This window comes from Cyprinus carpio, chromosome B3 (assembly GCF_018340385.1).
Source record: "Cyprinus carpio isolate SPL01 chromosome B3, ASM1834038v1, whole genome shotgun sequence".
In the NCBI taxonomy this organism is placed as follows: domain Eukaryota; kingdom Metazoa; phylum Chordata; class Actinopteri; order Cypriniformes; family Cyprinidae; genus Cyprinus; species Cyprinus carpio.
This window is the reverse complement of record NC_056599.1, coordinates 24,458,782-24,578,886: the sequence shown is the minus strand read 5'-3', so window position 1 is coordinate 24,578,886 and position 120,105 is coordinate 24,458,782. Positions and strand designations below refer to the sequence as shown.

Genomic DNA, 120,105 nt, shown 5'->3' with positions numbered 1-120,105 from the left:
CCACTGAGTGCCAAGCGACGATGTTTTCTTTGTGACTTGCTTCAGGAGTGTTAACATCAGGCTATATTTGCCAAAATAGCTTACTTAAGACTCTTATATAACACATGCTTATAAAGCAGAGCCCCAACTGCCTGATTGAAACATCTTTTATCGAGCTCTGCGGGATAGGTTTTTGCTGGCTTGCAAAGACCAACTAAGCTTTTATTCGTTTTCAGAGCCTTATTCATTGAAAAAAAAATTGGGGTTAAAACACTTATACATACGGTGTGTCTCAAAATAGGCAAGGTAGATGTGTTTGTGTGTGCATGCACATTCAGGAAGCAACATTCAAACATACAGTAACAGCTAACAACATGTCTTAAAGGAATAGTTCCCCCAAAAATGAAAAATCAGTCATTTATTTACCTTATATGTTGTTCCGCAGAAGAAAGCTTTACAGTTCGATCATTATTTAATCATTATTAAATACATTTTGGGGTGAACTACGCCTTTAACAATTTAATGTCAGAGAAAATTAATGACGCAAATATGGTGCTTATTTTGTACAACTTTTACTAAAACGGTGCAGACTGGAACCAACCAACTGAAAACAACAACGCTTGTCTGACAAGGCACTGCAGCCATGAGATGGAGTTCATAAAACTTTGTCTTTTTCTCTTTCATTTTAAATGAACCACTACAACAGTATTTACAGAAAGAAATGTACCCTAAAGAACTGAGAACTGCGACATGCCAATGTCACACCAGAGAAATAAAATACCAAAGAAATGAAAGAAACATTTTAGATAATCAGTGTGAGGCAGATATTTAACTTTGCTCATTAGGCTGTTGAACCACAGTCACCCAAACCAAGTGTTTGCACCAGAATAAAAGTCGTTGTTATAGACCCTGTATGAATGTCAAAAGCATTACTAATATTGGTTTAGTATTACATGTACAAGTACATACAAAGAGCCAACAAAAGAGCTGTTTTCTGTTGTTGAATCATGTCCTTCTCAAATTTTATAAAAGAAACAATCCTGACATATGTTAGTTGGGAAGAGTTAGAGGAACAGATGATTTATTCTATTCGCTTAACAATTAGAAGCGCCATACATTTAGAGTTAAAATGAAGCTGGAGAGAGAACAGAAACTGCCAGCACACTCTGGATGTGGTAAGCTAGTAAAACCTTCAGAGGGCAAGATCAGAGGAGCACTATTCATGGAAACTGGACTTGAAAATGGTTTAAATTTACAGTGTAAATCGGAAAGAACCACTCCGTATCTGCCAATCAGATTTGTCTGGTAAGAAAGCGAAATTCACACAGTACTACCAGTATTTCATTGACTCCCTGCCTCGATGGTATGAGGAAGGCAGCAGGCGTAACGTCAATGTAGACACACAATAAACATCTGTTAATGTTCTTGCATTTAGCCCGTATTAACATGTCTTTGATATTAGCTCAATGTACAAAGTGAAACAAGCTGAAGTCTTCTATACTATCCATTCCTGATGTTACTCATCGCTAAAAGACATTAACCTTTTTTGCATATCTTGCCTCTTTCTTGACCAGGTTTCTCACGTGTGCGCTTAGAGCCAGGCAGCCTCAAAAACAGTTGAAACCTTCTGACAGATGACCTTGACATATTGTTAGATATTTACAGATTACAGTTGGGTTAGTGCATGAGTTATTATATTTATATTTAGGGTTCTATTAAGTGAAAAAGTTCCCACACGCATAAATCTCATTCTATACAAAGAGGGAAAAGGCTCGGTTTGGAAGTGAAAACGATAGTATTTATACAAGATTAATACAATATCTCCGACAGTTTCATACAGTTGTCCTCAAATACTATGCAAAGCCTTAACGTTATATTTATAATCTCTCTTTATTTCTTTCATCTCAAATGGTTGTTTCTATTATGGAGACATATGAAATGAAAAGCGCTTTCATGGGATTTCCTTCAGATCTTTGTGAATATAACCTGTTGCATTCTTTGTAAGACTATCAAATGAGTGTAAATACTGCAATATGTCTTCTATTAGTTATCAGGATACCTCAAAGCAACCAAACAGAGTTACAGTTTGAGCGCAGGCATATGAACTGGTGCAGAATATTTCACATCCAATCCTGGACACAACGCAGATTCACTGTTAGGCTACTATACTTTATGACAGCGTCTCTCAACTTACATTTTACAACCAAAAACAAAAGAGGTGAACTAGATTAGTCATTAAAAACGAGAAAATGGGCAGCGGTAGGGCTAGAAAAGGTAGGTCAACTCACTGTCAGCCTGGCTTCTGTCTAAAGTTATTGCCCTTCTATTCTTCTGTCAACAGTCTGCCCAGCCAAAAAAGCACACGGTTATTCCGACCATCGAAACCATGGTTTAAAAAAAGGGTAAATTCATCTGAATAAAGCTCAACTTCAATTTCCATAGTAGACCCCATCAAAAAACAAACAAACATGTTCTACTTCTAAATAAAGCTCGTACAATCCTCGGAAACGTAATAAATAAATAAATATGCGCATCGTGTCAATAAATTAACCCACTACCAATGATAAGTAAAAGCAAATAAATACGTAACAACTTCAATGATTCAAAAGATAAAGTCACAAGGTAGTGAGATTAAAAGTTTCAGGGGATCTCGCCTGGATTAGCAGCAGCTGCTAACCCTTATTAGCTGTGACCCCCCATTAAACAGGTCACCAAGAAGAGAGATCGACTTCTGAGGTGAGTGCTAATGTTTATGCTAATGTTATATAATCTTTTATCTTTAATGCCTAGTGAATTTAGACTGGGATAGTGTATAGTGGGATAGTGTCCACTTAAAGACTGTGATGTTGGAATTACACTGACATAGTTTCCATCTGTTTGTTCTACACGTTTTGAAGTAAGATTAGCTTAATGTTTGAATATAATATAATAGCTGGAGAAAGCTAGCAATCAATTAGAATTGTCATTAATCTCAACTGTCCACAAAATAAAAGTTTCTTACTCGCAAAATGGTTGTTAAAAGAACTGTTCACTGCAAGATTCTTTGGAAAACTGAATATGGTTCTTCAATGCCATCACTCTAGGAACGATTGTTTTAAAAAAAATAGTAATTAAGTCAAAATATGTTGCTAATTTTGGATGGCCATCAATGTAGAGATATACTTTATGCATTCAGATGATGTAGTTCAGGCATGTACCAGCAGGGGCGCTAACCAGCCGTGTTTCGAGTGAAACAGCATGCCTAAAATCGACTAGTACATTTCTTGTACACTTTCCTGAAGGAAAAAAAGTACCAAATTGCATGCACTACCATATCTGTCCACAGGTGATTCAAATATTCAGAGGTAAACACATTTCACTAGTTAGGACTTGTTGTTGTTCACCACGCCATATTTTCTGCAACTTTGCATGTGTTAAGTTTGAGACTGGGTAAAGTAGGTGAACATTAAGGTCATCAACATCACAGCAAACCCATCTGAGATGATCTGAGCAGCACGTTAATCTCCTGAGAGGACAAATGCAGGGTTCGGTATGGGGTATGGAGTGGGTTGGAAAACAACAAATGGCTGGTTTCTGCAAATTCCCCTGCGGACCTGTATTCTACATACCCCATGATAAAATGAGGTAGGCACCACAGATGAGCACAGTTGTGAGGGTGAAGAACCCGGCACCTCTGAAAATAAAAAGAGGCGCTGCTAATCTAAAAGCAGACATGTGGGTATTGCTTAATGGGAAAGCAAAACTGCTAGATGAAGAGAGACTACTGTAATAAGCTTGAGTGGGATGTTTGTGATCTCTTTAATTACACTGGCCTGCCTCTGCATTTGATGCAAATCACTGTAAACCGTATTCATCAGATGTATTTAAAAGCACTCGGGCTGAAAGAGATACTGCGCCCGCACTGTAAGAAACTATGGTAGAACTGCCATGCTGTCCGCTGCCGTAATGGTTTGGCCTGGTGACAAGTAAGCAATGACGTGCAGTTTCAGTCTGTTAAAGGCTGTCACGTGGCCCAGCTGCATTATGGGATCACTCAGAGATCTCATCTTCATTTGAATCAGGATTAATATGGAAACCCGCACATAAGCCACTAATATCAATTGACATCAAAATGAAATTAAAATAAAACAGGGAGATGAAAAAGCAAAGCTATCTTGTGTACAAACCACAGTCTTTTTGAACTATATTAAAATGTATGAGCAGTTCCGATCCGCCCCGCTCTCCCCAACTCAAAATATCTGGAAATGTCTTTAAAAGAGCAATCTGCTGGGAAAAATAACCTCCTGACTTCTGATTATGCTGGTTCCTTTCAAAGGACAGTACCTCTTAATACTGTACCTTCACCGTACCTGGATTTCCATCTTATTCAAAGTGTCCAAAACCACCAACTCGCAACATAAATGTTTCACAGTAATCCTTCTCATCAAAAATAATACTTAAAAAAATAATATTTAAAAAAAAAAAAGACAAAAAGAGAACTGCATGACAAAAAGCAAGTAGCGTTGATGTGAAAATCTACGTAGCTGTTCATCTCTAAAGTTCTGGATTTTTCCCTTGATAAGACACCGAGATGGAGCGGCAGCACCACTGAGGGGAGCGAGAAACCCGGATGGCACTGGACAAAAGCAAAGAGACCCTGTTGCATTGGCTCCTTAACCTCGTTCTTTCCCTTAAATGTTTCGGTTCCTCTCTACCTTTCCCTGGATATGAGAGACAGCTCAAACAGGCAGCGCACACCTTTGTCACTTCAAGATAAACAGTTTTGGATGAGACATGGAAGCTAGTCTCACAGTTCAGTGGAGGAACATGTTTCATGTATGTGTGGGGGCTGATTCCTATGTGTCATGTTATTTAATGAAAGATCTAGCCTCTGACCCACTGCGCTTTGTACATTTGCCCTCTCGCTCGTCAGTCCAGGCCCGTTCCGACCTTTTCTTTCAGATTTCCCTTTTTGTCTTCCATGTCAATGATCCCTTTTCACCCCTCCAGAAAAAAACTTCCATTCAATTTCTCTCGTTGATTCTTCCTGTGGGTCCAGGATGAAGTTGGGTTTATCATCAGTCTGTAGGAGGAGGTTTTGGTGATGTGGTGGGTGCTGGTGCCCATGAAACTCTTTGCTCTACTCGATGACCATGCAGCGCGGCAGATGCTGGGAGTAGTATTTGAAGAGTTCGGCTGTGGCGCCCGGGCAGTTGGTCAGTTCCAGCTCCTCTAGCTCTTGCAGTTGGATCAGGCCTGATAGGCCAGTAGTGGTCAGCAGAGGACACCCTGAGACAGAGTAAACGAGAGCTGGTCAAATACAAACGCTAGCAGCCACCTCCACTCACCAGCTCACTTCCTGTTTATAATGCTGTGTGACAACAATGCTGCATCCTAATGTGCCTACATATACTATGCCCTTAAAGTATTTACTCTTTTGGTGAAGAAAAAGTACACACTTTTAAATGTGGAGCAGAAGAGTAGCAAGCTTTTGCGTCATATATGCGCTCTGATGCATAGTTACACACACCCCGTCACTGTAAACTGGCCTGTCAATCATCTTGTCACAGTTAACATCCTCCATATTTAATTTAATTTAACTTCCTACCATATTGATCTGCCAGCTGTAATTCCCAATGCAGAAAACTCATAAAATACTTATAGTAATAACCAAGAAATCAAAAAATAATCACCAAACAGATGGTACATATAAAGATATTAAGTAATTAATAATTATTAATTATTGATTTTTTTTTTTATTAGTGGCTTAAAACATTTAGTTACTTAAAAAAAATGACATTATGAGATACATGTTTAGTGTACTATATATATATCATCAAATGTATCAAATCAAGATAAATTCATTTCAACCAAAAAAAACTATATATATATCCTGTCTTCATTCCATCAAATGTCTCTAATCAAGCTAAATGCAGTTCAACTAACAGATAAGTATCAGTTTGAGAGGAAGTGTTTTCAACCACAGAAATGTAAAGTTTGTAGTTTAAAAGTGAAGTTTATTATGTTATATGACATTGACAATAATTATTTAAAAGGAACGTGCTTGGTCTGGATGAAGGGGTACTTTCTATTCTAGTGTTTTTTTTCCCCACATAGCTTCATACAAAAGCCATGTGGGGAAAAAAAACACTAGAAAATCCTTATGCACAGCTACTGTTAGAACAGGCAGATATTTCTAATATGCAAATGTAATTTTGAATTAGACTTGTACATCACACCGTGATTATGTGTTCGTTAACTAAAAGGAAAGTTTATCTTTCCGTTCTAAAGCAATATATTTTTACTCTGACAGCATTATCTGTTTTTGAGGGATTAACTGAGCTTTCTTCCATAACATGGTTAAGCTCAGGTATTCATAGAAACAATCTACTTCCAAACATACAGTGTCATTCCATTATAGAACTTTATCAGGGCTTTATCATTGCCTTCTGCAGTATCAGCACTTCCAGAGTGGTTTTACCTGCTAGAGAGAGAAGACGAAGACTCCTCATGCCATATAGATGCTGTAACCCAAAGTCTTGCACCTAAAAGTACAGGGAAATATTTTGGCGATGTGACATGCTATAAATGATCTAATATATACATTTGAACCTAATTGTGATGAATAAAAAAGTTAATGGATAACGTATATGTCAGCTACCCATAACTTTGTTTTCATAATAAGACTATCCCATTAGGCTGCCTCAAACAGTCGCACAAACACTTACCTGACAGCACCAGCGCAGGTAGAGACTTCTCAGAGTTGACATGGTAGATAAGTAACCCAGGCCTGTGTCTGTGATCCGCACACATCTGAATACAGCCATATAAAGGAGAGTCATAAGCACACAATATGAATATAGGAATCATTCTTTCCATGTACTGAATTTACTCCCAATGAGGCTCTGTAAGAGGAAATATCAGCAAGATTTACTTTACACTCCATACTGCAAACTCAGCACACTCACCGGTCCAGAACCAGCTCCTCCAGCTTGTGTAGGTCACAGGCGATATACTCAAGGGCCATGTCAGTAATACGGGGGCACCAGGACAGATCCAGACTCCGGAGCTTCCTCAGATTCTCGGCAACCAATTCCACGCCATCGTCGGTGATCTTTGAGCAGCCTGACAGGCTGAGGGAGGTGAGGTTTGGCAGGCTGTGCACCATGTTAACTACGCCATGGTTGGTGATCTCCCAGCAGGAGTTCAGGCGCAGCGTGTGGGTGGTGTAGCCTTGCTTGGCGGTGAAGTAGGCCATGGCCGTGTCGGTCACGTGATAGGCCTGCAGGCTGAGCTCCGATAGGTTGGGAAGGAGCTGAGAAATGGCGGCGATGGCATCGTCTGCCACGTTGATGCAGTCGCTGACGCTGAGAGAGGTAAGCCGCGCGTTCAGGCTGGACCACAGGCCGGCTTCTGTGAAATCATTGCAGCCGGAGAGTTCAAGGTGCATCAGACCCTGCATCTGTTCCAGCATCACCTGAAGAGTTCAGGAGAAGCAATGTTATGTCAAGCATACACTTAACTGCAAATGTGCTACTAGTGCAGTGCAAGTTATCCAAAGCTTAATAAAGATTCCGAGCATTATCCTGGAGTAGGGATTTTCAAACAGTCTCCTATATTAAACAGACCTAGCTCATGTAATGGGGTACTCTACTAAACAGTTGATGAGTTAATTCAACTGTGTTAAATAAGGGAAACAGTGCTTTAGAGGCTCCAGAAGAGTTTGAAATCCCAGGATGTTCCCATAATGTTAGGTTATGATTGCCACTTAGTTATTTCTTTGTAAACGAACTACAAAAAACACTCTAAAATTGCATTGATACCTATTTCCTTGTAATCACCAAAAATTAACTACACCAAAAACACTTCAAACCCAATATTTATTGCTTTGTTTTCACCATAAATTAACTTTCCCAAAACCATTTCCAACCTAATAAAACAAATACAGAACATTTCTCATTGGTAAAATTTGTTCAAAGAACACCATTATGACTGAGATTGATGTCTTCAGTTAAATCTAGAAAATGTCAACACTGGTAATAGTTATCAGATGTATGTTATAAATCCAAATTCATCACTGAAAATAATAAACCATGGTTAAGCGTAAAGGGAAAAGCATAGAAATTATAAATCTGTAGGCTTAATTTACGTTCTACTATTCTGCACAGAAAGCCACATGCTGTCGGCGCCAATAGCCTTGCGGTTAGTGCGCCGACATATACAGCGCACCTGCGCTGCCGGCGACCCGGGTTTGAGTCCCGGCTCGTGGTCCTTTGCCGATCCCGCTCCCCTCTCTCTTCACCAAAAAAAACATTTTCCTGTCTACTCTACACTGTCCTTTCCAATAAAGGCATAAAAAGCCCATAAATAAATCTTTAAAAAAAAAAAAAGAAAGCCACATGCTCACATAAATTAAAAATTAATGGTCATTTCACTTATTAAATATTTATGTTTGTGATTTTAGCGATCATTTCTGCTTAATGAACAGAACATAACAGAATGGAACTCTTCTTCTTCATCGCGATTCTTTCTTTAAAAATGTGGAGTTGAACCAAAGTTCAGAATCGATTCCGAGATTCATTTTGAAATCACGGCTGCGCATTGCTGCAGACGTATGACACCTGCGTGTTGCCAGTTGCAGACAAAAAAGCAAGTAAAAAAACTTTTACAAAGTTTGTAATAGACAATGAATATTCAGCCCTCCGCTGGTTTCAATTTGCGATTATGTGCACCCCAATGGAGTCGTGAACGTCCATGGTTTTTCATCGATATCACAGACGCTCACAGTGTTCGGTCTCAATTAGACTCCAATACCCACTCTACAATGACAACAAAATTCAAGGTTTGAAATTATTGAGCAAAGCGGGAAAGCATGGAAATGACCTGTGACGTATGTGGACACCCAATACAATATCATCGGTGAGTGATAGACAGCGCACCTGTTACTGTTAGTTGAGCTAAGTCCTTATGTTTTGTCACAGGACGATTATAATTCAAGACACCCTATTTCAGTCATATATGTTTGGCCAGATGTGTAGTTACTATATTTTGCACGTGATGTCTGCTTCTTTTTAAATTAATGAGGGACATAATTAAATGTCAAAATTATTTCCTGTGGTAACCAACATTTTGCTACAAATGCTGTCAATAGAGCCTTCAACATTCCTTCAGTGCCACATTTAACCTTTAATTTATAAAACAAGACAAAATGGCAATAATTATAACAATGGTAATACAGATTGGTATCTTAAGCACTTCCAATCATTTGTTTTATAGAAACTGAGGATTATTTTACCTATTCTCATACTAGGCTAATTCCTAACCTGGGGTGCGTTTCCCAAAAGTGACTTTGGTCGCAAGTTCTGTTACCAGTAGAGTTAAATTGAACTTGCTACAATAGTTGGCTAATGATGCTTTTGGGAAATGCACCTCTGATTGATGTAAATTGGGAAATTAAAGATGGTCCAAAATATATATCCAGTGTATGGCCAAAATAACGAACACCTGGATATTTAAGATAATTCTTGGGATTAACAGCAAATGTCTGCATTTAGGTGGTCCACAACTAATGGACTGTGTGACCCCACTGACCTAGTTACTCAGCCAAAGCAAAAAGGGAACAATGTGCACATTTTCTGTTTTTAATCACTTAAATGTTTCAGGGACATTAATTATAATGAAGGGGCCAATGGTTAAGACAAAATGCAAATGAAAGAACTAATTTAAGGCAAGAAAAACAACTCTTGAAGGCAGGACTCTGCTCTCTTATTGAGTAATTGGTCACGATCCAAGACTTGTGTTGTATCTGCCCTGCCCTATATAATTCACAAACAAGCCTGAGGTGCACAGTCCTCTCTCAGACAGAAGAAGCTCCAGAGCCTCTATCATTGCACATGCTGGTTTGCATATCTGAGGGGAAAAAAAGCTTGGAAGCCGTCACGAACAATTTGAGAGTTCACCATGGCAACAAAAGCCCAGTCCTAGAATAGCAACAGCATAGAGACAAGTGTGATGAGTGTGATCATTGCTGAATGTTCTTGCAAAACACAGTTGTTTCTAACCATGTATGTTGGATGCTCCGACCACATTGCCATCTAGCTAATTGTTTAATCATACTTAATAGGGGTGGGCAGTAAATGATGGAGATCTTAAATTCGAAGGATTTATTTTTAGGAGTAATCATGGTTCAACTCATGTTTGAAACACCACATGGACTTTTCATAATTACTCAATAATTTATAAGTAAATACTTTACGAATGGACCCCTTTCATAGACTGTGTTGACATGACCAGCATTATCAATCTCAGTATTTATATATATATATATATATATATATATTATATATATATATATATATATATATATATATATATATACATACATACATATATATATATATATATATATATAAGACCATATATAAGACTAAAGACCAATTCAGTGTTTGCAAACAGTGATGTTCTTTTTTTTGTGGGCAGAGCCTATCTGGTGGCAGATAATGACAGTTTTGAAGATGCAGTCTATTGAAGCCATGGAATAAAAGAATAAAAAAGAAACAAATTTTCAAGCTATTCTGAGATTATATCTCACAATTCTGATATGAAAAATCAACTCATCATTCTCTTTTCCTCTCAGCTCAGAATCAAGTTTATATCCCTGACTTCTGGCTTCTTTTCCTCAGAATTGACAAACTTGCTATTGTTGAGTTAAATCGAATTAAATAATATTTCATGCTGTAACTATAGGGCTAATACAATATGTCCCCTATGAACTGCATATGTGAATATTATATAGCTAGACCTATTGTTGAAATCCAATTTATGCTTAAAAAGTAGTGTAATCATAGCAGGTTTTATAGTCTGTCCATTTAAACATCTGCATTTAGATTCATTTGACATCTTTGACGACAGTATTCTATAAAAATAATTTGCCTTCTGATTCTGACATCCAAAGGCACAAAAATTTTTTTTTTCTGTTATTCCATGGATTTTACCCATTTCCCTCCACTTGTTACCATTTTTTTTCTGCCACCACAATGTGCGCACAGCTGCAAGTGATGTTTACTGTGATGTCTACTCCATATTGGTCTTTAGTATTTTCCAAACTATGTGGACTTTTGCTTCTGAGAACCCCAGAAATGTAAACAATTTTTTTTTAATTCATTTTAATAAATAAAAAAGCAAAGCAAAATATTAGATTATACATAATAAATTAATAAGTTTGGCATTATTTTGTTGGAAGTTGCAGTTCGCAGTGTGTGTGTGTTTTATATATACTTTTAGTATAAATCTCTACCAGTTAATAGATTTTTTTACCATTACACATTACACCAGGGTCACCAGACTTGGTCCTGGAGGCTGGTGTCTTGCAGAGTTTAGCTCCAACTCTAATTAACACACCTGAACCAGCTGATCAGGGTCTAACCTGAAACTTCCAGGCAGGTGTATTGAGGCCAGTTGGAACTAAGCTCTGCAGGACACCGGCCCTCCAGGATCAAGTTTGGTGACCCCTGCATTATACACATAGTTGAACACCAATGATACCTTAATTACTCGATAGTCAAATAAAAGACAGCATGACATCCTGGAATCTATAATTACCTCGAGTCCCGCATCCGTAATAGTCGACCTCTTTAGACTAACAGACTTGACTCCCTTCTTCGACAGCGGATAGTTGTCGATGAACTCACAAATGTCCAAATCCGAGACCCCCACCAGACAGAAGGACTGGAAGCCTCTGAGAGCAAAAGCCTGCAGGCTAACAAACTCCTTCTCCCCATTGGGCAGGATAGTGTAGAGTTCCTTGGCATGTAGAATGGGTGTCACGCCTTCCCAGAACTTGGGCTGGTAGAGCACTTTCCGCCACGTCTTGCACACCTGGGCTAGAATGCACTTTTCTGCGGTGGTGAAGTACCACAAGAGCCGGTTCAGCACCTTCTCGTCCAGCACCAGTTGTCTCTCCAGCAGGGGCTTGGGAAATTGCCAGAGGGGAGCTTTGATGGCAGTCACGGGGCTCGTGTCCAGGTCAGGGCCCAGCAGTGAGGCCGCTGTGGGCAGGGGCTCCAGGTGATAGGGCAGGCTAGGGGGAGGCAAGATGGTGGGCACGGAGGACGACTGGCACAGGCGATTCTTGGCAGCTGGAGTGCCTTTAGTGATGCTGGCCGAACCGAGGCCGTTGGGCTGGGGGGGCAGCTTGACCATGCCGTTTCGTGTCACGCAGGGAGACTTGAGGTCACTGGGAGTGGACATATTCAGCATTGGAAGCCTGTGAATAGACCAGAGTTGAATCATTGCTCTTAGATACAATAACATTTTGACAGTGATATTTAAAAAGATATTATGACTTAAAAAAAATAATTCACACTATGCATAAATGTGATTACAGCTCTCAAGAAAGTGTTAATTTTTATGGCAAGGCTTAACAATAACAGTTTTTTCCAATGACAGATTTGTACTTGCTCTGCCAACCATTTCATAGATAAATATTTTTAGCAAAATATTATTACGTGTGTTTCTCTCAGTCAGTTCTCATTCAGTTACATTATCTTAAGGTTTTTTTTTTGGGGGGGGGGGGGGGGGGGGCTAAAAGTCAAAAGACAAGACAAAGAAAAGACAAAAACACTGTTAGTTTGATAATCATTTCAGTCCTTAGCTTTTTACTGTTTTGGTAAAAAGCACTTTAGCTGCACTTATCTTTACATAATTTTTAATCAAAATAACTTCTACAGTTTTCCACACATTTTGTAAAGGCTTAAGAGGGGTTTTTAGCCCCACTGTAGCCTAATATTTGTAACAGCAGACGTAGATTCAGAGGCTTGGTTAACACTGAACAAATTAGATTTGTGTTTCAAATCCGATCTTTAAGACTGACTGGCTACTTGCTATTATAAAGCAAGTAATTGGATCTGTTTGTTCAATATCTGATATATCTATATCGATTGCCATAGTAAGAACAATGGCATTAGCTGTTTTTGTCTGCAGTAACTGATAGTAATTGTCGGTATGGAAAGAGTGAACAAAAACCTAGAAATTTGATCTTTGATGGACCCCTTGATAGTGACCACAAGAGGTGCACAACAACATGAGCGTCAGCTGCTTTACTGTATTTCACACATCAATGCAGGTGTTCACTCACACACGCTCAGGCTCATTTATTATTCACAATATAGTCAGATAGTTTACTGTATCCATTAAGAGTGAGTGAAAATTTGTAAAATACACTGCAGAATAGAGACACTGCAGCACAAAGAATGAACAAAGAAAAAGATTGAAGATTCAGTGAAATCGAAACAGTGATAAAATAACTAAACAGGACTGAAAATTGTTCTGAGAAAGGAAGTTAACTGAAGAATATAGGCCTACTCTGAAACAGAGCCGCCTTTTCAACACTCTGGTCCACCTTAAAACCTCCATGCAGGTGTGCGTGCTCTGTGCACTAATGCTTCAAGTGTAAAATGTCAATGAGTGTTGCTTGCTTTCAGACATTTTTCTCAATAAGCCCGGTCGTGACTATCTCCGCAGCTCAAACACTTATACCATAAACACCCTTTAGTGATTTTGAATGCAGAATGATTAAAAGCAAATGAGATGAATTTACATAAAGAAAAGCAAAAATTTAGATTTTGCATGAGAGTGTTTTGACTGAATGACCACTAAATCTTCACACAAGAAACACGATCTAGGCAAAAACTATGCAAATGCACAACTCATTTCACAGCTTTTGAAAACTAGTGGGGGGAAGCACATCTAATTTGTTTCCCTAGGAAATGAAACACTAAAGAGCAGACCACAAACCCCATTTCAACCACACTCTAGAGGTGGAGCTTTCTAAGATTACATCTGATGAACAGAGAAGAACAGTAGTGCTAGAACCTACAGAAAACCTACTATTAAAATAGTGATTCTCAACTAGAGGTATTTAAGCAACAATTTGGCTGGGCTTCACTTTCTGGCACCCCTGTTTGAGGGCTGTTTGGGGACAAGGATGTAATTATTTTAAGGTTGGGGTTAGGCATTTAGTTAATGTTAGGGTATGTGGCCAGGGATTGCATTGTGTCAATGAATGTCTTCTAAGAATGTCTTCAAGGATAGTTTTACAAATATGTGTGTGAAAAATTCAACACAATCTTGTCTTGTTTTGGGTAGTTATTGTGTTAAAACATTCAGTTCCAGTTTGAGAAAAGATGTGGACATATTGAGTTTGATAATCTGTGAAATGACACTCAGAATATATGTGCATAGGTAGATTTCTGTGTGTGCTAGTAGCGTTTCACTGTGATTTCCTTCAGAAGCGTCAAAACCTGTGAAGACAAACAAGCTCAGGTGTCTCATTAAAAAATGAGACTTCAAGAGTCTGATTTGTTTCCATTTTAAAGTGAAACACTGTATTTATAGCCATTTTAAGTAAGATTAATAACAGTGCTAAAGTGCTAAAGTTTTTATATTAATGAAGGGGTGTTAGGGTGTTATTGATCTGAATGTAAGGGTACACAAAACAAAAAAAGCTTGGGAAACACTGTATTAAAACCCAAATAAACTGGCATGAAGACAAAAAATATCACCTAGAATTAAAAGGAACTATACGTATCTCAAATAGTAGATCTCTATGTGAATATGTATAAGGAAAAGTGCAGCTAGTGGAAAGGCAGTGAAGGACACAGAAAGAGAGAGAGAAAAGGACCTGTTAGTGCAACTTCAGCACCAAGGAGAGCAACTGAACTGCCTGATGAAGCACATCAGAATGCCTTCAGCTACACTGCAGAGGAGCGCTTTGGCCCACCAAGATGTGTCACTTGTGTGGGCAATGCAGTCGAGAGTTCTTAATAAAAATCTTAATAAAAATCGGAAACCATTCAATAAGTTGGCACAGAAAGGGCTAGTAGCCCTCTTCACTGGGGCAAATCAAACACTCATTGGGCCAGAGATGCGATGCCAAACCACGTGCAGCAAATGTTCGAGTGGAGAGGGACAAGTGATAGAAAAAAAAGCTAGCTGACATATTTTGGACGGGGCTTGATGGGAACTTTCTGTACCGAGATATGTGCCAAGAAGGAATCGGTGGCAGCTTGCCAAGGCCCCATCCATGTGCTGTCTTTACCCTCCATTAAGGCATGAAATGTATAATTTTAAAGAAAAAGAAGTAATGTGCATTGAGGTTTGGGGTGGGAATCTATATTTAAAAAGTATATTTTTTGTCGCAATACCATAGTGATATTCTCTAACAAAAAAATCTATATATACACTTTGCACAATAATAAGAAAACTCATTCACTTACACAGGAAGTATCTTGAATTAGATCTGTGTTAAAATAACCAATAAATATGTTGGTCAGCATTTCTCTGACACAGTGACCCCTCGATGTGAAGGTCTAACTATAACCTCTGGCTGCTGTGTGTGCGTGTGTGTGTGTGTGTGTGTGTGTGTGTGTGTGTGTGTGTATGGTCTTCTCATATTTCAGTCAAAGGGTTTTTATACACCAAAACAGTATTACATAAATGCTGTTAACACCTTATATATCCATATGTAGCTGCATGTCATTTAAAATTCTTAAGAACAATTTGAAATTCAAGTAATCATTTAAGATTCAGATGCTGAAGCTATGTGGTTGTTCTCTTCACATCCAGCACTAGAACAAATCAGTTCAGCTGTCGCCCCCATGATGTATTTGAAAAGGGGAAGTAGCCAGGGAAAACCTCCAGAAACACAGTTAAGCAGCAGTGTATTTGAAAGCGAGGCATGGAAAGGGCATGGCTGCTGTCCAGATGGGTTCAAGGGAGTTCATCTGGATATACAGAAGGGAAAAAAACGCACCTTCTTAAATAATTAGGGTGGTGTTTTAGAATCACATGGCTATAAATCGTGTCCGCATGCTGAGCGTCTTTATACTTTTCCAAATAAAAGTGCCACACATACAGAAGTTCTTTCTGAATCAAGCTGAGAGGATTAGAATAGCTAGAATTAGCTTACAGAAGATACATTAACTACTTGGTTACAAATAGATCAGCTAAATAACTGATTAAACTTGTTTTTTAGATTATTGTCATGCTTTTAGCTCTGGATATTTCATTTGATTTCATCTGAGCCTTTAACTGCAAATACATTTGCAAAAAAATCTGTAATGACGTCAAAATAAAGACTCATATTGGGTCAATCCCAAATTCTGAGAAACGTCTAAGTACTTCCTTCTTTTCTAAGGATGATTATTGTCTATTCATGGCCAAAACTGGGAAAATACTACTTTATTTAAAGGCCTTTAAAATAACTTTTACAAGATTAACTAATTGCTGGTGGTTGAGTTCACATGCTAATTCCTTAAACTACGCTGTAAAAATTATTACAAAAGATTACTGTTTCAGTTTCAGTCTTTCTGCCATTTCTTTGTAATTATTTAAGTAATTTACTAGCAATTTCTGACAAAACATTTTTTTTATCGTCTTACTTCCAAAGTATAAGTCCTTTTTGGAGCTTGAAAATATTAGGTCCAACCGACTTTCATTATATGGACAAAAACAGGTGAAACATTCTTCAAATATCTTCTTTTGTGTTTCACAGATGAAAGAAAGTCAAGCAAACTTGGAAAACATGAGGGTGAGTAATGATGACTTCTTATATTTTGATGAACTGTTCTTTAAAGGCTTTGCACAGTACAGTTCAGTAAAGTTCTAAACGCATGGAGTTGTTTGGCCTGAAAGTTTTTCCTTTACAAACATGCCATTATAAAGCATGTCAATTTGCAAATGCTTTTGAATACAAGGGAACTGGTCTGCATCACTCAAGGGGCAAACCACTCTAAACTTTCCAGATTTCCCCAACAGTTGGCAGTGTGTTTGCATGGAGTAAATCTGTGGAGTGGCTCTGCCACTTTGCAAGCCTTTCAGTTTTCCCACAGGCCCGGCCTCCTTACCCATGTTATTTGGATTTACTGATGAAGCACACAAGCCATATGACAACAAACAAGCAGAGAATGGAGCACTGGCACTTCTGCCACGGACAGATGTGTGGTGCTTGGCACACAATGAGAGTGGGGGATGGGACCAGAGGGAACAGGGGAGATGGGATAGTGGAAGCTCCTTGGAGTGGACAGGATTGGCAGTGGTCTCTTTGAGAGGGATTTGCATGTTCAAAGCAACCCCACAATCTAGTCGTGTTCTCAGCGAGAGGTGGCTTAAGAGCACTTCTGAGACTTCCTCAGTGGAATTTCAAATTAAGTTACGGAAGTTAGATGAAGTTAAAGCGAGTCTTTGGAAGTTTGTAAGTGGGACAACGGTATGAAATCTTTACTCACTGAGGAATGGTTCCACTCTGCCGTTACAGACTTTACAAATTATATTAAAATCTGCACCTGTGTCTGTTTTGTTCCTGGAAGATTTGCCGCTAGCTTATGTAATGGTTCTCAAAGCATGTGTCCGACTGCAGACGAACAAAAATAAATAAGGAATGAAGTACAGTCTCTAAAACAGAGAAGGAACCAAAACAGCATCATAATAATTCGGTTAATATGGTGCCAGCAGAAGACTTAAGTTTGATCTCAGACAGTTTGAGGTGTTCCATGTGAGAAGCCAAAACTGTATAGGTTGGAAAACAGCACATTTAGTAAGAAATTGATGAACTAGCCACCTGCTAAAGGCAGGTTCACACCAAAGACGATTACTTTTACGATAACTATATTAGCTTCCACAACAACAGAGCGTTCTGCTTAAGCACACAATGCATTTATGTGATCTGCCACTTTAAATATTCAAATATGATGGAACTTTCAGTGGTTTTATTGTTCATCAGCTGAAAAAAAAATCTGAAAGTGATTTCAACAATATTGTTCCTCTGTGCCGTTATTATTCTTGCTGTGCTACGCTAATTCTATTCTGATAGAATTAGAACGATTATTAAAACTTTATAGTTATACAATAGTTATCGTCCTTGGTATGAACTGCCCTTACGATATGAAAGTGAAGATGTGTAATCTATACTCTCTTAGTGAGGATAGTGTACACTACGCTGTCAACACTGAGTGGGCCTCCACACATGCTCACTTTCACCCACGATATTAGTTACAGCTGTAGCTGCTATCGCTGATCTTATTCCTGACAAACCAATAGAGAGAGATCTGTCACTTAATGTTTCATCCAGATCTTCATTTTAAATGCTGTCCGAGCCAATAGCTTGGTGAACAGCGGTTCAACACGTGGCGTGGTTTTGCTTTAGGCAACCTGAGTCCTGGCTTCTGATACTTTTTGATCCCGCCCCCACTCATGTTGCATCCTGTTAAGTCTCTACTGTCCTATATAATAAAGGCACAAATGCTAAAAATAAATCTTAAATAAAAATAAATAAATAAAATGTAAGAATACTGAGCAAAGGCCAGATTTAAGTGCCCATATTGGACCTCTCTCTTGCTCACTAACCCAACAACTGTCATTTAGAAATTTTCAGAATGGAATAACAGCTTATTACACCCAAAATCACGTGTAGCATAAACTGTATAAAGCCTGCTATTTTCAATGAATGTAACAGTAGCATGATCACATGACCTAATCGTATTGTATGTTTAATTCAGTCCATAGCGCCCGGCTGTTAAATAAAAATGATTTAGCATTTTTTGTTTCTTTTTGTACAAAATATCTTAACATTAGCAGTACAATTAAGTAATAAGTCAAGGAAGAAACATTGAAAATCATGCTGATATAGTATTGCTGTTATCAAGCAATTAATCACACTAACATGGAAAGCCAAGTAAACCACATTGCATTGTGGCATACAGTATTCTATGCAGTGAGCTCTGTTATATTCTGCTCATTACTGGCGAATGTAGTTAGTCGTCAAAGTATAAGAAATATGCACACTTAGTGCACAATACTATGTTCAGTGGTAATAGTTAAGAGTATTATTATCATGTGCTTTTCTAAACATAGCCTAACTCTCATTAACTCACTGATGTTTTTAAATTAGAATAGTAGGCCTAATCACTAAGGGTCTTCTAAGCTTCTAAACAGCTTAGGAGAATCAATCCCTGGCTAGACTTTTTAAGAAGTCCTATAGGCCCAATGGTTGAGCTTGTGTAGTGAGAGGTGTGTCTTCATTTGCTGCCATGAGCATGTGCTTTTGGTGAAGCTTTATCTCTCAGCATCATCTCTGGAAGATGCACTTTAACAGGACGGTTCGCCTGAAAATAAAAATTCTGTCATCATTTAATCATTTTGTTGCTCTAAACCTTCAATTCACTGATATAATATATGGAAGAAAAACACACATGATAAGCATATTCTCTGTTTCATGTGATAATAAAGTCACATAGGTTTGAAGAACATCAGGAAGCGTAAATGATGACAGAATTTTCATTTTGTGGTGAACTATCCCTTTAAATTCCTGTCGTCGTATAACACTGCACAGAGAGCAACCTTGGCGCCAAGTGTGGAATCATGCAGATGTCTAAATATTAACAAACACTCTACAGGGCCTTGTGGCGTTGTGTAAACGCCGTTGCCGTTTCTCTAACAAAACATTTGCCTCTTACATCATGACAACCGCGCGAAACGCGGAGGATAACGTGTGCATCTCGACCTCAGAAAGACGGACAGGTGACGTCATGTACATGAGGAATATTCAGCATCCCAAAAGCGAGACAAAGACTGTCTCAAAACCTCGCGAGCTGCCTACCTGGGCATCACGAGGACATGTCTTCATTAATGAGTAAATTTGTCTCGTTTATAACGATATAAATGACATTGAAACGATTGAATTCAGTTTATTTTCGGACCCCATGTTCTAGTTTTGAGCATAATTCAAACAAACTTAAGTGAGGTTAACTGAAGCAAACAGTTTAACAACGGGAAGAAAAACAAATGTAATATTCTTCGGGGGGGGGGGGGGGGGGACTCTTATTAGTACACTATATTGTTTTAAATGCGCTTTAAATGTTTTTACTTAAAAACGAGACAGTGTAATAAGAAAATATTTATTACAGTGTGTAGTCGCGTGCAGCATTTTTAGGCAGCATGCGCCCGATGTACAAAAATGCTGCCTAGGTAGGCAGTAGCCTACACTAGGTTTGAGATACAGCCAAAGACATGCACATTCACCCGAGCGGTAATAATGTTGCATTCTCGTTCTCTGGTCCTTTCCGCTTTTTTCAGATCAGCACTACTGATTCTCTTCCTATATGTGCTTGTTCCCCGGGGACAATTGTTATTACTAGTCGCTGACATTCTGGTTTTCCTTGAACCCTTTGCGTCAAACGCCATCTAAGCTGGATCAAAACATGCATCACATTAAAGAATAATCGACTGTGTTAATAGCCGATTCTCTTACCTTTCTTTCATATGCAGCTCACACGACCATTAATCCATCATAAATCAGATATCGCTGCCTGACTCGATCGCGTTTCCCACAACGTTGCAGGACGCATGAGGGAAAATAAATAATTAAATAAATAAATACACCAGTAGCAGCAGCCCTGCCCGTTATTTCCTTGCGGAGGTGATGATAATTTGATATGTCGATGTTGCCATAGAGATGTAAACCTTTCTCAGTACCAAACCCGTAAAATACCACTTCACATGTGTATGGAAGGAAATATTAAACAAGTGAATTAATGCCCTAGCCTAAAATAACAGCCCGTTCATTCTGTTTCGCCACACAAAGCTTGCTTGCCTCCCACTCGCTGTCTCTTTCTCTCTCACATGCACACGCACACAAAACAGACCAATCCCATTTAAAGAGATAGCAGCAAAAATATCAATAATGCATCGCTTTGGGCCGGTGAGCATTGAATGCTTTGTGAGCGTTGGTTCGTAACTCTTCCGTTAGAGAAAGACGAAGGCATTGTTTCATTATGTAACCGCATATTTACATGCGTTTTGGAGACGCACGCCTGCATAATATATTACACAATGGAACACAATGTTATTAATCTTCATATGGCAGGTAGTTCTAGTACTTAAACTTATTTGGCGTTCCATAAGTCTTGATATTTAGTATAATCATCTAAACACTAAATATGATAGTTAATCAACCCTAAATATGACCGCACTGTAACACATCTGAAATTCTCTGAAAAAAAGTTTTATTTTTATACAGTAATAATGCATATTTATTTGCATTGAAATCAACGCTTATTTAAATTTCTTCAAATAAAATATTTAAGGTCTCCCTGCAATGTATGCCTAATCCACCAATTTTTAGTCTGTGCATTGTAACATTCTGATGATGCTTTGGCTTCTGTTGGAACTATTTCATGAGCAGGCAAGAAATATATAAACTAATTAGCCGTTTTTGTCTGAAAGGCATGTTACTAGTTCTTAACTTTGAGTTAACTTGGAATTTTGTATGAAAGCAATATCACAATTGCAGTTTTTTTGTTGGTCTGAAATGAGTCTGGCCTGTGATGGCCTTGTGTCTACAGCCGAATCACAGCTGTGCTGATCTTTTAAAATGCATGACCAGTTTTGAGGATGATATTATTTGACTAAACAATATGAGTGAATAGTGTATGCTCACTGTATGCTCACTAAAACATGATTCTATTTTTGGGTGGAGTCAGCAGTCTCCTGAATCTGTTTTAACTATTGAACTAATTACAAATGTAGTACTTAGTAACTTAATATTTAAGTTACTAATATATGTTTTGGATCATTTAAGGACACTGTAGTGTGCGCTAGCAGATTGTTTGACTCATGCACACTCCAATCACTCTTTTCAGCATTGCCCAGAGGCATAGGATGTATCCGACGCCCATTTTAGCTGCCATTACATAACTCTTCATACTAGCTTCAATACTCAGCCAAGAAGTCTGCATCTCCTGCAGCAGTTGTTTGGCTAAAATTTCTGCCGAGCACCAGCTAGACCCGCTCACAGACCGCTTTACACCTTTAATCAGCAGGTCTGTCAAATGGCTGCTGGTGAGTTGCAGCATGCAGCTATATGCTCGGCCGCAAGAATTCTTCGGTGCTACCTTTACTCGTTATGCATGCTGAGCGCATCCCGTGTCAGCCTCCACACAGAGTCAGAGAGCTAGAGAGCTATCTATTTATAGCCTGCTCACTTGCTCCCACCCACTTCCAGCCTCCCTCATTGGACAGAGCCTGCACAACAAACGAAGAAATCCTATATGCCTATTAGGATCCTACTCAGTCCTTCAGCATAAATAATGGAGGGATTTTGGGGTGGGGAGAAGAAGTGCACCTCCTTAATAATGCATGAGCGTAGGGGCAACTGTGCCTTACTCTTCCGATGGACGAAGGTGGGGTGGATGGGCATGTGACTGTATTGTGTTCAATCATCTATTTAGGGTATAGGGTCTCACTAGCCATCTGGCATACTGAATTTGCCTCTTTAGAAGGTTGCCCTGGGGATTTACTTAGTTCTTTTAAATTGAGACCGAAGCAGTGTTGTCCTAAATCTAGATTCCTCACTTTTCCTTTCCTGGGTTGCATGTTTTTGTGGGCCTCTAAATGGAAGGGCCCCTCTCAGGCTCTCCGTGGCTGGCACCAATCTCATCAGTCATGACTTCATGCCATACAAAGGATTCCCTCACAATCACGCCCCATCCTCGCAGACTCGGCTCACCATTGGTGTACGTGTCTGTGTACTTTAACTGCAGGTCTAGGGAATCTCATAAAGATGTGCTTACTCTGGATTATTGTACAAAGCAGCTCAGAGAGGGAGACGGTTATGGTTTTATGGCATGTCAATAAAAACGAGGTATGTGAGGGACGAAGTTATAGCTGCCAAAACCTGATATTTTCCACTTTCTGCTTCCGTCCTCTTAAACCAACACTTGTGCATTTGTCAGGAAAATTCAGTAATGAGGTCCAGGTTTTCTTCACAGTTGATAATGCAAATAAAAGTAATCCACCAGGATTTCACCAGTTGAGGACTAGGAGTGCCATATTAATAGGAGTCAGTCATCCATGTATTATTTCAGATAAAAAAATATATACAAATCATGATAAGGGCAGTTTAATTGTGATCTTGTGAAGAGTTATGGGGCCGGTTACATAGTCTTAACTAATTTTAGTTAGCTAATTTATCTTTACGACTGGTCATAACTTCTGAAAGTCAGTTATAAAAATTGAGAATTGTCTAATTTGAATCCAAAAAATAAGTCTGATTACCTCTTGGCTAAAGTAGTTCTGAAGACACAGTTTTAACAAAGTGGTCATGTTTATGCAACTGGCCTATGATAAAAAAAAAAAAAAAAAAAATTAATTAAGGCTTTTATTCACATATGCATTTCAGTTCTCAGTTTTCATTTAAAATATTTTAATTTGTATCTTAAAATTAACCGATGTCTTATAAACATGAAAGTGAGTAAATTATGACAGAATACTCATTTTTGGGTGACATGTCCTCAAACACAGGGCATGGCTGTGAGTGAAATGTGTGAAGACAACATGCTTCTCTTAGTACAAATTATGCATTTACACTGTGTTTGTAATCTAGAGAGAACCTTTTATATGGCACTCCTAGTCCTCCATACAACTTTAAATAAATGCCAGCATGAAAACAATGCAAAGTACGTGACCATTTGTACCTCCCATCTTATTTTTTTGATGCAGATCTCTTTTTTTGTCATGAGGTGGTGAATGACAACTGCATTGCCTAATTATGCAAAAATCAAAGAATACAGAGAGTGGAAGACACCTGAAAATGCTTCTGTCATTTGCACAGTCAAATCAATCCACCAACGGTATACTGTGGTTAGGAGAGTTGTGATAACAGCGTAAACCTGAGAGTGAGTTTGACAATCTGTGTGTGTTAAACTAACAAACATCTGCAGGATATTCGAACCATATGAAAATGACTGCAACCGTTTCCAAAAAAGTCATTTTTATGAGTCAGGACAAAGAAAAGGGAATCTTAGCTAGGTTTCTGCAAGGTTAATGTTTGAGTATTATAAAAAAGAAAATTAGTCAAATAAAAATGTTTAAAGTAATATGTATTTATTTATTTATCAAACACACACCTATTGGTGCTGTCGAATCACAATCAATCCAAAAGAAAAGTTTTTGTTTACATAATATATGTGTGTATAATGTGTATATTTATTATGTATATATAAATACAAACACATGCATGACATGTATATATTTAAGAAACACGTTATGTTTATGTGTTTAATATAGTTATATATAATATACAAGAATATAAATATATACATGTAAATATTTTCAAAATGTTGATTGTATGTGTGTGTATTTTTACACATACATATATTATGCCAACAAAAACTTTTATTTTGTATGCGATTAATCACGATTAATCATTTGACAGCACTAATATATGTAAGGAATAATTGAAAATTATATATAAAAATACACACACACACACACACACACACACACACACACACACAAACACAAACAAAAACACAAAAAAAATAAAATAATTTTTTTACGTACAATTTCAATGTGTGTGTGTGACATATATATGTGTGTGTGTGTGTGTGTGTGTGTGTGTGTGTGTGGTATATTTTTGGATATAATTTTCAATTGCCACGCCTTTCCCCATTTTGTCAAAATTAATTATTAAAAAAATTAAATCCATTTTTGTTTAATCAGCAAATTAAGTTTTTTTGAATAGTCTAGTATATCATACCTGAGAGACGTGCCATGATTCATGAAGCAGGATTTCAAGCTGTCTGTGTTTTTGTTTTCAGTCAGATCAGACCAATCAGATCGCTTTCCATCCAGATGTCACCACAGGCCTCAACAGCTGGAACGATGACTATAGGGTGGGTGCGTAACCTGTCCAGTTCAGCAATGCTCTGAATTAAAGCAAACCTCGTGGAAGAGGATGCAACTGTCCATTGAATAATAAATAGTACAAGGGCACAGAGTATTAGTGTATAGATCTTACTTTAACACATTAGCCCCCATGTGTCCTGTGTAATTTAATCTCTTAGGAGGCAGATTTCGGGAATAAAAATGTGTTGCATTGCATCACATCACTCTTTGTGACATAAGAGTAATTTGATTCGCAGGGCCTTGTACTTTCACCATGACTTAGAGACTGATCAGCTTGCCAGTCCAGCAACATGCTGCACTGCGGATGACTCAGCCACATCTGTTGCCATAGAAACCAGCCTCCTTTGCAATCAGTCTCTTAGTAACAGTGTTGTTGCCAAGTAACCGTATGTGAGAGTGTGTGTGTTTGTGTTTATCAAGTTACATTCAGATTTCTATGTGAGGGCTTGTGAATCACTGCGTCGCCATTATTGCCTGCTCCAGTCGCTCTGAAGACCACTGCTTGACGTAACAAATGCATAAACAATGTGCTGGTGCACAAACAAAAAATTTAAAAATACATAAAATCACAAACAACTAAACACATATCAAGTAAAAAAAATAAACTAAAAAACAACAACAACAAAAAAAAAACAAGTATTAATTTAACTAGAAATAATGTTTAGAGTTGGCTATAATATATACACCTTTGAATATAAACAAATGTAGATTTCGAAGTCTGCTGTATGGGAACGCAGTTCTGGGAGTTAATTATAACGACGCATTTAGACGAGTATTTGCTCAAGCATTTTAAAATGACAGAACTAGCATTTCAGATGCTGTGTGATGAGATCGGTCCTTTGGTTGGTCCAGTTTTATGCTGTCCTATATCACAAAGTCTTTTTTGATTCTCATTAAGGAATTTATTCAGTAAAAGTGTTTCCATCATACTTTATGCACATGTTTTCTTCTCGGCTAAGAAATGTATCCAACTTAGTTGAGCACATAAGATTTTTTTATGCTCATTTTTAGAATTTATATGCATCTTGGCGTTTCCATCCAGCGTTTTTAATGCGATATCCAAAAATGCACTTAAAAATAGGTGGATGGAAACATAGCTATTGAAGCTCAAATGTGTGACGTTCTGTTTTCCATGTGTAATGCACCATTACCATATTTGGTGCCATATTTAAATCGGTCTAAACTTTTATTTTGGGAGACGATATATGTTGTCGCTATCCGCAACACACATTGTTGTGTTTTTGTAGTTGCAACCCTAGTTGTCTGAACTTCCAGATTTTTCTTATCCAGAGTTTGGTGCTGTCATGACAATTCGTTGTCTGTTGAACCAAGGAATTGGATTCAAACATGTCCCTAGATGCACTCAATGTCAAGCAGCACCTCAAAACAGTGTTAACAATGTAAATAAACATGTTTTGTGTAGGTATCGAGAGTGTGGCAATTAACGGCCGATGTACAGCGTGAGGGGTTGAATAAGGATGGGATCCGGGCCCCCTGCTCAACAGACAATGCAGATCTCTCAGTACTCGGTTGTTCATTAATACCGGCTGCAGCAGCCCACCCACAAGCCGCTCCACCTACAACAGGAGCCCCTCTCCAGCTTGATTGACGTCATTGCTGACGCACAGGGCCCGGAGTGGCCCGCAGATCAAAGGCAGCCACGCGCAAGCCTGAAAAGGATGTATTTTTAGCTGGCACTGAGAGGGGGGATGGAGGGGGTAGTGACTGGTCTTTGTCTAGCCCCCTCAAACAGCATATGCAGCAATGTGCTCCTCTTTTCTCCCCTCAATCTGTCATACGTCTCCATTCCCTTCTGTTTTGCTCAAGGATGTCAAACCACAATCTGTACATCTACCAGTTTGGCTTCATTCTGTCCTCGGTAACAAGTTTGGTTACGGGGAAAACGTAATCCTAATGCTCTCTCACAATTTACTCCCACAGCTGCCATGTAAGGGATTTAATGCGTTTTCTGCCCGGTGTCCAAAATCGTTCTGCATGGTCACTGACATCACATAGGATGGTTGTGTGCAAATGCTCCCGAAGGTTTATCAAAAGGCCTTTAGTGTGTGTTGTATGGCTGATACACAGGGTGTTGTTTATCATCGCTGAACCGAACAGAATGGGGACATGCTGACTTGCATTGGTGTGTCTGAATTAGTATTTGTCTACTAAATGACTACATTTTTCTGGTGTGGTCCCTATAGTTGCTTTGTCAGCATTTGCACAAGCGTGTGCGTCCATGGGGGGAAGTGAACACAACTAGAGTGCTGAACAAACTGTGGCTTTACATTAGGGGTGGGAATCGTGAAGAGTTTAACGGGTGTAAGAAATAAAGGTTTGGTAAATGACAAGATCATTTCAAAAATAAAATTAGAGCGATTCTTACAAAAGGTGTGTTTACACAGACTTTTCAGAGTCGTTAGAGCTGGCAAAAATTATTTCCAAGAATTGACCTAAAAGCATACGTCACACAAAAATTTTAATTCTCTCAAAGTTGACGCTTCGAAAAAACATGCAAAATGAACCCTACAGTAAGTCATGAGACCACAGTGGATGAATTGGTGTTTTTTTAAAGGGGTAGTTTACCCAAAAATTAATATTCTATCATTAATTACTCACCTTCATGTCGTTCCAAACCTGCAGGACCTTTGTTCATCTTCGGAACACAAATTAAGATATTTTTGATGAAATCCAAGAGCTTTCTGGCCCTCCATAGACAGAAACGCAACTACCACGCTCAAGGCCCTGAAAGGTTTTAAGGACATCTGTAAAATAGTCCATGTGACATCAGTGGTTCAACTGTAATGTTATGAAGCTACGAGAATACTTTTTTTGCGCAAAGAAAACAAAAATATGCGGTCACGAGAGTACCATGACAAATGCGTGTGATGCTTCTGATGCAGGAGCCGGATGCGCTGCACCTTGTTTACAAGCAGAGGAAGACGCATGCTGTAAACATGTCTTAAGATCTCGACAAAGATGACTTGCAATTTTTTGCTCAGCCTAACTCATTGAACCAGACTATACAGACGATGAACTAAGAGAGATGGACGCATACGTCATTTTACTCTCGTGAACACACGTCAAAGACTGACACGGAAGAGAAGAAATTGTTGAATGAAGTAGTTATTTTTTTTAATTTATTTTTTTGGACACAAAAAGTATTCTTGTAGCTTCATTACATTACGGTTAAATCACTGATATTACATGACAATTTTAAAGATGTCCTTACTACCTTTCTGGGCCTTGAACGTGCCTAGTTGTGTTGCTGTCTATGGAGGGTCATAAAGCTCTCGGAGTTCTTATGGGTTTGGAACAACATGAAGGTGAGTAAGTAATGACAGAATTTTCAATTTTGAGGGAACTATGCCTTTAAGTAAAATGATAGATGTCTCAGAGAAAAATATTGATAGGCCTATTTAAAAGTTCTTAGTATTATCCACTATAAACCATCACCAACTGTCAAATGCAGGTTCAAGAGTTCAAGTGCGCTGTTTAACTCTTGCAAGGATTGACTGTTCTCTGTGCTTCCACACCACCTCTCACACAAATTTGACAGTTGACTGGAAGCAGTGGTTTCTATGGAAGCATTAACTTTTTTCTAAAAATTTCTGTTTGTGTTCATCTAAAGAAAGACAGTCATATATGGGACACCATGAGGGTGAGTAAATGATGAGAGAAGTTTTCATCTTTGGCTTCAGTAACCATTTAATTATATAATTGATACTGAACAAACAAAAATGTGGTTATTAATTTATGAAATACTTCTGACATAATATGGATCTTTAACTACACAATGTCATATGAACAACAAAGGGTCAACAGCTGCTGAACTATAATTTGTCTTACAGCTCATTGAAAGTTTTAGACCTATTAGTTTCACTAAAGAAAAGAACTCATTGGTGACTCAGAGTCTTTCGTTCAGCAGTGGCACTATGCCTTTGCACTATATTTTGCTGATATGCTAAATAGAACTGGATCATAAGAATAATTTGTAGTGGAATCAGACTACACTGGTTGAGCTGTATGCTTTTAATTCACTAAAAAGTATGTGCTCAAAGAGCCATTCATTCAGGTGTAAGACTTCACTGATTGCCCTATATGTGTTTGATTCATTAAAATGTATCAGTTCATAAGAATTATACATTTAGGTGTCCAACTACACTGATTGTGCAGTATGTTATTGATTCTCTAAAAAGAACCAAAAGAATCCCTCGTTCTGTAATGGGACAACACTGGTTGAGTTCCATGCCTTTGATTCACTAAAAAGAACAAGCTCATAAGAGCCATTCATTTGTGATTTTTTTTCATTAACTCACGTTTGGTCTCTTACTTTGTGACATAAAGCAATTCACAATACAAACAGAATCCCATCAAGCTTGATATGATTGAATTTATGATAATTTTAAAAGCATCCTGAAAAGAAAAATGTATCAATGACAAATAATTATTTGACAAAGAAAGAAACACTTTATGAACTGCTGAGATGGCTGATGTAAAATGTGTATTACTGTAGTTGGAGAAACTACATTAATAATTTCCCTCACACCTCCAGACTCTAGATTTATATTTTGCAACCCACTAATGTTGAGGAAAAACAGAAAAACGTTTATTGCTATCTGAGTCCTCCTTGTGGTTGTTATAGTGGTACTACATCAAGGGCTCCTAGAATAGATTACATTCATGTGTTATATCTATAACATTGATCTAATTTTCTGTTGTGTCACTGGTATACTCAAAGACCACAGTGATACAGTAATTCGTTCTCTTTTTATTTAATGGATGTAAAATAGATATAAATACGTTATTCAAAAGCACTGTTTACACTGGAGAGTGTTGTGATTTTATTCTACTATTGATCCCCCTCCATAAATATTATGGCAATACATCTGTGCGTCAGATAGTAATGCCATATTACTTTTGAATACATATATCATAGAACCATATTCATGTACCATTTTTTTTACATGGTACTTTTTCATTTCTCAGTGGCCCACTTTAAGAAATAGCATAATACTGATTGTTATAGATCCATATTATTTTTGGTTTATTTTGTTTACACATTAAATTTAATTTAATTTACATGCTACTAAAATGTAAATAGTTTAAGATGCATATGCAGCTTTCTTTGGTGGGGGGGGGGGGATGGGGCTGTTTCTTTTATTACTCTGAACAGTAGATGGCAGCAGAGGTAAAGCTTTTTCTTTGAATATATGATAAACACATTTAATTGCAGTTGTTACATCGGGTGGTTCATAGTAATTCGTTTTATTTGAATTTATTTATTTATAATTTCATATTGTATTTATACAATATAATATAATATTTTAGTTTTATATACACTATTTACCATTGTTTTCCCCTGCTGTCTCAATCAGAACAAGTCTGTGGTCTTTTTTGAGTTGCGGCCCACCTGTTGAGAACTTCTGTAACGTCTCATGCCAGTGTTTTTGCTTAATGATGAAAATTGATGAGGATCATTACCACTCCAGCAACTCTTTTTCCCAAATGCAAAAGAGTAACAAATCCATTCCTGTCAGTACCTACTCCCAACAGGGTGCTATAGTTCCTCCAGAGGGCAGAATATTGCAGATGAAGAAAATCGTGATTCATTGTTTATATAAACTGCCTTAAAGAATATACAGCTCTGAGCCTGGAAGCCTTTTGAGAGTCGGCTTGGGAATGTGATGGCTTGTGTAGAATATGGATCAATGGATGTTTTGGTGTCAGCTTGTGACAGAATCCCTTGTGAGAGTTGAGCATCAAACAGAAGGCTCTTCAAAGAGATGTTTGTACTGTCATCTCCCAATAGCCTACTCTGCTCAGTAAACCAAGACCCATCTTGCGAAGCAAACAGAGGAATTAAGGTGACAGGAAATGGTTTGTGGTTTACACAAAAGTAGTTGGTGAAATGGACGTTCATGGGTTTAAACATTCTTCTTACTGTGTGGTCTAAACAATGAGTGTCCGCACTAATATAACTTTGTGAATGTATAAATATCTAATGAAAGGAAAAAGAATACACCACAGAGGCATATGGTTAATGACAGTAAAAGGAAAAAGATGAACCCACAGGAGTGCTCTTCCTGCTGGATATTGAGCACATTCATTACACTGCCCAGCTGTTGCTGTAGCATCTATATCATCATCATCATGACATTAGCTGCCTCTGAGGGAATATGGAAATCTGAGATTGCTGGAAAATAAAGGAGTGAAACTTAATGAATTTAATTGTTACTGTTTTTATCCATCATAAATAAAAAAATATATTTGCTCTTTAGTTCATAAGTTGTTATAGCCTACTGTTCAGTTTGTAGAGACTTGGTGTTTTTTTAGGGTTCCTCTCTTGAGTAACTGCTTTTTCAATTTATGAATAACATGATTGCTAATGCTCTTTGAAGAGAGGTTTCTTTGTAAATAAAATTTAGTCGTACATCAAATGAGCTTGATTTTACATGCTTGATGACCAAGACAACCATAATAGCAACTTGTTAGCAACTTAAGTTTTAAAAATACTTCCACATTTCTCCAAATTTGAAGATTGCATTTAATTTGGTTGTAGAACTAAATGTTAAAGTGTCTTTAAGTAATGTGACAGGCCTTGATCTACTCATAAATCTAAAACTTATTGTAAAATCTCAGAAAATTCCACAGGAAGATTACATTGTGAATATGATATAATCTTCCGGTTACTAACTGACATCATCACTGAAATAATTATTTGTTTATGTTTTGCAAACTTACACTGACACCTAGTGGCATAAGTGCAGCATCAGACAGCATTGACTAGTCATGTGATCTCAACATGGTGTCCCCAAGGGTTTACCTGTCTGCCCATGTCAAGTTTATATAACATATTAAACCATAAACTAAAAACTAAAATTAATTTAAACTGCATAAATTTTTGCATTTTCAAAAGCATACCTTATGAAACATAATAATTACACAAGACCGCAAAACAACCAAAAATATAATCAAATAAATCATTACAAATTAAAAAAAACACACTTCTGATAAAAATTATAATGTAATTAACATAATTTTGATATATTTTATAATGTAATTTATTCCTGTACATGCCAAAGACTGAATTTTTTGATTAAAATGCATATCATTACTTTGAAAAAATAACTGAGTCTCAGTGTCTGATCATTATTCCTGTGATGCAAAGTGTTTCTGACTGAAAAACAATAACATTTTCAAGACATATCACATAATACATCCAAAACCAAACAAAAATTCATATTATATTTAAAACAAAATACTTATTATAATAAACAATACCGAAGAATTTTTTGACTGGTAAACAGGAACTTTTGCTTGGTATTTTATATTAATACTGTGATATGCACTTTCAAAACCCACATCTCATTCACCATGTGATTGTAATGAGAATATTAAAGGGGTCATATGATGTTGGTAAAAAGAACATTATTTGGTGTATTTGGTGTAATTAAATGTTTATGCGGTTTAAGGTTGAAAAAACACATTTAAAAAAACATACTGTACATTATAGTTTCTCCTCTATGCCCCGCCTTCTGAAACATGTTGTTTTTTACAAAGCTCGTCTGTCTGATAAGCAAGGTGTGCTCTGATTGGCCAGCTATCCAGTGCGCTGTGATTGGCCGAATGCGTCAAGCGCGTGATGGAAATGTTACGCCCCTTAACATACTGTGATGCCATGTCCCGGCGCGATGAGACAAAAACTATAAAACCCATTACAAACAGGGCATTTGTTGCATCCAGTGGGGACATAATTAGGTATTATAATGACTTATACTGTGTTTTTACATGTTGCATCGCGCCGCGTAAACATAAAACCATGTCTGGATTTGTAATTGGAGAAACAACAAAAAACAAGCGCTACTCCACACCAGCAGTTCTCAATTCCACTCCTTGCACCCCCAGCTCTGCATATTTTGCAAGTCTCTCTATGTTAACACACCTAATTCAGATAATCAGCTCATTAGAAGTGAGCTCCATGTATGAACTGTGTTCCCATTGACTTGCTTCCTATTCCCTGAGCAGGAGAAATCTGTTGGAGTTTACCTCACTTCTGAACATTCATTCATGGATTTGCGCTGCGCAACGTCTTCACACACGGATAAGTGTGACATCATATACCTCTGTAAATAAATACAATTTAAATTCACGCCTTGCACACTTCAATGCACTTTGAATGGAACATATACGTTCGCTTCGAACTGGAAAAATGGTGGAATATCCTGTGATGTCCACTTCACAGGGCACTTATGTTCGAATACAACAAACATCTGAAGCCATAAGAGAAACATACAAAAATGTGCGAAGCGTGAGGACTGAAATTGAGAACCGCTGCTCTACACTGCTCAAAACTTGCGTTTGAATCATCAGTGGCAAATCCTTTACATATGTAATTGTAGTCTTCTCTCCCAGGATCAGGAAACAGTCCTCCATAAAATGTACTTCACACTTCAAAGTTACACCTTCTTTCTTTGTGTTAATATTTGGGCGGCGTTATGCAAATCTTCCCACATCGTGACGTAGGCATGGGGGTGTGTTAGAACGAGTCGTTTTAAGGGGGTGTGGTTGACTCTTAACTTTTATAAAGAATATCTCTTTGGGTTTTAGACTTTAGTTTTTGCAACTTTACAGATCTTCTTTATGCACCAAGAGCTTGTGTAACACTTCAAAGAGAAAGGAAAACTTGAAATCGCATCATATGACCCCTTTAAGATCTACACTTTTCATTACACATATCACGTCATCTTGGCTATCACTTTAAGTGTGCTTAGTTTCTAGATCAGGCCAGTGGTTTAGTTAAAAGCTCCTCTGATGGATCTGATGTCCCAGCCAAGGTAACTGAACGGTAATTAAGTTGGACGTGATTTGCGGTGGGCCTGGCCTCACCTGGCAAACTAGGTCATTAGAGAGGACAATATGGCATGGCAGCTGTTTCACCTGTCACAGGGGTTCAGTCTATGCCAGACTCCCAAACAGCACTGTAAAAGGTGAGATAAATATCTCAGACTGGCAGTGAGTAGAATCCATTATGTTTGTCTGCCCTCCATAGCTCAGAGCAGCAAAGCCTAATGAGAATTGACCAATGTGAATTGATTGATATCGTCGTGGAGACCCCACATTATTTATTAAGCTGTAATCAACCTCCCCTTATGCACAATTTGATTATCGCTAATCACATAAGTGAGTGTGTCTTTTTTTTATATGAAGCCCAGTGGACTGCATTTATCAGTTACTTGAAAAATCACTACAGTGCTTTGCGAAAGGATTGTTTAAAAAAAGTTTCTCTTTATTAGGCAGCTTGCTTGAAAAAATGTTTACATAATGCCTTATGAAAAGACAATTAAGAATAGGAGAGAATAACAGAAATGAATATAGATAGTCAAGCATCATTCAAGAATTAAAAGTGTTGTTCGTAGAGTTCATAAAGTGTAAACACATTATGCGTGTATGTTTCAAAGAATCACATACATCACATTATTTGCATTGGTAGCATGGTAACAAAATGTTTGCACAAATGATTAAAATGTTCCGGAAATATTCAGTCCTGACAAATGACTGCTATTTGCATTGGTACAACACATTGCAGGGAAGCTGTGCAAATGAACTGTGTAAAAGTGCTTTCTATTGAGTGCATTACATTAGCTGCATACATTAGTACATTATAGCTGGTGCTGTGAAAGCCATAGTTATATGGCAGGGTACGTTCTATGTATCAATTATATAAATGAGAATATGTCAGAAGATAATGCTCAGAGAATGTGAACACCATGTGATATGAGCTGCAATCTGATGTACAATTGCAACTACAGCCAAATGAGCACAAATCAGTTAAGTAAATGCTGTGAAATGGTTTTTCTTTGTAAACATGCATGCTAGATAGATGATTTGATCGTTTTCAGCATCTCGCACGAGACACAACGTTCTAAAAACATGACACTGAAGTTAAATGTATAAACTTTAAAATATAAAATAATGAAATGAGAAAATTTTAATAAAATCCAGATTCACTCTTTGACAGTAGGTGGCGCTTACAGAATATTAGAATATCCCACTCTGTTTGCTTGGAGATGCGTAGTTTAAAGGGGTCATATGATGCGATTTCAAGTTTTCCTTGCTCTTTGGAGTGTTACAAGCTCTTGGTGCATAAAGAAGATCTGTAAAGACTAAAGTCTCAAACCCAAAGAGATATTCTTTATAAAAGTTAAGACTCGTCCACACCCTCTTAAAACGCCCTTTTGGCCACACCCTACGTCATGATGTGGGAAGATTTCCATAACGCCACCCAAATGTTCACGCAAAGAAAGAAGGCGTAAATTTTAGTCTCGCTGTTGCTGCTGCCGCCATGTTGTAGATGCTGTATCATTATATGCATTGGAATGGCATTGGTTTGGCAGATGCTGTATCATTGTGAAAGCGAAATTACTTTGTTTGGCCGTCCATTGTTTTGGCCTTCCAAAAGAAGGACACAACTAGAAAGAGTTGGGTGGTTATCAGACTGGTTAAGTTGTATTTTACTTGTTTTGCCTTCAAAAGAGGACACAACTAGAAATCAGTGGTTAAGTTGTATTTACAACACTGTTCCAGAACAGTCCAACCCAAATATTCGAGTGTGTGCAGCACATTTTATGGAGGACTGTTTCCTGATCCTGGGAGAGAAGACTACAATGCCGTCTGTTCTGACTCACAGTCGTTAAGTATGTTTACATATGTAAAGGATTTGCCACTGATGATTCAAACGAGAGTTTTGAGCAGTGTAGAGTAGCGTTTGTTGTTTGTCATTTCTCTGATCACAAATGCAGACATAGTTTTATGTTTACGCAGCGCGATGCAACGCAATGTGTAAAAACACAGTATAAGTCATTATAATCAGTAATTATGTCCCCACTGGATGCAACAAATGCCTCATTTATAATGGGTTTTATAGTTTTTGTCTTGTCGCGGTGTTGTTCTGACCGGGACACGCATCACAGTATGGCAAGGGGAGTAACATTTCAGTCACATGCTTGAGGCATTCGGTCAATCACAATGCACTGGATAGCTGACCAATCAGAGCACACCTCGCTTTTCAGAATGATGAGCTTTTTTAAAAAAAAATGAGTTTCAGAAGGCCACATAGAGGAGCAACAATAATGTACAGTATGTGGAAAATGTGTTTTTTGAATCCTAAACCACATAAACACATTTCATTACACCAAATACACAAAATAATGTAAACATCATATGACCCCTTTAATTCTGCTGTAGCTTCATTTGAAGCTATTTTCGTTGACAGAGTAAAAATACAAATATAATACATAAATTAATTGGAAATATTGTCTCCAAAATGTAAGGTACTCAATATAAACATAAACATTATTTATGGAATTGTTTTCAAAAAGAAATATCCCACCTGGTGTAAGATGGAAAAACAGTGGCAAGGAATGGCAAGAAACACCATCAGGACTTGTCCAGTCTGGTTAGGCAGATTTTGGACACAAGCACCTGAACCATCTGTAGCTCTTCATGATTAATCAATCCATTGATCTAATTGACGGAGAATTCCAGCAAGTGTGTCACTGAGACCGCCGTTATCAAATGACAAATGAACTGGGGTGCCATCAGCTCCAATTTAGAAGACAGAGTCAAAATGAATCTCACAATGTGACTCCACAACACATTGCTTATGAGGGGGTTTAATTCATGTGAATAAAGCTATCGATTGCAGGCTAAAGATAGAAATTAGCGTGTATCATTACAAATGTTCCTGCACTCTCATTTTTACAAAGCACCAATTTTCTTCCCCAAATGGAGGTTTTTATAGCATTAATTTTATTAACGTTACCCATGACATGAATTTACATAGAATTTCAAAGTACAAAAGCTTTTGGTACAAGATGAGTCCTCTGCCATATATTGAAGACTAATTAAATTTCTTTACATTTGCTGTGCCCTTGAACAAGCTGCTGGATGTAAATCAATCTTGCACTATTTGTGTCTTTAAGAGAACATGTAGCCCAGTTGCTTTTGGCATCTTCCTCAGTTCAGGCAAGAATTTCACTAGAATAAAGAAAGATCTCTACAAGTTTTAATCATCCACACTAAACATACAAACTAAAGCTATTAACCTTTTCTGCTTTCAGCAAATCAGCTACTGAGCTTATTTAATATGAATATTAATTGTGGTCACAAGTATTTCATGTTTTAAAATCAAGGATTTTATGTTACACAAGTATCATTTTGTAATTTTTATTTTTTTTAGAAACCATTATCAATTTATTTTTAAAATGAATTACATAATTGATATAGGCTTGCTATGCTGTGGATGTGTATCTTAAATCTCATGTTCTCATATTAAGTAGAGTTATATAACCTTATCTCACAGAACTAAAGTAGCTTATATATTATATATTAAAATAATGGATGGTTTCTGGTTAGTTTTGAAAAACCGATAAATAAAGAGGGAGTCAGTGGTGATCTCAGTAATGGCTCTGAACCATTCACTGACTCAGAGAATCTGATTCAAACTGATTGCACATTGTGACTTTTCTGACAGATGCATTTAAAAAAAGATTGCTTTCATTATGTTTGTTAGTGAATCAGATGCTGCAGACAGGAGGCTGATGATATCTGATGAAACCAACACAATTTAACCGCAATTTGTATTTTACATTTTAGAGAATTACTGGATAATTTGTATAAATTTGTATGATATCATTTGCACATTTTCATACAATCTGCATACACCCCAATGACTATTATGTTTAGTGGTCGGATTAGGGCTGGAATTTCAAACTTAGTTATTAAAAAAAAATCATACAATCATACATCATACAATTTCATACAAAATCTGCACTTAAAAATGGTTTTCCTGTGAGTTACCGACTTGTAATTTATAAGTCAGTGTTCGTAACTCTGAAAGCTTGATTATTTATTTTGTTATTTTCTTTAAATGAGATAAAACATTTTGTATGTATGCAGCCCTGCTACACCAAACCACACAGTTTAATAACTATGCCTAATTGGGTATGCATGAATGAACAATCCCTAGAATTGGCATATTCCCACTGAACAAAAGTAATTAAATGTGAAGAGTGGTAGATGATGTCACAATGCCCTCATAAATGATTCAGCATTGTAAATGAGTCTAATAAACGAAAGAATATTTCAGAAAATGGCACAAGATTCAGAAGCAGCTCTATTGTGTTTCAGAAAGCGTCTGCAGTTCATTTTATATGCTCCAGACTTGCACAACTATAAAACTCTGCACAGATAAAATATATGCGGGTTTTCAGACGGGCCACTCTGAAGCTGAGCTATGTGAGAGGGATACAGCCCCATTCTTTGTGACTGCTTGCATAAATCTCCTGTATCCATTAAGAAGTGGTCAGTGATGCAGTGCAAAACACTCGCCCCCACCCCCCCACACTGTACCTCACCAGCCATCACCCCATTCAACCAAATACATCACACATGTAAGTGACACTGCGGAACAAATCCCACCCACTTAAAGGACATTAACAACTCAGACGGGTCAATGCAAGGTGAACTGCAGCTGCATATTTGTTACAGTTGTTTCCCTCTAAGTCAATTATTTACGTTAATATTGACATAGAAGGGCGGTGGCCTTGCTGTAATTCTGTAGCAGTTAAATTTTCAACTGTCAATTATTGTTGCAAAACGAAAATATAGTGAGAGAGAGAGAGAGAAAGAGAGAGAGAGAGAGAGAGAGAGAGAGAGAGAGAGAGAGAGAGAGAGATTGAGCAAGTTTTCATTCCAGGGCCTATTCCTGTACAGATGGAGTTGTTTGATTTGACCATCCATCAAGCTCTGATAAGACCTTTGATTATTCTCCGTCTGGAGCATATGTCAGGATCTGAGAGACCAACTGAAATCCCACGATGATGGAGAGAACAGTCTATCTGACATCAAATTACAGAGCATCTTGTGTAGATAAAACGTACATGGGTGAGTGCTTTTAGCCCTGTGGACATTTTTAAAAGTATATTTAATTTTTCTGCTAACAGCATCCAACATTTTATCTTTTTCATTTTTCACTGGAACTGTTGTCTCCTTGGTAAACAAGTACACTAATTAAAAAAAAGACTTGATAAAACGAATTTACTGTATATTATAAAATTTTATTATTACCCTAATTTAAAAAAAATGCCATAATTTATTTTAATAATTTATTTAAAAAAAAAAATCATACTAAGTAAAATTCAAAGCATTAGCATATTAGTATTTTAGTATATTAGTACATAGGAGTATTTCTTTTTGCACAGTGCATATTATGCCTAAAATGTGTTTTAATGTCACTATTGATGAAGATTGTAGGATCTTTGAATAATTTTGGTCTTTAAATGCAAGATATTTAAAGTGTACATAAAGTATACTTGCAATAGTTCCACTGTAACACAATCAAATAATATCTTTAGTTGGACTCCAGCACTACTTCCGCACAATTAAAGTGCATTAAGCACGAAATTAGTTGTTCCAATTTAGTACACTGTTAAGTATTCCAGTTTAGTATAATTGCAGGGTATTTTTTTATTAGGCACATAAATATGTAAATGTATTTGTAGAATACTTAGCATGAAATAAATGTATTTCAGATACATTTTTGTATATTTTTTCACTAGGGTAGCTTTACTATTATTTATTGTAAAAATGTCTTGCCGTTATTTTTGAAAAACAGCAAAAGTGTTGAAAACCACATACCTTGCCCAAAAAAACACCCACATATTTGGGTCCTAAGAATTGGTGTTCATCTGAAAACAGCACATCCTGCTTAAAGGAATAGATTTCACATTATATTAAAGACTTTAATAATAGTCATTTAAGAATATAACAAGTTTTATGGACAACTTGTTGCTTGTTTAGACTTTAGAACCATTATGAACTTTCATTTGAAAGAATTCATAACATTTCTTAAATATGTCTCTGTTTTCCTACAGAAACAACCGACGGGTCAGGAACAACATGAAGGTAAATAGCTAAGGACAAAATATATTTTTTTTTTTTTCAAAGGAGCTCTCGCTTGTGGTTGCATTACCATCCTGCAATTAGAAATTGTTTGATTTATTCAATCTGGTAATGATTTATGCCATGTCATTGGAAATGATTGTCATTACACCACAGCCAGTATGGTTTCATGTGCAGCACGCTGCTTATTTTACGCTTATTTTCAACCTCCATTTCACCCATGGCAAGGAACATAATTTATTATAATTTGCATGTCTTAATTACTGTTATTTGAGCAACATCGGGGGCAGGAAGTGCGAGAGATTCCTCTCATCTACAAAGGAAAATAAAGCTGGATCTCAGGCCAGTCAAACCTTCAGATGTAGTCGTATCATGGCGACAATAATGTCAGTCGCTTCTGTCCGCTTAATGAAAATTACACAAATGACCCATCCAGCAGCCGTCTCGAAACGGCCCAGCAGGTGCACCTCATAAACTCCTTCAGCTGCATTTCATTACCTACCATGACTAAACATTATGTAAATGGCGAATATATGCTCTGAAAACAATTGCGGTCTGTCGTTTTGTATGTGGATAAAAGGAAGCCAATTTTAGAGCGTTTTGATTTCATCCTCGCTGTACAAATGAGTTTCTTTGTTTTGCGCATAATTTGCAGAACTGAAAGTTATAATACTGTAAGCGATGCCACGAGGCGAGAGACACACTGCTGATGCACTTTAATTAGTGATGGCTTCTCCTTGATTTATCACCAAACCGTGATGAATTTCTCCTCTCCCTATGCGCTATCTCTTGCCCCAAATGCCAGCTCATTGTGTTTCATCTCCAGGGCTGAAATTGAGCCTGTGCCGCATGACCCTTCCTGTAAAACATAATGAAAGCAGCTTTGTATTGTTTACTTTGTAAAACTGAATGTGAAAGGAGGCTCTTTTCCATCACTGAAGCATCCCCTGTCAATGGCAGAGCAGTGTAGCGTTAATTCAGATCTCTCTGTGGTCTGCTGTGAATCCCTTGTGCCATATGGAGATAGATGTAATTGCTTTTCACTTAAGGTGCTGATAATCTATGTCCAATAGTACGAGGGTCACCCACAGTTCAGCGGTCTAGTTAAAGAGCAATATTATGTAAAATAATCAGAAAAGGCGGATCTGATGCATCACACTGTACTTGGGGCAGATGGCAAGAAAAATCCAGCCGAAACAAAAACTGATGGATGAGGGATGAATAAGAGGATGGATGTCAGCCGATTTTTCCAGATGTGCGGCACGTCTTCAGTGGCCCAGCATTGAAAAACACGCTATAGATTCTTCCCTGTAGATTTCACCCACTAGAGGAAGCACTTCACTAATGTATGTGCTTATAAAGGCACTATGGACCAGCAAGATGTTATTTGTGACTTGAATATGCATTGATTATAGAAAGCATTCATTAAGTGTTCTCAATTAACATACAGAGCTTTTTTTAGTAGGGAACTCTAGAAGAGACTGTAATAGAAATCACAGCAGAAGCTTGACTCTGTACTCTTACTAATTCAGACTCACAGTTTGACCACACAATGGAACAATATGTTGTGCCATCTGTAAAGTCTTTGGAAATTTAATGAAGTTGGGTCAAATGTTAGTGAAGTACATTCTGTAGGTGTATGTGTGTAATTTCCACTACCAAACAGAACTGCAACAATAATTACTGTTTTGAGACATTCTTCCCGTTTATTTCTGTTAATGGCTTTTGCATGTGCATTCTTCTGTCAATGCGAACGGACTACCATAATTAAATACTCAACAAGGAGCTTCCTGAAATACTTGATGCACCACTACTGAATCTACTAACACTGCTACTGAATATACACTCCAGAACAAAAGGCTGGAATGAGCCAGTTCTTCTTAATGAATCATAAACATACAGCACAACCAATGTAGTCCATTTTCTGAATAAATGGCTCTTGGTTCTGGTTTGTCAGTATTTGATTAATTTAATGTTACCACGTTTTTAGTATTATTTTTTAATAAATAGTACAGGTTAAGTATCGAATGATGCACGCAAACGTTATTACAAACATTATTTTTGATCAATTGGCAATTTCAGTGCACTGTTTTGTATTTTTCCAAACATTTTAAAGCGAGTCATTCAGAAGTTGTTTGGTGATTGTATCAGTGCTTATTATTTACAAGTCCTACCTATCTAGCATACTGCTTTTTGCATGTGTAGCATGGTACTGTATATTTGGACACAGTAACTGTCTGTAGTTACAGGTTTGAAAAAAAAAAACCTTTATAAGGAATTGCATTAATGTGCAATGAAAAAATAAAAAAATAAAATAGGCTTGCAGATGTTTTGATAATGTATAAAGTTGGGAAAATGGACATCCACTCCATAATTACACAAATGAATGGAAGTGTGCTCACTGTCTGAAAAATTTCACACAATTGCATGAGTGTTAAAGAGTGTTACATTAGCATAAGCTTCTTCTGCTAGCTTTCGCACTGCAAGATCAATCCCCTTTCATTTGACTGGCTGTTTGATCTGGGCTTCTGCTGAAGGCATGTTCTACACCATGCAGTCGCTTGCTACAGCAAGCAGTTTTATGGCTTCTAGGAAATACTGTGTAATTCAATAGCTTGAATAGCATAAATCCTGAACTCACAGAAAATGATTCACTGAGAAGGACTGTGCTCACAGACACGCTATTGAGCTCCAGATCTGAAAAAAAAAAAAAAATAATAATAACATTCCATATAATAGCAATCGCAGGATGTTTTCTTTTAGTCAGGGATGTGTGAGATCTATCTACCTGTCTGTGGCACTTGTGGGATATACAAAGTTGTGATAACCTTTTGGGTTGAAAATGAATAAGGCTTTCATTGCAACATTGTCATGTCCTTTTTTTACAAAACGTAACATTTAATTTTGTGTGACTGTATAAAATGGTTTAATTTGGCACACTTCTATACTTAAAAATTAAATGATACACAAAAACTAAATTATATGGCCAAGGTGGAATACAAGGTGGAATATATACATATATGTTTCTAAAGAATAAAGAACTGTTGTGCTTAATTTCCTATATCTTCTAGTCCAAAAACAAACTTGAAAAAAAATTCAAGATGACAATTTTGTTCCTCTTTTATCAAATGAAAAAGACAGGATTATAGTGCATACATAGATAAATATACAATTTAGTACATTCATTAATAGATAGAATTCCATTCATTGTATGTACATTAATAAGATGTTCAAAATATTACAAAAGAAAAGATGATTTGGGGTCAGGGTTTACAATCACTGACTGCTGCTAATCAAGCCAGTAATGCATGACAATAGACAGAAACAGGCAAAATCCAAGTGGCAGTAACCTTGTATACCTAGTGGATGTTGCAACTGAAATGGGCTGTGCTTCTCCTGTGCTCAGCTGCAGCAGTACTGAAGGCAGGATTTAAACGGTACTCTACTCTGCTGTTTGTAACATGAAGGCATATTCAAGCAGATCTCACCAAGGGAGGAGGGCATTTCACGCACAGTGTAAGACCGATAAATACTCAGGAGCATGTCTAGCTGTCAGGGCGAGGGACCGACAGATGCTTTGATGCGTGCACTGCTCAGTCTTCACGGCAGTGTAAGTCGTATGGTTTTCCCATCTGCCCGTGCAGACCTCAGCTATCTGTCGATGGGGAAAAAAAACGCTCCCTTTCCACATGATTTTATTTACAATCACTGATTTCTCTACGCTAAGGCTCAGCTTGTTACCTGCACGCCACGTTCAATACTGTTACTCATGTCCATTTTTTACCCTCTTAATGCGTATCAAAAAAGGGAATTCAACATTCCAACCCCTCGCATCCCAGTTCATCAGTATTCCGAGTTGTCCAGTCTGAGCAAGGCCACCTGTGCAGTACCGAGTTCACGTCCTCTCAGCACTGCTCTTCTCCCAGAGACTCTGTGTTGTCGCTCTGGTCCACTGGAGCCGGAGGGGAGCGCATTTTCCCGCGACTGCTACCATGGCTGCTTCCATGGCTTGGGTAAACATCTATAGAGCTGGAGATGGACTGGACGGACCTGTCACGGAAGTAATGGAAGGCCTCTGGATCCAGGAAGGTTTGTTCTTCACGCAGGCCTTGCTCAAAGAGCTTCCGTTTGTGCCGGAACTCAATCACCGTTTTTGTGTAGGAGTTGAGGGTGGTGACGGAGGCAGCCATGCAACAGGTAAATGAGCCCCAGGCCATACTGTAAAACATACACACATGAACAATATAGGTGACTTTACATGCTATTGATTTGCATGTTTTTTTGATATGATATGATAGCACATTGTCAGATAATGTAAAAAAAAAAAAAAAAAAAAAATCTGTTTTAAATAAATAATACAAGTATATTTTATCCAGACCATTGAATTTTTTTTTTTTTTTTTTTTTTTTTTTTGCGAGGCACAGATACTAAAATGTAAATCTGAATGTGTATAACACCTGTCAGGCCAACCGTATTCCCCTAAATGTGTGTCACAACTAGACTGAAAGAGTTGTCTGAACAAACTATTTCATACTGAACAATTTATGAGCTCCCAGAATGCTTTGCAACATGAAAACATGGTGCAACTGTACATGCTTATTGTTTTGCTGTTTGCTGCATTTATTTATGCAGTTTTTTTTTTTTTGTCACTGTTAGTTATTTGTTGTGTGTAGATGTTAAGAGCTCATCTCTAATGTTTACTTATTGTCATCATTGTTAAAGTCTATGCAGGTCAAGCAAAACAATTGTAGGGCTTATATTTGCTATAAAAATATTCATACTTTAAAAAAAAATTTATTAACTTTGTTACATAATTAAATAATATTACATTAGTTCAATTATTACACTTTTTGTGTTGATATGCCTAACTGATAATTCACTGAAAGAGAAATCTGTAGATTAATTTGTTAGGTGCTCCCAGTGATGTGCTCAATCACAAGCTTTGTTTAATGCAGAAACCCAGTCAAGCACTTCAGAAAGAAAAATGAAAACTATTCATTCTCTTAGTAAAATTGTTAAAAATTAACATCATTTCACTATATAAAATGAGACACTACTAATATTAAGTTTTTTTTTTTTTTCCTAAAATAACTGCTTTTTTTGCTGTGAACTTTTTTTGCCAGTTCAAATCTTTATCTATAATCTGAAACAGTTTGTCCCCCCTTTATTTTCATTTATCAGGAATATTAAAGTTGCATTCACCAAAAAGTGTCTGTGATTTATAGACTGCAAATTACTTGCAGTTTCCAATCAAAAACCACGAGAGTTCAGTATTTGTTCTTGTGAGCTGGGGAAATTAAACCTTGAAGCAAAAACTTCAATTACTCTTTCATTTTCAGATTCTTACCATTCAGTAAGGTAGTAAAGGTAGTACAGAAATAGAGGGAAAAAACGAGAAATTGGCCAGATGGCAGAGGACAAATGAAGCAATTTTTGCCTAGACTAATGGATGCCAGGCAAGCATCTGTGGTAATTCAGCCAGTGTAAATACCACTTTCATGCCTGTCAGAACCCCAATGCATGTATCTTATATCCAAGTGCCAAAATAACACAAATCATTTGCTGGGAGATCCAGTACAGCCATTCACTCTCTGCTCTAACAGACAGGCATGGTCCCAAAAAATTAAATGACAGAGACTCACTCCAAAAATTCACTGTAGAGCTGACATACAACATAAAACACCAATGGAAAAGTTTCTATTTAAGACTTTTTACATTGTTATAAAGGCAGTAAAAGCACTTCAAACTTTATATTGACAGTAACTGGATTTCCACCAAAAAGACACTCTTAGTCACTGTCTACTGATAGCACTAAATGTTTTGTATCCAATTTTGCAATCTAAGTATATGACCTACAATATCTTTCTTAATTATATAAAAATGGCAGCATTTCAGAAAATATAAACAGTTCAGAAATTATTTTGATATCACATATCACACACTTTATTTTGAACAAATAAATGCAGCCTTGGTGAGTAGAGACTTCTTTCAAAAATGTAAAAAAAAAAATTGTAATATGCTATGATACAAGGTTTTTTTTTTTTTTTTTTTTTTTTACAGATACATGGTCAACGTGACCTCAGAGTACACAGAGAAACTGAGGAAATCGTTTAATTAGGTTTTTAATCAGTTCTGTTGGAAAGAGAGCACTTATATTGGAGAAAATGAACCTGAAATGAGAAGGGTCTGCAAGAGCCAGATTCATTTGTGGCAGAATGAGGACCAGACACCGCACATCTGTGACTTCTGAGAACGCCTCGCCTCTTTGCCTTGGTAAATTATATAACACAGGATGGATGTACAGTAAAAGCACCTTGAAGCTAATGCTCTAGAGAATTCCATTGAATTATTGATCAGGAACTACTAAGGGTGAAAATATTCAGAGTTTGAAAATATATAGAGTTTAGTCACAAATCAAATGTTGCTACTTCTCACTGCCTGAGCAAGAGCGAATGTAAAGTGAATTTTCAACATCCACACTCAAATCTATCATATGACTTCAAATGACTCAATATACAGCAGTCATGGATTACTTTTATAGTGCTCATTTGTCTGAATTTAATGTCCTTCCTGAATATAAGCATTATTTTTTTCTTTATTTCACTGCATATCCATCAGATTTAGGCTGATGATGCAAATGTGATTGGAAATATCAGAGAAAGCTTACCAGAAAGACCAGCCATAGTCCCATGTGTGAGGCCTCCAGTCCTCTGGTCCCAAACTGACTGTGATCTGGAAAACTTGCGTGTACATCATGTGAGCCACCATTCCCAGAAGACCTGTTGAGGAATCCAGACACGCAATGGGTAACTTCTCATACCGTTGTTGCTCACTGGATAGAGGTTTGGAGTAAATAGTGACAAAACCATTTCTATGACTTATATTTTTTCTTCTGAGACTGAATGATTGAGTCATGAATCTCTTCCCATTCTTTGACTCAATGATCCAGCATGGAAAAGAACTATGTGAACATTTAAAAAAAAATCCCCTTTTGTGTTCCACAGAAAAACAGCACGGATTTGGAATGAGGGTGAGTAAATTAGGACCGGTTTATGGACGTGTTTGTATATTTCTGGAACTGTGTACACAATTTACGTCACGGAGATGATATAAGCACATTTACAATACGGATTTACAGATTTTCTCTATGACAAAACACTGTTATTAACCTTTGATCCTTTGGATTACAGGACAAAATCCTTGCATTATGTGCAAGTAGAACCTGTTCCCAATCACATACAGTAGGCTCAGTGTGTCAGGCGTATCTAGTGTCAAGCCAGCTCAAAAACACCACTGTTGAGGGATAAATAAGGTGCAATTGTTATGAAACATGTAACTGTAAATCCTCACTTGCATAACATGCTTTTTTTCCCCTATGTTACTTTAAATACAACTTGTTACTCTACTGACAAATATATCACTCTGTTATATAATTATTTTTTTTCTTTTACCACAATTTCCTCTAATTTTTCCAATGTTTTTTTTTCCTGATAATAACCCAGATTTTACATCAGATTAACGAGTTTGTTTGCCCATATAAACTTATTTGGCTTGCTGTCCACTGATGAGGGGCTCGATGAAGCAGCTTCAACTCGAGCTATGATATACCCCCCAGGGACTTGATAAAGGATGATTACAGGTACCTAAAACTAAAGTATACATGCTTATACAGGTCAATCAAAAAAAAAAATCACATAATTAAAAAGTCAATTATTTTCTTATACAGGTCCTTCTCAAAAAATTAGCATATTGTGAAAAAGTTCATTATTTTCCATAATGTAATGATAAAAATTAAAACTTTCATATATTTTAGATTCATTGCACACCAACTGAAATATTTCAGGTCTTTTATTGTTTTAATACTGATGATTTTGGCATACAGCTCATGAAAACCCAAAATTCCTATCTCAAAAAATGTGCATATTTCATCCGACCAATAAAAGAAAAGTGTTTTTAATACAAAAAAAGTCAACCTTCAAATAATTATGTTCAGTTATGCACTCAATACTTGGTCGGGAATCCTTTTGTAGAAATGACTGCTTCAATGCGGCGTGGCATGGAGGCAATCAGCCTGTGGCACTGCTGAGGTGTTATGGAGACCCAGGATGCTTCGATAGCGGCCTTAAGCTCATCCAGAGTGTTGGGTCTTGCATCTCTCAACTTTCTCTTCACAATATCCCACAGATTCTCTATGGGGTTCAGGTCAGGAGAGTTGGCAGGCCAATTGAGCACAGTAATACCATGGTCAGTAAACCATTTACCAGTGGTTTTGGCACTGTGAGCAGGTGCCAGGTCGTGCTGAAAAACAAAATCTTCATCTCCATAAAGCTTTTCAGCAGATGGAAGCATGAAGTGCTCCAAAATCTCCTGATAGCTAGCTGCATTGACCCTGCCCTTGATAAAACACAGTGCACCAACACCAGCAGCTGACATGGGACCCCAGACCCATCACTGACTGTGGGTACTTGACAATGGACTTCAGGCATTTTGGCATTTCCTTCTCCCCAGTCTTCCTCCAGACTCTGGCACCTTGATTTCCGAATGACATGCAAAATTTGCTTTCATCCGAAAAAAGTACTTTAGCCCATTTCCTGCACACAGTCCAGTGCTGCTTCTCTGTAGCCCAGGTCAGGCGCTTCTGCCGCTGTTTCTGCTTCAAAACTGCACACGCACTGTGCACGGAAATGGTCTCTGGATGTTTCTACTCCAGACTCAGTCCACTGCTTCCGCAGGTCCCCCAAGGTCTGGAATCGGTCCTTCTCTCCTGATAACCCTAAAAGAACTTAAATTACACTTTCAGTTTTGATCGTACAGATAAGTGCAATACATCAATCGACATACAGACAATAACAACAAAAAACTTCTGCAGCCTCAGGGTCCGGTCACCTCTTCTCGTTCAGTGTGCAGCGTTTTTTAGCCACACTTTTTTCCTTCCCAAATATTCTATTCGTGATAAAGTAATCAGACTTTGTAATGCCCACTGAGGCTGCCGCTTGATACAGCACTCTGGCCAACACAACAGCCGCAGCGAGACTATTCTGTTCTTCGCGAGAAATTTCACCCCAAAAAGATTCTGTGTCTTACCCTCCTCGAAAAAAGAATGAAGCTTGAGGGTGTCATTTATGTATATACTGTAACTAGTTTGCACATATACGGCCTTCTGGACACTTTTTCCAAAGACTTCAAACTATAATGGTCAAGTGAAATATTATGAAGTCATATACACCCATTCAAAAGCTGATAATATAAATGTAACAATAAATGTAACTGGTTTTGAGTAATTAATAATAATAATAATAATCATAATAATAAAATAATAATAATGATGATAATAATAACAATAAAAATGTTTTTTTTTTTGTAGGCTGGGGTACTGGAGTTTTTTTGAAAAGCCTCAGGAATATTAAATATGTTGTGGGATAATCTTTTGCAGTCCTGTTTAGAGTTAATTAGTCTTTGAGGTGTGAATTCATGATAGTTGACGCCTACTCGATGACTTTTACCAACAAAAAGTTAAGAAAATTTAGCTCGTTGAGTAGAGAACCTTTTCTAGGCTGATATTCCTGCCAATTTTTGTATGAGATAGGAATTTTTAGGCATTTTCATGAGCTGCTCGCATATTATTATGCCCAAATCATCAGTATTAGAAACAATAAAAACCTGAAAAAAGCCAAATGTCAAATGATTTCAGTTGGTGTGCAATGAATCTAAAATATGCTATGAAAGTTTTTTCAATTATGCCAAAATCATCATTACATAAAAGATGGAAAAAAGTTGGTGTGCAATGAATGAACTTTTAATTCTGGCTGTAAATTGAAAGATTAGATGTAATTTTTTGAGAAGGACCTGTATACAGTACTCTGGCTGTAAATTGAAAGATTAGATGGGCTCGCTCCTCCCTAATTTACGTTAAGGAACTTAATTTATCTGTTGACCACAACAAAAAATGCTTTTCAAATCAATTGAAATTTATTCATATAACTTGGTTTTTAGTTTTTATTATAACATCAGTTATATTTTCTGGTAGCTTACATAGTTTTGTTTGTGCTGTTTTAGGATGATTTAGGGTATGACATGCAGCTGTCCATTTTGGTATGCTTAGTCTGGCTAATTGATACCACATGACAGATTAATTTGTGCAAAAACATTGTAGTTTGATTAGTTTTCCATATAGAAATATATGGGAATTTTTTTCTTCTTTTGAAAAGTTTAAAGCCCCTTTAGTTTATCCTAACTTGTGTTTAACCGCTGTCAGCTAACCACACGCAGGCTCATCTCTGGAAGGGTGATTTCACTCTCTCTCTCGGCTACACTTGGAATTAAAAAGAATTAAGGCCCCAAATGAACAAGACTATTGGGTATTCAGCAAATCAAATAATCAGAAATTCAAAAAGCAGCAGCTGTTCTGGCTTTCTAACTGCTGAGGTTTACCCACGATGCACTAGACTGTAGAGGGAGAGAAATGTAGTCCGGGGAGACCTCTGTTTTCTCCACATCATCTCATTCTCAATTCATGTGTCTCGAGTGCGAAATTACTAGTTAACAGATTTCACAGAATCTTAATAAAACATTATCAACAAAAAATAACATTTGAATATCAAGGTCATGTTTTAGATTAATCTGGTCATAAAGTATTATTCTAGAGACACACATAGATAGATAGATAGATAGATAGATAGATAGATAGATAGATAGATAGATAGATAGATAGATAGATCTTGCTGAGTACAAGTATTTATTTATTTCTTTCAAAAACCATTCCTACTGACCAAAACTTTTTAACAGTACTGGATAACTGGAAGTGTTGGCATTTTAAAAACGACTCAGGTAAAATTGTAGGAAATGTCTCAAGAAACAGTATTTTGTTTCTTTGGTAACATTTAAAAGATCTCTTTGCATGATTACTGAATCAATAACCAATTCTGAATGACTGCTGAGGTTCTGCAGAGATTAAAAATAATACTTTATGAATTATACAAGCCCAAAACTTTCTTTTGTCACCATTATTTGTGACTGTGGTGAGACTGAACAGGTTGGGCGTCTTTATGGGTGGTAAATGTAATGAAGTTATGCACAATTAGTTTCTCTAAGAGTGAGGTGGGGACAAGGGTGGAGGCCTACCTGACAGCACAGTGAAGACTGCGGCGAAGGCGTTCAGTTTGAGTCCATCGATCACGTTACTGGAGTGAAAAAGCTCCAGGCACATCAGACTGAAGCCAACGACCAGCAACATGATGTATAGCACCTCAGACACAACTGACAGCCAAAGGACACCTGCAATACACACACACACACACACACACTGGTGAGCAAAGCGCTCTGCTGTTGCCCCATAATTCTCTCTGTCGCTTTTATTCACACAGTCAGATTCGAGCGGGAATTTAACAACTCGCCCCTGCATATAAATGGACATGCTTTGGACACATTTTTGTATAGTTCTTCTTTATGTTGAGTTCAGTTGGCAAAGAGCAGATAGGTGTTTTGAGTTCATTAAGGTCACTAAGAGATATGAGCATCCATCTCTAATAACTGCTCCATGAAGGAGAACATTACAAATGATTAATTTAAACCTGAAAATAAACAAAGTTTAAGGATTTTGAAAATGTTAAACAGTGAAATCATATTATTTAAAATTCATAAATATTTCTAGGTAACTAATCAAATAAGCAAATCTGTAAAACTGATTGTGTGACTCGTTATACAGATAGCCAGATGCTCTTTGGATCTGCTCAAATCATGCTGGAGAACGTGATCATCAGGTTTTACATAAACCTGTGGAGGTCATGCAGCTTGAGTTCAATGCCATTTAAACATTTGAGGTCAGTATTTAAAAAGTCTCTTATGCTCACCAAGGCTGCATTTATTTGGTCAAAAACAGTAAAAAAATAAATAAATAAAATTCAGTAATATTGTGAAATATTATTGCAATATAAAATTGTTGTTTTCTAGTTTAGAATTTTTTTTAAAAAAAGTGAAGTGACGTGACATACAACCAAGTATGGTGACCCATACTCTGAATTCGTGCTCTGCATTTAACCCATCCAAAGTGCACACACACAGCAGTGAACACACACACACCGTGAACACACACCCGGAGCAGTGGGTAGCCATTTATGCTGCGGCGCCCGGGGAGCAGTTGGGGGTTCGGTGCCTTGCTCAAGGGCACCTCAGTCGTGGTATTGCCGGCCCAAGACTCGAACCCACAACCTTAGAGTTAGGAGTCAAACTCTCTAACCACTAGGCCACGACTTCCCCCGTCGTTTTGTGTATTTTCAGCAGTCAGTACTCCAGTCTTCAGTGACCTTTAGAAATCATTAAAGAGGTCATATGATGTTGGTAAAAAGAACATTATTTTGTGTATTTGGTGTAATGAAAGGTGTTTATGCAGTTTAAGGTTAAAAAAAACACATTATTTTCCATATAATGTACATCATTGTTTCTCCTCTATGCCCCGCCTTTCTGATTTTTACAAAGCTCATCAGTCTGAAAAGCGAGGTGTGCTCTGATTCGCCAGCTATCCAGTGCGTTGTGATTGACCTAATGCCTCAAGCGTGTGATGGAAATGTTACGTCCCTTGTCATACTGTGATGCGTGTCCCGGTCAGAACACCGGCGCGACGAGACAAAACCAATAAAACCCATTACAAACGAGCCATTTGTTGCATCTAGTGGGGAGATATAGGAAACATTTTATGGAGGAAACTTTTGTAAGGCCAAACAAAGTATTTTCGCTTTCACAATGAAACAGCGAGAATAAAAGTTATGCTTTCTCTCTTTGCGTGAACATTTGGGCGGTGTTATGGAAATCTTCCCACATCACTACATAAACAAACAAAAGCTTGATTAAACGAGGTGTTTTGAGTCTTAACTTTTATAAAGAATATCTCTTTGGATTTGAGACTTTAGTCTTTGCAACTTTACAGATCTTCTTTATGCACCAAGAGCTTGTAACACTCCAAAGAGAAAGGAAAACTAGAAATCGCATCATATGACCCCTTTAATATGCTGATTTGATGCGCAATATTTGTATTTTTTTATTATTACAAATGTTGGGAACAGTTGTGCTGCTAAATATTTCTGAAACTTTATTTTTTTTTTTATATTTTTTTTTTGTATAAATTTGTAACATGTAAAAGTCTTTACTGTAACTCTTGATAAATGAAAATCATTTTTGTTGAATGTAAGTGTGAATTTCTTTAAACCAGTGGTCTCCAACCCTGCTCCTGGAGAGCTACTGTCCTACAGATTTCAGCTCCAACACCGATCAAACACACCTGAACCAGCTAATCAAGGTGTTCAGGGCTACTTGATCATTACATACAGGTGTGTTGGAACAGGGCTGGCGCTGAAGTCTGCAGGACGGTAGCTCTCCAGGAGCAGGGTTGGAGATCCCTGCTTTAAACAAACAAACAAAACAAAAACATACTGACCCCAAATTTTTGAACTGTTGTGTATATTACAATAATAATAATAATGAGAGAGAGAGAGAGAGAGAGAGAGAGAGAGAGAGAGAGAGAGAGAGAGAGAGATGAGAGAGAGAGAGAGAGAGAGAGAGAGAGAGAGAGAGAGAGAGAGAGAAATGCAAAATAGAAGCATTTGGGCTTTGTATGTTGAAGTACTTATTAGAAGTCGACTTTCTCTTAAAACAATGCTGCCCTTGTGTTTTAAAATTGTTTAATCTCTGTTTTATTTTATTTATAAAGGTATTTTTGAGAGATTAGAGAAACATAAATGTATCCATCAGACTGACTCCAGGGTGTTTCCATAACAGCAATCAACTCCTCCTAATTAGCAGAAATCCCATTTGCCCCAGAGCTTCCTCTGAGGAGGCCTCTGAAGAGATAGCAGAGCTTGTTTTGGTATGAGAACATAACACTATTTTGCTTACTTTCTCCATTCAGAGTTCACCTTACAGTCTATTCTGCTGCTACACCTGTGCTACCCATTATCCACTGTGAAATCTGGCTTCATTTGGGGCTTCTCAACGCATTCCCTCACACAAGTTGAATAAAAGATGACAGACTTTGAGAGGAATGAAGGTGGTGAGTGATTAAAGCATTTTAACCTGAAATATGATTGCATTATGCAATATTAATGTCAGGAGTGTTTGTCTTCAAGAGTTCAAACACAATGGGGAACCTTTGAAAGTCCGTCCTACATTTTTCAGAGGCAACTATAAACAATGTGTCAGTTTTCTTATGGGCTCCTTGAGGCGGTCCAAGAGAAAAGCACTGTTTGAGGGCTTGATATTGTCTGAGCTATGGCATCGCTGAGAAAGGATAGAGATAGAAGCACTATATCTTCTGTCGGCCTGAACTGAGCATATTCGGTAGTCATAAATCAAATTTCTCACTCTAATTTTTGCCCAAACTATTTTTGACAAGCTTCTGTACAAGACAACACTTAGATAGAGAGGTGAATCTGAAAACACTTCAATCAAAATGCACTACCATCACTCTTCCACAAATATCAGCAGCTTTGTATCAAATGTGATTATCACTGGAGACCTTGAGAGTCAGTCATGACTTAAAAGATAAAAACCGGGGTCTAAAGAGAACAGAGGATGGTGTAGTTTGCCTTGCAAATGTTCTCCCCTGAAACTGTGGCAGATGTAATTTGCAAGCAAAATTCATTTTCTTTTTTGATTGCGGAGTATTATCTCCAGATTTGTTCAAGGCGAGATGTATTATGCAGCAGTCCCCTGAACTGAAAAAAAAAAAATCCATATTCAAAAGGATGTTTTCCCTGTGAAGGCTTTGCCACCGCGAAGAAAATATCAACAATAAAGCATGCCATTACAATGATTTTTAGTAAAGGAACTCATTAAGTTATCAAACGTAACCTCAAAGGAAAGTCAAATTTTTACTTTTGTTTGTGGGTGTTTCTTCAACTACAGGTCCGGTGTACATTTAGAAAGTAAATGTTCACACTTTTACGGTTTAATTTGTATGCTAACAGTAGACACACAAGTTTCACATTTTGTGTTACATTTTTACAGTATCAAACTATGTATTGTGTTTATCAGCATTCTGTATGTTTTTTTTAAATGTTTGTAAAAATAACCTTACCACACTTTTTTATTACTAGCCTGATTGGAAATTATGTCCTATTTATGTAATATTCACAAGTGATATTTCCTTTGACTTTTCTTAGTTTTAGATCAAGTTTAAACCTTATCTAAAATGGATTTTCAGACTTTAAAATTAAAGGTCTTGGCCTGGGACAAGAATAATAGTATAAATTATACATAAACATATTTGAAAAGCATGAAAAAAGTTTCCTCAGGTTAAATGTGACCTTCATAGAGAACAATGTTGAAATCTGTTAGATTATACAAATGAACCCCTCCCACATAAAACTGTCTGCTGAAATAACACCCTCACCTTCTACTAAAGAGTGACATTGAGTCTTTTATCAGTATTATTATTACACACTTTTTATTCATAGAACAATGGAAAGAAGAAAATAAATTAATTGAGAAGGGGACAGTATAAGGAAATGTTCTAAGTAGGTTCGCATGTCCTATAACAGGGTACAACTCTAATTCACTCCAACATGCGTACATCAGTTAATGTACCACATATGTAACATGCATCAAATAATAAAGCAGGGATGCTCCAAGGCGGACATAAGAGATCCGTCATTTGTGAGTTTCGGTGTGTGCTGTCGGGCAAGCCTGAATGGCACTCTAATGACAGCCATTACTCACCTCTCTCAGATGCCGGGGCCAGATCAATAAAACTCCTGCATTTCTCACCTGGAAAGACACAAGACAACCGAAGAGTTAACATCTGTGCTCTACAAGCTCTTTTTGTGTACTGAGAGTCAGAGGGCTCAGCTTCATCTTTACAGTGCTGTTTTCCAATGATAAGACAGCTTTAGCAGTCAGCTTCCCCTTGGATCAATCCATCACTTCAGTTTTTGTCTAAAGACATTGTGGTGTTTTTTAGTGTTAACCTTTATGTATTTTTTGCACACTCGTTGCTTGTTAAATTGATAGCATACAGCATGCTTTTCTTGTAACTAATCACTAGCAATCATAAAAATGTGTAGAGTCTGTACTTGCCTCGATAAAACAAGTAAACAAATTGTCTGTGTTCTAACCAAAATATCTGTTGTAATTAACATTGTCCTATGTGTCTCTGGGCTAGAACATAAAGAGTTTTTGGTGCATTCTCTCAAATTGGACTTTTAATGAAACTGGTGAGGATAATTTGAGACTCAAGGCCATTTCTTCATAAAACTTCAGTCTGCAACTGCAAGTTTTAATAATAATCTTGCCAGTGGTGGGGTGAAAGATGCTAAGCTTTGCTTAAAGGACAGAGGTCAAATATAGTGAGAGATGATCCAGAGTAGCATGATAATGTGAAGACAGCAACACATGCGCAGAAAACATTTCAAACCATTTCCTTTGTGTCTATACTGTGCGTGGCTCATATTTCTCTTACAGTGTGGCCCAGTTCAAAGAATGTAATAAATATATTAGCAATAAGCATAAGTCTGCAGACACAACACTCATAATTCCAGGCTTGTCAGACTCAACCAAACTTTATGTACGGCATCGTCTACATTACAGATCCCACAAGCTTTTCAATGTTTTATTACCTTAGGAAATCAAGATTTAAAGTAGCATTTAAAAACTTGGCTAAAGTTCAAAAGCAGTTCAAATGAATGCCGATAAATTGCACCGCCAAACAGCCGGGAAGAATTAGACTTTTAAAGGTTCAATCAGTGAAATCAAAACAAAGGATATACCACTTGTGGTTCCTTACTGAGACCTGCAATGTAGTGACAGCAGAAGTAAAGAAAGAATCAAACAGAAAGTAGTTTAGAGTGTGACTGATCACATATTAGGTTGCCATTGAACATGACAGGGAGTCATATTCTGGATTTCATATTCTGGACCTTCTTAGTGCACTTCTTTTCTCATTACATCTCCCTTGAGCTTTTTTCTTCAGTAAATAAGGTCCCTGGAGGGAGTATAATCCTTCTGCCTGGCAGATAAGTGGCCCATGGTAACCTCTCCTCAATTTAAATAAGGAATCTCACTGCACCGGGAGAAATACATTAACCGATTCCAAAAATGAGCGGTGATGCAAGAACATGAGTAATTGAATTTCTAGTGAGCTTTATTTCACCAGTTAGGTGAGGCACTTGTGGAAATCGTTTCATTTATATCAATAACATGGAATGTCTAAAATGATACATTTTAGTCCCTTTCTCTGATACAGACTTATCTGTAAACTGCTCACTCACAGATCTGAATAGAGCTATTTTATATCTTAAAAAGAAAAGCTGTCATTTCAAAGTTTCCAGAGATGACTTACTCGAGAAATCGATGTGCAATTTACACAAATCTATATGCTTTTAGCATTTAAATACTTAATCTTATGCACGACGTGATGCAATCGTATCACATGCATATTGAGAAGAATATGCAATTCATTTTCCAATGCGTATGCTGTGGGAATCAGAATGACATGGGCTGACTCAGTCATTATGGATCTAAAAGCTGTAATCATCCATTCCTGTTCTTCCAATATTCCATACGAATAAAGCCCCCTGGCTTGTGATCGGCCTCTAATGTGTTTAATCTGCTATCTGAGGCTGGCTGATGGTAATTGCATTGGTAATGAGAGTGGATGATTTGATGGCCATTAGCATTATTATGCAGTACTGTATGATCAGGCAATGGCCAAAGAGAAGAGATCTTTAAGTATGATTTATTAATTAGCACTCTATATTTTAATGGCGTCTATGAATTTGGCTTTGCCACTCCAGCGCTGGAACTATCAGTCAAATTCTTGGACATTTTAGTCACTTTATAAATATTTTATTGATAGCTCTGCAGTTAAGGCAGTTAAACTGCTTCTGTGTTTACAAGAAAGGGATTCAAAACATCACCAAGATGTTAAGCGAATTGGTAAAAGCAACTGACAACCGACCAGTTGTCAAAACCATCTTGACTTTTGTTTTACTTTTTATGTTTTCTTCTACTGATGCACTGGTAAGGTTGTTATTGGTTTGGAATATTCTGTTAATGATGACGATAAATCATTACGCCAAGATTGAGCTGAGCTACTTGTGTGGATGTCTGATGAGTTTTCAGCACAAAGCTTGTCTGACACTGTTGTCAGATTAATCATAAATCCCATTGATCACTAGATAGAAGAGGGTGTCAACAGCAATGCTGAAAAAAAAGGAAAAAATAAAAAAAAACCTCATCGAGCCACATAGCTTAATCCTCATCAACGTAACACACACTGACCTTCTCCCACTCCCTAGACAAAGTCTGTTGGATTAAATTGAGTACAATATAAACTTTCTGTTTATGTCTGTGTACTAAAGACATTATGTCAGTATGTCTGAGAACAGTGATCTGATCACATACGGCTTTGAACCTGTTCCTGGATTTATCTGGTGACCTTGTAGTGCACTGTCATAATGAAATGATCTACAGAATTGACCTTTGACTTCTTTTTTCTTCTCAAGCTTTGCATTGACCTAAAACCCAAAGATTAAGATTTTTTTGTGAGCAATAAAATCATTTTAAGATAAACTAATTCTTCAGCATGTTCTTGAGACGAAATAAATAAAACTTTTCTCTTGGAAAACAGAGGGTTTTTTTCACATGACTGATGGTACAATACATACTATATTGTGCAAGTAAAGATTTCTTCACTTCTTTTTCCACTGTAGTTTATTTGGACATTAAAGCACTGGTTTTCTCTCTGGACATAAATTTTAGAGATTATTCTGAAAACCGATTTAATTAAACATGTGAAGAAGCAAAAGACACAGTCGCATTTTCCTTTCATATTCTATTCCTTTTCTGCAGGATAATCTTGATGTGCATTTACTAACCAATAACTCCAGAAGATCTAACATAGAGTTTATGAAAAACCAACCTGTCTGATTAAAAAACATTTTAGAGAGGGCATCCTTTAAAAATATGAGGCTATGCAAGAGCTGCTTATTTCATTGTGATCCATGGGGAACTTGGTTATCTAATGGCGCCTTTACCAAGTTCCTCAAAACTCATTGAGAGTACGTAAATCCTGACAGATGTTTCCAAAGCTGCTGGCACACAATCATTCTCTCCAATCCATTGCGCAACACATACACACTGCTTTACACATAACATGTTGAAGTTTCCCCAGCACAAGAACACTCATTTCATCATATACAGTATAATTTGATTTGTGATGATGTTAATGAAAGCTAATGGACGTTAATTGACAGATACCAGGTTCTTTTGCTTAAACAGTACGTCTAAAACAATGAACTGAAGTTTTTACTATAGCCTACTGTACATGTAAAAATTAAAACGTTTCGGTAACACTTTAGGTTAGGGACCAGTTCTATCAACTAGTTGCTATAAGCATGCATATTACTAGAGTATTGTCTGTTTATTAGTACTTATTAATCACATATGAATGTATTATTCTGCATGAACTCTTTCTCCTTTACCCAGTACCTAAACTTAACAACTAATTTACTAACTATTAATAAACAGCAAATTGGGAGCTTGAATTGTGAGAACTGGTTCCCAAACTAAAGTGTGACAAACGTTTCATACGTTTTCCAAATGTACATTAAAAAAGGGGGTTTAGGGATACATTTCAAAGTACTTTAAGGCTTAGAAGACAAATATGGGAATATTATATATTTTGTCAAAAGGTTTAGACATAAGCAGCCCTTAGGACACGCTTTTTGAAATTTGAAATCTAAATGACTTAACGGACCCTCACCTCCTCCATGGATATTCTCCTCACACGAGTACCAGATCCCCGTGTGAAAATGCCTGAAGAGAAATCGGTCGTCACCCGTTTCCCAGCTATAGTGAACTTTAGTCGGGTCTGTCTCGTTCACCCCATAGTCAATACAATTATGCCGTCTTTCCTTACTGCAGTTGGGTTTGGGGACCCTCTGAGTCCCTTCGCACCAGTAGGTCGTGATGAACGCCGTCGTTGAGAATAAGAGTGCCAGAAGATTTAACCCCACAGACAGCAGAGCACGGCATTTTCGAGTGGTCTTCATAGTCCTATAAGAAGTGGCTCGCACACTTGAATGAGTTCATTCGAACCGGGCGGAAAAATCTTGATTGGTGTGAGGAAAGCGCAGCGGTTGCGCTCACCTCACCTCACCTCTGCTCACCGGCCCGAAGTGACAGCGATAGGTTCGATCCTCACTCCTCTGGCGCTCGCAGGTGGATCCATTCGTGTGGAGACAGACGTGACTCAAGTACGAAAGATCTCTGAGGCATCTTTGAGACAGACACTCACACTGCCAACTGATCTCTCTCTCTCTCTCTCTCTCTCTCTCTCTCTCTCTCTCTCTCTCTCTCTCTCTCTCTCTCTCTGCGCGCGCGTCTCCCTTTCCTATTATTTATTTCATTCTTGCTCTGCTGTCTGGTAGGCTATATATTGACTTATGTTAAACTGTTTTTGGCACCTGTTGGAATCATGAATCTATTTTGTTAAAGTAATTATGGGTCAGTGACGTCAGTGTGCGAATTATACAGAGACTTGCAGTCGACTTTTTTATGGGACTTATTTTAGTAATTTTTGGTGCACAGATAAAGTTGTTCTTTTGCGGCTCAAGCACAGGTAGCCAACCCTTAAATGTCTTATATTACAAGTAACGCGGGTTACGTAATGAGATTATACTTAAGTAACTAATAAAGTAACGCATTGCTTTTTATTAGAAGGAAATATCTGAGTTACTTTTTAAAAATAAGTAACGCCATACTTTGTTTCCCATGTCTTGACTGACGGCTCTCGTGTTGCCATGTTGAGAGAAATCGGGAGTAACTGCAGAGGTGTTATGTGTGCTGTGTGAACATGATGTTTCTGTAGCTCTAGACTAAACCTGAACATGTGTTTACTCATCTCCTCAAAACGAATAAAAACTTTCAAATGCAAACTCAGAATATTATACAAACCTGCAATAATTAAATATGTTAAATAAGACAAATATAATTTATGTATTTAATCCCATTTTATTAAACAGTGTCTTTGCTACTGACCTTCGATGATCCAATTCAGTCATACTAAGCAAAAATGACACATTTGTGATTTTTGTTGTTGCTGAATAGTGTTGAACTTTCTTCTCCTGCATCATTGTAACGCCCCTGGACTCGTTATGTTGCCTTTTACATCCACATGTGTTCCGTGTCCCTGTTAATTAGCTATTCATGCACCTGTGTTTTCCCAGTTATTCTGTCTTTATAAACGTCTTCCATGTGCTCTTAAACCCCATTTGGATTATTAAAGACTCTCGTTTCATGAATTCCTTGTCTCATCGTTCCTGGCTTCCTTGTGTAGTGTGACAGAAGAACGCTTTGGTTACTTAATGTAACCTTGGTTCCCTGAGATAAGGGAACAAGCGTTATGTATGGGAAAACTTCTTTTTTCCTTTCTGCTGAAGTTTGATTTGTTCACGTTTGTGTAGCTGCACAAACCAATGTGGCTTTGTAGCACACGGAGCGAGATCTGTTGCTTTGCGCAGCTCCTTAATTAAAGGCCTCCTGGTGCTCTTGGCCAGACTCGTCCATACTACGGAGGAGTTTGGCTTGAAACACTTGAAGGATCGCCATTGTGTGCAGCACCGAACCGGCCAGTCCGGCTGCTGCATAAGCCCTGTTGGCGATAGGCGAGGTGGTCCTGCAGGGCTTAGATGGATGCGCTGCATGGCCCTTTAAGCTGAGGGCAGGTGGTGGACACACATGTGCGGCGATCACTTCCTCCAGGGGGGTAAGTTTGGTGTACCCCCTTTTGTCAGCACCGTCAACAGTGGTGAGAGCTGCTGCAGTAGAGGGGTTCACCCGTGCCGAGTAGGGGGCTCGCCACGTCTTGGTGAGTTCATAATGGACGGCTGGCAAGAACGGGGCTGGGGGGAAGATTGCTGGCTGGTCTCTGGCAGGAACCATTCACCCAATAAGCCATGGGCGGGCTCGTCCGGAGCCGACCACTCGAGGCCCAGATCCTCCATGGCCTTTGCGAGGATGCAGTTTAGGTCGGCATCTGGCTTTGGCCTCGGCACTTGAGGGGGAGGGGGTGTTTCGGGATTCTTGCCGGAATCACCCCATTCCTCCGTTTCTGACGCCACCAAGGACACAGAGTCGTCAGCGGTGATGTCATCGATGACGATGTCCTCCTCAGAATGCGCTGAATGAGACCAGCCCGCTCGCAGCTGAAGAGGGGCGCTGGTCCTCCAGGGCCTGGCGGGGGGATCGCCTTGATGGAACAAGGCAACCCGCGAGTGTAGACGGTAAAGGCTCATCTTTTGAAAAAATGAGCACGAGCCATCTGCGAGCCGAGGCATGCGTTGCACTCGCTGTACCGTCTTCCACACTCGAGGCGCGACATTTGAAGCGGCGTGCGCTGAAATTTGCTCTTATCCGGATGCCAGATGCCTGCAGTGATGCTTAAGTCACTGCTTTTATTTTTATTTTTTATTTATTTTTATTTTTATTTATTTCTTTATTTGAAAGGGGACAATGTACATTAATAAACATTAAAACAATGTAAATGTACCCGAGTTAGCTCAAAAGCTTCTTCCATGGCACTGAGCAGAGCTGGAGCTTCTTCTATGGCTTCTTCCTGCAGAAGAGTCAGCGAAGAGATGATCCTCGTCGCTGAAGGAGAATAATCTGATGAATGTCGCTATGGAATAAAGCCATCAGACCAAGTGCGAGAGCCGGCTACAAAGCCCACCTCAAGAAAGCCGTGGACAGTGTGAGCATGGAGAGGAGCTCCGCCCCCTGCATCGTGGCTGAGGGTGATCTGAGTATGGAGCAGTGTTGGTGCCAAAACCGGGAGGGGGATCTAATAGACTGGGAGTCTGAACTGGAGATCGAACTGCCCCCTCTCCTCTCTCCGTCATCTCCGCTGGTCCCGTCCAGCCCACCTTCGTCCTTGGTTCCCTCGTCCAGCCCTGAGGGGGCTTCTGTCCTCCAGTGCTCGCTCCTCGAAAGTGCCCTCCAGTGCCTGCTCCTTGAAAATAACTGCCCTACCACCCACTCCAGCCTCCTCCACCGCTGTCAGCTGGCAGCCATCCTTCAGAGTCGCCCTGGTTGGAGTCTCCCTCACCTCTGCCTGCAGCCTCCGAGGCCCGGACTCCGCCTCAGCCCGTAGACCCAGCGGCTCCACCTCGGCTTCTAGCTCCCTCTCCTCCACCATCAACCATCGATCCATCAGCATAGCCGGGCTCCCTTGTCCCTCCAGCTCTGCCGTGGTCGGGTGTCGACCCGCCATCGCCTCGCTCTGGCTCCGCTGTGGATCTCCGGATCTCTGCCTCTGCCTCGGTTGCCAGAGCCCTCGGCTCCACCCTGGCCACCCAGATCCTCGGTGTCCCCCTAGCTCGTTCGCTCTCCATCTCCACCTCGATCTCCTCCTCCACCTGCTCCGCCGCTGTTGGTTGGCCCCCTGGAGTTGGCGGCCATTCTGCCTCCATGGCTCTTCCCTCCATCTGCTCCACCATGGGTCGACATCATGGCTGTGGCCTGGGTCCCTGGACTCATTATGTTGCGTTTTTCCTCCATGTGTGTTCCGTGTCCCTGTTAATTAGTTATTCATGCAATTATCCTGTCTTTATAAGCCCTAGTCCTTTCGGTTTGTGTTTGTCAGTTCTTAAACGTCTTCCATGTGCTCTATGTCCCCCATTTGGATTATTAAAGACTCTCGTTTTGTGAATTCCTCGTCTCCTCGTTCCTGGCTTCCTTGTGTAGTGTGACAGTCATATTCTTCATGCAATTTGTTTGAGCTGCACCCTCTACTGTACAGACGTCAATTTACATTTCCTTCAGGCTGAGGCGTATTAATTTCAATTTTGTTGTGAAAAGGGCTTTTACATTTGTAAAAGAAGAAGTTTTATATAAAAAACAAAAAGGCAAGCCCTGCCCAGATTTAAAAGTAACTCAAAAGATAATGCATTACTTTCCATAAAAAGTAACTAAGTAAAGCCGGGTGCACACTGTGTGATTTTTAGTCTTTTACGATTGTTGCTTGTCAGACTGTACAAACATGATGATCATGTCACACTGTGGGATCTCACTTCTCAAAGGTCAAGACGTGTTAAAAATGGGTGCACTCAAGAAAACTTGCCCAGAATTTTACATTATCAATCCATACATTGTCAGTGACTGCGAGCTGCATTACAGGCGTGGTTGAAATGTTGGTAATCATGAAAAGTATATGAATGGCAGCAATACCGGCATATTTAAGTAGAATAATGTAAGCAGCACTACACATCCAAAACAAAACAGTTTATTGTTTATATGTTTTTTGTTTATCATTGCAAAGGCAACATAACAAATTCATTCTGTGAATTTATGGCGGTTAGAAGAAATCTCTGGCATTAATTCTGATCATGGCTTGTCTTGAAAAATGAAGACAGTTTGAGAAGTCATACTGCAAGACCATGTGCCAAATTTTCTGATACTGCCAGAATTTCGTCGGAGGCAAAATTTGATCGCAACGGCCATTAATCGGCTGTTGGTGAACATATCAAACCAGTGATCAAAGACTATAGATTTTAGCCTAGAATTAAAGGAATCTTTTAGGATTTTCAAAATCTAAAGACAACCAAATTGTGGCCAAAATTGCACAGTGTGAGCTGGGCTTAATGTAATTGGTTAATACACTAAGTATTAAATCAACACCCAAAATTCTCACATGTTAAAAAATTTACAAACTGCCTCTGTAACTTTCATCTGTAATAAAAAAATTAAAAATGTAAAAAAAAAAAAAAAAAAAACATGTTCGATTTTCTGCATTTTTGAATCTGTAGAAAGCTTTTTGAAAAAAAAAAAAAAAACATGTTCGATCATCACCATTTTATAATAAATAAAAAGCTTTTTGATTCAAAAAAAAAAAATATGAAAAAAACAACACCTGGCAAACCCCGTGAAACGCATATCAAATCGCCCTTGGACTATGAATCCCCCAACACTGCTTATAGACTTCATAATTCAGTTCATTTTAAAGAGATATACAATATGATGTGAAAATTCAGCTGGACCAGAATATTCGATTATTCGAATTAAGTGGGGACAAGATTTTAAAGGCAGAGATTCAAAATATTCTAAAAAAAAAAATTTTTAATTCCCGAACCACTGCCAGCACATTAAGTTTGGTTTCTCATTCGCCTGAGAATATGAATCGCCCATTGTAACGTCATGATTCAGTATATTGGAAGAGAAGAAAAAACCAAGACTTCAGCTGTGTGGGACACTTTAAAACAAGTGAGGACAAAAAAGGCAGTGTGCTTTTATCTGCCATGTTGAAATTGGCCTACCAAACAGCACAGTAGCCCAGTTTAAAAATCACTTTGAGTATATTAAAGCTGCCCGCGTGAGGTGCACCGCTTCTCCATCCCATAAAAAACAAAAAACAAAAAAACGGAGCATATAAGCCCTGCCCGCGTGAGGTGCACCGCTTCTGCCTCGCACTGTCCTGTAATTTATTAAAAGTTTATTCATTCTGAACGTGTCGCGAGTCCATATTGCCCTAAAATGCAACACTGCACTCCCTTGGATCTGCAGCAAAACACCCGCCACGCGTGAAGTCGATTGGATGAACAGTTCTCGACATAATAAAAATGAAAACAGACAAACACACAGAGATTCCTGCCTTTTCCAGAAGAATATGTTCAGCCCCCACCCTCCGAAGCTTCGAATATTCGGTGTTGATTACTACCGAAGCTTCGAAGCTCAGAAAATGGTATTCGGACCAGCCCTAGTGAAAATCTCTCTCTCTCTCTCTGTGTGTGTGTGTGTGTATACACAACTTTATTTACACACACACACATGTTTGTTTTTGTGAAAAGTGGGGACATCCCATAGGTGTAATGGTTTTTATTCTGTACAAACTGTATTTTCTATTGCCCTATTCCCCAACCCTACACCTAACCTTAACCCTCACAGAAAACTTTGTGCATTTTTACTTTCTCAAAAAAACTAATTCTGTATGGTTTATAAGCGTTTTGAAAAATGGGGACATGGGTTATGTCCTCATAAGTTACCCTCTCCTTGTAATACCTGTGTCATACCCATGTCATTATACAAAGTTGTGTCCTGATATGTAACACACACACACATACACACACACTCACACACACACACTTAAATTTATACATCTGCATACAGAGATTACATATAATATCATAAATTAAATTATAGGCCTAGATTTGTTGGAAAACTTATTTTTATAATCTTGAACATCTTTATTTATCATTGACCCTTTTATAACGATATCCCTGTTAAGCATTCATTTTGTGGCTATTTTGCTCTTTTAGTTTATGGCCATTTTATATGCCCTTTGAATCTACAAATTCTTTACCAAATTAGTGTGTATAGAGCAAAATCAGCTTTTATTGATTTAAACACAGACCTCTGTCTCAGACAGACCACTCACAACGAGAATACATCACATATAATTTTATGGTTCCTCCTTAATCAATGAAATGGTGTATGAGCTGCACTATGCTAAAGGGTGAAATATCTCACAGGGCTCTGGCTTGTCTTATATTGTGAGCATTATATCTTAGCATTCTGTTATAATTTATTCAACAGGAATCAAATTTCATATCTGGAACTAAACCTTTCATAACTGTAACTCAATAACAAGTTTTTTGCACTTATAATTAGACATGGTAGTAATAAAACATAGGTTGTAATTTAAGGCATATACATTTATTTTATCATGTGAAGGGATTAGCTACCACAACATGTTACGTGTGTGTGTGTGTGTGTGTGTGTGTGTGTGTGTGTGTGTTAGAGAGAGAGATTTGTGTTCAGTGATTACGAGGGTTAGAGCTTCTGGTGGTCATCTCCATTAGGATGGAAAGCATGGCCCAGCTGTCAGCTAATGTTTTCTTCGTGGCAGGAGGTTGCAAAGCTTGACCCTGTTCTGCAGTCAACTTGACATTCATGAAAGAATTCTCATCATCATACAATACCATTTCTACCCCACACACATTTAGCAGAAGCCTCAAAATCCATATTTCTGTCATCTTACACAAGCATCCCTTAATCACTGGAATACTACAATACACTGTGTGTCTGTCTTGAGATTTCTGAGCACCAAAAAACAAAATCTTGCCATTGTTGATTTTACCATATTTATCCCTATGCTGAGATGAGATGGGGAAAAACAAAGACAACCTTCTTGATAAGCCATAGCAAATTGAGCTTAACACGCTGACAAACAGGCAGGTGGTAGCGTCACTTCTCCGGCTGTCAATTCAAATTAAATTTTGCTCAGTCATGCCTTCAGATCCCACTAAAACACACTCGACAAACAAGATCTGCAGTAGCAAGGGATGCTCTGTGTGCTCACTCAAACACTTGATACAATGTGACATTGACATCCACCATTCTGATCATGGAGCTTGAGAGACAGATTTGACCTCTCTTCTGAGCCATTCTGATCAGATAAGTGTTGACCAGCTAAATAAAAACAAACTATGTCTTGTTCTTTGTCAGTGCATTCATACAAAACCCTCCCTTTTAGTTCTGATGTTGGCTGAGTTAATATTGCCGCAAACCATACTGTCTGGACTGCAATATTATATAAAAGCAGTCCACGTCACCACCAGTCCTTTCAAACAAATCACGCCTCGAATTGTGCACAACGGCCAATGAAATGCTGCTTGCTGTGAAAGTAATCTAGGAATCCATTCCACAGTCAGGAGTCATTTTCAAAATACCATTTCCATCAAATTTGTATGGCATGAATTGGGGAAGTCCATTATTTTGAGAGGTTAATGATATTTATGCAAATTGAAATGTGATGGATTTGGACAAAAGGATGATAACAGGGCTGCGTCTAGAGGCCTGGTCGTTCCCATTTCAGTAGAAACTAGTACAAGATCTGACAACACTGGGCTTACAAGACAACCTAAATTCTTGTTTTTGCAGGCATTTCTGACAATTGTTATGATTTTTGACAATTATTTTTATTTTTTTATTTCAGAAGTTTAGAAGAGAGAATACAGCCCGGCTTGTTTAACTTAGTTTAAAACGTAATTGTGCTACATTATGCATTCTCTATGTGCTCTGTATTCGGTTTATTAATAGGTGGGGAAGACTCATTCATATTCTGTTCATACAAATGCAGACTGTCTCCCCAGGTAGTTCCCAGAATTGCCGTGATTAACCTAACAGCATGATCAGACGGCTCTTTTCCTCCTCTCATCTCCTCGTTCCTGAACATTAATGCATTAACGACTCTTGAACTCAGACACAAACTGTTAAGTTCACTCTGTGAGTCTCTATTGATTTCCAAGATACCCTGGATCTGGATGCGTCACAAGGTTGCAATGAAATTAGCAGAGGTCTGTGATGTGTAGCATACATTTTTTTGTCATATAAAATTTCCCCCCACTTTTATGCCAGTAACAATCCTATTTTAGTTTTTCATGAATATTTTCCATACTCTATCTGAACTTGATCAGGTTTTTTTTGCTATTGCACCTCTATGAAAAGCACCCGGTTTGTTGTTCTAACATATTGGCTGTGTGTTTGATGTCAATATGTATATACACCCTTGCTGGATGTTACCTCAGATGGCAGCAGGTGACTGTCTTTATGAGTGAGTCATTGCTTCATTCATTAAACCAATTTGTTCAAAACACTAATTCGAGACATGAGACTGTCTTTATGAGTGAATCATTGAATCATTAACTGGCTTGCTCAAAACATTTATTCTTACAGGAACAACTCAGTTTGGAACTATTTTGTCTGATCAAAAATACACAGTAACTGACAATATTGTATATGTATGCACATTTATAATGTGCCATAATACTGTTAATATCAGGCTAAGATGCAAAACTCTTATTGTTTATTCCTCTGGTGTTTAGGAGTAATATTGTCTATCCTGCAATCTCTGTATAAAGGCATGTTTTGATGCAATCTGATGTAACAAAGTTGTCATTTTTGCAGCTACTTTCCATAATTTCTCTTTTTCAACTTGAAAGGAAGTTTTGAGTCCTGAAATTCACAGTATGTTCTCATACTCTATATCAAACTCATTACAAAAGATTAAGAAAATTTAGATTTGACTTGTTTTGACCATGACTGGACTAAACAACATTTGCTCTGATATGAGAGTTGGTAAGCACCTGAACGGTGGGTGTTTTTAATCTGCCGTGAGAACAGCTGTTGGCCTGTCTTATCCCATAACCTCTGAAGGGGCCGAGAAAAAGGTGTTGACAGATGTTTATGTGTCATCTTTACACCTCTACAGATGCCCAAAATCAACGGCTCAGATTCATGTCATCCCTGGTACTTGCTTCCTCCTGATTGTGCCTGGCATTGATTTCATTTTTAACAGTTCATTCTGTCTTGATCTTAAATAAACAATTGCATTTTTAAATAAGAAAAGTAAATGCCTCTGTCTAAATAGCAGCCATATGGTGAAAAAAGATCAGACTATAACATTATCTAAGAATTTACCGCCACAGATGGACCAATAATCCTTAGTCCTAGGGATGATGACTGCAAACAAAGAATTGTTTACCCCACATATTTCCATTTTAAAACATCTGTGAATGTCAACTGTTATGAGCATGATGACTCAGCTTCATAAACACTTCATATGGGAATCTTATTGGATTCACAGATGCATGTGCATAAATCTCATCCCTTGTGATGTTTCAGGTGCACATGTTGTTCTTCATCCTCCTTAATTAAAATCTTTTGAAGTGTTGCCATACAAAAGTTCCTCGGGATCATTCCACAGTTCCTCCCTGACTCGTCAGATGCCCTTGGCCCGGCCATTCTCTGAACCTCTATTTCACAGATGGTACAGCACACAACAAGAATGATCTTCTGGTGGGCCGTGTTCATTTGTGATTTAGGAAGAGAGGGAGCAAAGCAAACAAGCTCGGTGACATCCATCAGCGTGGTGGCCTGAGAGTGGAAAGGTGGCGTAAATCTGAAGCCTCTCTATGGCAAGCGAAACAAGGCTATTACAATGTACCTCTCTGATGAATGCTCACACTTCACTTTGAGAATTATTTTGAAATCCAGGAACAGATGCTGTATGAGGAAGATGCAAACACTGTGTTTCCTTCACTGGTGTCTATGCTTATTCATCTGGGGGATTTATATTATGTAACTCGTTCTATTGAATTTGTGTTCCTGTGGCTCAGTGGTAGAGCATTGCGCTAGCAGCACAAAAAGGTTGTGGGTTCAATTCCCAGGGAACACACATACTGATAAAAAATAAATGTATATCCTGAATGTACTGTAAGCTGCTTTGGATAAAAGCGTCTGATAAATGTAATGTAAATGTAATGATTTTCCAATAGGAACACGTGGTTGCTTTCATTAATAAAACAAAAGCCACAACATTAAATATGTAATATTTTGGTGCTCAAATCTTTTGAGAATTCAGGAAGCCCCTCTGCGCGCTTCATTCAATTAATGAATTTATTTACTAGAGCAACCTTACCAGAAGTGTCTGATAAAATATACCTCTGTCGCCAATTACTTTAAAATTTGACTTTGTAATGAATGTGTCAGGGATATCAACCTAAATCCCAGCCTGGAATAATGTATTGGATATCTCAGTCACTTTGAATCCCACACGCGTTGGCTTTACTTTGCCATATTTTATTCATTCTTTTGTCAGGTTGTGTGAGATTGTGCTTGCCATCTACTCTCTTGTTTTTGTGTGTTTGGTTATAAAAGTTATAAACCCACATCTGTATTGCGTTCTGAGGGTTATATCTGTGATGTGGCTAACTTCAAAGTATATTCGCTTTTAGAAAGAACTTCTATTCTTTCAAAAAAGCGCTGGTGATATCTTACCAGCTTGTCAATTCCAATTATTGTTTTATCTCCCCAGCTGAGGCTTTGGAGCAGAAATCTTTACGAGTCATCAGACGCCTCCGCTGACTTTTTGAGCAGACCCTTTTGCCAGTCCGAGGGAATGAGAAAGGGATTGTAAAAAGACTGATAGATGGCCGTCGAGCCCCAGTACAGATGTGCGCCTCTGTCTTCCACACACCACCTGCTGTCTTAAAGCGTTCCGACGGCGGCGGTGGGAAATATGACACACCAAAGGACTGTGAAGGATCAATATTTAATCTTTAATGTGCTTCTCCCAAAAACCTGCAACTGAAGACTTTGTTTACAATATATTATCCAACTTAAAGAGGCCTTGTTCCACCCGGGTATTTTGACAACATCGGGTACACAAATCACGTCGAGTTTTTATAGCGGTTGGGAATAAGCGGGCTTAATGCAGAGAAGAGCAGATACAGAGTGCCAGAGAGAAACAAGACAGTATACAAACAGGTTAAGAAGGCCATTGTTAATGACAAGAGAGTGATTAATAGCCAAGGGAAAATGCATTAATGAGCTGCCACTTGAATCTTATTATGCTTCCAAAAAGAGTGTGTTTTTGAAGGAAGCCTGTGAACTTTCTATGGAGATTCTAACCAGTAGTTGGAGATTTATGAAAACATTTTTATGAAATTTCAAATATGGGCAAACCTGTGTTGTTTTCAATTAGTACAAGATGTGATTTAATTCAAGTAGCCTATATACACACAATCATTCACAGCTCTTTTTTTTAAACACACCATCTTGACTGACGGTAACTACAACTGCTTGCTCTTGATAACATAATGCTTTTTTATTTTGAGAAATGAGACAATTAATGTTTCTGAGATGTTTTGTTAGGTAAGGTTTATTTGAGTAAAAACTATAAGAATTGAGTGGCTCTACAAAAGATGGATTTTTGAAGATTATCCCCTGCATATTTCCAAATTTGATCATATCTCATGTTTCACAGCATTCCCTTCAAGTAAGCATGGGGAGCTGGTGATTAGAAAACAGTCCAAGAAAACAAAGCAAATATTAATCTCTAAAAATCACCAAGTTTTTTAAACTGACACTTTTTAGCAGTCATGCCAGTGGTTAATGTTTTAGACTAAAGTAAGGTAGCAGTTCTCTTGCCTGTGATGCAAATGTGGAAAAGTCACATGAGAGGAAGCAATGCCTCTATTGGCCTACTCTATAATTGGACTATTAACCTGTTGGCATTCTGGTCCCACTTTATATTAAGTGGCCTTAACTACGATGTACTTACATCAACAAATAAGTGCAATGTACTTATTGTGTTCATATTGTATTGCAAACCACTGCTGCTATTGAGGTGGGACACAGGTAAGGTTAGGGACAGGTTTGGTGGAATGGGCAGGTTTAGTGGGGTTAAGGTGTAAGGGATAAGTCAGCAGTGTAATTATGTATGTAATTACAGAAGTAATTACATGAAGGTATTTTAAAAATATATAAGTACAATGTAAAAAAATGTATGTACACTATAAGTGCATTGTATCAAATGGCTTATTTATAGTACATACAGTAGTAGTTAAGGCCATGTAATATAAAGTAGGACCCAACATTTTAATTAGAAACCAAAGGGATATTACAGCCTATGGAACAACAACTTTCACAAACAACTTTTTATTCTCTAGTCCAGCAAAAAGCCTTCTTAATCTCTGAAGAAGCATATACTGTATCAGCTAAAGAACCCTATACAGCCAAAATATGACTGAAAAACAGGATTGTTGGATTTCTTTATTTTCCCCACAAGCGAGTAAACTGAATCCTGGCTCATGTGCTGCTCCAATTGGAGGAGCAATGGTGATTCATTGTAATGGGTCTCGCTTGTATTCAGGGCTCCATAAGTGTTTGACTCGCCCAATGCCTTGATCTCTAGGCAGCAATTAGACTATTTAGCTCTGGAAGGAGTGTAGTGTGACCTCTTCTCTTGTTTAGATTTACTTGGTGGTCCACTGAGACAAATTAATCAAATTACGATTTGACTAAAGGCCTCAGAATTGGCCCCGGCTTTGATGCTTGCAACAAAATGACACAAAATCTTTAAAAGAATCCTTGCAACAAAATGAAATCCAAAACACTGCTGATGCAATAATTCTTCACACTGACTTTTTTTTTCTTCTAATTTTTTTTCTCAAATGTCTCTCAAACTCAATACTAGCACTATGAAAATGTCCAAAACATAAAATAACCTAAAAGGTTGGAATTGAAATCAAAATAAGTGTTACATCAACACAGTGTAGATTATACATTCATCTATGATGAAGAGTTGATTGGAAATGACCTCTATCCTCTTAGTTCATGTATGTTTTATTGCGACAATGTAAATATTGCATTTTTCAATGCAACCAATTTTTTTTCTCTGGGATTATACAAAATGTGTATACACTGATTCAACCTGGTTTAACCTCTGTCTTTTAAGGTAAAAATTTTTCATTAATTATTTCTTTGCTCTTTTCCTGTATGTATTGGCGTTCTGAATATTCTGGCAGTACTTAATGAAAAACTTATTTTCTGCCATCATATCACATTCTGCATTAATGATCTCTTTATGCTTTCAGTGCAATAAACTCATCTGGGACCCCAGCATATGCTACCACAGATCCTCAAACTGACTTTTATGTTGTGAATATGTAATATATATTGTAATCTGTGGATTGTGCTTTATATTTGTTTCTTTCCATGTATCACATTTTGTTTCCGTTTAATGTGCATGTGAGCCCTAATCCTTCGGTTCAATAAAGTGACTGTTTCAAGCAACATGCTCTGCACTGGTCAAACACTTATGAGATTTGATTCCCATGGGGTTACTACAGACTTAGTGTGCTGCCGTCCTCTGTAATCTTCAGCTCAACAGCAAGGCTTGTGCCCATTAAGCACTGTGCTTTTGATGTATATGTATTTTTGCTTTACTTTAATAAATAATTTCCTTAAACAATAAAGGTTGCCTAGTGATGAGGTCTATAAACTGTAAACCACAACATTTAATTACATTCTGTGCAAATTAAAATTAATAAAAAAATAAATTAAAAAAATTAAAAAAAACATGATAGGAAACCTAAAACTAACCATATTTGTTTGATGTCTGTTTTATATGCAAAGTATTGTGCTCGACTTTTGTCTTAGTTGTGTCTCTTGAAACTGTGAGGTGGAACTAAGCTCACTCTCTTTTTTAGTCTTTAGTGAAAAGATTTGTGCATGTTTAATACAAAGACAAGGCCAGCATCTTATCAAGAGTCAAGTACATTGCTTCTTGGCTTAGAACTGATCTGCATGAGGAACAGATGTTAATGTGTGTAAGAGCTGTCAACATGATGAGCCAGTTCAAAGACCAGCATTTACCCTCTAAACCTTGGGTCCCCTCCCTAGAGTGAGTATGTACAGATCAAGTCAGCAGCATGGTCGATGATTCTGGACTCTGGGCAGGAAACACAAAAGTGAGTGTTTGGGCTCTGAAGTAGATGTAGGGCATATGAGGCCAACTTTGGATCAACATACTAAACTGTCAAATAATATCCTGATATTGTTAAATTATCCTTATTTATACTACGGACCGTTGAATCTTGAATCTGATTGGCTGACGAACGTTCTGAGGTGTGCAATTATTTTCTGGGAAACGCACGGCGAACGGCAGCTCTGTCACTCTTGCTCTATTTCTAATAACTTCATTTATAACTGCATTAGAATGCTATCAATGTCTCAAGCCTCCCGTTACCAGTTTAAAGCGACGTTTTGATACTAGCAAAAGAGGCATTGGATGAGATGCGGAAGAAATAGTCCTACTCACAATAGCGATTTAAGTACAAAAACCAGACGAATCCCTTTAAATAAATCATCGGATCGATGTCTTGAGGTGTGGTAACCGTAGTATAAGCGGAATAATTGACTCCGGGCCGTTGAATTATTAGAAAAATAACCACCTCGGGTGTGCATTATTTTTCTAATAATTCAACGGCCCGTCGTCAATTATTCCTTACATATTGTACAAGCACAGGTTTTAATTGCTGTCTAACACATTTGTTGTCAGCTTAACTGAATACATTATGTTAACTAACCATGTAACATATATTATATTATAGATGTATATTACTGCCATGTGGAAATTATTTAGACACATTCCTCTCTGGCTGATAACATATTGTAATACTGATACAAGCATTTTCTGTAAAGCTGCTTTGAAACAATATGTAAAAATGTGAAAAGTGTAATACAAATAAATTTGATTTGGATTTAATTGCTTTTTTTTACTCCAAATACTAAACCAAATTGTTCATATCAGGATCTAAGCTTCTTTTGTGTTCCATGGAAGAAAGAAATTCATACGGGTTGTGAGTAAATGATGATTGAATTTTCATTTTGTGGTGAAATAAACCTTGAACTAATTTGCATTTTACATTAGCCTACCAAACTCATTTTCTCAACTAGTTTTGCAAAAACATGAGGAACGTCATCTCTGTCTTCAGCTCAGATTAAGCTAGAAGATTAGATGTGTATATATATATATATATATATATATATATATATATATATATATATATATATATAAATAAAACAATAAAAGCAATAAAAAATGAAAACAGGGCTATGATCCCTTCTTTATAGGCACCATAAAATCAAAACTGACATTTCATATCTGTTTATGGAATATTGGAGTTTTTATTATAAATGATTTATCCATACACATCTTTTTTTTATTCATGCGCTCTCAGAATCTTTACTCAAAAACATTAACTTCCACTCCTCCTCTCTACAACATCTCTTCTCTGATCATATGTTTATCAGCACTAGGGCAGGCAATAGCAAACAGCGATGACAGAAATATTCAATCAAATCTTAAACTGATTCCTGATCTATATTTTTTCACTTTTGAGAATCTGGTTCACTCAGATATATGACACAGGTAAGAAAAGATGATGACAACTTACATTTCCTGCCATTAAAAAAAAGAAAAAAAAACAGTTTAAACCTATCTAAAGTTTCTCACAGAATGCATGTTTGCATTTAAAAATGCAAGAAGCAAGGCAGTGATGCAAAAGGTCTGCACTCTGGACACTCTGTACAACAAGCAGTGTGTTTTTAGAGTGGAGAGTAATGCTTGAGAAAACAGCCAAACACGTCCGTGGTATGTCTAGCGATTTTTTACAAGCAATCTAAACACTGTCTAGCAAAAGTTGTTTAGAATAAATCTAAAGTTGCTGGTTTCTCCTTGGCTGTTATGTATGTAAGACCAGACAGGCCACATTCTGTGCGACTGAGAGAGTGAGGAGGGCATGATTGTAGCTGGCTGTGAAACTGAATGCAGGAAGTTGCAGACACCGGACACACACTGTGCAGTGTTGCTCGCCTCAAGGCGTTTTTTCCAAAGTTTAACAGTGTGCATTTCTACCAGATCATCATTTGCAATTCTGATTGAATAAGCAGTTAGGGGACATTGGCAGAGACACCTCAGGTCCTCTCTCCCTCGCCCAGAATGACGTGGGTTGGGCCCCATGTGACGGCATCTGCTGCTCTCCATATGCAAAAGGATATTGCTGTAAGCAATCTATCGAGAAGGCATGGATGTCCCTGGTATGGGACGGACCACCCCCAGCTAACCTCAATAGAACGAAAAGGAGACTGTCATTCAACACCTTCTACTGACACTGAGATTTAATGAGACACTTACCTTGGTGCTGGCAAGGCCAATAATAACACCAGTGAGTCATTCAAGGAGATCATTTCACACAGAATGTAGTTCAGCTCACACACACATAAATGAATACACACTGCATCGTAAAGTCATCCTGAGCCCCCCTTGGCAGAAAGCATCTGGCTGGCATAGTGTTGCAGGTGGTGGAGTGTGACACTTGCCACCTGGCACTCCTCTGAAGTGGTCCTCACATGCTGCCTCTCAGTATTGACCACCTGCTAGATTGGCTTGATCATGGGACGGTCTCCATCACTATTATTACCACGGCAGCTTTTGTATTGTCATTGGCATTCTGATGTCTTGAGAGCGCTTGTCTGTGTTGAAGTGCATTGAAGTAGTGAAAGTGCATTTTAAATCATGGGACACGTGTCAGATTCAACAAAATTACTGAGGAAGGTGTTCGTAAACACTTTTGTCAATGAAACAAGACAATAAAAAAGCAGACAACAGGCTACTGTCAACACATAATACTGCTGGATAATAATAATTTTGAAGAAGGAAAATCAAAGAATTGAGTGCAGCAGTCGGGTTTCGGAAGTAAAAGCTTCATTCATTTTTGCCATAGAATAATTGAATAATTGATTTTGAATTTAATTATAACTTATGAGCCATTAAAAACAGACCTATTGAGAGCCACAAGATTGTTAATCAATGATATATGTGTTTGTTGAAGCTAACATCCTGCATTATTTCATTATATTTTTAAATAATAAAGCACTGCAAATGATGTAGTCAGTTTTTGGTGTACACGCTCAAATATTTGTATGCAGTAAAAGTAAAATATATTGTTTCTATATATAATCAACATCTTGAAAGATTTACATTTTTCCATTTAAATATGTCATTTATGGGATTGTTCCCCCTCATTAAAGCCTTTAAGTACACAGTCTTGTCTTTTTGTCCAATTTATAAATACCTTTTCACATCAACTTAAAGTGCATGGTATTGTGATTTACCTAGTTGCTAGCTGGTTTGGTTCTTACCTTATAACTCTTATATATATAAAGACTTTTTAAAATCCCTATGGGAAAAATTAGTGCCAAAAATACTTTTGAAGTATTTCAAAGCCATTAAAAAAAAGTGTACGAGCACTGTTACACTCAATATGATTATTTTAAATAAATCAAATCATAATTCACTTCAGTAAAATTAACCAAAAGGAACAAACATAACCTGATGAAATAAGCCTGTTGTCTAAAATTAAAATGCATGTTTTATAAAAAACTATTACTAAAACAAAAATAAAAACAGTAAAAATGAACACTGATCTTGGCTCATGGATCCCAAGCTAGTTCTTCTGTTCAACATCAGATCATGAACTTACCAGGATGAGATAAGTTTACTAAAATAAGATAAGGGAACACCTCCCATGGGTCCTACAAATGGTCTCACAGTTCCCAAACATCAAGTGTTTTGCCGTGCTGGAAGATCAGATTTTTTGCCCACTGACCACAGGCGGTGGATAAGGGGAATCGTGCCTGTATCCTGTGTGAGTGGCTGTGAGACCTCACCACCTGTGTGCCACATGCCTCTAGCCTCTGCCAAGCCTTTGCATGCAAATCCACAATATGGACATAAACTGGAAGGAAGAAGATGTGAGAGCATGGGGAATTCTGCTGTGTTTGGGCTGACAGAGGGTTTTATATATATATAGTATCACATGCAGTCACCACAGGGACAGGATTCAAGATGATGTCAGTTCTCAGTGGGTTCATCCAAGAAGAGCATGTTTACATCGAGCTATTTAAAAAGTTAATCAAAAATAAAACAGTATAAAAGAAGAGTTCAACCAGAAATGAAAAGGATGTCATAATTTATTAACTTCCATATGAAAGCCTGTTTCTGTCATGGAATAATAATAATAAAAAAAGATAAGTAAGGCTTTTATCTCACAATTCAGAACTTTTTGTGCAATTGTGAGTTTTTAGCTCACAATTCCGACTTTATTTCTCACAACTGCATTAAACAGAAAAAGTCTTAATACCAAAAACATTTTCTTTTTTTTCCTTTTATCGAAACAAGCTTCCATATGGTGTTCCAAACCTGTTGTCACAAAAGGAGAAAATATTCACACATCTCTTTTTCATAAAGACGTTTCAAAGTTTATGTCAAGCTAAAAAAAAAATGTTCAAAGCAAAAAAAAATAAAAATAAAATAAAATTGTTATTTCACTTTTGAAGCCAGAACTCTAAGCAAAATTGAAGTAATTGTTCACTTAAAAGTCTTGCTTGATAATTTTTACTTTTTTGTTTCAATCATACTTTTTGTCTTTTGACAAACAAATCCTTTAAATTTAGTCAGTGTTCTGTATGTTAATTAAACTATACAGTTTTACTAAAACAACATTGTAGCTGAAGGGAAAGTGCATAATTAGACTAAATACTAAAGCATTTAAAATATGAAACATGTAAAACTACAATTGTTGTGAAAACCTTATCATTGTGTATGTTTTAGTGACACGTTATATACATTCTGACAAGCACAGAAAGTTCACTTCACATTGTCTTAGGTTGTATTATTGCGTGCATGTTGTGTATTCATTTGTCATTTATTTTCTAAATGGATTTTAAAAAATGTAATACTTTAAAGAGACCTGAAGAACATACAGTGATTTTGAATTTGTGCAGGTGCCAGAAACATAACAAATTACACTCAGTGCTTTGGACTTGTGCCTGTGTATTTAACAATCACTGGACTGACAAAACAAGCCCTTGGCCAACTATTGAAATGCTAGTGAAGCTCCCAGGAAAAGCTCTTTTTCTGTGTTGTTTTGAGAAAAAGCATGTTTTTCCAATAAATTCCTTTCGTCATCCCCAGTGGACGTGAAACGATGGAGACACGCATATAACATGCACCTTCTGCCATATCCTCATCGGCAGCCCGTTAGTAGTGTCTAATCTCAGCCTGAGCTGTAATTAAAGAGGCCATACAGTACACAAGCTTGAGGGAGTGCTTCTCTTGAGCGGTCGCAGCTCCTCCTGTGCTGCATTCTGGCCAAACGCTTGGATGAAAAGCCTGCATGCTAATGACCAAGGTGCGAAAATGTCCCTGGGGTCTGAGACACATCACGTTCTCCGGCCCACTAGCTGCTAAAGGCGAGGCGCCGCCCCGGTTCCGTGAGCAGGATATGAATACGGTACCGTTCCCGCAGTGTCGGGCGTCTGCTTGACTGTGAGAGTGTTGACAGAGCGGGCAGGTGCTTTGATGGATCTGTGTCCTTCATTTGGGTCACAGTAGAAGTCCTTCGGCATGTCAGGTGCTATTTTCAGCAGGCCTTGTCCTTGTCCCAATGGGAATTTCTTCAGACTTGGTAATACAGGTCTACTGTAAAATAAATAAATAATAAATAATAATAATTACCAATAACTTTATACTCTACTTACTTAATATTTATTTATCTTTTACTTATTTTGCTCTGAGATTCTATGAAGGTTGCATTGGCTGCACATAGTCTGCGTCACTGGATTCAGTTTGATGATGAACTACCAACATCAGTCAAAACTGCATGTTCCAAAAATAGTCTGGTTTGGCATAATTTATTGTGCATGAATCGCTAAACCTGTCATATCTTGCGTCAGATGTCAGCTGCAATCTCACAGCTTTATGTAGCCCTGGTTAATGCCTAATAATGACTAAAGAGGATGACAACAGTTGTAGAATTCTGTTTACTCTGGATTTCAACTAGGCCCTTTTGACATAATTAGCTCCACTAAAAATAACAGATAAACCTCCTGTCGTTTCATGACATCACTGGACATTTCTTCGGAGGTGGGCTGTTCCCAGAGATGAGGGGTTTAACAGCAAAAAAAAAGCTTCCCTGATCCCTGGTCCGGAAGGAGTCCAGGACTTTGCGTCTGCTTGTGCTATTCAGCTGTGTCAAGCTTAGTGATTCGATAAGTAAAATACATCGCTGGCACAAACAAGCTTGAATATGGCAACTGCCATGATGTAACTGAAAAGGACAGAGCATTTTTATAGCACACACTTTCCACGAATAGGGAACAAAACATGGTCTGAAACTGTACAAATGTTTGTGCATATGATTGCTTGACGTTTACAGTTTTAAATGTTGATTTGTGTGATTTTATTGTCTAGCAATAAACAAAAACAAAATTAAATACATTTATCATGCTTAAAATAGTATATTATAGTATATTAAAATATCCCTCTGCAAATAAATTCATCATTCACTTATATGAATCATTTGTTAATGAATCTCACCACACTTGTTGCGCTGTTACATGTTTTTGGATTACTCAATACATAAATACAATGTCATTATTTCATGATGCACTGTATTTTTATCTCATCACATTTAAGGCCTCAATCATTCAAAATTTAGGAAAAATTACATTTCCATGGCATGAGATTGGGCTCCTCTGTTGTTGACTAACCTTGCCATTCAAATTTTGATCCAATTAAATTCTTTCAAATTATTTGTTTTAACGAACCAGTTTAAAAAAAAACTGATTTGTCTGTTCTTTCAGGCCTACTTTATTGCATAATCATGTTATAATGTATTTCGTTTCTAACAAACAATTTCACGGGGTTGTAGGCCTAATTTTATTTTTAGCTCTAGTTTTTCATGCTAGGTTAACTAGAAAATGGTTTATTTGATAGTTCTCACAACAAAAATAAGATTTGTGCATATAAGCCTAATGCTGATGTTGAACTAAATTCTGCCATGTCCTTGGACACAGTAGGCTATCACAGAACCATAATTAACAGCTATTCCTTCCCGAAACTGTTCTAAACCTTTTGCATAGTCCCTTTGAGAGGGGAACAAGATATGGGAGCTTCTTTAAAATTGAAAAACGGCTCAAGCTGAGACTTGCTGCTGTCCCTGTGAGCCCCAGCCCTCTGAATCTATTACCGGCGTCTCAGATGTGTCTGGGAGTGTGGCGGCTCTCATTGGATCAGCGGATGCTTCTGAGGGCAAGTGGCATTTTAATGAAATACCTGAAAAGTCAATTTGCACATCTCTTCTCTGTCCTTTCTAAGTCATTAATTACAGCACCACAGGCAGAAGGGATTTAAAGCACTGCTTTAAAATGGAAATCTTTAAACAAATGGGTTGACAGAAAACTTGGTTGAACTGAAAAATAGGGACTTGTCATGCATAATTGAATATGTCAGATTGTTCCTAATTTGCTGTTCCATTTGGAGAGGTTAATAAGAGTTGCTTGTGTCTCAGCTTCACCTTACTGAAATTCAGATTGCAAATTTCTGATCGCATAATTGTACACCAAGTATTTTTTGTCTGAACTTAATGGATTTTAAAGGACTTGTTGGATACAGAAAGTCTGGTAATTTCATCTTCAGTATAATTAGTCTATAATTAGTTTTAATGGAAAATAACATGAAATTCTCATCAATATGCTTACCTGTTTAGCACATTGTTGCAGGGTCATAAGTAGTTTTATTCTCATTATCATTTCAACAATATAGTCTTACAGAGTGCATGAAAATGCAAAGTGTCATTTGAGCTCTAATTTAATGTTACAAACAAATTGATAAAGTAATTTGTTTCCTATCTTTCAGTCAGCAGGAGTGACTTGGCTGCAGTTTGTAATCCAATCCTCAGCCTCCTTAAATCTTACGAGAAGAGAGCATGGCGGAGCATCTTGCTCAGGAAGGGACTGTTTCCTCAAAACTCATTTCACGAGTGGCTAAAACAGCAAATGGAATTTGTCCACCCTATAAAATGTGCCACCTAATTTAATTTAATAGTGCCATTCAGTAACCTGATGCTATTTTAGCCTCCCAATCAACCCGTCACATTGGCCTTGTACCCTTGTCAGTCAAAGCCTGAAATTTTCCCTCAGTCTTTTTTTTTACCCAATAAAAAGAGTTCAGCACACCACAAAAGGATATTTTTCTTGAATCATCATACCTGGAAAATAACTAAATAAAATTCCAGGGAAAAATGCAATCTTGGATGGCATTTTTTTAGCCATTGCTCAAGGCAGACCTGTTTGCATCAGTGATCAGGGAGGTGAGTAATATGACATCCAGTGCATTGCATTCCTCAGCCCAAAGCAGGCCAGAATCCTAAACAGGGAATAGACAGCCTGAAGGAAGCAGCAGGGACCAGCAAAGTCTGAAGGGTAACGCAGGGCACCTATAGAAACAATTTCAACTAATCTAATAAAAATAAATAAATAAATAAATCTTGTAAATGGACAGACTTTGTATTGCAATGTAAATGAGATGTATAATATATTTTCACTGTTTGTATCACTTTATTTTCTCATTAGTGATGGAGATTTTAGAGTAATTCGTTCTGCAGGTTACATTGTTATATCACTAGGCAAAACAGTGGCCAGTTTCAATCAAAATATCATTTACAGTATTTTTGTACACTCTTAAAAATAAAGGTGCTTCCCCATGCCATAGAAGAACCTTTTTGTCTAAATGGTTCCATAAAGAACCTTTAACATCTGAAGAACCTTTCTGTCTCACAAAAGGTTCTTTGGGGCAGAAGAATGTTCTTCAGAGTATGAAAAGGTAAGAAAGAAATGGTTCTTTAAAGAACCTTTGACTGAATGGTTATTTGTGGAACCAAAAATGGTTCTTCTATGGCATCGCTGTCAAGAACCTTTTGAAGCACCTTTATTTTTAAGAGTGCATGTGTGCATATTTTAAAATGTAATTTGTAAATAGTTCAGAATGATTATTTCCCAAATTAGACCTAGAATTTCCTTCATAATTCTATTTCTTTATATTTTATTTAAAAAACGGTAAAGACAGGGTTACAGCCTTGTGTCTAAAAAGGTATTTTGCTCTGTATTACCTTATCTTTTATTATGTTCTTGTAAATAATATTGCTGAACACTCTAAACACATTAAAACTTTGATAGCAATACAATTTTGACAGCTATGAAAAAGGTCTTTAGAAATCATAGGCAATAATTTTAATGATCTGCACTGTCACGTGATAATCAAATACTATAAAGTAGTACATTTCTTTAATTGCTGCAGTTTGCAGAGTGAATCCTCAAGTTTCTTGACCCCGTTGGCAGGTCGCTTCTCTTATTTAATTATCACGTCATCCCTAAATGTCTAAGGCCTTCAGATGTATAGTGCACTAACAGGAATCATGCCTTGATGGAGACAGTTTAGCAGCACAGAGTTGCCTCTCGGCATTTCTTTGTCACCTGGCATTTCTCCAAGATGTTTTCTAAAGGTGTATGTCACTTCTATGGAAATGCAAAGTTAAAAGCTCCAAAAGAAGCAAAACTTGCTGAGAACTATAACAACCTCTAAGCATTCAACATTTGACTTGTCACATTCTGAAAGTAGGCCATATGGCACAATTAAACGTATGGTTCTGTTACACATTGATGTTCTTATCTCCTTCAGTTTATCCCTGGTCCATCTAAAATGAAACAATTAGTATACATTTCAGTGTTTTTTTTTTTTTTGTCAAAGCACATGACAGCAGGCCAAGCCTCCATCACCATCATGTCAAATGGTTATAATCTTTTGACAACACTGCAAAGACATTCTTGAATTTGAGAGCTGTGAAATAAGGGGACCACTTAATCTCCTTTCCATCTCCCTTTTATTCGATTAATCCCCGGCACAGCTGTTGGAGACACTGTAAGATTGTGTAATATGTGTCCCATCCTACCCTATGCCGTAATTGAAAATGATGATCTCTCTCAGTCAAGCGCAACCAGAACATTTCTTTAAATCTGAATTAATGTCCAGTGTGGTGTGTCCTTTTTAAATACTTCAAGACAAAAGACGATGCAGATATTTTAAAAAAAGAAGAAGAAATTTGAAATCTCTTTTAATTCTTACATCTCTTATGCGTTTTTCTTTTCATATAAAAGGCATATGGTGCTTCTTGATGTTCCATATTGTCATATATTACATAAACCCCCTCAAATGCAAAGAGATGTTGTTTTATTACACCCAGGGACTTTGCAGATCCTTTAAATTGAAGAACAATGAACTCCGGCTATTGTATGTCAAATCCTATATGCGTTTGGATTTGTTATTTTTAGCAGCTTACTGTTATGTAAAGCGAATGGCGTAATAGATAAAGCTTATAGAATTGTCCTCCCCATCATTTTAATGGTTCTGAGTTCAATATCTGACCTCAGGTCAATGACTGGAAGTAAAGCTGTTTTGTATTTTCTATAAACCTGCTCTTTGAATCTTGTTTTTCTGTTTCATTCTGATATATTTATACTTGGACAAAAATAATGTTTTGTTTGCTCTACAAAATTGAATATAAGTCAAGTTAATAGGATGAGTTATGCAGACTAAATATTTTTGAACAGGCATAAACAAAGCTCCTAGATTCATGTTTATGTTTTCCATTTATCTCTATTTGTACTTATTCAGGTTCAGCTGCATGTTCTGCTGGTCGTTCGTCGAACAGTAAATGGACCATTCTTAGCTTCTGCAGGGTCACAGTAAGTCCGCCTGGCACAGATACCAAGAATAATGCACTTGAAGCATGACTCTAATTTATTAAATTTAAAAAAGTCACAAACCCAGATGCCAGAGATGACTTTCCTGAGATTTCTTTAAATAATCTCTTTTCCTCATTCAAATGGATTTGTTAAAAAATCTAATAACGCACTTGATTTGGCCTTTTAGGTCGAGGTTATTGCAGTTTGTTGCTTTGGTGTTGAACCCAGACAGAGAAATGAGTTAACATAATTCTTGAGATTTTATCATCTTGGCAGCATCTACAGTTGTAAGGCCTCCAATATCTTTGGATTAACTTCTCAAGACTCCAAGAGCTTGTTAAATCTTTGGTCGAGATTGTGCACTTTGATTGGAACTCAGTCAAGACTTAAAGCATGTCTGTCATTGCATTTTATTGATGTGCTCTCTTTCAACAGGGATGACTTTAGTACAGACCATGTTACATAAAGATATCCAAGAAAGACATAAAGCAGGCAAGAATTAATTAGCATTTATAAAAACATACTTAGAAAAATGCAGACTACTTGGAAGAACTAAGGGCTACATTAGTTACAAAGTGGATTTTCCAAGAACAGCATACATCTTCAAGATGAAAACAGAGTGAAGTACTGAGCTGTAGGGCTTTTATTACCTTTTGGAAAGCATCTCCAACTCTCCAAGCTATTTTGTTAGTTCTATACTTGTAAAATACAAATTTATTTTATCTGATGTATTTTAAAGCAATAAGCAACATAAATCTAAATTCAACAAACATTAAACATAAATCTTAAAATGTTTAAATGTTGTACTTTTTCACAAAAATTAATTGGAGGTCAGACAGTAATTTGCAGAACCACCCTGCCATTGCCAAACTATATTGATTGAAACTCAATATAGTTAAAATATTATTGCTGTGCAGATTATTCAGACTGGCAGAAAATGCATGATTCTGATATTAATTTATGATATTACACATGCATTGGTCCCTCATCTACCTCATCTACCTGATAGCTTGTTGAAATCATAACTACACTGCATTCAGTATGGACCTATTATGGATTTATGACCGCAATACCAAATGTCCTCGGAGTCAGTGCCCAGAGATTTCTCATGCATATACGTTGCAGTTCACTTAGCTTGCAGTAGGAGGTGTTTTTTTTTTTTTTTAGTGCTGACATTGTCTGGGCACTGGCCTTAAATCAAACCAGATAGTTCAACAGAAACTAATAAATGTGGAACTTCATCATTCCAGTGCAGTCACTGTCCTTCCCAACTTTTTAAAATCGTCATCTCAATTTTACAATTGAGCTTTTGATTACACTCTGTAAATGACTGAGAAATCAATAAAAGATGCCCCTTATGGCCATTTTCCCAGAACTATGAGACTTGCATGACGTAAGTGGTCCATGACTCAAGGTTAAAGCTGCACCAAGTGTTCAAGCCATATGAGTTATACATGTTCAAAATGTTTAAAATGCCTCACTCTGACCCTGGGTTGAAAGGTTCTCTTTAAGTCAGTCTTAAACCAAACGTGATCACAGATTAGGATTTCATGAAATACTAATAGAAAATACTTAGAAACTTAGATACACATATTAATATATTTGTAAACAATTGAATAACATTTAATTGTTTGTTGATACAATCAGTTCACTGCATGTCTTAATGTAATGTTACAATGTTCAAAATCATATCAGTGTCTTTAATATAAAGATTTGAGGTCTAACAGGACAAAAATAAAAGCTCAATTATACATAAGATAAGAATAAAAGAGGATTTGATCTAACAAAAGCAATTATAACAATAAGTGAAATAATTCTGTAAAAGATTAAAAAAAAAAAATCTCAGGTTATTAAGGTCCATTAAGGACCAGGCTGCAGTAAGTATGATTATTTCCATGTTAATATCTCTTGCATATCTGTTTTTTCATTGTTTTTTGCATATCTGAGGAACAGACTTTAAAATGACTACAGCAAACACTGACATGCTATCTGATTGAGACGAGATTTTCTATAGTCAGACTTATTACTAATTCATTCTTAAACAGATATCATAATTTACTCACCCTCATGTTGTTCCAAACCTGTATGACAAACCTGCTTTCCTCAGTGGAACACAAATGGACTACTTTATTGTGATTTTATTGTTCTTTTTTGTCATTGTTGGTGCTAGAATGCACCAGTCCCCATTCAATTCCGGAAAAGAGCAGCATAAACATTTTTCTTAACTTCTCCATTTGTGTTCCACAGAAAAAAAGTGTGTTATAGAGATTTGGAACAACATGAGGGTGAATGACTGAACGTTCTGTAAGATAATACTTTAATGTGGATAAGCAACAAAGGAAGATACTTGATACTGTCACACAAGTCTTTCAATAACTTTCAAATTCCAAAGCGCCAGTGACGGATTACAGTCATGAAAATGAATTTACAGCTCAAGATATTTATGAGAATAAGAGACGATTATACAATGTAGGGCTGTGTAACACATTTTCTGCCCTCCTTTGAGAGTGATGCTTCATAAATCTTCAAAGATGTAAGAGACTTCCTTCTGAGATTTATGATTTATGATATGTCTTCGTCATTGAGTGTACATTGTGAATATAGTTATTTTAATATCTTTTGCTGATGCTGTCTATTGGTGTTGTTCCTCTAGGACAGATGATACAATAGACATAAAAAGATGTGTTATGGTAAATTACTTGGATTATTTGAGCTGTACATGACTTCATGACCACAGTGTCCTGACCACTTTTTAATATATACCCACAGAGAGACATAACATTGTATTTCCTCCTTGTGGTCACAGTTATGCATCACAGTCTGTGGTCTGTGGACCTCATTTGCGAAACACAAATAGAATATGTGTGTAAATCAACTGTATAGCTATTCTTACATAAATTACTGAATGGATGTACATGAGTGCATTCAACTGACTGCAGCGATTTATGTAAGAAGGGTTTATGACAATTTACATACAAAATAGTTTAATAAACAAGGCCCTGTGTGTGTAGTATATATGTAGAGCCTCAAATATGGACACTTTAGAATGTATTTGCATTATATAACAAAATATATGATCTATGCAATGAAAAACAAGAATTGTATTTGGCTTTGATGTCCAAAAGTGTCCAAATACTTGTATAGGCCATTGTAGACTGTGGAGCTTAGACTGAAACTGTGACTGAGTCAATAAATAATTGAGCTGCCTCTTTTTATATGTGTTTTAATGAGGGAGTACATTTTGAATTATAGTAATAAAGTGCTACAGAAGACCTTATATTATCAAATCACTGGCCATAAAGTTTGGTATAAACAGTGTCAAAAAAAAACAAAAACCTTCTACTGCTCCCTGATGTTGTTGAATTTAGCTTGCAGGAAAACTGTAGATAGATAGATAGATAGATAGATAGACAGACTGACAGACAGACAGACAGACAGATAGATAGAAAAATAGATAGACAGACAGACAGATAGATAGATAGATAGATAGACAGACAGACAGACAGACAGACAGACAGACAGATAGACAGATAGATAGATAGATAGATAGACAGATAGATAGATAGACAGACAGATAGATAGATAGATAGATAGATACTGTAGATAGATAGATAAATAGATATATAGATAGATAGACAGACAGACAGACAGACAGACAGACAGACAGACAGACAGACAGACAGACAGACAGACAGACAGACAGATAGATAGATAGATAGATAGATAGATAGATAGATAGATATGTAGATCTTCTTGTAAGTTTGTGAGACACTGAGAAAATGGGATGAGACAAAGACAGATATAATGAAAGCTTACTATTACACAAAACAAACACCAAAAGCTAATTATGTCAAAAGTTAGCTAACACACTGAAACTTTGAAGTGAATGCAACAGACTGAATTTATTATAGCTTACATGAGATGGCAAATACGAGCCAAGAGATATTAAGCATCTAATTACCAAGCTCATCCGATTATAAGCATAAATACACAATGAAAAACACAATTTATTGTGTTCCTGAAATGTTCGTTGCTTGTACATAATCAGTTTATACCTGCACGAGCCATTGATCATTTTGAGAGCTGCAAATACCACATATCATTTCACTGACAGTCATGGATATTTGAATATACTCATACAGACTAATTCCAACTACAGGATTAAAGACAGCTAAATGTAATACCCTTATACTGTAAACAAATGCCTATTTGTTTCTTTTTGATAAGGAGCACTGGAAGGTATTCTGCAAATAAAGTCCTGTGGTTACAGCTTTGTCCATTATTTTTTGCAGTGTTAATTATGCGCGGGCTGTTACATTTCATTTGCTGCTTTTAGATACAACCCAAACCACATAGAGGCACAATGTTCAGCATAATGTTTATTACCTGTTTCCCAGCAACATACAGCAACAAGATGCCAAAAGAGTGAGAAGCTCAAGAAAAGGCAGCTAAAGAAATCTATATCATAGTGATTTGATGTTAGGAGAGATCCAGCTCTACTCAAACACTGCCATTTAGGAGACAACAGACGTCTTCTTAATGACCCGTTTGCGCACCGGATAAGCATCTGCTGCACTCGCACCTGCTTTCTCTGCCTTCAGTTCATCTATGAAGGTTTCCAATGGTCCAAACTTCTCAGTCAGCTCACCAAGATGGGTTTTCAGGGCATTGAACTCTTTGTACAAGTCATCCAGCGCCTCGGAGAGAGGTTGGATCCTGGGAAGAGTTAAAGAGAGAAAGAAATATGAGAGCAGCACGGTATAGCGCAGTCACTGGTTGGCAAAGAGCTTTGAGGAATATGAAGATGACTACAATCCAAACCATAAGGAGCCAGGAATTTCCTCATTAAGCACATAAAATATTTTGCACCGTTTCCAGCATAATTAACTGTTCTGCTCTGAAAAGAATGCAGTCCACATTTCGACATAGCTTCAGATGCCAAAATAACAACGTTGTGTTCCTGTGGAAAGAAAGAATGGCTGAATCTGAGAGTTTGATTGAACCTCATGATAGTGTACCTGGAGTAGTCAGGCAACAAGGACTGATGGTCGTTCTGCAGGAGTCCTTTTACTTGGCTAAGGATGTCAAACCTCCAGTCATCAAGCACTTGAGTCAGATTGGCAACTCCTCGCATGCTTACCCTCTCAGCTGAGGACCAGAAAAGCAATATCATTGGCATTTTTATCAATTGCTACAACATAATATAGTCATATTTTGGTTCCAAAAATTGTAAAACCTAAATAGCATATCAGGAAGAACATTAACATATAAATCAACCAGTGTGTGTTTTTTTAATTAAACAAAAAGACATATATCCACTTACAGCCATCACGATAGTTCCACTCCTCTTTTGCAGGGCGTCTCTTCTGACCACAGACTACGACCACAGTCATGGTCAAAAACAATAGACTCACCCTGAAACTCATCCTGGTTCTTTATGTTTCCTGCACAAGTACACCCAGAAACTTAGACTGCACGTGTAGTTACTGAAAGTCCATTTCCTTCCTTTTGAAAATGGTGAAATGACTGCCCTGGTCTGTTCCTCTCCTCTAAGCAGATGATGTATGTTTACTGAGAGATAAACCAAGCCCTGTGCTACTAAACTCACTATTAATCTTAATCCTAAAAATTATATTGGTGCATAAAGACCATATTTGGTTTCAGGGCACGATCTGTGCCGACTTGCCTGATAGCTGTGCATGACATTTTCTTCATGGTCTGTAAGAAAGCTACATTTTTAAAACAATTTGCAATGTGAAAATAGAATAAAAACAAGAAATAAACATTTATGTTTAAACTTAACATATATTTTTACACAAGTATATGCATTTCTTGAAATATAAATACGAAATCTTTACACTAAAAGAAAATCAACCAAAACAACGTACACTTTTGGAATTATAGAAGTGTGTAAATTTCACTATCAGTGTTTACATACCAGTCAGTCAGAGAGTTTGGGAAGATGTGTGCTCTTTAAAGTGCTCCTGGAGTTCTGAGTCTTGGTTGCTCCACCAGTCTGTCCCAAGATTGAGAACACTCCCTCCTGTTTTAAAACATTCCCCCATCACACACATCTATTCCAAACCCTTGAACCCTTGGCTTGTATGAGCAAGACACTTTGGTTTGAATTTCAAAACTCTTCCTTGAGGTCCAAAGAGTTTTTTTTGCTCATTTGTGACTGTGTAGCCTTATGCTTATGTAATGTTCAAAAATATATTGTTTTTGTATGATTTTAGTTAGCATGCACTTTCAAAGTGTGTTCTGACATTTCCATGTAAAATGAATCAAATTTGAGAACTTTTCATTTTGTTGTGTATTTTCTAGTTTGTTTGGTATATATTGTAAATTTCGTCATACATATATTCTTCATATATATATATATATATATATATATATAAATATATATATATATATGTATATATATATATGTGTGTGTGTGTGTGTGTGTGTGTGTGTGTGTGTGTGTGTGTGTGTGACATTGACATGGAAATTGACAATATATTCCAATTCTGTGTCTTATGTATTAAAAATACATAATTTTTAAAGCAGAAAGTAGCTCTCTTTCAGTCTCTGCAAAGACCAGAGACCCACTGGACTGGAGTAATGACATAATGATTATGTCACATCCGTTTCTGGGACGGTTGCTAAGATACAGGATGTCTGCGTCGTGTCTCTGAAAACCCAGAAGGATCGCATCTTCAGCTTTCTTAGTTTGCCGTTTTTGTTTATGGGGTAAAGCTACATGTAGCGTTTGTTTTCGATAATGCCGCTAACAACGATTAAAGACGGCGAATACACGGCCACCGTGTACAAAATGGTGAGTTATTAGCTCCACAAGCTAACAGGCTAACTTAGCTTGGTTACCACTGGTCTATGCTGTTTGCTTGCATTCACACTTTTAGCAAAACTTTTAGCAAAAATAGCCTTTTCACAATTTTCTTTTTATCGAAATGATTGGTTTACTTTATAAGTTTCTTTCTTTCTTCATAAGATCAAAGAAGGGCGATATGGAGACGCAATTCATATTCTGAGCAAAGAGCATCAGAAACACACTAAAGTAAGTTACAGCAGTCATACTGAACACATTCTTTACATTGAATCAATCAATAAACGTCCTGGGCTTTGTATTGTGTTCTCTGTTATATATATTATGTATGTATGTAATTATGTATGTATGTATGTATGTATGTATGTATATATATATATAGAGAGAGAGAGAGAGAGAGAGAGATTTTGATTTTCAAAAAACTTTATTACAAAAAAATTAACACATTATCCAAAAAAAAAAAAAAAAAAATACAAATTAAAAAAAGGAAAAATAAATAGAAATTACAGAGAATTAAACCAAAATGGGGGCAAAGACCAAGTTGTTTTCAACAACCTCACACAAAGCTCCACCATTACACCAAATCAAGTCAAAAGAAAGAAGATCATCCATAGCTTCGAAATACCGAAAATCAATGAGAATGAGAGAGAGAGAGAGAGACCTAATGGATAGAGAGTCAGACTTGTAACCTGAAGGTTGCGGGTTGGAGTCTCAGGTCCGGCAGGGATTGTAGGTGGGGGGAGTGAATATCCGGCTCTCTCCACCCTCTAAATACCACGACTGAGGTGAGACCCTTGAGTGAGGGACTGAATCCCCAACTGCTGTGTTCACAGTGCGTGTTTGTTCACTACTCACTGCTGTATGTGTGCACTTGAATGGGTTAAATGCAGAGCACAAATCCCAAGTATGGGACACCATACTTGGCCACACATAACATCCTTTCCTGTCCTTTAAAAAAAAAAATATATACATGCATTCATAAATATATATATATATATATATATATATATATATATATATATATATATATATATATATATATATATATATATATATACATACACACACACACACACACAAGATGTGTGTATGTATAAAATCTCTCTTTTATAAGACAATATATGATTTCTATATGACTGACTGTCTCTGTATGTCCAGTCCAGGGCTGCTCTGTCTCTGCTAGGCTACTGCTACTACCACATGCAGGACTTCATTAATGCAGCAGAATGTTATGAACAGCTGACACATCTTCACCCAGAGGTCGAGGACTACAAACTTTACTATGCCCAGTCTCTGTATGGAGCTTGTAGCTTCCCAGAGGCCATGAAAGCCACTTTTCTCTTGGACAGCACAACTAGTCATACTAAGGTGAATACACATTACCTTTAGTCACATCTGCAAAAAATGTGTGAATTAAGAAAATGTGCCATCCTTAAAACTGTTTTGCAGGTTTATATATAGGGTGACCAGATTTATTATGGTTCAATACGGGATGGCAAGGGACGTGACAGGACGTGAGGGGAGCATGGTGGGCGTGATATATGACCACAATATGAAACATTTTATTTCATGATATCTAATATTACTTAAAGGGTTAGTTCACCCAAAAACGAAAATTAGTCCATAAATTTACCCTCAATTCATCCTAGGTGTATATGACTTTCTTCTTTCAGACGAATCCAGTCTGAGTTATATTAAAAACTGTCTTTGATCTTTCAAGCAGTTTAATGACACTCAGCGGGTGTTGCATTCATTCAGTCCAAAAGAAGTTAAATAAAACGCGCCCATCCTTACTAAAAAGTGTCTCACACGGCTCCGGGGGGTGAACAAAGTCCTCCTGTAGCGAACCGATGCAGTTTTCTAACTTGTTCAAAACGTAATAATCATTGCAATGTAGCTTGCGCTCACTGTTGTACACAGAAGCAGCTCCGAGCGGATGATGATGAGTTTGGCTTTGTGCATGCGCCGCTCAGAAGTGACGCACGCGGAAGTGCAGGGGAGAGATCAAAACAAAACAACGGTCACTAATTATAAGTACAAAACAAGGATTTGTAAAGAAGAATGTCAGAGGATTTCGATATAAGCCAAGAGGAGACTGGTTTTCCTTTGCTAAAGTAAGGAAACTTTGCTTCCTTATGCTGACCTCATACATCATCCTCCCAGAGCTGCTTCTGTGTACAACTGTAGGCGCAAGCTACATTAAAATGATTATTACGTTTTGAGTATGGATATTTTGAGTGTGAGACAATTTTTTTTATGGATGGGCGCTTTTTATTAACTACTTTATGACTGATGCATGCAACACCCACCGAGTGGCATTAAACAGCTTGAAAGATCAAAGACAATTAAGAGCATTTATTGTTTGTTATTTCTTATTGGTTATTCACGGTCACGTGGGCACAGGTGATCACTTCCGTTTTCTTTATTATTTCCTTTGTCGGATTGTTTGTTGTAGAATGTAATTGATTTTTTTTGTTGAGCGCTCAATGACGTACGGACGTAATGACATGTATATGATGACAGACTTTTCTTGGACCCTTTTTGACTGACATGAACTAGAAGATATACAGACATATATATTTTTTTTACATGGACAAATGCATACACACATATATTTTTATATTTGTAAATGATTTTGTATGTTGTACAATTTATGTATGTACTTGTTGTTAATTGATGATGATTATTATCTAATTTTTTGTAATAATCATGGGGTCGGAATGTAAGAACATCAATTGTTTGTTATTTTTTATTCGTTACATATTTAAAGAATTTGCCACTGACGATTCAAACGTGAGTTTTGAGCAGTGTAGAGTAGAGCTTGTTGTTTGTCATTTCTCTGATCACAAATGCAGACATGGTTTAATGTTTAAGCAGCGCGATACGCAACGCAATGCATAAAAAGACAGTATAAGTCATTATAATCAGTAATTATGTCCCCACTGGATGCAACAAATGCCTCGTTTATAATGGGTTTTACTGGTTTTGTCTCGTTGCGCAGGGGGGACACGGCATCACAGTATATTAAGGGGCATAACATTTCTGTCACACGCTTGAGATATTCGGCCAATTACAGTGCACTGGATAGCTGGCCAATCAGAGCACACCTCGCTTTTCAGAATAATGATCTTTTTAAACAAAATCGATGCGTTTCAGAAAGGCGGGGCATGGAGGAGAAACAATAATGTACATACAGCATGTGGAAAATAATGTGTTTTTTGAACCTTATACTGCATAAACACCAAATGCACAAAATAATGTTCTTTTTAGCAACACCATGACCCCTTTAAAAAGCCTCCAACTTTTAAATGGTAGTGTACATCAGTTAAAAGAATGGTTATTACTATACTAGCATGTCAAATTGCATTCCTTGATGCAATAAAATCCATTTTATTGATGCTGATTTTAAAAATAAATATTATTATTCATCCCATTTCTAAACAGATGATTAAACTGCAAGCTGCCATCACATATGGAGAGGAAGATTTTTCAGGTGCAAAGGTAACATTTCTCTTTCTGATGTAATATTTCACTATCACATTCTAAACCACAATTTATGATTTTAATTCTTCTGTGGAACACATTGGAAAAATTGTTTAAAAATGTAGTGGTTCAGGGTACAATAAATTTTTTTTTTTTTTTTTTTTTTTTGCAAATCTAAGTCTAATCTTATTTTTTTCTTTTTTTAAATAACTTCTTTTTGTGTTCCATAGTAGAAAAGAAAGTTGTACCAGTTTTGACATGAGGGCGAGTAAATGAGAAGATGTAAAAAGAACTCTGAGCAATGACATATGTGGAAAATTAATCACTATCTGACCACAGAATGTGGCATGAGTGACTGTTTATTTTGTTGGAATATTTGGTTTTGCTTTCCCAGACTCTGGTTGAGCAGTTGCCTCAGGACGATCCAGACTATGATGTGGATCTCGGATGTTTGCTTTATAAGGAGGGCGAGTATGAAGAGGCTTGCAAAAAGTTTATGTCCTCCATGAATGTACTGGGCTACCAGCCAGGTGAGAATGATTTTCTTTAGTGCTGGTTCCATTGAATTATAACTCTTGCGTGTTTGTGGTGTCTACATGCAGAAGCTTAATACACAAAACAGACAAACATACACTGGTGTCTCCCAGTAACTGTTCTGCCAAGAGTTACAAACATAACATTGACTGGCTGACCACACTGCGTAAGGGTAGTAATTTAGATGTGTGATTTTTTTTTTTAATGGAAATGAATGTGGTATGGAGACCTTTTGACACACTGTGATGTTTTCTAAAACTAGCTATGCTGGATTCTGATTGTTTTTTTGTTGTTGTTGTTTTGTTACAGATCTGGCCTACAATATAGCACTTTGTTACTACAGTTTAAAACAGTACGCTGCAGCACTCAAATATATTGCAGAAATTATAGAACGTGGAATCAGAGAGCATCCAGGTATTTGTATCAGAAAATCCTTTAGGTGTTGTTAGATTTGCTGTGCTATAGAGTGAATTTCAATGAGCGACTCTTATGTTTATAGAGCTCAGTATTGGATTGACAACAGAAGGCATTGATGTAAGAAGTGTCGGCAACACCCTCGTCCTGCACGAAACTGCTTTGATTGAAGCCTTTAATTTGAAAGCAGCTATTGAATACCAGCTGAAGAACTGTAAGTATAGATAAACCACCAGGCTTGATGTTTCAAGTAGGTGCTTTTTTATCATGCACTTTTTGATGTGAACTCTGTTTATTCATAGTGTATTATAAACTACAGATCCATCAGCAGAATCTGTGGCCTTCCAGGGTTCCTAGTCGCTATGCATTAAGCATTAAGCATGAAGTCTACAGCACGGACTATGTTTTGCTCAGTGGCTTTCTGCATAATTTAGCCTGCGGTGATACACTGCTCTGTTTTGACTGCCTACAGAACAGCTACTATTGAACTTCAGTTAATGTAATTCAGTGATTATGGCCTCATATATCTACATTTTTTTTTTGTTGCAGATGCTGCTGCACAGGAAGCACTGACTGACATGCCCCCCAGATCTGAAGAGGTACTAAAAATGTGACCTCTGTTGTAACACTTTTCCCCCTTGACAGTTGGCATTCACATGCATTTTGTATCCGGATAGTATCTGGATATTGTTTAACAGGATTGCATTCAAATGTATCTCTCTTATCCATTCGAAATGGAATGGCACTCATGTATTTCATCATAGATTGCTTTAACCATACATATTCTGCCATCCACAGAATTTTTTATATAATAATGGATCATTCAAAATGCTTATCTATGGATAAAACAAAAAATAAATCTATCTGGTCTATTGTGTAAAGGATTCTTATAAGGATTAGATATGAAGAAAAAGAAGAAAAAAATAGGTTTCTAAAAAGCCCCCGCAAAAACACACAAGGAGGGAGACGTGACTGAGGAATTGGGGAGAGAAATGAGAGACTGTAAGTGTAGTTCAGTGAAATAATACGTTGGATGTTGTTCATTAAATTGGCGAGCAGATTGCAAGACCTCAGTGTCTGTTGACTTATTCACATTGTGCAAGCAGAATAAAAAGAGAAAAAGCTGCAAAAGCTCTTTAAACACTGATAAAAATAGAGCACGATAGAAAATTTACAACCTAGTCCATCAAAGTGACAGATCATTTTTATCTGTAGCTCAACCTCATTATATAGTACTTAATCAGCGTAATAATTATATATTGCTTAATCAAAATGCATTAGCATTTACACCTTGTCGCATTTATACTCAATGAAATGAAAACAGAAACCGTCTCTAACTACCTTCGAAAGTATTTTCAGTGATCCGACCGCAGTCTTATCATATTAGGTGCATTTGGCTTTTAATATATTCAATTGCTGTCCGATTGTAATTTGTTCACCAAAAACACCTGGTACTTACACCTGGTTTATATCTCATTACTATTTTATTCCAGTATATTTCCAGGTGATTTCGCTGTAAAACATTTTCCGAGTTCTGTTTTCTCATTTCTGCAGCTAACAAAGGCTGTCTGATAAGATCAGATGCCTGTCAAGAGAATATTTTCCTCATTAGTTATGCTGTTTGATCTGAGCTTGCTCACTCTTGCAGGATAGCTTCCTATGAATCAGTGTCATATGCATGCCAGTTCACATGCACGCTTGAGGAACTTTTATCCTGTATTGACAGACAATGTGCCATCTATTTCAGAAGGAAGAAAATGACCTAGTCATTTGCACTGCCTTTTAATAGTAGAATACAAATTTTAATTTTCTCAAATCCTTACCAGATTGCCTTACCTAGTTATGCACAGCGAATTAGCTGTTTTTGAGATTCCGGTGCAGGTTTAATCCTTTTCTGCAGGGGTTTGTATTGTGAGAGCTGGTAAGCCCACACCTGCTGGCTGGAATGATGGTGGGCTGCAGGGACATGTCTCTGTGCTAGTTTGCGCTGGCACCTCGAAGTTAATGAGTCCAAACAGTGGTACATCTTACATAAGCACTCATTAAATATGCTGTTTCTTCCCACAGGACAGGTATTTTTAAACACTGAATCTGTAGCTAGGACTAGTACAAGGAATGTACCAGGTTTTGGTAAGAATTCAGGGGACTGCGCAAATATGCATTTACAGTTTTATGTCATTTCCTGAAAAGAGGGCCTATATATAGACAAAATGTGCTTATTTATCTGAAATCTAACAATTATACTATGCAGTTTTAATGTTAGGATACAGATAGACAGGCTTAACCCTTCATGCTGAAGTCTTTAGTTTATGCACACATGGAATTTTTTATCTGTTTTGAGAAATGAACAAGTGAACATAGCTATCTGCTGCCCCCTAGTGGAACGAGTGGAATGTCAGTGATTATTTACCATATACTGTAGACATTTGATAGTTAATTGTCATTCATTTGTTAATTAGCTCCCTTAGTCTATTTCTGTGTATAAGAAAAGCTTTTACATTTGAAAGTTGGCCCATATTGTGATTGTTTAAAGTCTGTCAACCAAAGAACTGATGATTGTCAATTTTCTTTTCTTTTTTCTTTTTTACATTTAGGAGCTGGATCCAGTCACTCTTCACAACCAGGCCCTAATGAACATGGACAGCAAGCCCACCGAGGGTTTTGAGAAACTCGCTTTTCTCCTTCAGCAAAACCCCTTTCCTCCTGTCACTTTTGGCAACTTACTATTGCTTTATTGTAAATATGAGGTTAGTGTGCTTCATTGCTAACAGTTCAGTAAGACTGTTTGGTAGATATATTAATTATGCATTTTAGCTTTCATAGAAACTTTAAAGAAACTTCTTTAAGGGGTGTATGAGGGTTCTTTGCTTTTGTTGTCTATAGTACTTTGACCTTGCTGCAGATGTCTTGGCTGAAAATGCTCATCTCACTTACAAGTTTCTCACACCGGTAAGGCAGTATTGATTTTGTAGCAATTTCATATTTTATTTCCCTTCAGCTTCGTAGTATTTGCATTGTTAGTTTTATGAAAATTTAATCATGTATATACAAGTCTCCACTTTTTCTTAGCATAGATAGTCGTTCCAATAATAACATCCACATTGATTGATTCCTCTGGCCATAAGGCATTTGCAAGTAATAACACACCAGGTGATAATTGCAGAGTTGCCTCATGCATATTAGCATATCAGTCCAAACTCGCATCGAGACGGTAGGGCTAAAGTTTTATTCTCCTGTTTATAGTACCTCTACGAGTTCCTGGATGCCATGATCACATGTCAGACAGCACCTGAGGAAGTAAGTGCTCTTTTGCAGAGTCTTAGCAAGTATCTAGTGAGCATTTGTTTTTGAATGAATTAACTTTTCATCTGATGTAGGCTTTCCGAAAATTTGATGAAATTGCTGGAAAACTGATTGAGCAACTGCGCAAGGTTACGAAACAGGTTACAGCTTGGCATTTTGCCTTTCAACAATTCACAGCATTTATGCCTGCTTGTGTCAAATGCTACTCCCTGAATACATCATTATGATATCAGTATATCTGACACTGAAATGGCTAATTAGTTTAAAAACTCTAAAATCTCTTTCCTCAAAGGTGCAGGAAGCAAGGCACAACCGGGATGATGAATCCCTAAAAAAATATGTCCAAGACTATGACGAGGTTCTTGAGAGGTAAATGTAAGATTCATTTTCATTGATTACATTTATGCATTTAGCAGATGCTTTGTGTGAAGTGACTTACAAAAAAGGTGATTACTAAAGATTCATCCTTAAATCTCTGTTCTTTATGCAAACATGTAAAATGTTCACCATATACAGATACTTAAGTGTGTTTTTTTTTTTCTTAAGGTACATCCCTGTACTAATGGCGCAGGCCAAAGTCTACTGGAACCGTGAGAACTACAGCATGGTGGAAAAGATCTTCCATAAGTCACTGGAGTTCTGCAATGAGCACGACACTTGGAAACTTAATGTTGCTCATGTGCTCTTCATGCAAGACAACAAATATAAAGAAGCCATTGGCTTCTATGAGCCCATCGTTAAGAAGCATTATGAGAATGTAAGATTAATGATACTGAATGTGCTTTTCTGGTCACTTTTAATTTATTTTGAGTCCCTTTAAAGACTAATGCCTTTCCATAAAAGCCAAGTCCACATTTAAATAAAAAATAAGAACGATAACTTATGAAATACTAATGACAAAAAACGGAGTCAGACCTCAGTGCTTATTAGAGGTTACTAATAATAAATAACAATAACCTAAATCAGTCAACCAGTAATACGGTATTTTGCATAAACAGTGGGATCCAGATGTGTTTTTTAAAAACTGTAAAATAATACCTAGTTTTTTTGACTCGTGGATATTAGAAATTTTTTTTTACTTGTGTATGCAAAATTACAGTTACAGTAATTTGTTTTGCTAATATTTTATGTACTATAAACATTTTTATTTATTTTATAATTTAAATGTATAAATAATATTTCATTTGCCTTCTGTGATGGTGGGTAACATTTGGCCGTACTTGGCAGACAATTATATAACAAATCTAAACCTTTCAAATGAAAACATGTTCTTTGCTCTGCTTGCTAGCTGGAACAGTGTAACATTCAAGAGTGTCCCTGCAAAACAAAACCTTCGGTAAAATGATCTGTGACTCTTGGAGTCTTACTGTGTGACTGCATGGAGTTTGCGGCATGATATATTATTTTTTTTGTTTGATTTCAAAGTGTGTCTACTGTTATTAGCATCCTCACAATTAATTAAGAGTCACATTTTGTCCTGTAGATCCTTAACGTCAGTGCGATTGTCCTTGCTAACCTGTGCGTGTCATACATCATGACCAGCCAAAATGAAGAGGTAAAAATTCAAATCTTATTTAACTAGAATTGATACCACTGGAGCTGCTTTGTTTCATCGTATTTTTCTTTCCCTTTGGGTCTGTGTCTGTGCGTGTACAGGCAGAGGAACTGATGAGGAAGATAGAGAAAGAAGAGGAGCAAATCTCGTATGATGATCCAGACAAAAAAATCTTTCATCTGTGTATTGTCAACCTTGTAATAGGGTATGTACAATATATTTAGGTTACATTTTTTTTTTAGGTGTCCTTGTTACAATTTAATTCTACATTAAAGTACTGAGTAATATTAATTAACTACATGTACTCACTCTATGGTTAGGGTTAGGGTTTGGGTTACTTGCATGTAATTATGCATAATTTATTGTTAATATAATAATAAGTACATGTAACTTGTAACAAGGACACCTTAATATAAAGTGTTACCTAATTCTTAAGAACATCCTTTGTGAACATTTATCTTATACAGTCCGCACAGATACGGTTTTTTTTTTTTTTTTGAAATATCACACAAATCTGAAATATCATAATAACATAAGACGACATTGTAAAAGCAGTATGTGTATATTGCACTGCCATTCAAAAGTTTGGCACTAAAATATTAAGCAGCATTTTAAAATTAATCAAAAATCATGGTTTTCACTAAAATATTAAGCAGCATTTTAAAAAGTTGAAAAAAGTATATTTTTTCTGTCATTAAACGTTTTGAAAATCTTACTGACCCCAAACTTTTGAACAATATGTATTTCAAAAGAAAACCTTTCATTTGAAAGACATCTATTCTCAATGTGAATTACTTACACTGCATAATTTCTTACAGGACTTTGTATTGTGCTAAAGGGAACTATGACTTTGGCATTTCTCGTGTCATAAAAAGCCTTGAGCCTTACAACAAAAAGGTAATCAATATTTCATTTAATGTTTTTAATAGCCATCTTTAGTTGAGTTTAGACAACACATAAACTTTCATATTCCTTACTTGCTGTATTTATCTTATTTAGTCCTGCTCTGATACAGTTATCAACATGTCATTTTATAAATAGTGTTACTCAAGGACCTCAGCATTCTTGATCTTATGATACTGTAGCAGATGTACAGCACTTCCTTTTAGTCTGATGTTTACTTGTTTTACTGAAATGATTTTCATGTGACATTATGTAGTCATTGTGCTTGACATGACACTGACATCTTATCTTTTCAGCTTGGAACAGACACGTGGTTCTATGCTAAGAGATGTTTTCTCTCACTGCTGGAAAACATGGCCAAGCACATGATCATGCTCAGGGATTCAGTGGTGCAAGAGTGCATTCAGTTCCTTGAGCACTGTGAATGTAAGTACATCCTCTAAAAAATGGTTTGAAACGGTTGAAAACAGGCACTGTATCCTGTTTCGTATGTACAGTAGCAGGACCATGTCAACGCAGAGCTTTAATCCTCCAGTAATTCGCAAAGTATCAAAATCTAATCCAGTTATTACTAGTTCACTGTTGTTTCGATTGTTTAATTCTGTGGGGATGAAATGCTGGTTTTTGAAAGCTGAGACACTAATTAATTTTCAATCCCGAGATTCTCCATGGGATTAATTACTTTTTTTACCCTCCCCTCTAGTGTACGGAAAAGATGTGCCTGCCATCATAGAGCAGCCTCTGGAGGAGGACCGCATGCACATTGGCAAGAACACCGTCACGTATGAATCACGCCTGATAAAAGCTCTCTTCTATGAAGTCACAGGGTGGAATGAGTAATCATTAAACTTCATATAGCTATATCAGAACAAGATATTGGGCAAATATTCACCACAGACCACAGTTTTCTTACTGGTGTTTTACACTGATTTCATGGATGGATGGAGGTCTGACTAATAAGACATCTCAACGTGGCTACTTTGTAAGCAGCTTCGGAGAGATCATGCTGTTTCTGGACTGAATTCAAACATGCATTTTTAAACATGCTTTCTCTATAATAATGAACACACAGGGGTCCACTCCTTCCAAACATGAAAGCTTAAACTAAGAGAAAATATTCACCAGCAAAGGGCATTTTGTTAATTTTAACTAACCTCTGTTTGCATTGAAATAATAAAACACGGCTTTATTTAACCTTTTATGCACAATTCATTATCATTAAAATTGTATAGTTTGATCCTTTTTCCCCAGAATAAGAAATGTATCATAATACTGTGTTGTTGTGTTTTTTTTTTTTTATATAAAGTATTAATTCATTGAGTTCTGTAACCATTATCTGATGAAGCATGGCCCTTAAATTAAGGGTCTCTTCGTTATGTCCTGCTCTGAAAGGTAATGGTTGAGAAAACCTCCTAATGCACTCACTGCAACTCCTGTCATATGACTTGAGCAGCCATCTATGAAAAGAAATGTGTGTTAGTTTGAAACTGTATAATCACTTGACATTAACCAAATATTTTTTTTAGCAACTACAACATTAAAGGAATAGTTCACCCAAAAAAAAATAATTTGCACAAAAAAAAAAAAAAAAAAAAAGATTCACCCTCAAACAATGCAAAATGTAGATGAGTTTGTTTCTTCCAGTGGATGCTCTGCAGTGAATGGGTGCCATCAGAATGAGTCCAAACAGCTGATAAAAACATCATAATAACCATTTTGGACAGTTTTTGCTTGTAAACAGTGCTTGATCTGTACATATTTCTCACCTGATTTTAACGAAATTACTTTTGTGAAGTTAAAAACGTCTCGATTAATTAGTTTACTACAAACATGCAGCTGTTTGTTTCACAAGATGCTAAGTGATGGGCTGGAATGGTATGGATTACTTGTGGATTATTGCAATGTTTTTATCCGCTGTTTGGACTCTTATTCTGACGGCACCAATTCACTGCAGAGGATCCATTGGTGAGCAGATAATGCTGAATTTCTAAAGAAACAAACTCATCTATATCTTGGATGGCTTGAGGGTGAGAAATTTTTCAGCAAATTTTCATGTTTGGGTGAACTATTGCTTTAAGAGCAAGCAAACACCTGTCAGTGTTTTTTCTCTTCTTTTCACCCGTTTGTGGGGTGCATCCAGGAATTCCTCAAAGATCTGGGAGATGTCCTCTGAGTGGGGAAACCAATATGCAACATACAGTTAAAAGGTGATTCACACCTTTATAGCTCAGTGATTTTATTTAATATCCAGTTGATAAACATTAGGATATGATTTTATACTGTATATATTTAAAAATGCACTCAACTCACCTTCTTTGCCAAAACAGCCTGCTTCTTGATCTTGCCATGTTAGAATAGATTGTAACCAGTCCAATTTATAGAAGTCTGAGAATCCCACTAAACCACATAAAAGAACTGCAAAATAAACAATTTAGTAAAAAACAAAAACAAAGATACAGTATGTGGATGTTGTCTTCTAAGTTGTGACCAAATCTTTCTCCAATAATTTGTTCATAACTATATATATAACTAACTTTGTTCATAACATAGCTTATACTAACTGTTTTCTATAAAGATGTCCTGCATTTGGCCAGTAATGGTATTCTTGAAAATATCCTGGTTGCTTTTCATCATGTTGGAGCAGAAGATTCTCTTATAATGTTCCACAGTAATGTTGACACGAGACAGTCTCAGGTCCCCCTTCAGCATTCTGGAGCACCCTTTCTGAGGACACAAGTGTCAGACTGAAACCACAAATATTTACTTCAGGGCACATAAGAAAATATGATACTTTCTCTTCTCAAAGGGTTACTCCACCCCAAAATAAAAAGTTTGTCATTAATCACTTACACCCATGTCTTTCCAAACCCGTAAAAAGCTTCGTTCATCTTCGGAACACAATTTAAGATATTTTGGATGAAAACCGGGAGGCTTGTGAAGGATGAAATACCTTCACAAGGTTTCTTTTCTTTTTTGATTTGAAAGAAAACAGCATATCCTTGTGTCGCGGCTGACACAGAAGAGCATGCGCTGCTTGCATTCATCTGATATTCTCTTAAGATGGCGCTACGGTGATGGTGGAGAGACACAGAGGAGAGAAATTTTTGAATAAAGTCATTTTTGTTTTCTTCGCATACAAAAAATATTGTTGTCACTTCGTAACGTTACGGTTGAATCACTGATGGCAGTTGGACTATTCTGATGATTTCTTTCATCTTTTATTAGATCTTGACAGTGTAATTTACTTGGCAGTCTATGGGACAGTCACAAGCCTCCCGGTTTTCATCCAAATTATCTTAAATTGTGTTCCGAAGATGAATAAAGCTTTTACAGGTTTGGAACAACATGGAGGTAAGTGATTAATGACAAAATTTTCATTTTGTGGTGGAATATCCCTTTAAGAAAAGGTAAACAGTCAATTGCTAATACTACAGTAAAGATTATTAAGGATGCGTTACCATCGTTCCTATCGTGAAGTACAGTAGCTGGTGGGACAGGGAATAGTGCGGACATCCAAATTGTGTCATTGTGTCTCTACAAGACTTCGTTACAATACATGGGGTTCCATTGTCTTTCCTTGCAATAAAATAACAGTTGTGGTATTGACTGATTTTTATAACATTTTGATGCTATGCTTTCATGCTATAATCTTCTTACCATGTTCCTAGAAGGAGAGTCATGCACTTGTCACTCAACTGCTCATCATAGCACTCCATAGACCTCACTGAGGTATAAACAAGTGAGGGATCGGTGGAGCTCCATTCTGCAGGCAGGGACCAGAAGGAGCTGTCCAAAATGGGCTCAAACTCTGTAGGAGAAACAGTTCATGCTTTCTGTGCCATTATTAGACTGTTTAGAATAGATCTTTCCCCAAAGAGCCTTACCTTTGAAGTATTTGGGGTCTGTCTCCTGAAGATCGCTGACGGCAGTAGAAAGGCTCTTGTTTAGTCTCTTCAACATAGAAACAGCAGCTGCTCGCTGAGAGAGACTCAGAAAGTCTGAATGGGGCCAAGTTCGTGTTGCCTCCTGCAGCTGCGCTGAGTTACATAAGCAGAAAGAAGCCTAAATGGTGAACCACTGAAGGGTTGTTTACTGCAGAAGTTCGGCTCAGTGGATTCTGGGGAGGTTTGAGCCCCCAAATTAAGTAGCCTATTTAGCCCTCCAAAAATAAGTTACAGTAAAGGATCCTTTTCAGACAACTTTTTAGTACTCAGAAAAGTTATCCTACACAACTAATTATCCCAGAGTAAAACAAAAAAAAACATAATCAATCTCTTTTTAACTTTCTTTCTTTCTTTGGATTTACAAAAAATGTAGGCTAAACACAAAAAAAATCAAAAATTTATTCTAAACAAAAAAAATTTCTTTGTTTCTTTCTTTCTTTCTTTGGATTTACATATCACAAATGTAGGCTAAACACAAAAACACTTTAGGGTTTTTTTTTTTTAATCCTCATTAAGGTAAACGATTAACAGAATAATAATTGCGCGAGGAGAACCTTAACGGATACGCAACGAAAAATACAATTCTATTAAAAAGGACATTGCTCAGTTGATTTCACAACCGAGTCCAATCTCGGTCCATTGAAATGAAAGTCTCTTTAAAGTTACATGAGTGGAAAATACCGCACATTGGTGATTAGGCTACGAACAGTATAAAGTTGAAACAATGTTCATAATTCAAACGTAGCCTAAAGTGGCACTCAAACAATCGAGTAAACAACGTAATTAAGAAAAATCTAATTTGTAAAATAATGGCTTACCTTGAAGTATTAGGTATCCAACAACACCGTCCAGGTTGATGTTTCTGCCCTGCATGTCAAAGTATGTGATTCCCTTGGATAAACTCATAAGTATGTTATCAATCACATCCTGATTTGATAAATCAGTTGTAGACGAGAGGACAAGGATCACAAGGAAAGGATACCACATTTTAAGAGCTTTGAGAATACAAAATAAACAGGGAAAAGAGTTAATGGACGAGTGGTCTGTCCAGTGTTTTTTCCCCCTTATTTTGAAGGCGAAGCTGTTTGTCATAGCAAACCCATCACGTGACTCAGGTCCGCTACTTTAACTGCTTTAAACCTTTCCAAATCATAAAAAAAACTCTATCAAACTGAAAACAGTCATTTAATCGATAATAATAGACTAATTAAAAAAAAAAACACATTATACAGGCACTGCTTATTTAATGGTATTTTATTGTTTAATTGTAGCCTATTTAATGTATTAAACGTTAAGTAAAACATTTGCAATGGGTTTGTAAAATGTTTTTGTAAAATATTTAATGCATTTTTTGACCTGAGACACTTGTGTTGGTAAACATATGTAAAAAATTCGTAACGAAAAAGAAAAGAAAAATCAATTATTAAAAATTGAAACAGTAAAGCAGCATAAAAATTATCACAGTGGTATACTTGGAGAGATGTAGAACAAGAATCTGGTGGAGTCTGCAGAAAACAATTCGTTTTTTCTTTAATGATTTTTTATTTATTTTTGTTTTTTTATATGTATGGTGAGGTAAATAGGATTACTCATGAGTTTGGCATTCAATTAATAAATAATGAAACAGTAAAGCAACATGAAAATCAACAGTGGTACTTGGAAAGATGTAGAACAAGAATCTGTTGGAGTTTATGATTTATTATTTATTTTTATTTTTTAATAAAATGCAGAGTAAGGTAGTAGTATTGGTCATGCTTTTTGGAATGCAATTATTAAAGAATGAAACGGTAAAGCAATACAAAAATAACCACAGTTGTAGTTGGGGAGATGTAGAACAAGAATTTGCAGGAAACTATTTTATTTTGTTTTGTAACCAATCTTTCAGCGCAGTTGGTGTGACTGCAGTGCTTAGGGCTAGTAAACCCTGCTGGGATACCACAAAGATTAAATATTATTGCTTTTGCTGGAAAATATTTCAGCATATGTTTTGATTATGTACCATAGGCTATAATGATATAATAACAATTAGCTATATCTGGAATTTAATTGTTCTAAATGGAATTGCAGACAAGTCTCAAAAAATATTCGGATTAAATGTGTAATGTATTTATTAGTGGTAACTGTATAATTTAAGACATTATTTACATCACAATTATTTAAAATGAACGAAGTGACATGTTCTTGAAGAATACTGATGTAGTTATAATTATGTGTATTATGTATTCGCCAGTGGTTCGTGTCTCTTTAAATTTCCTGCCCTACATTCAGCCACGTCAGAATCAGGAAAACACAATGGCGGATGCCAATGCGGCAGTAGCTGTAGTGACAGTTTCATTGGTTCTTTTAGGACTTTTGTCGGGGTTAAGCTTGTCATGGGCTCTTCTGCCTGTCGCGGTAGTGGTGCTTATTTTTGTACTAGCCAGTGGATTAAAGGGGCGAGATGAACTTGCACATCTGAACGTTTGCGTGTTGGTGCTGGGAGATATAGGACGCAGTCCTCGCATGCAGTATCACGCGCTCTCTCTCAGCAGACATGGATACAATGTCACCTTAATTGGCTTCCTTGGTATATACATTTTAACGCATGCACTTTACCTTGCACCACTTTTTGCTTTTCTGCATGATGTCAAATGTCCCCCCACGATTGAATGCAAGGCATGCTAATAAACACTTAAATGTGCATTACATATACAGGTCAAAGGGCACGTTTTTATACCTCTAACACTGGCATGTTGCTCACATAGGTACTAAACCTCATCAAGACATTATTGAGGATGACAGGATAGACATACTTCCCATTTCAGAACTAAAGGGGCTCACAGGTAATATAAACATATACACAGAAAGAAAACATAAAAGCACAGAAGTCCATGCACATTCATTCTGATATAAAGAATGTGAACTGCACTTTGCCTTTCAGTCGGCCCCAAAATTTTCAGGTATGCTTCAAAGGTGATATTCCAGACTTTCCAGCTGTTCTATGTGTTGATGAAGATTGAGGACCAAGGCTATATTCTTATGCAGGTATCTCTCTCTTGTATTAAGCAAAGCATGAAGTTATTTTATACTTAGAGAGTCAGACTTGTAACCCAAAAGTCATGGGTTCGAGTCTCAGGTCTGGCAGGGATTGTAGGTGGGGGGAGTGAATATCCAGCACTCTCTTCACCCTCTCAATACCACGAATGAGGTGGGACACTTGAACAAGGCACCAAACCCCCAACTGCTCCCCAGCAGCTCTCCGGGTGTGTCACCACTCTCTGCTTTTTTTTTTCAGTCTGTGTGTGTGTGTGTTCACTACTCTCTGCTGTGTGTGTGCAATTGGATGGGTTAAATGCAGAGCACAAATTCTAAGTATGGGACAATATACTTGGCCACATGTCACTTCCTTTCATTTCCTTTCCTTTCTTCCTTTTCTATATGTAATCATGTTTTAAAGTGAAATTGTAAGTCACGTGTGTATTCTGTAGAATCCTCCTGGACTGCCAGCTATAGCAGTGACATGGGTGGCAAGTCGTTTCAGGGGAACCCAGTTCATCATAGACTGGCACAACTACGGATACACCATAATGGCTCTTACTCATGGACAGAATCATTTCATCGTTAAGATAGCAAAATGGTAAGTAGCGCTTTTGAAAAGTATCCTGGTAGGACAGTGTTTTGAGGCATATTTGGGAACCGTCTGAACTGTGCATTGTGTTGTTGGCAGGTACGAGAAGCTCTTTGGATGTTTCTCGGATCATAACTTATGTGTCACAAACAAAATCATAGAAAAAACTCGAAAAAAGAGCATGAATATTTAGAATCAGATAATATTTTATATTTTATTTACTTTTTTATTATGATAAAATACATATTTAAATAATAACAATATTAGTAAAACAGTTTACTTTTAAGACAAGCCAGTTAACAATTTTCCAATTGTAGGGCAACCACATTATATGACAAGCCACCCCCGATATTTAGAGAAACGCCTCTGAAACTTCAGCATGAGCTGTTTATCAGAATGGGCAGTACTTATTTACCATTTAGGCCTAGGTAAGTGTTTTCCCGTAATACCATTTGTTCCCATTCCTTGCTGTTATGCATATAGTGGTATTACATTTTTTTGAAAACGATAATAGCAGGAATAGCCTCTCGCCATTTAGTCTTGAGCTTTTTATAAATGTTTCACTTATTCCACTTTATAATTTCTTAGTCCTGATGTCACTAAGGAGTACATGGAACTGACAGCCTTCACAGAGCGTACTCAGACAGGTGCTGTGACGCGCTCTTCTGGACGACCTGCTCTGCTTATCAGCAGCACCAGCTGGACTGGTCTGTACTGTCCACACTGAATATAGGGATGCTATCCGTCATTCCTTTAACTGAAATGTCGTAACTTTTCATTATTTATGTTTTTATGTTCAGAGGACGAAGACTTCTCAATTCTTTTACAGGCTCTTGAAGGTTATTATTTTATCTCTCCATATACACTATTGTATTGTTTGGGGTCAGTAAGATTTTTCTTTCTTTTTTGAGAAATGAATACATATATTTGGCAAAGATGCAAAATAGGCAAAACAAAAAAAAAGTACAATTTGTTTTTTTAAAAAAAAAAAAAAAAACAAATAACAAAAAAATCCACAAAAAAAAATAGTAATATATCACTTCACCCAAAAAAATTGTAATTTTTTTTTCACTGGAATCACTGGAATAATTGACATTTTAAAATATATTACAATAGAAATAATATATTTCACAATATTACTATTTTTACTACATTTTTAATAAAAACATTTTAAGAAATCTTACCGGCCTTTTGACCTGTAGTGTATCACAACCTTTTCTGTAATTTACCGTTTCATATTTATGTATTGAAAACTATTAGACTATGTATTCTCTAACATTTGACTTATTTCCTTCTGTCTCCAACAGAGTATGAGAAGTTTGTTGAGGCAGGGGACAAACTTCCATCATTGGTCTGTGTGATTACAGGTACACCACAATGTCTAATATATATAAATGTCCATAAAATCATCTGTGGGCCAACGCCTGTCTTTGTGTTTCAAACACTGTGATATATCAATACAGGTAAAGGTCCTCAGAAGGAGTATTACAAGAAGCTGATTGACTCCAAAGAATTACAACATATCAAGATTAACACTCCAACTCCATAACCAGAAGAATATCAATATCCACTTTTACATATTAACACTATAACTTCAATATAAATATAAAATGTCACAGACCAATGTCTTGGCCTTATTAACATGTATGATTTTTTTCGGCACAGGTTCTGCTGATCTTGGGGTCTGCTTGCACAAATCCTCCAGTGGTCTTGACCTTCCAATGAAAGTGGTTGACATGTTTGGATGTTGTCTACCAGTCTGTGCCATACACTTTCAGTGGTAAGATTGAGAGACTAGTCTTTTGTAGTAGGTGTAGGTTATATTAGGTGTCATCTGCTCATTATCTGTATCTTGTTAGCTTGCATGAACTGGTGAAACATGAGGAAAATGGGCTCATTTTCAAAGACTCCAAGGAGCTGTCTGAACAATTTAAGGTAAGATATATGTTAACTAAAAACTGTTCTATACTCAAGATTCAAAAAGTCAAGAAAATTTTTAAGTTCAAGTAAATGTATATTAAAAAAAACAATCCTACAGCCAGTTATTCAAATTGAGAATGTAGGGCTGTGCAATTAATCGCATTCAATTGTCATGCGCATCTCGTCAGTAAAAGAATCGTTCAGGGTCTGTGCAATCTCACAGACGAGCCGGGTCCCGTGATAGTCGCGCTCACTAATCAAATCGAATGTGATTTCATACACAGCGATGTATGACTGACAAGCGGTGATATCGCCCAGAAATCGGAATGTGATTCATCTGCGATCAGTGTACTATTTTGCCTAATGTGTAGTGAAAGGCCGCTGTGTAGTGAAAGCTGAAAGCTGTGTGATTCATGGTGATTTATTACTAATCACAGGACCGGCTTTACTGACGAGATGCACATGACAATCAAATGCGATTAATTGCACAACCCTATGAGAATGTGTGTTCTGTGTCGGAATGTCTGTTTTTGTTTTGGTCTGTGTGATTCCACCCACTGCCAGTTTACCCAATGGTATTTTGACACCCCGGGTTGCCAGTTGTCAGAAAAAAACAGCCTATTGCAGCAAACAAACTGGGTCAGAGATTGCAGATTCTACCCGACCTAAAGGGCTCTATGATCAGAGGCATATTAAAACGCAGATAAATCAACTTATGTAAGGCTTGTTGCCTTCCATTGTCACTTCCTGTTATGCATCCTCAATCTGGCAACCGGTGTGAGCGTGAATTTGGACTGCAGTAGCTATTACAGCCTCTAGCTTGTCAGTATTACATACTGTGCCTTTAAAGATCTTGTAAATATTAAATTCTTACATCTAATTCTGTTATCTCTGTAGCTTCTGTTTGCAGACTTCCCTAGTGATCAGGGGAAACTGGGCATCTTCAGGAAGAATCTAAGGGAAAGTGGCCAGTGCCGCTGGGATGAGAACTGGGACCAAAATGTCCTCCCACTTATTAAAGAGCACTGCGACTGACCGTCTAGGTGATGGTTTATATAACATTCTCTCAAATCCTTTGAGTCCCATTCAATGGAAAGTTACTGTCAGGTATATTTGCACAGGGTACATATTTTAAGCTAACTGTCCCCACAACTGGACATTCAGCATTCCAGCAATGCCATTGGGAAAGACTTGAATATGAGAATAAAAAGCACACTATCTTTGTAAATATTATGTAAATAAATACTTTATTACAAAGAGATCGTTTTTGTCATACATATATTTGGATCATTTCTATAGTGGTGGCTCGGTTGTATGGAAAAACTTGAGCGACAGAATCTTTCATGACGACATGTCTTAGTCCAGCCATTTCTGTAAGCAACAGAAACATTTAATTCATTATGGGAAATCAGGAATTAAGAAAACACTGAATATAATAGAATATCATTAATAATGTGAAACCTACCTAATTCTTTCTTGAAGCAGTCATACGTCTGTGGGTTGCGTACGGTAGATGCAATGTAAACATCAGGATGTTCTTCTTGAACTTTGCAGTTCAGAAGCCTGCTCAGCAGTCTCACCAAACAAGCAATTACATCAGGATCATACACCACATCTGTTTCAAACAAACACAGTAATGTTACTCAAACATCATGATTTCATGTGATCAGATTCAGAGACCTTTTAATCAACGAATGAAAATAAATCACATATGGAACTGTAATGTGTGTGTGTGTGTGTGTGTGTGTTCCTGCAAATATCCCTGGGTTTTGTGTCACCTGCGGCAATGATAGTGTTGGCCTGTATTCTTTGTAGCTGCTCGTCAGACACATTTTCCCAATCCAGTTCCTCCACACACACTGACGCACGGCTGCTGTCACTGTTAGTTAAGTAGTTTGTGATATTATCCTTCAGCCTCTGAAGGACAGTTTGATGGCAGTCGCTGAAGATGTATTTGGTTAGGCTGGATGACAGACACACTACAATGCCAGTAAGTCCAACTCCGCTGCCCAGCTCTAGCACTGTCCTGCATGTACAACACGGAGGTGATCAACAGTGTGCACTTACAGTTGCATGCAAATGGAATAAGACAAACAATGCACTAAATAGAGAAAGCCATTTCAATTAATCTTTCATAAGTAGCTGCAGTCATTCTTTCATTGTACATAAAATAGTATGAGAAACAATGTATAAATGATTAATTAGACTTTTTTTTTTTTTTTTTTTCAAATTACTTGTTTTTGAAGATGTGTGTATTCTCCAAAGCCCATTCGGTCAGATACAGGGCAGCCTCCCAGGTGACCAGACCTGTGGTTCCTTGGGAGATGAGAGCCACGTTCTCTGCTAGACTAACAGCATCTCCTGTTGGCTGAGATTTAACACTTTCTGATATGTTTTGTTATGAGGTATAAATATCTTAAAGGTCCAGTACTAATGTTATCAGACTCACCAATAAGTAGGTTTTGTAGCACATGTCCTCCTCCTGTGCACACATGACCTCTCCGAGCGCTTCATACAGTGCATCCAGAGGTTCAGCAGCCAACATCTCATGCTACAACAATGAGCCTCCATGAAAATATGCTGTATCTCAAAATATGTGGTGACAAAATGTAAAACATGCTTGTTTGTAAAGACACTAAACCAACCCTTTTGATCAATTCTGTTAGGAAGCGTCTTCTGTATTTCAAAGAGGGGGGATTCTTGAGGCAGATGGGATGTAAACATGTCTATCAAGAAAAGAGAAAAAAAAATTATATTTTATTCATTAAAAAATTATTTCACTTTCATAATTGCTTGTTTACCTTCTGAAGAATCTCCGTTATGATGTCTGAAGTTGTTGTAGTCATAATTTCTCCGTCTAAAGACTACAAAAACCATTGCGTTATTTATGGATGTAGAAATGAAACAGAGAAAACAAACATTACAACTGTTAATTTACTTTCCTGAAAAACAAAACCAAACAACAAAAAGAAAGAAAGAAAGAAAGAAACACAGCTCATTCAATTCAATTCAAGTTTATTTGTATAGCGCTTTTTACTATACAAATCATTGCAAAGCGACTTTACAGAAAATTAAGCTTCTACAATATTTAGTTTAGCTCATATATAAATAGTTGTACAAATCATCTGAAAAAAAAAATTCTTAATGCATAAGGGCATGTTGCAATGTTCTACTTACATCCCATGGAAATGCATTTAAACGACTCATGGCGAAGAAGTTGACTTGAAAGGTGTGTATGACTTCCTTTCTTGTTTCGTGGCTCATTGCTTCCCCTTCTTTACCTGTCTCTGGGTGTGTATAGCTCATATTTTAATATCACACAAGTCTGCTTGCTTGATGCTGTTACTAGAGACTACGGAAGACGCATGGTTGAATTTCTTCGTGTGTGTTTAGTCCACATATGTTGTTGTTGCAGCGCCACCTTCCGGGATGGTTGTGCATCCGCGTCAAATCATATGGCCGTGGCTTACAGACTACAAGACCCGCCCACAAGAATCACAAGTAGATTCTCTACTGTATTCTAAAAGTACTTTATAACTTTATTTAACTGAAGAAAAAAAAGAAAAAAACTTACATCATGCCTAAATATTAGAACATGTCATAAATGGTGCATAAACTGCTTAGACTAGCCTTAGTAAGTTATCTTTTTTTCTGCAAGACTGGTCATAACTTTTCAAAACATAAAAACATAGACTGGTCTAATTTGAATCCATTAAGTAAGACAGATTATCATTTGGTTAACTGCTAATTAGAGTTTATGCAACTTGCCCCGGTCTTTAACGGGGCCCCAGAAACCCTGGCGGTGCCTGATGGGCGAGGTTTGGCCTGGGCGTGGTGCAGGACGCAGAGAGGCTGCTCTCCTTCTGATTGAGCATCTTGATGATCATAATGATAAAGATGTGCATGCAGCTATTATTTGAGGGTGCTGCTGCCAAAACAATTATAAATATATTTTTGCATGTGCGTAACTGTAACTACAGGCTACCTTATTTCTCATATGACAAGACCGAGATCCAGAAGTCTTGTTTAGGACCAGTTAATCGGCGATCTCGCTCTGTATGAGAAAAGTGCATAATATAGACACCATTTAAAAACAGATTAAACTATTATCTGTAAATTTTACTTTGTATTAAGCTGACTTTTTTCTTTCTTTCATATTGCATATAGCCCTTAATCGGCGGGGGTCCCCCGAAGTTCTCACTTCTCTAATCATTTCCAGAGTTTGCGGTTAGCATCTTGTGACTGTCTTAAGTCACATCCTGGAGCCCTATACAAATATTTTGTTGTTAGACTAAGACTAGCTTCCGTAGAAAGAAAGAAAGAAAGAAAGAAAGAAAGAGAAGAAACAACTTAATGCGCCGAAATGCTACAGTTTAGATTAATAACAAACGACACTGTGGTGATAAATGCTCGTCAGTTTCACAAAGCAGCGCAAATTGGCAGTGCCACACCCTCATGTCACCAGCTCCAAAATACTCCAAAATACCAGCACACAGACCACAAATACAACACCTCACATACCAACTCATCATGACTTGTTTTAGTGACATGATCAATATATTTTACAACGTGCGACATTTTTCAATCAAGTCATGAGCATGTCAATTGTATTACGCGTTTAATCATCTTGTAAACTGAAGCCACTTGTAAGCTTTCATAAGTAGATCAGTTATGGGCGACACGCGTATAATTACATTAATTATGCTCTGTTCGCAACGTAAACCAGCATTCATTGTGGTTCTGGTCGTTTGTTTTAATTATTTAGAAGTAGGATATTTATAGCGTATTATCAGGGTATGTCTAGAAATAGACTACATCCTACAGTAAATCCACATGCCTCTTTTTGCGATTGGTCGAGAGAGAGAGAGAGAGAGAGAGAGAGAGAGAGGCTAAGACACCCAATTGGGTGAAACAAACTTCGGTCAAGTTCCGAACACTCCTAGTCCGCAGTGGATATAAGATCCCTCCGCCACACATCGCAACTTTTACCCAGACACTTCTTTTCACTTCATTGGCTCTCAAAGGAACTCAAAATGAGCGTGAGTAATTTTAAAACGATACATTATTCTGTAGTTTTATGTCAAATGGTGTTTTTAAGATTTGTTTATATTTAAGACAGCATATGTTAGAATGCCTTCTCTATCTTACGTTAGCACAAATAATACAGTGCTTGTAGCAGCTGAAGTCTGGTGTTTATGGCTATTGGTACTGTGCAGTATGCTGTCTGTTTGGTGCATTGAGTAGTTATTATAGAATAGTGGCTACTGAAGAGCGCCCACAAGCATTGCGCATGGGTGTGACCTCCACATTTCTATCACAGTGTTGTACTGGCTAATTACATAATTACAATATCATTTTTTATTTTTATTTTTTTTGTCCATAAAGGAATTTAAGGTATTGTAAGGTATTTAAAAATAAGAAATGGAATTCATAAAAACATGCCTGCATCTCATTTGTCTCACTAAAAGGTAGAAACTTCTGGAAATAGTTTGGAACAAACTGTTGTTATTATTTTCTTTTAAAAAAATAAAAATAAGTAGTTGTATAGTTATTAACATTTGAAAAACTTTTCAAAAACCAAATCAGTGGCAGTGTGGCATAACCACATCAAGTGACAAGAAGATCATATGACACACATATGTATATACAGTTTTATCAAATAAATGAATACTGTTATTCAGAAACGATGAATTAATTTGACCAAAAGTGACAGTAAAGACCTATAGATTGTTACAAAAAATATATGCATTTCAAAAAAATGTTCAGTCAAATAAATCACGGTTTCCACAAAAATATTAAGTAGAACAACCATGTTCAACTGTGATAATAATACATGTTTTTTGAGCACCAAATCAGCATATTAGAATGACTTCTGGTGGATTATGTGACACAGAAGACTGGAGAGACAGAGGTTAGCTTTGTAGCCTTGGCTATTGTGTTTGCAAAACAGTCTGTAGTCTGTAACCCTTCAACATTTTATGCCAGTTCATCTTACCATAACATGTTCAGTCCTCTGGCAATTCTAGAAATGAAGCAAGACTGGCCAGTTCAAGCCCTGTTAATGGTCTGAAACCATCCAGTACCCAGGGGCATTGAGAAGGAGACCTTTAGCTCACTTTCTCTAAAGCTCAGCGAAAGCAGCATGACTCAGTCTTTTTCATGCTAATCTGAAAGACTCCGCATCCCTGGCCAGCTTCCCTTTTGCAGTTAAATCAGCAGTTTAGAAAGTCCAGAAAGAAAGAATGAGGCATGTCACACTGCTCTGAGAGTTTCGTTCTGCAGCAACTTCTGAGAGCTGGTTTTCTGTTACTCGCACCGACTAATGTGAAAAGAATTCACCTACACCTTTTTCCTTCTTTTCCTATCTCTTTCTGACCCACCTTTCTCTCTACTATTCCACTATCTCTTCTGCCATCATTACAACAGCTATACAAATCCACTTTCCTAGGCAGCTGTGAATCACATAAAGAGGCCTTGTGTAATTCATCTTGCAGCTGCAGTACCAACTTGTCTTCTGAACTTACACAGAATCTCTCAGAGATGGCATGGCCACTAGTTTTTAAAGATTAAATGATTAAAAGATAGCTCTTCTTGTATCCATCCTCCCAGAAAAAGGGTACAAAGCTGTCACTGTGGTGTACAAAATCTAAAGTTACTCCTAAAAGGAAGGCCTACATATTAGCACGTTTTGAAAGGGTACTGCTCCAGTAACAGTTTTATACCTTTATTAAGACAGAACCCATGCAGAGGTTTTTCAGTAAAGCAACTGTGCAACATCTGCAGTTTTTTTGAAAGTTCGAGTCTGGCTCTTTGCCTTTCACCATCAGACTAGGGTTTTCCTTTCAACGCATTGGAAAATTTGACAGCATTGCTTTTGTGAGGCTGATTCTGTCCACTCCGTCATTATTGCTACAGTCTCTATTTGGCTTATAGGGAAAACCAGGCACAGTGCCCAGCTGTACAAGTCAAGTTTAAGTGGATACACATGTTTGGCTTTTCATGCCAGTAGTGAGATATACAAAAAGAAAATCAAATTACAAATAAAGAGTAACTTGAGCTCTCTCGGTTTCTAACAGGGTGTGCTTGTGCAGAATATGTCCTTCAAGGCGGGACAGACTCTGACTGTTACAGGAGTCCCCGATGCTGATTCCACAAAGTAAGTCTCTGCAAATCAGCTTCTAGAATTCAGGATTTTATAAGCACCAGGAGTCATATCTCCCATTTGTTCTTTTGCAGTTTTGCCATTAACATTGGTCACAGTGCCGAGGACGTTGCTCTACACATGAACCCTCGTTTTGATGCCCATGGTGACCAGCAAACTGTAGTGTGCAATTCATTACAGGACGGCAACTGGTGTGAGGAGCAGAGAGAGGCCAGCTTTCCATTTAATCAGAATGAGGAGTTCCAGGCAAGACTCATATATATCTAATGAAATTGCTGTTTAAGCAGATGGTAATCATAATAAATGGGCTGTGGATGAAATTTAATGGCCCCTCTGGATTTTAATTAACATATTATCTTTTTTCCTTCCTTCAGATAAAAATCACTTTCACCAATGAGGAGTTCCTGGTGACTCTTCCTGATGGTTCTCAGATTAACTTCCCTAACCGTCATGGTGCTGAGAAGTACAAATATATGCACTTTGAAGGCGAGGTCAGGATCCATGGGATTGAAATCAAGTAGTCTAATCAATGCTTAAATAAGGGTACTGTTGTATCCTGAATGCTGAATGATTCTTTGCCTTGTGTTGTCGCTTTTCCAGCTCTCTTATTCCACAATTTTCACTTATTCAGTATGGAGTATTTCAATCACACTTGTATGACAAATCAGTGTTTTAATTTTGCTGTGGCACTGGCTATCTAAACCACTAGAGGGAGCGCAACTACAATAAATTGCCATGAGCTTGTAAACCATTCTGAGAGGTTTCCATCTAGTTGATGTTTCCTACTGCTTTTCTACAATGAAACATCATGCTCTTAAATCTGGTTTGTAACTAAAGCAAATTCACAAGCTATAGCTGTTGGCATATACAATAAAACCTGTTTTCACAAATAAACGAAGCCTCTTTTGTACTTACGTTTAATGTGTTCAGGCAGAAACATCTTTTGTGTTTATAGTTATGATTCATTATGAGAGAACAGATAGAGAAAATTCAGAATGATTAATTAGCATTAATTCCATTAGGTGTTCATCATACAAACATGTCAAAAATATGAAGTCCCACTGCCAGTCTAAAATAACTCAACAACAGAGAAACTAAACAGTACAATTCAACAGGTTCTAGATATAGGCCTATAGAGGCATTTTTTTGTAGAGCAAATATGCATAAAATATTACATTTAAACAACAAGTCTTAAATGTAGTCATGATACTCACTTTACATCAAAGAGCCTAAGCATTTCTTTACTTTGAAAAAAAAGTATATATATATATATATATATATATATATATATATATATATATATATATATATATATGAAGAACATATGGGATATATAAAATAATAAAAAAGATATCTCACTTTAGTAGCATTATTTGTTGAAAATGCACTACTAGACTGACAGTACAATGTATTGCAAAATAAAGTGTATCATGGTAGCATTAACTTCCTTAACTATATTTTTTCATTAAAATTCAAATGTTTTTCTTTTTATCAGTGAAAGAATATCTGTGATTTTCCATAAGATTCAGTCTATATTGCAATTGTTTTTCATTATAAGGAGCAAAGAAATGAAGAAGTTTTGGAAAAGTGAAACCAATTTGACACCAACTATTGCAAAAGAACTTGATGTGAACAGTCTCAAGACCACATCAAGGATCCATCCAATGGCAATGAAATTCTACATCACCTCATCATTATTCAAAAGGAAGAAGTCAATGCCCTGCATATTTCCTGTACTGCTAAAGAAATCTTTTAAAATACACACCTCGATCTCAACACCTCGGCTTTGTAGGTTTGGGAGATGAATAGCCAGCATAA

General features: G+C 37.2%; 7 protein-coding genes across 11 annotated transcripts; 3 read left to right on the top strand and 4 right to left on the bottom strand.

Moving 5' to 3' along the window:
• Positions 1–535: 535 nt before the first annotated feature.
• Positions 536–20,637, bottom strand: LOC109058084 (F-box/LRR-repeat protein 16-like). Its single transcript, XM_042720369.1, has 6 exons — positions 20,264–20,637; positions 11,560–12,223; positions 6,927–7,435; positions 6,687–6,771; positions 6,440–6,503; positions 536–5,247 (listed from the first exon to the last, which is right to left on the bottom strand). Exons 1-6 carry the CDS (start codon positions 20,272–20,274, stop codon positions 5,099–5,101), a joined length of 1,482 nt encoding a protein of 493 aa, XP_042576303.1. The 5' UTR covers positions 20,275–20,637; the 3' UTR covers positions 536–5,098.
• A 22,485-nt stretch (positions 20,638–43,122) lies between these two features.
• Positions 43,123–59,966, bottom strand: LOC109054493 (germ cell-specific gene 1-like protein). The gene is made up of 5 exons (XM_042720368.1): positions 59,414–59,966; positions 55,372–55,419; positions 50,785–50,937; positions 46,331–46,442; positions 43,123–43,881 (listed from the first exon to the last, which is right to left on the bottom strand). The coding sequence occupies exons 1-5, from the start codon at positions 59,700–59,702 to the stop codon at positions 43,569–43,571; spliced, it is 915 nt and encodes a 304-aa protein (XP_042576302.1). The 5' UTR covers positions 59,703–59,966; the 3' UTR covers positions 43,123–43,568.
• Positions 59,967–91,247: 31,281 nt separating this feature from the next.
• On the top strand, positions 91,248–102,845 carry LOC109057936 (tetratricopeptide repeat protein 30A-like). 4 transcript variants are annotated; one of them, XM_042720364.1, is made up of 20 exons: positions 91,248–91,453; positions 91,628–91,693; positions 92,621–92,830; positions 94,907–94,963; positions 95,340–95,475; positions 95,789–95,893; positions 95,979–96,107; positions 96,443–96,492; positions 98,488–98,640; positions 98,777–98,842; positions 99,137–99,190; positions 99,271–99,324; positions 99,489–99,565; positions 99,743–99,953; positions 100,485–100,532; positions 100,680–100,751; positions 100,853–100,956; positions 101,570–101,648; positions 101,951–102,080; positions 102,358–102,845. In XM_042720364.1, exons 1-20 carry the CDS (start codon positions 91,400–91,402, stop codon positions 102,492–102,494), a joined length of 1,992 nt encoding a protein of 663 aa, XP_042576298.1. In that variant the 5' UTR covers positions 91,248–91,399; the 3' UTR covers positions 102,495–102,845. The 4 variants fall into 4 exon arrangements, with proteins under 4 accessions (XP_042576298.1, XP_042576297.1, XP_042576300.1 ...); XM_042720363.1 differs by having other exon boundaries at positions 91,249–91,453; positions 99,271–99,336; XM_042720366.1 differs by lacking the exon at positions 100,485–100,532 and having other exon boundaries at positions 91,250–91,453.
• A 125-nt stretch (positions 102,846–102,970) lies between these two features.
• On the bottom strand, positions 102,971–106,727 carry LOC109057963 (UPF0764 protein C16orf89 homolog). Of its 2 annotated transcripts, none has more exons than XM_019075195.2 (8): positions 106,417–106,727; positions 105,539–105,691; positions 105,312–105,462; positions 105,113–105,230; positions 104,216–104,378; positions 103,965–104,051; positions 103,746–103,823; positions 102,971–103,111 (listed from the first exon to the last, which is right to left on the bottom strand). In XM_019075195.2, exons 1-8 carry the CDS (start codon positions 106,688–106,690, stop codon positions 103,008–103,010), a joined length of 1,128 nt encoding a protein of 375 aa, XP_018930740.1. In that variant the 5' UTR covers positions 106,691–106,727; the 3' UTR covers positions 102,971–103,007. The 2 variants fall into 2 exon arrangements, with proteins under 2 accessions (XP_018930740.1, XP_018930733.1); XM_019075188.2 differs by having other exon boundaries at positions 103,965–104,069; positions 106,417–106,724.
• Positions 106,728–107,859: 1,132 nt separating this feature from the next.
• Positions 107,860–112,384, top strand: LOC109057945 (ALG1 chitobiosyldiphosphodolichol beta-mannosyltransferase). Its single transcript, XM_042720362.1, is given in 13 exon segments — positions 107,860–108,164; positions 108,343–108,420; positions 108,519–108,622; positions 109,066–109,214; positions 109,305–109,382; positions 109,511–109,633; positions 109,794–109,912; positions 110,006–110,044; positions 110,513–110,572; positions 110,669–110,781; positions 110,867–110,985; positions 111,065–111,140; positions 112,023–112,384. Coding segments are annotated over 13 exon segments (1,470 nt in total). The 5' UTR covers positions 107,860–107,890; the 3' UTR covers positions 112,161–112,384.
• Positions 112,354–114,522, bottom strand: LOC109057992 (protein-lysine N-methyltransferase EEF2KMT-like). Its single transcript, XM_042720361.1, has 8 exons — positions 114,303–114,522; positions 113,927–113,989; positions 113,771–113,851; positions 113,575–113,676; positions 113,360–113,493; positions 112,904–113,151; positions 112,591–112,740; positions 112,354–112,496 (listed from the first exon to the last, which is right to left on the bottom strand). The coding sequence occupies exons 1-8, from the start codon at positions 114,429–114,431 to the stop codon at positions 112,396–112,398; spliced, it is 1,008 nt and encodes a 335-aa protein (XP_042576295.1). The 5' UTR covers positions 114,432–114,522; the 3' UTR covers positions 112,354–112,395.
• Positions 114,523–116,015: 1,493 nt separating this feature from the next.
• Positions 116,016–119,181, top strand: lgals2a (lectin, galactoside-binding, soluble, 2a). The gene is made up of 4 exons (XM_019075245.2): positions 116,016–116,164; positions 118,202–118,281; positions 118,362–118,533; positions 118,662–119,181. The coding sequence occupies exons 1-4, from the start codon at positions 116,159–116,161 to the stop codon at positions 118,806–118,808; spliced, it is 405 nt and encodes a 134-aa protein (XP_018930790.1). The 5' UTR covers positions 116,016–116,158; the 3' UTR covers positions 118,809–119,181.
• Positions 119,182–120,105: the final 924 nt, after the last annotated feature.

Coding starts and splice junctions, on each gene's coding strand:
- LOC109058084 (XM_042720369.1), bottom strand. Junction 6,772..6,926: donor GAGGAGCTGGTTCTGGACCG/GTGAGTGTGCTG, acceptor GGCTGTATTCAG/ATGTGTGCGGATCACAGACA. Junction 5,248..6,439: donor TCGTCTTCTCTCTCTAGCAG/GTAAAACCACTC, acceptor ACTCTGTCTCAG/GGTGTCCTCTGCTGACCACT.
- LOC109054493 (XM_042720368.1), bottom strand. CDS start 59,702: ATGAAGACCACTCGAAAATGCCGTGCTCTGCTGTCTGTGGGGTTAAAT. Junction 50,938..55,371: donor GGCCCCGGCATCTGAGAGAG/GTGAGTAATGGC, acceptor TGTGTATTGCAG/GTGTCCTTTGGCTGTCAGTT. Junction 46,443..50,784: donor AGTCTTCACTGTGCTGTCAG/GTAGGCCTCCAC, acceptor ATTCCTCAACAG/GTCTTCTGGGAATGGTGGCT.
- LOC109057936 (XM_042720363.1), top strand. CDS start 91,400: ATGCCGCTAACAACGATTAAAGACGGCGAATACACGGCCACCGTGTAC. Junction 98,843..99,136: donor CTTACAAGTTTCTCACACCG/GTAAGGCAGTAT, acceptor TCCTGTTTATAG/TACCTCTACGAGTTCCTGGA. Junction 99,566..99,742: donor TATGACGAGGTTCTTGAGAG/GTAAATGTAAGA, acceptor TTTTTTCTTAAG/GTACATCCCTGTACTAATGG.
- LOC109057963 (XM_019075188.2), bottom strand. CDS start 106,690: ATGACAAACAGCTTCGCCTTCAAAATAAGGGGGAAAAAACACTGGACA. Junction 104,379..105,112: donor ACTTCACGATAGGAACGATG/GTAACGCATCCT, acceptor TTGTGTCCTCAG/AAAGGGTGCTCCAGAATGCT. Junction 103,824..103,964: donor AGGCTGTTTTGGCAAAGAAG/GTGAGTTGAGTG, acceptor TTCCCCACTCAG/AGGACATCTCCCAGATCTTT.
- LOC109057992 (XM_042720361.1), bottom strand. CDS start 114,431: ATGAGCTATACACACCCAGAGACAGGTAAAGAAGGGGAAGCAATGAGC. Junction 113,494..113,574: donor GCTACAAAACCTACTTATTG/GTGAGTCTGATA, acceptor GTTAAATCTCAG/CCAACAGGAGATGCTGTTAG. Junction 113,152..113,359: donor ACACACATCTTCAAAAACAA/GTAATTTGAAAA, acceptor TTGTACATGCAG/GACAGTGCTAGAGCTGGGCA.
- lgals2a (XM_019075245.2), top strand. Junction 118,282..118,361: donor CCCGATGCTGATTCCACAAA/GTAAGTCTCTGC, acceptor GTTCTTTTGCAG/TTTTGCCATTAACATTGGTC. Junction 118,534..118,661: donor ATCAGAATGAGGAGTTCCAG/GCAAGACTCATA, acceptor TCCTTCCTTCAG/ATAAAAATCACTTTCACCAA.